Source organism: Amblyomma maculatum, chromosome 3 (genome assembly GCF_055883805.1).
Source record: "Amblyomma maculatum isolate TAMU_Amacu chromosome 3, ASM5588380v1, whole genome shotgun sequence".
Classification (NCBI taxonomy): Eukaryota; Metazoa; Arthropoda; class Arachnida; order Ixodida; family Ixodidae; genus Amblyomma; species Amblyomma maculatum.
The window spans coordinates 74,901,940-75,046,118 of NC_139346.1; the positions used below are offsets into that span (position 1 = coordinate 74,901,940).

The 144,179-nt window shown below is 45.0% G+C and overlaps 3 protein-coding genes across 3 annotated transcripts in view; all 3 read left to right on the forward strand.

The window, feature by feature from the left end:
- The first annotated feature begins 20,160 nt into the window (after window positions 1-20,160).
- LOC146194994 (phospholipid-transporting ATPase ABCA3-like) lies at window positions 20,161-48,104 on the forward strand. The gene is made up of 9 exons (XM_084596694.1): window positions 20,161-20,356; window positions 22,395-22,573; window positions 33,041-33,169; window positions 34,536-34,653; window positions 35,824-35,978; window positions 38,306-38,461; window positions 41,303-41,513; window positions 45,462-45,714; window positions 48,044-48,104. The coding sequence occupies exons 1-9, from the start codon at window positions 20,161-20,163 to the stop codon at window positions 48,102-48,104; spliced, it is 1,458 nt and encodes a 485-aa protein (XP_084452820.1).
- Window positions 48,105-52,060: 3,956 nt separating this feature from the next.
- On the forward strand, window positions 52,061-92,286 carry LOC146194995 (phospholipid-transporting ATPase ABCA3-like). The gene is made up of 12 exons (XM_084596695.1): window positions 52,061-52,438; window positions 55,230-55,417; window positions 62,257-62,417; window positions 64,504-64,800; window positions 73,230-73,355; window positions 76,366-76,644; window positions 79,254-79,551; window positions 83,935-84,118; window positions 85,663-85,853; window positions 87,017-87,190; window positions 89,421-89,634; window positions 91,850-92,286. The coding sequence occupies exons 1-12, from the start codon at window positions 52,286-52,288 to the stop codon at window positions 92,129-92,131; spliced, it is 2,547 nt and encodes an 848-aa protein (XP_084452821.1). The 5' UTR covers window positions 52,061-52,285; the 3' UTR covers window positions 92,132-92,286.
- A 47,065-nt stretch (window positions 92,287-139,351) lies between these two features.
- Window positions 139,352-144,179, forward strand: part of LOC146194996 (uncharacterized) — a 5,158-nt gene continuing 330 nt past the window's right edge. The window contains exons 1-2 of the mRNA XM_084597601.1: window positions 139,352-139,579; window positions 143,551-143,642. Coding sequence (XP_084453727.1) covers window positions 139,367-139,579; window positions 143,551-143,642 — 305 coding nt within the window. The 5' untranslated portion in view covers window positions 139,352-139,366. The remainder of the gene's footprint in view (window positions 139,580-143,550; window positions 143,643-144,179) is intronic.

Below are 144,179 nucleotides of genomic sequence, written 5' to 3' on the forward strand. Positions count from 1 at the left end.
TTAACACAGCCATGTAAACCTAACTGCGTGCGTTTCTTTTAAAGAGCAAAAACCTCAAGGCTACGTAAAGAGGACCTGATGAAATAATGACTGCTGCTGTACTTTTACGCACTATTTGAAAGCGTTGCATTCAAATGCTCTTCCGCAGCACTTGTCAAACTTTTTGGATATGCTGAACCATTCTCCCAGTTTTTTGCAAACAAAAACCAAAACGCGTTGTCTAGACAAACTGGTTTTAAGATTGTAGTCACGAAACTCACTGCGCAAACCATCCCTCTACCGAAATCGTTTGACATTCCGACAGACAGCCTCTGCGCAGCTAAAAGAACGAACATACCGGAGAAACAAAAAACGGGCAAGGTGTGAATGGGACCGGGCGGCCTGTTTCAGAGACAACGCTACTGTCTGTTAATCTCCGCAAATGGCCGCTGTAAAGAGTCGGGGTTTGACAAATGCTGTTGCAGAAATAATGGGAAAAAGTGGTCTCTGTGGGCTTATGATAATAATATTGTTACGTGGCGACAAGCAAGAAAGCGGCACAACATGGTGACATGGTGAAGGAGGATTTAATGGCTGGCCTAGCGCGAGGGCTCCTCTCGTGCCACTGCCAATCTGTTTCTTCGCAACACTTCCGGGAGCTACCGAGCCATCGTCCCGATAGGTTGGTTGTAGTCGATGCTGACATGATGGAGTAGACGATCAGGAAAAGATACAAAAGAATTATGCGCTTGCTACCACGATGACGATGAACACGTTGTTGCGTGAGTGATCCGCCTCCCCTGGAGCTCTTCAGCTATACGCCACCCAAGCATCCATGGGACCGATGGCTCAAGGTCGCGTCGGGCGGCTGGGCGGGATGGGGGTTGCGTGTTTTTGTCTTTCGGTTCTTCGGGTTCGTCGGGTCCTTGCTTTGGTCTGATCTCTAGTCAGTTCATATGTACGCCTTGTATTTATATCCGGGCTGGGGGCTGGGCCGCGGTAGTTGTAGAGTCTGGGCAGGAAGGACTGGGCCGAAGCTGCGCAGCGTTACCCCAGAGTCCTCGATCGATGGTTCCGGCGTAAGGATGGCGTCGATGCTCCAAAGTGATGATGGGGATAACGTACCCTGCATCTCCAACGAAAATGTTACGTGGCGACAAGCAAGAGAACCGCATAACATGGTGACATGGTTAAGGATGATTTAATAACTGGGCTAGCGCGAGGGCTCCTCTCGCGCCACTGGTGATCTTCTTCGCAACAATATGCAGGTACATCATGCAGCTCCAGCCTCCGCACTGTCCTTTGCGCGGACCATTCTAAAGGGTAACTCGCACACATGGTTCTTGCACTGTGCGCCATAGAAGTACGCGGAAAGACACACCGCAGCTCTTATTTTCACAGGCATCTCCACAGATAAGGGATTAGATGTTTTGTTTTTTTTGTTTTTGCTTTTCATTTACATCGCTTTCTGGGTATATATTTATTGCTTGCATTGTGCTGTTTGTTACATGCAGCAATTGCCCTCAGATTGTGTACTAGACCGAATTAACTGCGGAGTCTATTCCATGTTACAGCCCGTTTCTTGGTCTGTGCATTAATGTTTGTGTCGCGCCTGATGCACTTCATTGCTTTTCAGACCGGCTGCAGCAGATCATGGCGGTGATCGAGACGAGGCATATCGAGCTCCAGCATGAAAAGAGGTTGGAGGACGGAGTGTTTCTGAAGCTGCGGAGCGGGCGAAATGAATCTGAAAGGCTAATGAACAAGCACGGAAGTCGCGCAACCGTGGATTCGCAAAGGAAGAGGAAAGGGCGATGGCCTTACGTGGCCGGATTGCCGGTTCGTTTATCTATTTTCCACTCCACTAAGTCAAGTCGCAGACAGCGAATGGCGGAAAATTTAGACGTCACTGCAGAAACTGTATTGGGAACATAAAGTATGAGCGCTGCCGCGACTTTTGAATTGTTAGATTTAAATGTTTGTTCCTTATCTGTTGCTTTAGTTATTACTTTTTCACTTTTATTTTTATTTTTACTTCATTTCTTTTTGTTATTTTTGTCCCTGCTTTTTATCTTTATTGAATTCTATTACTGCTGCTGGTAATTGGCATCATCATTAAATATAATTGATCATTATAAACATCATTACGGTCATAACTACTAGTATTTATTTTGCGCATGTCCTAATAATGCTTTAGTAATTGGTTAGTAATTGGTTCACATGAAAAGAAAGGAAAGATGCTGTACCTTTCACACATACCTGTGGACGTATAAGTCGTGGCTTCACTTCTTGCGTCCACGGTTTGGCTTCACCAACATAGCCTATTATTGCTAGTGCATTAATAAAAACCGTTAATTTTCTTAATGCAATGAGGGCGTCGAAAGTCCCCAAACTGAAGTGCAAAACCTGAGTGCCGCATTCTGCTATGCAACTGACACTGATTAGGAACTAATAATTAATTAGTATATAAATAGTTAGGTACTCAGCCGTTGAGTTTGTAGGAAATTATTGACTTGATTGTAATTAGGTAATATATAATTAGTCGTCAATTAGTAATTATTACGTTATTACGCATTCATTATAATTGGTCATTGATTGATTTGGCCCTATAAGACACGCATTCGCGCATACTGTGTTGGTGCTCTGTGATTGGTCGATACCTCTATGACGTCTTCCTGCCTCGGCCAATCAGAGCCGCCGAAAAAGCGGGACACATTTTGTCCACGACAGCATGAGCCATTAAAGGCTTTCGCCTTAATATAGAGTGTTTCCCGGTAACACGGGCATTTCGGTATAGGACAATGATGACAGCCGCAGAAAACCATTATTCGGCAACTGTTATCAGCACTTAAAAAATATTTGAAAGAATATAAACAGTTATTTTATTGCTAAATACTGGATCTTACATCCGCCCGTTCTATAACAATACTGGGTCAGCGATCTTCATGAAATTCAAAACATTACCAAATTTATTTTTTGGACATGGCAGGGCGTATCGGAACAGCTGTCGGAAGTACGAGCATAGATTTCAAACTGGTTGATCTCTTTGTTGTTTTGACCCCGGCACCACGTTAGTCGGGTTTTCACTCATACAAAATATTTTTCTGTTTGAGACAAAATATTAAGTTTTATTAAGTTTATTATTGCTCCTTCAGATGATTGCGGAATCGAGATGAAAGTTGACTCAAGTAATTTTTCACACAAATGCGTAATGACAATCTCAGTGTAATTTCAAAATGGCAACGGTTATTTTCTATATGAATACGTAATGCTTCAAGCTTACGCGGATGATCCTAAAATAAATTGCTTGAGTCTCGCACAACAGTTTATCTCTGCAGCAAGTCCGATTCGCGTGGCGCAGGAATTGCACTTATCTTTGTGTGCGTTGGGGTAATAACGTTTTAGTTTACGGCATGCCGGCATCAATATATATCAAGTCATTCTTTTACGCAGAGCTTCATTAAGCGCAATATTTTTATGCAGCTATTCTTCACACTAACACTTGGCGGTATTTTTGCGCTGAATCCTAAACCATTCCGTCTTTCCGTTGCAACTTATGAAGTCTTTCCCTAAATACGCACAGAAATTTCTGCAAGGTGGATATGATGCTTGGGGCTTTTCAGCGTTATTTATGAATCTAGGCCATGTCAGTGTATTCATTCTGCGGCAACTTAAACGTTGCGCCAGTACAGTAGGAATCTAGCAGGGCTAGTGTAACAGCGTACATGTTACTGATGCTCGAAGCTGCGCAATACTGGCTTAACCGTAACACAAATCATTTATAATAGACTCGCCGGGGTGGGGCAGTGGTTACGGCGCTCGAATACTGTTCCCAAGGATACGGGATCGAATCCCGGTCTCGGTGGCCGATTTTCGATGCAGGCGAAAAGCAAATCGCCCGTGCGCTGTGCGATGTCAGTGCACGTTAAAGAACCCCAGCTGGCCTAAATTTCCGGAGTCCTCCACCACGGCGTCTATAATAGCCTGAGTCCTTTTAGGAGGTTAAACCCCACAAAACAAATCATTTCTTAATCGGTAATGCTTTCATAGCTTCCATGATTCAGTTACTAATCTTGCTTCCCAGCCCTCACATGGAGCCTTTGAGGCAAGCCTAGTACCAAACGGTGTCCAAGGATTACGATAAAGCTGCATCTTGCTTACAGAGAGTTATATGTTGAGGGCATTCATGACTGCTCGAGTGAATGGCTGAGTAACAAACCCCGCTGCCTGGTTTCTATCGGCTAGTACTGCACACGAGACTACGCTGTTATGTGCAGAGGCAGGCTTTTAATGAAACTGCAATGATTGGGAGTGGACGTCGCATTAACTTCCTGTTCTCTTTCCTAAAATCTTGTCACATGACGTCAGAAGCATGGTATGTGCCCATAGAAATCGCCATGTTCAAAAATACCAGCCAGAAAATATGAGTTTCACTCGCAGGGCTGTTTTTGAACCAATGCACGACCATAAACCGGAAAATGCATGTTGAATCCCTACAGCAGAGAAACATTAAGGTCGTGAAGAGCCATCAGCTTTTTTATGTGTGTGCGGAGGGGGGGGGGGCGTAAAAAATGGACTGCGTAGCTGCTTCGCTGGATCTTTCCAAACATTGAGCGCTCGGTCGGCTGGCTTCCCACCTGCCCAATGTAAAGTGTAGACGTAGTGAGCGCGGCAGTCTTTTTTCAAGAGAGCTACGTTCGAGGACGTGCATCCATCCTGTACGTCACCAATAAATCACCAGGGCACACTCGCATTGAGATAAAATATATGAACTGTCCTTGACGTTCGTAGAGGGCTGCTCGTAGATGACGCTGTCCATAGGATGAAACTTCCTCGTCGTCTCGTTGTCTGTATTGTGCCTGAAGGACGCGGATTTCTTGATTAGAGTTTCAAACTTTTTAACGTAATGGCGCCGTCAAGATTAAATATGTCAAACTTGTTAGAATTGAGAAATACGCTCTATATATGGCCAGATGACTTGGAGATAATCTGTACGACAAATGTTGGGATATCTCTGAGAGCGATATATACTTATGAGATTCGAACAGATACGCTACCTTTCACTATGGCACTTATTGCAGCATACATGTGAACGATGAAACTCAGCTACACATTGTGATCTGTTTTAAAATTCTTGATAACTCTTTGTTTTCGGTAAATCGTACTTTTACCACATATTACGCCTTATTAACCTTGTCGTTCGAAAGAATTTTTGTGTGATTAAAAAAGCGTTCAATACTTTTCTTTCTTGTTTTTGTTCATTATTTCTTATTTTTGGTTGATGAATGAGGAATCCATTTTTTTTCTCTATCTAATATCTCTATTTAAGACGTCCGACAGGGTATTTCTGTACGCAGACTCACAAAATTTGTATATCTAACTTGACTCTTCCAGAATTAAAATCAGTCATATGCCTTCACCATTCTGCCACCTCTGCCAGGTGTTATGGGGGCATTTTTCTAATTAACGACGCGCAGCGCTGAACCTCTCTACATTACACCTTAAGTTACACTTTGGGGCATTTTAATGTGCTACGGGAGAACATGCATCACAGATCTTGCACCCTTAGCTGCAATCATGTTCCTATGGTTACCGGTTCGAGGGTACAATACCGCACCGAGAGGTAACGTCTGCACTAGGTGAGTGAGTGCCGATCCTGTTTAAAAAGATTTTCACCCACTTTCTTTTCCTCAAAAAATGTGTCCTGTATAGATACTATGGTTCACTCAGAGCAGGTTACTCTCACTGAATCCCTTAAGCCAGTCAGTAGCTATGCCTCTAGTAGGCGGCAGGGTGCATGGAGGTGATTGTTGTCGTTGGGACCGGTAACTAAAATAGTCACCTCCTAAAGAAAAGCTGTTGCTGCGATAGCTTCAAATATCCGTGTGATTGTTTCGCGCAGGTGAGCGTCACGCTCCGTCGCTTCCCTCACCCGAGCTTGCCGGATGATGTAGCCAACTACCGGGCGAGTGTGGCTTACATTCTGGGCATCGCCTTTCTGCTGCCCTTCTGCATGCGAGTCAAAGATGTCGTCCAAGAAAAGGAGTCCGGAATGAGCGTGAGCATTCCCGCACGGCACTTGATCGCGAAACGCGCTCTTGCTCAATACAGCGAAAACAACCATTTGGGGAACACTTATGCTACGTTTTCAAGGGTGTTGCGCCACAACATGAATACCTCCCGTCCCGTCTGTGGTGCTCTAGCAGGTCATCGTTTACGGACACGAAAAGACCATCGACGCAATTGCTACTTGGTTATTCACCGATTCCTTGAATTGTTTCACCTGCATTCTTAAACATACTCCCTAGCATGTAGTCGTAATCTCTAATGTTACATTAAGTTCCACCCACCACAGATGTTAAGCCCCACTTTATTACGGCATAGAAACGTGCCTATGACCTAGAGGTGGCACAAGGTACTCAAGGGAGCACAACTCAGGGTTCTTATTCCGAGTTTGCGTTGTTTTCAGAAGTTCCGTTAACTCCCTGGCCTCGAATCGTCTCATTGGCGGGAAGATCGAAACCAGATATCAATTATACTCTCGCTTCCGGTGGCTCCACCAATCAGGTGACTGGAGGCAAGGAAGTTAACGACACTTCTGGAAACGATGCAAACTCAAAATACGGATCCACTTCTGTTCACATACCACCCTCTCACCGCAAAAGAGCTGCCCGAGGTAACAGTTGCTGCCAGCTTGACCTCAAAGCTTTTTAAATTGAACCAGTTTAGAAACTCCGATTTATAAAGTGACTCTTTCAGCGCAGATTTTTCTAGCACTTATGAAGTGTTGCGCCATCTATGAGCAGCAAATAGCAACTATTTTTGCCAGTGCTGTTATTGCCTCCTGAAAATCGTTTCGCTTCTTTTTTATTTCCTCTCTTAGTTACCTCTACAGTGTTATTTCTATGAATCTTTGCTTGTGGATCTCTTCAATAAGAGTTTATTTGTTTCGCGTTTGCACATTTACCAAAAATTTTGACGCTTGCTTGCAACCCTTTAGCGAACGCGGGCACCGCCGCCATTATATATAAACACTCCAATCTTCACCAAACAGAACAATCATTTTTTTTATATATACATCACCTTCTGGGAAATTTCGCAACTGGTAATTATCGCAGAGCAGAGCTTGATCATGTCATATGGTCTAGTGACCATGTCAGCTTTTAAACATCATCTACCAGAGAAATGGTGTCAGTTTTTCGCTCATACCGTCAGCGGCCGTTTTTCTATAGAAAGCGCCTGTGATAGCACGGCGTTGCTTTGTGATGTGCTTTGTTATCACGCCACTCAGGCTTTTATATAGGCCTGCGAACTTTCAATAACGTTCTACGTTCGTCATCCACGCCTGGCATCAGTCGTTTCATCTGGGGACGAGGCAGTTCGCACACACGCGGGACCGGCAGCCATTTTCCAAGCCATGGTGGACCTAGTGTTGAAGGGCATTCCGAGATTTGGATGCTACAGTAATGACGTCATTAGGGGTAGGCTTGAACACAGATGACTGCCAAAAGTCACTTGAACGTTTCTTGCAGCGACTGTGTGACTACCACATCATATGTTCCACAAGCGCCCTTTTTTCCAGCACTATGTTACTTATTTGGGTGACAAAGTGACTATGGAAGGCATTTATCCCACTCCAGACACCAAAGTAAAGGCGATTCTGGAAGCGCCGGAGTCACGTTCAGTTTCCGAACTGAAAGCGTATCTGGAAATTTTGAAATTTTATTCAAAATGCTTGGATAACGTGTCCACAGTAGCACAGCGGCTTTACCAACTTCTAAGAAAGAAAAATATTTATGGTCTAAACAATGCAGTAGTTTTATCCGCTCTACCAAGCAGCTGCTCACAATCAGCAAAGTATTGACCTTCTACCACGCCAACAAGCCTATCGTCATACTTTGCGACGCCTCATCGCATGGCCTGGGAGCTGCTATGTTTCATGAAACAACAGACGGCAGCGGACGTCCCATAGCTTTTGCCTCTCAAACGCTGACAGCTGCGGAAAAGAAGTACCCGCAATGTGAGCGCGAAGCCCTAGGTTTGGCTTTCAGGTTGAAGAAATTCCATTGATATTTATGCGGAAGGGAATTCACACTTTACAATGACCATCAGTGATTGCTGGGAATGCTTGGCCAAGATAAACCGACGCCTTCTTTGACCGCAATGCGCATGTAGCGTTGGGCCATGTTACTTGCTGCCTACAGTTAGCGGCTTCAGTATGACAAAGGCGAGAACCTGAAAGTAGCGGATCCGCTCTCCAGATTACAGCAAGCTGAGGAGACAGTCGGGGTAGCAGAAGAATGTCAGGCAGTTTTCGAAAATCTTTCGTTATAGGTAGCGGATGGTGCTAAGGCGACACGACCGAACCTGACTTCGAGTCGTGTGTCCCAATACACACTGAATGGTTTGCCAAACCTATACCTTGAGGAAATGAAAGGGAATTACGTGCGACGTTATGAACTGTCACTTGAAAAAGGATGCCTAACATGTACTCGAGTAGTAATACCGGATCAGTGTAGGAAAAGTGCGTTGGACTTGCTTCATGACGAACATCCCACGCATTAAAATGCTAGCCAGAAGCTTTGTATGATGGTCTGGTATATATTGGTACGTGGTGAGGTTAGTGCACGAACGTTAGTCCAGGTTGACGCAGCACACAAATCACAGAATCACAACAGCGTTAACCATCTTCTAGCACTAAACGTTGCTACCACTTTGTCGTCGTCTGTGTCACTTTTTCTGATCGTTGTCTTTAGCGTCCAGCGATGCAGGGCATATATGTCACATTACCCCCCCCCCCCCCCCTACGAAAAGCACAGTCTCGGTGCGCGCTAGGACGAACTACTGCAGGGGTAGTACGGCTTCATTCTGGCGACATGAACAATCTCGGTGCGTGGCATAGAGGACTGTCGCGGCGGATGCACAGGGGCGACCTCGTGGTGCGACCTCGTATGTCACAGAGGTGACTGGCCGTAAAACACGGTAGGGTCCTGCGTAGCGTGCCAAGAGCTTCTCACACAGCCCAACTCTATGAGCGGGAGTCCAGAGCAAGACGAGAGAGCCCGGAGAGTAGTGGACATCCCGGTGGCGAGAATCCCGTTGGCGCCGTTTTTGAGAATTTTGGGAGGAGGCCAGTCGGCAGTGAGCTATAACACGGGCTGCGTCAGCTCGCGAGATGGCGTCAAGAACGTAACAACTGGCGTTAGCGGTGGGAGGCAATACGCTGTCAAATGGAAGGGGAGGGTCACGGCCGTATAGAAGATAAAACAGTGAGTAGCCCATTGTATCGTGACGAGAGGAATTGTACGCGAACGTTACAAACGGCAAATTAATATCCCAGTCTCGGTGATCATCCGAGACATACAAAGACAGCATGTCCGTGAGCGTGCGGTTCAGGCGTTCGGTGAGGCCGTTCGTTTGTGGATGGTAAGCGGTGGTAAAATAGTGCTTAATGGAGCAGTACCGAAGAATTTCGTCGACTACTCGAGCAAGAAAGCAACGGCCACGGCCAGTGAGCAGCTGGCGTGGAGCACCATGGAGCAGGATGACGTCGTGGAGAAGAAACGCAGGCACATCAGTTGCACAGCTGGTGGGTATCGCTCGGGTGACAGCGTAGCGCGTAGTATAATCCGTGGTCACTGCAATCTATGTATTCCCCCGACGCAGAAAGTGGGAAAGGCCCGAGGAGGTCAAGGTCAACTCGGGAAAACGGGTCTACTGGGATGTCGATCGGCTGCAGGGATCCAGCAGGCATAGCCGAGAGCTTCTTCCGTCGCTGACACCGGTCACAAGAAGCAACGTAACGTCGAACAGAGCGATAGAGGCCTGGCCAAAAGAAGCGGCGGCGGACGTTGTCGTACGTACGAGATACGCCAAGATGACCCGCTGTGGGTGCGTCGTGCAGCTGTTGAAGAACGGTGGTACGCGGGTGTCCGGGGACTACGAGCAGAAGCTCGGCGCCAAATGGTCGCATATTCCGTCGGTATAAGGTGCCGTTGTTGAGCATAAACAGAGCAAGGGTAGCATGAATGTGATCGGTGCTGAGGCGATTGATTATGCTGCAAAACAATATCAAGCTATCACGATGCCCGTCAGAAAGTGCAAAATCTGCCAAGCACTTCAGCCAGCTGCACAAACAGCGCCGCTCAGCCAATGGAGCTACCCGCCCATGGGTTTGGAGCGATTTCACGTCAATTTTGCCTACGAAATATCTGATCTGTTCCTTGTTCTAGGTGATTCCTTCTTTAAAATGGGTGGAGGTTTTTCCCATGTCATGAACATCTACCACGAAGAAAACTGAGAAAGTAAGGACCGTCTTTGCAGCCTACGGACTGCCTGAAACGGTAGTCAGTGATGACGGGCCGCAGTTCACGTCTGCAGAATTCGCGGAATTCTTGGAGGACTGCGGTAATAAGCATGTCCGTACCCCGCCATATCAGCCCGCGTTCAATGGTACAGCTGAGCGCACCGTGCAGATAGTGAAACGATCGCTGTTAAAGCAGGTGAGGGAGGACAGTGTCCCTCACGTGAATTCGCTTCAGGAGTGTATTGATAATTTTCTTCTTGCCTACAGAAATAAACCAAGTGTGATGGGGCTAACACCCGCGCAGTTGTTTCTTAAGCGTAAACCGCGCACGAAGCTTTTTTTTTGTTTCGCTCAAGGCCAGCTTTCCTCAGTAATATGCAGCAAAAACAAATTCACATGAAAGAAAAGCGCGATGTGTCGCGTGGTGCTGAGCGCGTATTTCGCGAAGGTGGTCGCGTGTACGCGGGGAACAGGCCTCTTGGGAGGCAGGCGTGGTACACCAAGTTGACATTGCTGGGACGTAGGTTGTGAAAGTGCACAGGAATCTTTGATTCACCCACGGTGATCATCTAAGGGCCACACTGTGCTGATCCTGCGGCAGCCCCAGAGCGACCGTATACAACAGCGCCACCAAACAGACGGTCTCCTGCTTAATGAGGAAGCTCAATTAGCTCGAGTGACAAAAGTACTAAATCCGACCGCCCTTCCATATTCTCCAGGAGATGACGCAGTGCCAACCTTCGTTAGTGCAGACCTCTCACTTCAGCAAAACCCTGGGCAGCTAGCTGCAAGCCACAGAGCAGACACCATTTACTGCGGGCGAAGAACCACCCCTTCGTAGCATTCGTTTGCACAAGCAACCGGACTGGTTCAGACATGAGAACTTTAAGTAGAGCCAATGTGTGTGTGTGTGTGGGGGGGGGGGGGGGGAATGTGATAGCGTAACGCTGCTTTGTGACGTGCTGCATTATCACGCCGCTCGACCCTTAATATAGGCCTGCGCACTTTCAACAAAACTTCTTCGTTCGTCGTCCACTCCTGGCGTCAGTCGTATCAGCGGCCTTTAACGCTGTCCTGTTAAAATTTAAGACGTGTTTCAGCTTACGAGCGTTAGTAAGCTCACTGAGAGGGAATCTCGGCATCCCTTAAAATATGCTTCTTAAGACCTCCGAGCAACGGCTACGTGCAAACACTAGTTACAATAATGGATTGAAGTGAACTAAATTTGAAACCGAATATAACCAGACAAATCTTACTACATACATTACACTGCTATGGTATCCGAGGAAAAGCGCTCTCACTGTTAAGTTCCTATTTGTCGTTTAGACAGCAAGTGGCGTTCATAAATGGTAAACGGTCTGAACCGAAGCCGCTCTTCTGCGGTGTCCCCCAAGGCAGTACGCTAGGGCCTCTCAATATTTACCTAAACGATATTGTCAACATTAGCGATAATACAAAGTTTTTAATCTACTCCGACGATACGAGCGTATTTTTTTCGGGTGAAAACGTTCATGAACTTATCAAAAAAATGTAATGCCACAATGAAAGCTCTTGAGTCTTGGTCCGCAGTTAACCTGATGCAAATAAACGAGAGTAAGACCAAAGCTGTCATATTTAGACTGAAAAACAAAGTTATCCCACCGCACGATAATATTATATTAAACTCGCGGGCTGTAGAAATAGTTGAGCAGTTTAAATGTCTCGGGGTTATATTTTCTGCCAGTATGTCATGGCATTATCATGTCAATTATATCTTGAAAAAAATAATTGAAATCACTGATGTTATAGGCCGACAAAAATAAATACTTCCCACAAAACCTAATATGCTGGTATACAGTTCAGTATTCAACTCGCGTTTAAACTATTTCCAGTTAGTGTGGGGCACTACAAAATTCACTAACCTTGAACTTATTCATTTAATGCAAAAAAAGATATATTCGAAATACATATAATTTACCGTTCCGACATCCAAGTGCAGCTTTTTTTTGTCATTCCAGAGTAATCAAAGCACATAATCTTTACAAATATTGCCTCAGTGTTACTTTTAAAACAGAAATCAAGAATATAGTAACAAATGTTCAGAATTTAGCAGAACTAAGGAAAAGAGTCAGTCTATCCAACAAGACGTGGCGAAGAATGGACAGTGCCAACACCTCGACTAAATATTGGTAGGGAATGCCTTCAGTATACTATTTCATCTCTTCTAAACAGGTATATCCACATTAACCTCGATTTGTTTTCTTTTCCACGTCGTGAACTACATACCTTGTTTTTGAATAACATGGTTTAAGTTTCATTATGTATACATATTGCTGTTTCGTGTATTCTCTGGTGTTTCCTTGATGTGCTTGTTTTTAAAACTGTATAAACTCTTGTGTTGCCTCCCTGCCAATAATTAGGATTGTACACTCGTCAAGCTGCCCAAGGGCAGCTTTTTTCTACGATTCCTCCATCTGTAGTGTTAGATGGGAAATAAACTTTGACTTGACTTGAATTCCAGCGGCCAGAAGCATCCTCCTGATAATTCACCCATTTTTGGCGGAACTAGGCATTTAACAGTGCTGCTTCATTAGAGAAAAACAAAACCTATGCCTAAGACAAAATCACAGCCTCAGTAGACATAATTTAATCTAATAACCATTTATTTACATAGACCAGTAAAGCACAAAATAAATCTTAGTTAATGTATTAGCCTAGTTAACCTAGCCACAAGACGATACACTATAGGTTTTCGAAAGTAAGATGAACTCCTTTCAACAGGGATTCAATGCAAACAAGTTCCTAACTTTTTCTGTCCAAAACTAAAGCTGAATGCATTAGACGAGAAAACCCTGGATGGACGAGTAACTGCCGCGGATGAAAATTCGCATTTGACTATATACGCTATTATGCTAGGTGCGGATGTATGCTTACATCATTTGCCCCTGCCGCTTAACCATTCTACTGTCAATGTTAGCCACGTTTGGTTGTTATTTCTGAGGCCGATAGATCACACTTAGGTCCATGATATTACACAGTAGAGCTGGCAGTTCGAATATATCGTCACAGCCACTAACTATAAAAAACAGGTCATTAAGCTTCCTCCACGTAATGCGCTAACTTCAGTTTTTGAGCAGAAAATTGAGTCAAATTTGATCTCGCTGCCGCGCTTTAGAAAACTGGGTCTTCATTCTTTTTCAAACGCTGGTAGTCATACTCTTCTCCACAGCTTTACCGGGAAGCAAGCAAATTGGCTCATTTCAAACTTCATTACTGATGTTCTATTTTCTGTACTGATCTGTGTAAATACCACAATGATACCGTAGATTCAGTGTGTCGCGGCAGAGAGTATTTTCCTCCATATATCATTTTCCCTTTTTCATCTCTGTATTTAGGAATTTTCGCAAGTGGTTGCCCTAACGCCTGCTATGCGTCCTTTCATACGCAAAAATCGGCGGCTTCAAATCACAAATGCATTCTTTTTTGCACCTTAGAAGTATAATCTACACTCTGGCGAATGAACTAGAATGGCACACTGATATTCGATATGTCTTAAAGGGTGGCTAATATTTCAGGAACATTTGATGTATATTGTTTCGTGCATGGTAAAAAATATAAACCTTCGTTTTAAAGCTGTGCACAAACACTCGCGCTGCTGTGTTACATCAGATGACAGCTCGCAGCTAGAGGTATGTGCTGCTCGATGCTTATGTGTCCTCTGTTTTATGCGCTGCCATGTTTTATCAGCGCTAATATTCCGGCAGCCATGTTCAGGGAATGATGTACAATTACAGAACATCGGATTGCATGGGAGTATATTTAAACAAATAAATAATACACAATATTTGCGATGCGCAACGAAAGGCCTATTCCTGCATGAGAAGACGTGATAGCTTAGCAACTTAATGCACTATGTCTTGGACTACTGCAAAGTTAACTCAAAGCCCCACCTTTATTCACTTTACTGTTCAGACGACTGTACTTTTGTTCAAACTAGCGCTTAGGTTCCTTGAATACGGCAGTTCTTTTGTTTGTTTGTTTCTTTGCCTTTTTGGATAAATCGAATTCGAAAACCTTTGCTCTTTTTATAATACACCTTTCAATACAGTTCCCCCCCGGAACCGCATAACCTACACAACAAACTGTGGGAAGGAGAAGGAGCACGTTCAATTCCACCATTGGATATTGCTAACAGAATAGATACAAATGCGGCGAGAAGCGTTTAATATTGTTCTATAGCGTCGTCCGACTCGAATGAAGCTTTCAACTGACTTTAAATTTGCCGCTGTCATATCTATTTACAAAAGACTTTGTGTTGAAGTGTCTTTTATTCAAACATATAAAAGTAATCAGAAGGATTCTAGGATTTCAGTCTTGGAATGTGATGGAACATCATGGAATGGAAATGGAACAAACCCAGGTTCTGAACGTTAACTCTTGTTTATCAACTTTTGCCCTGAATTCAAATATCGTCATCGTCGAAACTTATCCTTTTCATAAATCGTCCTTGAACCGGTTGTTGTTTTCTATCAGCTCTTAACGCGAGCAATTAGTTTTATTTCAGTGCAAGCCAGCTGACCACTTTTTAAGTTCTTCCCTAAGCAAGGCTGTTTCTTAGACAAGTTGGTGGAATTGGCTCAGTTTTTTTTAGCCTGAAGGGCGAAAAAACAGACAGGAGGGAGACACTGAACAATGCGCCAACTTGCAAATGAATTTTCTTTTGCGCACAGAAGAACGTATACAGAAGAAATCGCTTTGAAAAAGAAGAGAAAAACAAGATGCTTTTATTCACGTTCATGTCATGACCATCACTAAATGCAATTTCCTTTTCTAACAAATTGACCATAGACGTCCCGATGCACAAAGCTACATTCTGTGGGCGTTGAGAAATGGTCGGCGAGTTTGTCAGAAACGGAAACGCATTTCTCGGTGGTCATCCGTAGGTGAGAATCAACTTGTTTCTCTTTTTTAGAGCGATTTCTTCTGTATATATATTCTTCCATGCTCACTTGCACGTTGGCGCTTTGTACAGTGTCTAGCTCACATGAATCGTTTTTGCTCTTCAGGCTGAGCCAAAGTGATCATTGTCCCTAAGCAGCACACACCGTAGGGTCTCTGTGACTTCCTCCTCTTTTTTGTGCACGCGTTCTCGCAGGAACTGCAAATGATTATGGGCGTGTCCAACGTAGCGCACACACTTGGCCCCATCATCACTGGCGTGGCGCTCACCCTTATCGCCGCCCCCATACCCGTGGCGTGCATGACCCTGCTGCCAGGCGGCGGAGATGCTTCCGGTCACGCATACCTGCAAGGCGCGAGCGTCACACTCCTGCTGTTCGTCTTCTTCATGTTCTCCTCTATGCTCTCCCTGCACGCACTGCTCGTGGCCACCATCTTTAGCAACAGTGAGCACCACCCCTTCATCCGCTACGTGGGTTGTTACAGAATAGTTCAGTGACAGCTTCATAGCCTCAACCAAAACTTCCTATTCTGCTGAACGCTGCGATTGGCATGTCATGATGCAATCCCTAACACACAGCAACATTATTAATTATTACATCAAATCGAAGCGTGGTATAGTATTTCTATCAATTTAACAATCTCATATTTAGCCCATCTGCAAATGTTTAAACTCCGCACTTTTTAACTTTTGTAAACTGCAAAATTGAACAAAATTGAACTGACTACCGGCAATAAAATGCCAATTGAATTCTCGACAGCTTACAATACCACATTCCAAATTCCGCTTTTAAAATTGTCAACGTCCCGACAGTCGCAGAAAGGGCTTCGCTAGTTGTCTGCGCTGTTTCCCGACCTGAAGTAGAAGTTCCTAATTACTACTTAAGATAGCGAAAATAAGTAGACGACATCTCATTTCGTCTGTTCGAGTACATTATTTGTATGCTTTCTACATATCGACCGGCTTGATGAAAAACGTTGCCTATGTCTCTTACTTGAAGCTTCTTCAGCTAAAGAGACACAGAGAAGAACTTTATGATTCAAGTCGTCGTCGCGAATGGATAGACTATAAACAGCGCTTCTTTTTTTTCCTATGGCCTATTTGCCCCCCTCCCCCCCCCCCTCCGTAGGGCATGGGTATGTCAGGCTTAGTCTTCCATGTTCACTAACTTACCGACCCTCCTTGATTCTCTTTGGAGCTAATCACCGCTAGCTAGGAACAAATCAGACTTATCGCTGCTGTTATAGAATCACACTGGAATATCACCAAGTTCTGGAAGCGTCTGCCGTTTTCTGCAGATGAAACATTTTAGGGGATAGTAAGTAAGAAACGTTTGCAAAACGATGTCGTTTGTTTATTCGTCATGATGATCTTTCAGAAATATTTGGCACCATCCTAAACGAGTATGAAAAAAATCAGCTGAAGGGGACCCCAGATCCACTCCGCGATATCTAAAATTTTGAAATGGCGCATTTCCCCCAACCCCTATTTCACAACCATACGCTGCATGTGGTGCAAAGCAAGACACACCTACAATATAAACACTTTACTTGATCAGCCTTGGGATAAATTCCCTCAAAGACATACATTTTCCTGCGCCGGCCTAAGAAAATTTAGGGATGTTCGGCTGACAGCTGTTGTATCCAACCACAATTCGGCACTGTTTTTCTCTGACCAGAAATAGCTAATTTAGGTAGATTCGCATCCAGGCATTTTGTGTGCAAGGTCCCATTTTACTTCCTCGTCAGAAAATTTGTGTGCTCCAGTTTTACAGCTGCAGATTTAGCTGCTCGTCCCTGTGAAGTGTATATGTAGCACTGCTGCTTTCCAATCCCATGAACGAATGGTTTAAGAAAGTTGATTGATTGGTTTGTGGGGTTTAACGTCCCAAAGCGACTCAGGCTATGAGAGACGCCGTAGTGGAGGACTCCGGAAATTTCGACCACCTGGGGCTCTTTAACGTGCACTGACATCGCATAGCAGATGGGCGCCCAGCATTTCGCTTCCATCGAAAATCAGCAGCCGAGGCCGGGATTCGATTCCGCATCCTTTGTAACAGTAGTCGAGCGCCGTAACAACTGTGCCACCCCGACGGGGTGTTTGAGAAAGTGTTTAGGTCACACCAAACATAGCTTGCTCCATATAACGTGGTGTTCTTCAGTTCTCCGCCCACCTATCCTAGTCGGAACTAATTCGCTCCAAGATCTCATAAAGCTTTTCCTAATTTTGTCTTCTTTTCAGCGTGCCTCTGGGACGGCAAAAATTTTGGTTTCACCAGCTCTGCTAGATACTTTTTGGAACTCTCTACGCGGCTTCGTCTGCGTTATTTTCATCTGCAATTTTCTCTTAGCGTCCCCCCCCCCCTGTTTACAAAGAGACGAAACAATGGCACAGCTTCGGAGCAAACAATAAGGTTTTATTTACTTCAGAACGCTGTCTTGTTTACCATCACAAGGTGAGACTGCTGCTAAAATAATTTTCCATTCCTATGCAAGAACCAAATCATTTTATTCTTGTCACAAGGTATGACCGGCCCCTGGAAATTTGTGAATTTGGGGCGATTTCTCGTTCGACGAGGTATACTTGAGGTGCTATTGTATGCTTGCCTGGGATCGGGGTAGTGATATTTACCCTCAGTTTGTAGTGCACATTCTGGATAGCCGGAGCTAAATATCTAGCTAAGAGTATTTGACGCTCGTGTAACTCATGGTTTTAAGTAACGGAAGGTCGTATATTCATCATCATCGTCAGCCTGACTATACCCACTGCAGGGCGAAGGCCTATCCCATATATCTCCACTTAACCCGGTTCTGTGCTAGCTCCATCCACTCGACCCCTGCGAACTTCTTTACTCATCCGCCCACCTAACTTTCTGCCACCCCTGCTACGCTTTTCTTCCCTTGGAATCCAGTTTGTTACCCTCAGCGACCATCGGTTATCCTCTCTTCGCCCTACATGTCCTGCCGATGCCCTTTTCTTCTTCTTAATTTCCACTAGGATGTCGGTAACTTGAGTTATTTCCCTGACCCACTGTGCACGCTTCCTATCTCTTAATGTTACCCCTACCATTTTTCGTTCCATAGCCCTCTGGGTTGTCCTCAAAATAAGTAGAACTCTCTTGGTTACCCTCCACGTTTCAGCCCCATAGGTTAGTACAGGTAAGATGCAACTGTTGTATACCTTCCTCTTGAGCGATACCGGTAAGCTGCTATTCATAATCTGCGAGTGCTTGCCAAATGCGCTCCATCCCAATCTTATTCTTCTTGTTATTTCTTTTTCATGGTCCGGATCTGCGGTTACTACCTTTCCTACGTAGACATATTCGCCTATACTTCCAGTACTTCGCTACCTAATGTAAACTGCCGTTCCTTCCCGAGGCTGTTGAACATTACCTTATTCTTCTGCATATTGATTTTCACGCCTGCCTTTCTACTTTTCCTGTCTAGTTCATCAATCATTATTTGCAGTTCATCCCCCGAGTTGCTTAGCAAGGCAATATCATCAGCAAATCGCAGATTACTGAGGTATTCTCCATCTACCCTTATCCCTAACTGCTCCCATTCCAAGTCTCTGAATACTTCCTCTAAACAAGCTGTGAATAGTACTGGGGAGATTGTGTCTCCTTGCCTAACACCTTTCTTTATCGGAATTTTGTTACTTTCTTTATGCAGAACTATGGTTGCTGTGCAGCCACTATATATATTTTCCAGCACTTTCACGTACAGCTCGTCTACCCCTTCATTTCGCAAGGCCTGCATCACCGCCGAGGTTTCAACTGAGTCAAATGCTTTTTCGTAATCAGTGAATGCTATGTATAAGGGCTGGTTATATTCCGCGCATTTTTCTATCACCTGATTGATGGTATGGATATGATCGATAGTAGAGTACCGTTTCCGAAACCCTGCTTGATCCTTTGCTTGATTGCAGTCTAAGGTTTTCCTGATTCTATTAGCGATTACCTTAGTAAATACCTTACACGTAACAGATAGTAAGCTGATTGATCTGTAATTTTTAAGGTCCTTAAAGTCCCCTTTCTTATGAATGAGGACAATGTTTGCATTCCTCCATGGTTCCGGTACCGTCGATGACACCAGGCATTGCGTATACAGGGTGGCCAGTTCTTCTAGCACGATATCCCCCCCCGTTCTTCAGCAAATCTGTAGTTATCTTATCCGCTCCAGCTGATTTCCCCCTTTTCATAGTTTCTAGTGCTTTCTTGACCTCGTCCTTCGTCACTGATGGAACGTCTGACCGTTTTTTCTTACCGCCAATCTCATTACGGTCCTGATTACTTTGGCTACTGTAGAGATCTGTATAGAACTCCTCGGCTACTTTGACTATCTTGTCCATATTCGTGATGACGTTGCCCGCCTTGTCCCTTATCGCATACATTTGGTTTTTGCCTATGGCCAATTTCTTCTTTACCGCTTTATGGAAATTTGATACTGCCCATGCCCTACTTTTTTCAGCCGTTTTCTTCCTATACATAACTGCCGACTGCCAGGTGTCGCGTTCGAATGCACGATACCCATTTTTTTTTACTATATTCAGTAGGCAACTTATGCAGTAGTTAACGACTCATTGTGTTTTTCTCGGATGAGCTCTCACAAACCCGCTTTACGCCTCTCTTTTGTCATCGACGCTTGTAAATACATAAATACTTATCTCTCACCCAACTCATCGTAGATCTTAATCTATGATTTGGTCTTGCGCTGAACCTCCGCTCTATACGTGTGAGGAAGGCCCTCCCGTATCAGGGTGTGCGGCATTCACACGTGTGCAGACCGGGTGTAGGCTGACCCTCAGAGTAGCGGCAGAAAAGACAGCAAAGTGAAGCACAACGATGTTGAATGTAAATACGCAATAAATTCTGTACATAAAAAAAAAACACTTGACTGGCGGTGTGTAATTGACATTCCTATCGATCGCAGCCAGCATGGCGGTGACGTTCGGCGTCTTCTATTGGCTCATCCTGACCCTCGCCGTGCCGCTGATGGCCATCGACGGCATCGAGCCGTCACTTGCCCGCTACGTGTTCACCTCCGAGTCGGCCAAATACTTCTCGTCCTACACGCCCTGTCTCGGCACCTACTGGATCCTCAAGATGATCGGCATCGGCGTCGACTTTGATGGTGAGAAAAATGAGTAGCGCTGATTTCGTAGTCCAGGTTGTCAGCCAATAAAAGGCGTTGCGTTACTTAAAGGTTGTGTTTGCATGTCTGTGCACTTCAGGCATCCTTTCGTTGTTTCCACGGTTATCCATATCATTTTTTCCAGCGTGTGCTATTTCACTCATATCGCTTACCCTCATCGTTTTGCTTTCATTTTCTAATACAATTTTCCTCGGCATATGGTTTTGTATTTCGACATCCCTGAAAATTAGAAATCTGAGGCGAAGATTAAATTTAAGCATTTCTTCTCCTTTTCACTCTTCTTTTTTTAATTTGGCAGCCGAATTGCCGATAAAACGTTAGAGTTTTCAGCGCGACAATTGGCTGCCAGCTACGACTGAACTGTGCTCTATCAGTCTCTATCTTACTCTTTGTTGGGGCCCGATGAGCAAACAATCTTAAAGGGACACATAAAGTATTTCTTATCTTCCCTGGTGGCGTACTGCACCTTTCAGAACAAATCCTAACCGGTGAAAAATGGCAACGAAACCCTTCAGAACATGCAAATGTAAACATATATATGGCATGCACAGCTTCACGTACTGAAAAAAAGCTCGGCGTGAGGTAACTGTCATCTCGCGAACTTCGATGAATACAAGAACAAAATGCACTAATGAAGCCTTATGCTACACAGCTTTAATATCGCAACCCCATAAAGCTGTCATCAATAACGATTGTCGCGATTTGGGAGTATCATCTGCGTGAAGAAAAAGGCAGAGCGTAAATTCATGTGACAATGGAACGACGAAAGCAGCACTTACTGACGGAACAGCAGACCGGGTCAGCGCATGTTTTGTCCTTCTCTGCTGTTGCATTTGTAACAGCTGTTCCGTCTTTTCATTACAACGTAAAGTTGTTTTTTTTTCAGTATGTTTAAGTCAGATTAATATGGCTACCATAGACACATGGTTCGCCCTATTTTGTAAGGTTGTAAGGTGTAACAGCAAGAAATTGAGGCAGAGACAAAAACGGGGAGGGGGGGAGGGGATATTGAGCTTCACACCATTGAGGCACTAACACATGCGGCTCCCCATGGCGATCCTTGTTTGCGTAGACATGCTTTGCTTCTCGGTTAATTATTGATCCATTATCTCCCAGAGACTAATTATGATTAAATCCTAAGCTACCACAATACGTGAAGGACAAAACATCTTATATTTGTACCTCGGTTGTCCATCAGAGACTAATTATGATTAAATCCTAAGCTGTCACATTACGTGAAGGACAAAACATGATAGTTATAAAGCTCCACTTTAGCCCATCCTTGCGACCGTACCCGCATGACCTATGAGTAGCGTGTCGAACACGAGATATCACGGGATCTCGGGACGTGGACCAATTCCTGCCAGTGTCGCTTTCCATGCAGGGCCCGTCCGAAGCATACTCGTGGTTTTTTCACCCCGCCTGTGTGGCGCAGGTTTTACGGCGCTCAACTACTGTTCCCAAAGATAAGGGATCGAATCGTGGCCTCGACGGCCTCTTTTCGATGGAGGTGAAAAGCCAGGCGCCCATGTGCTGTGCGGTGCCGAAATTTTCGGAGTCATGCACTACGGCGTCTCTAATTTCCAGAGCCGCTTTGGGAAGTTAAACCGCACAAACAAACCAGCCAATCGTATTTTTTCGCCCACAACGCAAACACCGACGTCAACGCACTAATGTCTAAAAAGCACGGTTTTTACAGCTACTACTTTAAATAAAAGTTGATAACGCTGATTTTTCGGTTTGTTATACAGGACGTGCCTTGCTATCAGATTACTGCGTGCACGTATCGCTTCTCTGTCTTCGCGTAAGTGATTAGGCACCCACGATTAGAAAGCAGAAACCAAACCATACCATAAAGCAGAAACAAATCGTTCCAAACCCTTTCTCGGAGCGTATATCACGTGCCTCACGCAAATTTTGTTCTTTCTTTCGAGAAACATTCAAGCGTCTCTCATCTGTTGTAGACAAATACCAGCAAGCGGACTCACGTACCAAATGTTTGCTCCTGCTGCTCCAGGAGCTGCCGGCTGGGACCTGTGCAGCACGAAGGCGTTCGACCTGGACAGCGTCAGCATCGGGTACATCGTCACCACGATGCTAGAGAGCGGCGTGCTGATAGCGTTCCTCACCTGGTACCTATCTGTGGTGCTGCCTTGGAACAGCCAGACGCCTCGACCCTTCTACTTCCTCTTTCAAGTGCGTCTATATATATAAGAACAGCTTAAGATCTTCAGTCCTAATGTCATACGATAGCGTCCTCCAGTAATTAGGCTGCATGCTGTGACCAGAATATGTAATGCGGAATGCGGTCAAATGAGGCGCCTTTATTTCTGAAGTTTGGTTCACATTTCATACGATCGTGATTTAGATCATGTTGAAATGACATGAAGTGAGAAAACAAAGAAACTGGGGCACAAAGCACTAGATTTACGTCGGCGAAGCTATAGCGAAATATACAAAAAGCATCATCCTGCTCGGGCACCAGCTTGGCATTTCCTTGTGACATAACAAGTATTTTTCCGCCACTGCGAACGTGACTTATTCCCCACGATCTACGTCACTGGAGGCGACTATAAATTACGGAGGACAAGATGAAAGGGAAACGAAATTTAACTTTTGAAGTCAGAACTTCATCCTGGTGCAGGAGGACAGAAAAGGAAGGGCGTAAAAACCCACCTCTGCCACAGTAGAGTGAGACGACATGAGTTCCCAATATGCATGCATACCTCGACTTCGCCTAGTTGAAGGCACTGCAGGCTGGCCATTAGAACAACCTTGCACTGCATTGATAAATTACCTCGGTCTATGCGTGTCTAGAGCCAATTTTATCGCATCTGCGCAGTCGCAGTTCTGTTTAGTTTAATAATTACGTGTATATTGTTCTGGTAACCTGCTAAGCTCTTATGCACCCTGTATTTTTTGGTAAATTGTGCGCGAATATGACTTCGAACTGCCTTTGAAAGCCAACCAATTATGAAGCCCGTAAATGCAATTGGCTAATTAGTCATCATGAAACTATTTGTTGGTCTCCCATCAATCCCATCTGTAGCTGAGGAAGTTGTGCCGTGCACCCTGCGCGCTCTACAGCAAAAACTGTTATAGGGAGCTCAGACACTATTTCAATCGCGTCATCGATTATACCACAGTTTGAACTCTGCACGTGCGTTCCTCAAGGGTCCGTGACTGCTGTATTATACTCCAAAATTATGAGGAGGTCGACCAGGATTTGACAGTTGGCGGATTGGCCGTTGGAGCATCGATGCTGAGACTCCTCTTGTGGCAGCGTCACGTTACTAACTTCGTAGTATTGCGGTTCAAAGCTAAGGAAGCCCTCCACAGGCGGCTTCGTCGCCACGGCAGACACTGGCCGTGACTCGGTCAGCGTTAGCAGAACGTGGAGACGCTAGTATTCGCGACAAACTGGTCCCCTCCCAAATTATCACGCAGTACGTTCGGTAATACTGCGACCGTTAGACAGACTCGTTCGGACTGGCTACCCCACTGCCAGCGCGAACCATCGACGGAGCTGCCGTCAGCTAGACGCGTGGTAACGAATAAACAGCGCGATTGAACAGTCAAGCACCGTAAAACGCCGCCTTGACCGTGTTAAACACTACAAAACTACATAAGCAGATATAGTTGTCCTGTTTTTAGTTACCCATGTTTTGCGCCAAAACGCAACATCTACAAACGATCCTACTGGACAATGTTAAAGACCAAAAAAAATAAAAGTAGTGTCCATTTCTGAAGAACGCTGCCATGTTTCCTTTGGTACCGATGCATCGACCTAAAAATAAATATTTTAAAAATGAAATGCCCAATAAAGAACACTCCATTCGATGCGCAACAGAGGTCCGTGCTTGCCTGGCGGCTCGTCCCCACCGTCGAATGCGCCGTGCGATGACGTCATTACCACAACATTCCTGTTCAGCCGCTACATTTATCTATAGCAATTAGCGACTCACAAATTGCAACATTATCCCACCTGCGTGGTCGCCGCCAGTGCCTTAAAGGAATGTGAGCAATTTAGAATTTCCTGCCCCATGGCTCTGAACAATAAAGGCGGGGATGCTACCCTAGAATTCATTCTTGAATTAATACTTTTACAGCAGTTGACAACAGCAATGCGTTACACTGTAAAAACAAAAACACCTTATTAGGTGTTTTCGCATGTCTATAACTAACACCCATGCACCCTTGAAAAAAAGTGGCTTCAGAGTGCCAGTACACCCTCAAAGATGGTGCTTCGGTTGGTCATAACACCCTCCTATGGGGCCAATGCACTGGGGTATTTTCATCACCTTTACACCCTATTGTAGAGTGGAAGCAGTGGCATTGCACCCTTACACCCCTTGATAAAAATCAGTGCGGATAACGTCCATATATTGCATTCCCTAATTAGGAATTACTTTTGTCACTACACGTTCCTTAATGCTTTTCCTATGTGCACATTTGCAATCAAGCTTAATGGTATTCCTTTTAACCACCTGTAATGCCAAATGAGCATGTAAAGAGATGCTGCATGCCATTATTTTGACATCTCGAATGGCCCATGCCAGTATGATTGTTTTTTCAAATTCACAGGGCATGTTACAAAAAAATGTCACACAGAAGGAAACTGGAAGTCTTTTATTCGGCATAGAAGGGTCAGGGTTCGGGCTAGTGGGTGCTCGGGTGCTGGTGGAGGGGGGGGGGGGGCAGGGGGGCACTTGTGTCCTGTTTCTTCATTGATGCGCGCTATGGAACCTCATTTATTTCACAATACTGCCACTCTACACCGAGAGCCTAGCAGACGGGCAAAAACATACATGGTATGTACGTAAATACCTAAAAAAATGAAAGAGGCAAAACAGTTCCAACAAATGCAGACAACAAAGTATACAATTTTTTTCAAAAACAGAACCGAACAATGAACACAACAGCATGGTGACAATAATCGCAGTACACAGTATTAATCCTATGCTTTGTCAGTGTCAACGAGTGCGCATGCATAAAATTCGCCTTAAGCGATGAAATAAAGCGTCGTGCAGCGCATCTTGGCTTCGACACGCAGACGCCCAAAAAGAGGTGCTCTATAAAGCAGCACAAATTGTCAGACCCCTTGTCATATGTCAGATTGAACAGCCAAAATCGACCCATTATTAGAACAATACCCTAAGTAGAGTCGATAACTCGAAGAAGCTTCCGCTGCTGAATGAAGGGGAAATGCTCTTCAGCTTCTTTGATGCTGTTCCCAGTATATCCGACGCACGGCGTGGCAGGCTTTTCTTCCTGTTCTTTGATAAAATTGTGAAAGAAGTGCATAACAGAGCAGCTGTATAAATATGCACTGCACCTGGCAAAAAGCAAATTCAACATATTTTCTACTCTATATTTAGGATACGCCAATGCCCCTTTAGCGTACAGCAGTGTGCAGGAAAAGGGCCCTATCGAAAACCACTGGTGGTTATCTCACAATTAACAATGCAGAGTATACTGTTATGGTTGGTTCAGGAGGCACAAAGCCAGCAGTCTGATCAAGTCATAAATGAGAGCACATAAGGTCAACCCATTTTTATTCATGCAGCATGCTGTTGCATGGTAATGTTAGATTATGCAAGCTTTTATCAAACAAAAATGGCTACACTCATCAAAAGCACCTGGGTTAGAGAACTTCAATGCTGCCCCACGAACTTTTCATTTCACGTGAATTGGAATGCTTATTATGATAGTTAAAAATGTAAATAAACAATAAACAACACTGGAGCACGGTGTTTACTACTAAAATATTAACAGCTGGCTCAATTGAAGGCTTCACAGAAGGCCTACAGCATACACTGCACTGGTCAAGTAGATACTGCAGAACCAAACAAAAAAAAAAAACGTGGACAGAGCGCATACTTAACATGAGGCACTACAAAAAAAACAAAGTGCATGTAATATATAACACATAATGCATTTCTGAACTTTTGCACGTCTTCTTGTGCTAAGTATGAACCAGCCAAGCCCTAGGTCATCGCAATGCTTCCTGAAGTGTTTACATTTAAGATTTAGTAACAAGAAAAAAGTGTTCTCGCTGCTCTATGTGGCAGTTCTGAAACTTCATCACACATTATACATTGAAAGTGTACACTGGAGCTTTGAGTTGAGCGACAATTACATGTGCAACAGCAGAGCATTACCAAACAACCAAACAGCAGAAGCTCTAAAAAATGTCAACACTGAAGCATGGCATGTTAAAACATTTCCACGCATAGCACATTGTATGCACTGACATCCAGAACATCAGTGGTGAGCCTCAAGAGGCGGCAGGAAGCTCAAGTGTTCAAGAAGTTGTAATCGTTATAGCGGCAGGCAGTCTGAGCACTTTGAAATACTAAAGGTTCGAAAACTAAAAATATGTTGACTAACTTGAAATGCAAAAATAACAATTTGGATTTATTGAGAATGTTTACTATAAATGAGAATGTCTATGACAGTGCCACATGGTTAATGCATGAAATGTTAGCATCTGTAGTTGAAGGCATTATATTTATACAGCATGAACCTTGAAACACAGCAGTATTTTCTCCCAACCAATGTGGTAAACCTAATCTCAGAAGAATTAAAATTATTACATCATTTCAAACTTGGCTAGCAAATTACAGCATTTTTTTAAAACAACTATTAAACTGCATTACCCACCTTCAGAAGCCTGTAGGATACGACAGTGTGGCAAATATTTGTTTTGAAGCAGTCTCAGATTATATATTCCAGACATTAGGAACATGTTAGGTAATAGCATGCATGAGCAGGTTGAGAGACCCCTTTCCAGCAAATGCTAAACCCCACCAAGCTGCCTGCAAGAGCCATCTGATAAAGCACTGCTGGTCCACTGCAGCAGAGTGCTTAGTCAAATGGCACACTGCACCAATCTTGACATTACCAGTACTTCATCAGGTGAAACTTGTATGCAATATGACGCGTGGTAAGCCTGTGATGGCAGGAGTCTCTTAAAAGTGCTTTTGATTGTACTTACAGTGCAAATAATCATTTCACAGCAAAGATTTCACAGTTGTGATGACAACTTGTGTAGTATTTCTATTTAATTATGAATCACTAATACATATTACAAGTTAGACATTAAACCATTTTAGAAACAAAGAAAATTCGCTAATAATGTCGGTTTCGAGTAGGCTTCCTGAATATTCAAATGAAAAAGAGAAAACTTACAAATGATACAAACAACATCCAGAGTTCCCGGCTGGTTCCCAATGTTTGCCAAGAGTTGCAGAATGCATACTGTCTGTACATCTACAATAGAAATAAGCAACACAACAATGGTGTACCTCCTTGCAGGTAAAAACAGACAGCCGAGGTTTGAGGCGATAATTTATTGTCTAATTTAGAAGGCAAATAAACAAAATTGAAAGCATGTAGAGGCACGCAAACTGAAAGCCAAACATCTGACAGCAAAAATTAGCAAAGCTTGTGAAGATTCGAATCAGGTATCACCTAATACTCTGCTACTAGTTGAACAGATTCGAAAAAGCTGCACCATTACAATGCAGAAGAGCAGGTAATTTAAATTTAGCTAATGCGAAAATTGTTACATATGAAGAAATGCACAGGCTAGTTATGGTTTTATTATTCTTTCTGATGCTCAGCCATGTTTTTAGTATATCTATAAGGCAATGCAAAATGGTAAAAATGTAGGCATTTAGCGAAAAACTGCCAATTAGATAGCACATGCAGCAAACAGAAGGAAACAGCTTAATACTTACGCTTCTTTCTCCTTTCACGCATTCCCTCAGAACATACTTCGAGCACCCGGGCAATGTCCTTTTTTCTTGCACGAATGGTGTCCTTCAAAACCAAGACAAGTGTCTTGTTAAGGCCAATGTCAACTGCCTCTTTGCCGTCCTTCTTGATCAGCATGTTGACGTCATGTAAGAACTGCAAGTTTGTGTGAATGGTAGCCATAAAGAATTCATTTTACACAATGTTTCAAGTAACTGAATATTAAAAATCATTGTACAAAAGCAGTGCCTTTGTACATATCTGACAAAAAAAAAAACTGGCATTACCAACCAGCAAATACAAATATTTACTAAGGTTGGAAAACTGCAAAAACCATCAGTATTTTGCCACTCATCGCCAAACTGCAAGCAATATTAAGGAAAGTCTAATATAAAAAATAACAAAGCAAAAATTATGATCTTCCTTCCCTCAACTTGGCACACGGCTGAATGGCAATAAAATATGTAATATATCTCTAAACTAAGGGTCCCCGCTCAGCTTTAAAAAGTAGGCTTCAATTCTTAGAGACAATCTACAGACATGCATCGTTAGCTAATGAAAGTCAAATTGTTTTCTGGGCCCTTTAAATCAGTAAACTGCTTTCAACACATACATTACAAATTTTTTAATAACAGTAAGTCACAAATTTCCCTGCAATATGCGCACTGTGATGAGCAAAGAAGGTAAACATATGCTACTAAGGCTATGATAACCGCTTCATATGTACATTTAAGCAAAAGACAAAAAAAAAGTAAACATCTGGTCAGAATCAAACTCTGTAATAGCAACATCCGGTACAATATTTGGCCACGAAATTCAAGCTGCCGACCTCTACTTGAATGCTGAGGCATCAGTATCGAATATCCATTTATTCTAGTCTAAAGACACTACAAAAATCAAGTAATGCGGTCAAACAGTTATGTTGAAATGTGACCACAAAAATAATGAAAACTGGATGGTTTGAACCACATCAGCTGACTTAGCACGTGTACAAGTGCCTTAATTGAAGTCTTGCTGAAAATAAAATACGTACCTAAATGATTCTTCGAGAGCGAAAGTAAACGCCATAACAAAAGCAGCATAATAAAAATGCAAATTCACACTCCATGCAACCGCAAAATATGGTCCTCGTAAAATGAAAAATGCTCCCATTGTGATTAAAAAAGGCAAATCCAGACGCGGGGAGTTAACATAGGCTGATGATAGCGGCATATAGTTTACGCAGTTTGGAATAAACTATTATGCAACCAGGCCGGCCGACCAGCGCACTTCGATGCCGAGAGCACGAGCGCAGAGGCGTGCCGCGCTGAACGGCCGCCGAGAACGAACATAGCCTCCTCGAACAAAAAGTTTAAACAGAAGGGCTGCGGGAGGACGCGCTCCGAGCAGCAGGACGGTGCGCGCCTATGCTGAGAGTAAATAAAAAAAAAAAGGGGGGGGGGGGGTCGCAGCGCTCCGAGTGAAAGAAGACGACGAAGCATGAAAGAGGTTTCAGGAGAGCGAGCGCGAAGTGTAAGAGATAAGGGAGGAGGGGGGCGTCGAGAGTGCCAGGAGAATTAAGGTAGTACGCCAACATGACCTTGCCGCACGAACGGAAACGTTAGAACAAAACCGAGTCGTTGCGAACTGAGCGCAAGTATCAAACTGTCAAGAAACGAAAATCGTTTCGTGAACCTCCTGCGCGTACAAAATGCAAGGAAACGTAGCACATACATTATTTCTGTTCAAGAAAGTTGCGACTGATGTCCTTGCGCGAAATCTGCGTAACTCGCCGCGACATCTACCACATGTGCGATGTCATTTTGGCAGCCATGTGAAAACAAGCGCGTGTCTCACGTTTTCATTTCAGCACATTCTGGAGCGTTCCGGCACAAAAAGACACAGAATGCAGCAATCCGGTAGGACACTGTTCCCACAAAGCGCAATATGCGTGAGAATAGGCTTACCTTTACAGACGATTGCGTCAGCCGCAAAGTACGCTGTCCGCCTTCGTATCACCGGCACCGAACCAACCAGTGCGATTTCAGCGCGAGTGCAATGTAGTCGGCGCATATACCTCTTAGTCACGCAGAAAAAAAATCGTCCATGCCTTCTTCCTTCGAACATCTCAAACATAAAGCGGTGCAGCAGTCCTTCGGCCTGAGCAAAGCAAAAAGAATCCCGGACACTTGCCGACACGATATATGCCCGTTTGCGTTAAACACCACATGTAGAAGGCACTTCACAAGCGTACACACTTCTGTAACACATATGCATGGAAAATGCAACGCATTTCACGAGGGTACAAAATCGAAGAAGCACATTCAGCATTCGCCGAAACGTGGTCGAAACGCACCCCACAATGCTAACGGCCATATTGTGAAATTTGAAAAGAGCGTTCGTAGCTACCGGCGGCCTCCTGGCGGTGAAATTTTGTTTCAGTTTCTGTTTCATTTTTAGAAAGCACTCGTGTGTAATTTTAATTTTAGCGTTACTTTTGGTGCTTTATTTAGGTGTTGGGTTATATTAGCAGCGCCGCTTGTGTATAAAAGGCTACGAAATTACGCAGCCATATACCCCCAGCATGTTAGGTGATATTGCTTGCCCGTAACACCCTAAGACATATTCTCCAACCAAAGCACCCCTTTGGCATACAAGAGGTGATTTCGAATGGCACGAACACCCTAGACTCAGGGTGTAAGGGTGTTTTGAATCAGACAAATGCCCAAAAGGTGTTTTTGTTTTTACAGTGTAGTTCGATACTCGCCAGATTGCAACGTTTCCGAAAGCTTATTCAAAATTGTATGGGATATTATCATATTGACGCCGCATCTCATTATCGTAATTCTTGTTTTCTCTTCAACCTTCCCTCATGTTGTATGAATCTTACACTCTGTTTACTAGTAGGTATACTTCAAGGACTTTCCTCCATAACTGCTTCGTTATTATCCGCATAGATTTATTTTTTTATTTATTTATTTATTTTTCTTCATGTGGTTTGTCTACTCAGAATGATAGCTAAATTTGTAATGAGCACTATATAGCTTTTAAAGAATTATCGTGCCTAAAATTTTCCCGTCAACTTTCATGTTGCGTTTCCCATTTTATTATTTCATGTCAGTTGTCTCAGATGGGCAGGGAACGAGAGGAAAGCCACGGTATGCTAGTTAGAAACGAGTGATAAAGCAAACATCCTAAAATAGAATATTTAAAATTCGGTGTCAGAATTAACGAACCTCAATATGCGTTGCTCAGACGTTCACAATTTGGGCTTAACTATAGTTTTAGAACATTTTCGTTAGTTACGAATCAGCGTTTGGCCATGTCGTTTACCAGCTGCCACGGGTCAGAGGCATCCTCAAACGTGTACGATCGAGGCTTCAAAGGCACAAGGTCGTGAACACTTAGGATGAACACGCGAGCACGTGGCCGCTCCCTTCAAAGTGCTATTGCCTTCTACCCGGCAGTGCAACTAAGCTGCGTGGAGGGTCTTGTAAAGCGCCAATGCCAGGTCTCTCAATGCAGTCTCAAATCTGCTTCGATCATACCGGACGCAGCGGCGTTTCGTATAAGAGCTATCACCTCTTCTTTTCTTCACGTTAGGTCTAAGCGACCCTGTGCATCTTTTAAGGCGAAAGCCTTAAATGGCTCTAGCTGTCGTGGGCAAAATGTGTCCCGCTTTCGCGGCGTTCTGAATGGCCGAGGCGGGATGCGTCCCTGCCATCTGCAACGCCACACTTGATGGCGCGCCAAGGAACGCCACGCGGCAGGAACGATGGTGTACCGGCCAAACTCACTCTTGCCGGAAAAAGTGTGATAGATACTGCGCCCCCTATTCCTGTAAACGAATAATAATTATATGTATCACTGCAACTAATGCCGACAAAGGGCTAACGATGAGAGGCAAATTATAGGTTATGAAGGGTAGGCTTTCGCCCTTCTCCTTTTAGGAGACATATCTAAGAGACCCTACAATTTTTTTATCTCATTACCAGCGGAAGTAACACTTTCGCACTTAATATAACTAGGTCTGTACCAGGTGACGTTGTATATAATATGATGACGTAAGTGACAATGCTAATTGGTACGAGTGAGGTAATAGAGACAATAATTAGGGTATTATTTTTTAAGCGAGTACAAATGTGCATGTGACCTAACGAAAATCTACAAAGGGGTCAAGGCAGAAAGCTGGGCTAGTTGGTGTGTCATCTTTAAAAAAACGGCTAGCGCATATAACACAGACAAAGACATAGGAGAAGGCAGGACTAGTGCTCGTCCTGTCTTCTCCTATGTCTGTGTCTGTGTTATATGCGCTGGACTTTTTATTAATGATCCACAAAGGGCGCTGGCGGACTGAAGCCGTTAAACCTGTAGAATCATATCCCTAAATGTGCAGCCTACGTTTCCTACAAATCGTTTGTTTCTTTTGTTGCATTCAGTATATCCAGCAAGCAGCCTCTAGAATTAAGCCAAGCATCCTACACCGACCATAAATTCAAAAAGAAATCTGCTTGCTAGATTCCGTCCTCTAAACAGTGCACGCAGCTTTTGAACAAGACTCTAGATTCCTATTACTTTATATAGCAATTTAAATTGAGTGTTGACGCTGACCATGATACTAGTAGTGGTAGATTATAAAAGAGCACTGGACAAGGGTTGAGAGGGCAGCCTCAGTTCGCAAGTCGAGCCAACGTTTCGACTAGGGGACTTTTCTTCGCCTGGGCCTTATCAAAGCGTTGGCTCGGCTTGAGAACTGAGGCTACCCCTCAACTCTTCTTGAGTGCCTCTTTCATACTGTGTAGCCATCTTCTTTCATTTGTTCTACCCAGTAGTTGTACATGTAATCATATTTAGGGACTAAAGGCATGGCAATGTGACAACAGAGGATGTAAATTACCCATACAAATGGTTATGTTTCGTATGCAGGTCAGCTATTGGATTCCCAGCGAGCGAGATCAGAAAGGCGCCAAATCCAAGTACAAGCGGATGCATTCGCATCACGAGGAGCTGCCACCGAAGGCGCTGGTGATCGCCAGCACTCGGGCAGTCACTATGGTAGGCGAAATCAATCGCACACATGGCACCGCATGACGGAAAATATAGTCGCTTATGTTAGCCTGCTTTGACTATCACTGAAGTTTATTTTCCACTTGAAGCCGCATATATCCGCACGCGAAGGGTTCGCTGTGTTAACAGTTATGTTTGCGAACAAAACATTGTACTCTGAACCACAATAAAAATTATTCGTCGTGTAGAGTAAAGGCACGTGTTGCGTAATGAGAGTACATTGAAAATAATAGCCTTGTGACTGCACTGACGTTTATGCCCTGTTGTTGATTGCAACGGGATGAAATCTACATCCTTATCACACGTATTCTAGCAACGCAATCCTGAACACGCGACTAAGTTAATTTGGTTAGATTTGTGTTGAGTTCTGATTATAAATGTGTTGCCATGCTTTTTCTTGTGCCTCTCAACGGCAACTGAAATCGCGCCGTTCTCGCCACTTTGAGCATTAATAGTAAAACGAGGACGAATGATACTCACACGCAACATTTCTTTCTTTATATTTCTCACTAAAACAAGGAAAATCATTCGAAGGCGTTGGCGGCGCCATAGTTCATGTACGAACTTGTTGAACCAAACAAACCATTCTTTTACAATAAAGTGGATGTTGGTATTATGGCTGCTTCTTTGTATCCAGCATGTTTCGAGCATCGTTAATAAAACGTATAGACGGTCAACAGGCCTTGAACTAAGCTTCACAAGCGTCAGCCATCGGCCGCAGCCGTAGTCGCTACTACTGCTTCGATTTTGGCTCACTTCCGCGCTTGGTAAGCTTCTCGAAAATGGACTAGTCTGGCTTCTGTTCGTTCGATGGTCTCGGCAGCCTGGCTGAAACGCCCGAGGTCTATGACTTTAGCGAGATGTGTATGACGCATTTACCTATCCTAAATGAAGGAGTGGCGCATATGGAATTTCAGGAAGACGACGATGTTCACTGCACAGTGTGAGAATGTTCTGCATTAAGAACTTGATGAAGGTACTGATGTTTACTGCACAGCAGCGCGAGGGGGTGCTGAGGTTTCACGCAAGGCTTTACCGACTCCGGCGAGAGCATAGTGCTCCGAGTCATGCCTGGGCGACGACGTTTGCCACACAGCGCAAGATGAAAACGATGCTGTTTGCTGCGCTACGTCAGGTGAAACAACATGCGGCGCAAGAGTAGGTGGCTTCGTATGTGGAACGCATAAGAGTACAGGCGCAGGAATAACGCGAAACTTCCTAATGAACCCAAAAGAGCTAACAGTATAAGCCTCCTACTTACGTCACACAAGATAGCGCATTCGGAGGCTGTTGCGCGCTCATATCTGATGTTCACCATTCTGTCCCAACCATGCATCGTTGCATCTCTACGCAGGAATTTGGCCAAAAAAGAGCTCTGGACTCTGTCGACCTCAAGATCCTCGACAAACAAATCACCGTTATATTGGGACACAACTCAGCGGGCAAGACCACGGTTATAAAGACCCTAGCAGGTTTGCTCAGTTTTGGTCATCAAAATACGCTCAGAAATGATTAGAAGACCGCTTACTAACCTTTAATACATGAACTCGTTGTATAGTAATATACTACTCTCCTGCAAGTACTTTTCAGCTAGGGCTATCTGAATTTTGGCATAGTTATCATGAAGGGACATAAAGTGAAACTATAACCCTTAATTCAATCACTCTGCGTGAATATACTGATTCAGGTGTTTTCAAAAGTAGTTTACGGATTTTTTTATTGAAGATTAGTTTGTCTTTGCTTACGAAGACTCCGTATCCTTTCAGAGCAAATAAATTATTTTGGGACCATATAAGCCCCGCCTCGAAGGGTATGATGCGGTAGCGTTGACGACTCACTTTCGCGGCTTCGATTGCAAATCCTCGTTAGCGAGCGTGCATTGCGCTGCTGGCTTTATCACTAATCGCTTAACCCCCGGGCATATTATTTGACGCATATAGTTACGCATAAACTAGCAAGCTGCTACATCACGTAAAAGATCACTCGACAGACACTGAAAAGCTCGCTTTAAACAAGCAATGCGGAGGTTCCTGCGTAGCCTAAGCATAACCCGAGCCTCTCCCGCCTGCAATGGCCTGCCCGAGTTGACAGTGCCTGCCAACTCGCTAAGTTGACGTGGCCTTCCCAGGCACCACGAACCATGAGCACGTATTGACACAGTACTGACAATTTTGGTCTATATATGAGCAATGCATTGCCCATGTACTCCAATAGTGGGCCTACTATTCGTGCTTGCTGGGTTGTGTCGCACAACCCGACAACCACGCAGTTCCGACTGTCACATGACAACTGGCACCTACCATATTTTATTCGCTCGTATTTCCGAAGCGGATTTTGTTGACCACATGAGGGCTTAACACTCTCTTATTTATTTTCTCTAAAACTCCAGAATTTATCAATACAAGCAAAGTTTAGTTTACTCATGGGATATCTTTACTAAGCTAAAGCCTAGTAAGCCAGAAAGAATACCAGTGTTTTCGTCTAGTTATTTCTAGCACGCATTTGTGCATTTTCAGAATGTCCCCTTACAAACATTGTAAAATTCGGAAGCCAAGCGAAACACCACTGGTACAAGTCATTTCTAGAATCGTGGTGATGATGGATTTTCTGATGCAAATTGCAATCGTCGCCTTTTGGTACAGGCGTTGTGCGTCCCACGAAGGGCAGTACCCAGGTGTGCGGCTATGACGTAGTGAACCGTCCAGCGCAGGCGCGCAAGAATATCGGCTTCTGCCAGCACCAGGACGTCTTCTTCACTGACCTCACCGTCTCCGAGCACCTAGTCTACTTCGGCCTGGTACGACTGCCGTGCCTTTTTAACCAGACGACCTATAGGCTCGAAAAATAAAGATGTGCTATTAGTAACATGTGACTACATTTTTAAAACTACAGACGCGTCATGCACACTGTAGCTTAGTCTTCATAACACCTCATTCGGACGAGCATCTAGTGCGTTTCTGGCAATCACCTCCCCCCCCCCCCACTAGTCGCGATAAGCGGGGCTAAGGTGTTTTGTGCACCTACTGTGTGCGGAATGCTTTAAAGTAAAAAAAAAAGTTATTTTACATTCCCTAAATGTGCGCTGCTCAATACAATTTCTCACATGCTTTTTCTGAACATGTTTATTCCTTAGCGTGTGAATCTTGGAGTTTACTCAGAAGAAGTGAAAGAGACGTATTTATTTACACTTCGCTGTAGTGTTAGTTCCCCCGACGCTCCAAGGCGCTTCAAATCATTCTCTGATATGTCGACACCAGATTTAGCTTTCAGGAGCTGGCAGCATTACGTGATGCGTAGCGTATACACCAATAAATGAGGGCCGGGAGATTTTTGAGGAATGCAACACATTACCGCTGGCTAGGAAAAGCAAAAAAAGTAATCATCATCATGATCATCATCAGCCTGACGAATTTCTCCAATTACCCGGTTCTGTGCTAGCTGCATCCACTGCAAAAAAAAAAATAATAAAGTCGGTAAAATGTAGTCATTCGTAAAAAGTTCGGGAGCATTTTTCCTTCAATTCATAGCATAGTATTCCATCTTGTGCTAATTCAATTCTGATCATAACCTTGCTTGTTTTTCATTTATAATCGCTTATTTTCAACACGCCTTGGAACGTTTTCAACGGAAGATACACATTAACACTGACGCAGGCTATATTTTTCGGCTGCTTTTGTTCTTCTTTAGTGGTGCGCATCAAAATATTTGTTACATTATCAAACATTCCTTAAGGTATCGTGATTCTGGGACTTCAAAGCATCCCAGACCATGAAATCTACCATTAAAAAAAATTTCTTAGCGAGAAAGAAACGACGCAGTGACTGCCAACCAAATTAGCTGACTCATAAGAGATATACGTGCAGTTTTATATGTGAAAAACAATGCCGCAGAGCTGCGCACTTTGATCTAGCACCGCGAGTTTCAATCCCAACTTCACTGTACCAGTTGCGACGCATTACATGCGGTGGACTTCGTCATCGTCTTGTTTTTCTTGAACTTCACTGTTCAACATCTCGAAAGCTATACAATATTCTCGATTTAAAACAACTAGGTTCACCTTTACATTCGGCAGCCTCTAATGAGGCAAAATAAAATAAGTGTTTAAGGGCAAATAGGAATTAACAGTTAATAAGCTGTCTTTGAACGCGTGCTTCTACGGACGTAATGGCCACCTGGCGACGCAACCTATATTCGAAGAGGTATAGCACGTGCAACTTTCTGGTGTGCATTAACGTTAGCGCTACTGATCTTATAGTTGGCAATTTGTAACTGGATTGATTATATGAATCTAAACGTTTAGCGTAGAATCTCTAAACCTTACTATTAGTGAAACACACAAGCACGTCCTAGTTTAACTGTATGGTTAACAATTTAAGCTCATTCTTTTCAATATCACGTATGCCGACTGTATTTCAACGGTGTACAATGCTTTCCGACTACAGAAACTTCCCTTGTGGTTGGCATGTTAACAGGCTCCTATGGCGGCGAAATATTACTCTAATCCACTCCCCACCTGCAGTGCGGACCCTCAGTGAAAGATGAGACCCTGCTTTTATCATGGCGCCCATGACGTCACAGTGTGCGAGAATGTTAAAGGGCTCCTGAAATATTACATGCGGTAATACTCTAATGCAAGACATTCTAGGGTCCTTATGAGTATTCGAGTCAAATTTGAAAGCTCTGCATGGAGCATGCAATTTACAATTGTTAAAAAGTGCTCCTGGCGAACGCGCGCAAAACTGCATGTGACGTCACATGGGCTTGCAGGGCGCACCCGCTCATTGGACGCTCCCAAGTTACGCGGATGAGATGGGGCGTGATGGGACATCGTCGCGACATGTTCTTTTTTTCTTGCGCGCCGGGCGGGCTGGAGGGGAGAGGAGGAGCATCATTTTCGGTTGCCTATATCTTCAGTGATTATAAACATGGCTTAAAAATATTTCCGCTGCGGTGACGATTGGTGGGATACCTATTACTTCGGCGCGTTTTCTAGTTTTCGTAATTAGCTTTTCATGGGCCCTCCAACTTTAGGTTATGTTTGGTAGTCCGAAAAGCGCGTAAGCTCTACGCAATATAATCCCTTCTTAAAAAGCCTAATCGCCACTGCCTGGACTGCGTACGCAGCTGAAGGGCATTCCGTCGTCGCTGATTGGTCAGCGGGTGGAGGAGGTGCTGGATGACCTTTGCCTGACTGACTGCGCACTCGCTCTGCCCCACCATCTGTCCGGAGGGACGAGGAAGCGGCTCAGCGTGGCCATCTCCGTCGTGTCCAAGCCCAAGGTACGCATGGGACTCACTTTTTCTAGCAATGGTAGTTACGTGTGTGGAGTAATATGCCACCCCCCCCCCCCTATATAGCGGGCTAGTGGCAAGTAACACGAATCTTTTGTTCCCTACTATTTAAGACTTTTGACTATAGATGCCTATAGTCAACGACGTGGCGCACATTTCATGAATTCTATCACCATATGATTCAGGTTTCGATAGTTAAACGTATATTCCTGTCTAGTCAAGCCATACTCTACGGCCATCTTTCAATTTTCCCATGTCATGTGCGGCGATATTTTTTTTACCTGTCGCTCAACCCTGCATTTCTGCACTGTTCAAATAATATATTGCGCATGAATAAAGCTTTCTTCTAAAACGTCCTTCTCAAGAGATCTACTAGTATTGTTCTCAAACTGTATCCATAAATGAAAACGTTATTTTCATAGAAAACTTGTCAGTTTGTGCTTTCAAGGACATCCCTACAGGGTTTCATACAGGTGTGGCTTTACCGTTTGTATAAAGAGTTTTCACCGATGGTTGCTTGACGACTGCTTGGACTGAAAAAAATAAACAAAAATAAAGCGCCGTGAGCCGACATTGAAATCGCGCAGGCACAGAAAGATTAGCTTGCATACTCCGATGTACGCTGAACTGGGAGGTTTTCGGTACCCTAAATAATTTTATGAGTGTAATTGCTAGAAACTCATTGCTGTCGCCTTTTTTTTTTCTTCCGTTAGGACCTACTGTCAGTGCAAACAAATTTAGCTCTTTCGCAATATGTTTTTTTTTTTTTTATCTGTGCCTGTACTTGCCATTAATACTTCCTGTCCTGCAACTATTACTTCACGCCAGCTCCTAATATCAAACGTCCAACCACCCATTCAGTTATTTTCGTAGCAAATACGAGTGCTTGTACTAACGCCTGTCGCGCTATTACATGCCTGTTATATAAGTGCGGACAAAAGCAATCGTAACACGGTTCTACAATCTAACATATTAAACACACTGCCTAGCTGAAACTAGAAGATGTGTTTTCACTGTTCCATAACTACAGCGCAAGAGGCATGACAGAAATGAAGGAGGGTGTGGTGACCCTCCTTCATCTCTGTCCTGTCTTTTGCGCTGTAGCTATAGATCACTGAAAACATCAACTCGCCCAACAACTGCTTTTGTCAAGTTTCGTTGTTGCCCAGGGGCGGATAAAAGTAAACTCGGAACACTAATGCATTCATTGTATTCCGTGCGTTGCTTGACTGAAGCTAGGAGCTTTGGTGCGGGCGTGCAGATCAGCAGTGGGCGCTAGTTAGCATTCTCATTGACAAGTACAGCTTCTCCTAGTTGCGTGTTGCGACATTGCATGTTCTGTTAACTTATGGCCGCCTATGTGCCTCAACGGGTATAGCTCTCGGCTGCTGAAAATGACTTCCCGGCTTTATCCCTGTCCGCACCACCTGCTTTTCTACGGCGCCAAAAGAAAGTTGCCCGTCTACTGGGGAATGCCAGTGAATTTTAAAGCACCCCAGGTGGTCAAAATTGTCGGAGACCTCACTGCGGCGTCACTCACAGCCTGAGTCAGGGTACTAGAATGGCCTGCCCACCGAAGTCGATACAATCATCGACCCCAAAAAAAATATTTCAGCGGCTCATCGCAAACATCTCATTTTGATCATCGACCCCAACATTCTGAAATGGCTCATCGTAAACATCTCATTATGATTTTTGTTGTACTTATTTGCCCTGTAACGCTCACTTCCTCATGTAATTTCTCACATGAGACCTTTGAGGCATGAATAAATAAATAAAAATCTCTCTAGTTTTAGTTTTAATCCCTTCAGCGCACCTGGTGATTGGAAGAGAATTGATGTTTTAAAATGAATCAATCCTACGGACGCAATCACCGGATAAACTGCGGTGGTGGGCGAATTTTCCAAAGCTCCAGGATTAGCGGGTAATCCTTTTGGCCGGGTAGGGTCCAATCGCGCTAGAGGATAACGTTTTTCACTTCTTGGTGCCGTTGCTACCAGAATACTACGCTGCAGTAGACTTTTTTTCCGGCCGCTCTGAACGAAATTTGCACTAACATATGAATGGATTACATACAGGTTTCAGTGCACGTGCCTAACGTCTGGTTTGAGTCGCCTTTCAAATTTTAACCCTGAATGAGACTCAGCTTCTGTGCTCGTCTGTACTTTACGTGGTTGCTTTGGCCCCTGCACTCCTTCAGATGCTTACACATCCTATAGCGCTCTACGACGTAAATAAGGCGGAAACCAAAGAAACACTGCTTTCTGGAGTTAGCATTAACATCCGGGCCACCACAGAAAAGGCGTCGTGGTTATGAAGCCCTTGAAGACGGCAAGAGCTACCCGTCTTCTACCACTCCTGCTACCCCTGCCATGGCTGTCAGCTAGCAAAACTGGCAGAGGGAAGGCTCCCCGCACCACCACAAAATAAAGCAGCTTCGAGGACCTTAAACCTCTGCCTCCTCTTAAAGAAACCTTGTGCCATTTGGAAATTTCTTATAACGGAACTCAGCAGCTTTTGAGTCTCATATCGCAATTTCTTCGCTTGTTTTTGTCACTTCTTTTGCTGTATTCGTCAGCACATCACCGCACACCATCGATGGTAGAGGTTAAGAGCCCATGTTTTTCGCGGGGCGAAGGAAAAACTATGCTGCATAACTGAATAACTGTAGTTTTCGGAGGCAGTAGAGATAAATCTTTACTCGTCTCCGTAGGCGAGACAGAGGCTCAAACCACAGTGGGACCTCTGCAGGCTAACGACGCAAAATGTGGTCCGTATCTTCTCATTTCAAGATTGCAATAACAGAAGGAACAATAATGTCGTACGCAGCTGATCCTGATGGACGAACCTACAGTTAATATCGACCCGGAGAACAAGGGCGAGATCTGGGACCTACTACTGGACCTTCGCCAATCGTGCGCCGTAGTCATTGCCACGCACGACATGCAGGAAGCCGACGTGCTCGCCGATCGGCTCGTTGTGATTGCATACGGCCGCGTACTGTGCTCCGGGTCGCCGGCCTTTCTCAAGAATAACTTTGGTAAGATCGGGGTTTTTTTCGCTGCCCCAAACACCATTGCCTCCTTACTGTAAGGCATCTGAGCTTTGTGCGCCCTTTTAAAACTGTACTCGTTTTATACGAGCCATTTTCTGTCGACTTACATAATAGTACAGTGCCCTGTATTCAAGCTTGCAGTGCTTAAAACAACTTTGACGTTTCAGACGGGTGACTTGAGGGCGTCTGGTCACAGCCCTTGCCACGTTTGGCATCGCAGATTTGAACACCCCGATTGATCGAGGCACAGAGGCTTTGCAGTGCTTCGATTCTTGTTGCACAAGCGCAGTTGCTTTGTGCGAAACGTCTTCGCTGTGACGTTCAATACATGCTACTTCCCTTACTTTATACACAACACAGCATTGCGAATATGTCGTTCGGCCAGCACTAATGGGGTAAAAAAGGTGCAGTAAAATGCAGTGCCCTTTGAAAAAAGCGACTTTTCTAAAAAGGCCCATCTCAACAAAGGCTTAAAAGTGGTTTCCAACACAATTTGTGGCATTACTATACCTGCGCTAAATTGTCTACAAGGCTGGTACAGACACGTAGAAAGAAATTTTAGAAATCGGCAGACATGAACGGGAGCAAGTGAATAATGAAGTTTCAGTATGCAAGGTAACAAAACAAGCTGTCCTTGTGTTTTTCGTTAAGGGCCCCATTTTCATTTTCCTTCGCTCAAGGGTTCGATTTTTGGTGACCCGTCGGAGCAGTCTGTCCGTGCAAGTAGCTACAGTGTACACATCATAGCTGTCACCGATTCCTTTTTGGTGCAAGCTGAAGGTGTGTTTCCCAGTGCGAAGACAACGAGAGCAGCACGCGCCTATGGCGGGCATAGGATGGCCGTCTTCTTGGGCGCCATCATGTGACCTAGGGTGGGCCTTAGGGTGGCCCCCATCTTGAGTGGCAACGCGTGACCTAGGGTGGTACTTGGGGTGGCCGCCATCTTGGGTGGCATCCCGGTACCAAGGGTGGGCCCAAGGAGGTCATGGAACCTCTGGAGTGTAGGTGGTGCGTTAAATGCGAAGCCGGCCTCCGTCACCTTCCAAGGGGCAAGAAGGGCATATCGCGAATGGTCCTTCATATATAATGTCCTTTCAGTAGCTGTACGTGACTCTGCACTTGTCTGGATATCTTCACGCACTTTTATATCACATGGGAAAGTTTTCAACGAAAACATATTGAAAAGAGAAATGACAAATGCGCTGCATTATTGGCTCATGACGTGGCATGCGCAGGATGTGTATAAATGTGCTGTATAGATTATCTCGCGTGTAATAGCATCGAGTCTTAAATCGTTGAATAGCTTATGTCGAGTGTAATTGCACATTAGACGTATTGCAAGTCTTAATTGTTGTAAATTAGAACAATGTTAGCGAGCCGCCATCGCGCGACGCGTAGCGAGCGCGTGCGGCGGCGAAAGATCAGTCGTCTGGCCTACCTGGCAAAGCGACAGCAGCCCTGGGGAGAAAGGCCATCAAGGGGAGGAGAAAGATGAACTTCGAACCGTACGGACTCATATAACCTCAACTATTAGTTTAAATAATAATAAACGGTGTTTAAAGAAACAAAAATGCCATCCTGAAATTAATTTGTGCACCATCAAGTAATAAGAATCGCCTACAGTTCTTTGTAATAAATTCTCCTTTACGCTACAGCATCAAGTGATATATTGTTGAACAGCTTATATCGAGAATGATATATTTCACTTTAATATTTGCAGAAATTAGTTAATGTCTGTTAATAGGGTTATGTAATTAACAATTGAAACTTAAGCTGCAACATCAAGTCATGTTGGTGCAAACAGTATCTACGAGCAGAATTCAAAATAAAACGCTAAATTGCGCACAACGGTGTAAAACTGAGCTGACGCTAGTCTCAGTCGGTTAAAATTAATAAATGCTCGACATAAGCGAAACTGTAGCACTCAATTTTTATGTAATCACAGCAAGTAAGGAATGTTAAGTGATCCCACTATGCTTTTTTGCCCCTTCAAGGAACCAACCTCCAGCGCTTTGTGCGTCACCTCAGTTAGCTGCTGGTGGAAATAATGTGATAGAAGGCACAAAATCGATAATTTGTTTTTTTCTGCACTTAATTTCTGTAGCATCATGAAAGTTTTGCACCTTCAAACATTTAAAAGGGCTCTAATCTTATCACGGTGCTACCCAAAAGAGTTCGAAAGATGTCACATTAGTTCTCGCACTGGAAGTTCTCAAAGTTGCAGCGTTAGTATAGTATTCAAATGTTATTAATCCCAATAAAGTAACAAAGTTATGCTGCACTAACGTTGATAATGCAGGCTACGGATGTCGCTCTTCCGGAGAGAAAGTTTTCATGCTTTCAGCGAAGCATATGTACCGCAATGCAGATCTAAGGGCATATTATCATCCCGAAACAGTGTTCATCAGTTGGTCGGCACTGATTGTTAGACTCTGTTTACGATGTGTTATGTGCACTACGAGGGTCTATTTGATATCGCAGGAAATTTTATGGTCCAAGACGCAGTGACGAAATTCCAAGAGCCCTCTGTAATCTGCAATGCAGAATTACGAAAGCCGGAGCGTTCCTGCTGCGCACGGTGCATCAGTTTCGGTCTCATTATTACTATGAACTAAATGTACCGTCATGATCATTGCTACTGTAATATTTGTCATTATCACTAATTGCAACGCCGCTGTGAGCGCTATACTATCATCCTTACGGTATAAAATTAGAATTGTGATGCCGGGATTGGCGTCAAAGCGCTCGGCTGGGAATCTGACGGATGGAGGTTCGATCACCGGTGAAGACAGGAGTTTTATTTTTTGGATTGAGAGGTGCCGCTGACAACGCACGCACGGACAGACACGCTATCGGTACATGAGCAATTAAAGGTTTTTAATTTTGAAGAACGTTATAGCTGGCCGGCGATTACGCCCACTCTTGTCACAATGTAAGGCACATGAAACATGCATTTGGCAGTCTAAATAAGGGATTTAAAAAAAAAATGATGACTTCATTAGGATTTTTTCAAATGTACACGTGCGCAAGTGCTCGCGAAATTCACACGATGCGCTTGCGCTGGCTCAGCCAACCTCACCCTCCCGCATTGGCGTCCATGGGGGACCTCCACTCCAGAAGTTCTATATAACCTCCTTGGGTGCGTCACAGTGTGGCCGCCATCTTGGGTGGTTAGAGTGGCGACCCAGCATGATGAACACTGCTTCGGACTTGGAGAAGTTCTAACTTTAACTCTCAGAAGTCACGTTACAGTCCCAGACAAACCGACGCAAAGTCGAAATATTTGAGAAGAGGTAACACTCGTTAAAAAATGCGTTCCAGCTTAATATATGTAATATAGGCACGTAAGGCTAACAACTCGAGTAAAGTCTTCGACGGCACATCTGCTGTTTGTTGCATCACTGCATTTGTCTCGCGCAGCTTATGTTCACATTAGCTCTCGTATAACGTTGAAGCTTTATTTACTATAATCAAAGTTTTTTAAGAGTAACTAACACTATCAGCATTTGTTGCGTCGTCTCACAACCAAAAATTCACGTTACGAGAGCGACATAAATTGCCGAAGACTGCCAAAGTGAGGAGAGTCAGTGACTGAAAGGTGCTTAGGCTCCCAAGAACATAAAATTATGACATCTAACGAGGACACATTTTTACCGAACATTAAAGCGACACCCTGGCAACCAAAAAGAAGCCTTATGAGCAAGTTGTGTTTCAAGCTATCTTGTATTGTTTCGGAAGTGTGATATCTTACCAAAAACCGCTCGACTCATGCAGGCGTTGCTCTTTTTGCTTTTAGCGGCGTGCCACACATTCTTCAGTGGGTGCTGAACTGGCATTTCATGTCAAACATTTGATGTTGTTGGTAAATGATGCCTTGCGGAACATTGCTCATCCACTTCATGGTTATGTCCTGTGCTGTGGCTACCTGTACAGGCCCGGGTTATCAGCTTTCCATCAGCAAAAGCCCGACGCTGTTCGACAGGACCGCGGTGATCAGGGTCATCAGAGACACGGCGCCTGCAGCGCAGGTGAAGGAAGAGCGCGAGGACGAAATTGATATCGACCTCAACATTGCCAGCACGGAGGGCTTCGATGCCATGTTCGCCACGCTCGAGCGAAGCTCCCGGGCAATGGGCATCAGCACAATCTCCGTCACGGCCACCAGCTTAGAAGAGCTCTTCTTGAGGTGCGCTCGGCACGTACAGCGCTCCTTTCCACGAGAACACTGCTTTATACTGCGATACTTATTGGGGCATCGATTTCCGGTTACGCCGCGTCGCCATTCTAACACCTAGAATTTTGTAAAGGAAAGGGCAGAGAGAGAGAGGCAGCAAGTGCAACGCATCATGCTAATTTGTTCTCACCTTTGCTCGTTTTCCTCACTGTGCCTCTCATTTCTGGCCCCCACGATATATGGAAGCATGAGTGGCTAAACGTGATGCATGAATAATTTACAGCACGACCCAAAGACATCACCATCTCACATTTAGCTCAATTAGCGCTTTAGTTAGCTGTACCTTATAAATAACTGACGGGTGAACTTCCCGTCGCCTAGCATGCATGCATTCCAAGGTTCAATTGCACTTATTGATTTAAAAAAAAAACGAGAAGTTGAGAGTCATGCGACACTGCAGATGCTCCAAAAGCACTCAAGACAAAAGTCGCTAATGATAGGCCTGGACTTGCAGTCTGCACGAAAATTCTCCTCCTATTCACTTCGTGCATGAGTAAGCTCTTCAGGCGAATTTGCGTTCATCTGCGAGCATAACGTATACAGACATTGTTTAATAGGTGAAAAACGCTGCCTATAAACAGAGCCTGTTCCTGATTAAGCTGCATTTAATGCCGTGCAAGTCGAGACGAGCAATTGGAAATCAGTTCGAAAGACAGCTTCAAGTTTTCTTGTCCTTACGATTACACCAACTGTTTATTTCGTCCTTGACATGTTACAGGATCAACCTTGAAGAACTGTCTGAAGAAGAGAAGAACGCGTTTACAAATGAAGGTAATCAACCTCGTTATTGTTGCTTTACTTGTACAACCAGTTTAATATACAGAGTAAGCAGCGATATAACAGCTCCTCCTAACCATTTTGCATTATTAAAGACAAACCCACTGCGAAAGTACGCTGAGTTACTGAGGTATTGCAATATAACTGGCCTTGTCAGCCCAGAATACTTTTAAGCTTACCAATAGACCGCGCTAATTCTTCGGTTTCATTTTTTTTTTGCATAGATTTTACTGCGTGTCGACCGAGCTAAGCATTAAATATTCACTTAATATACATCGCTCTACAGGAACCTATTAAAACACAATGCTTCCGCTATACTTGCCTCCACGAAATAGTATTTTAAACATGTTCTTAAAAGTTTCTCACCTAATCGGAATCAGCGCCGCGTCCAAACTATTTATTTATTTATTTTTTTATCTGTTTTTGTTTGTTTGTTTGTTTGTTCGTTTGTTTGTTTGTTTGTTTTTTTGTTTGTTTGTTTGTTTGTTTGTTTGTTTGTTTGTTTGTTTGTTTGTTTGTTTGTTTGTTTGTTTGTTTGTTTGTTTTACCCTCTAGGTGCAAAGTACATTAATAGAGAGGAACAGCAATTCACGATAACGAAGAAAGAACACGAAGCATAGCTTAAACTATGGTACAAAACAATATTTACATAGCATGTTGTCACTCAGAGCGAGGCGTTGCAGGGGTGGGTACATATACAGTTATCATTATGCATCAACAAACGTGCAAACAAGCGTGCAAACAAAAAAAAAGACAGACACGGTTTCACGGGGATACAGCAATGATATGGTTGCAAAGTATTACAACAGCTAAAAATTATTAGGGTTAACCCTTCTTTTAGAGCATTAAGGCTTTCTAAGCCTTAATATGAAAATCATATCCGCAAAGGCGCGGTCACCTCCGCTCCCTCGTACGGGCAGGTGAGAAAATAGAGAAGAAAAAAGAAGGGGGAGAGAAAGACGCGCGCCGCAACAACAGCCGTCGTCCACCGCCTAACCACACCTCGACTTTTACAAGGCTTGCTCACACCCTCCTCTCCCCAGCCGTCTACGTCACGCTAGTTGTCCTTTTCTCATTTTCTCCCAACACCGTTGGCGTTTAATTGGACGGTACACCGTCGCTCCTGTCGCGTGGCGTTCCTTGGCGCGCGTTCAAGTGTAGGATTGCAAATGGCAGGGACGCTAGACAAAATGAGATTTCTGGTTGGTCGCTTCGATTTTGGTGCCTGGTGATGTCACTTCTCTTTCGACCAATCAGGTGCGCCGCTGACCCGGACAGCTTTGTTCGACGACAGTATGAGCCAATAAATACTTTCTCCGAACGTTCCCGGAAACAGGTTCGAGCGAAAATGTTTGAGCGACTGAATATCCGCTTTTTAGTCGTCGCTGCCTACTCTCTTGGTTAGGTTTGGTGCTGCACAGCTCAACGTTGACATTATTTTTCGGTTGCTTTCCCACGCTCAAGTGTGCTTTCAATCGTATGCATGCATTTTTGCATGTATCAGTACGTGCAAATACTACCTGACCTTCTGGTCGAGCACATGGGATATGAGGAGTATGGCATAAACATGAGTTTCTCACCATTGAATGCGCGGTCGAGCACGTTGGACATGAGGAGTGCGGCATAAACTTTAGTTTTTCACCATTGAATGCACGCTGGGTGTGAAATACTTCCGCGGGATGACTTTAATCCACGATTCATTTCTTGGAAGAAGGCAGCAGAGCCGGTGACATGAGAATCACACACAAACACAAGGACAACGCTTCATTCCTACTGACATCCTCTCGAAGCGCGAGAACACGCACCTTGGGACCAGTGTGTGACCAGCATCACCGGTGCTTGGAAACGAGGATATGGTGTTTGCGCAAAAGACTACACTTGACGTGGCGTAACATGAGGCGGTGTTGTGTTCCCGGGTGTCGCGGGAACTATAACACTGGTCCCAAGGTGCGTGTTCTCGCGTTTCGAGAGGATGTCAGTATGAATGAAGCGTTGTCCTTGTGTTTGTGTATGATTCTTATGTCACCTACTCTGCTGTCTTCTTCCAAGAAATGAATCGTGGATTAGTCATCCCGCGGAAGTATTTCACACCCAACGTGCATTCAATGGTGAGAAACTCAAGTTTATGCCATACTCCTCATATCCCACGTGCTCGACCAGGAGGTCAGGTAGTGCTTAAATAATGTTTGACGTGAAAAGACTGGTAGTCTTAGGGAGTTTGGCCAGGCAAGGAATAATGAACAGAAGTATGCAGTACTGTGCTGGACTGCTTAATAACACGCAAATTATGTAATGTTGTGTCCATATACCGGCAATAAGTGACTAGATATTTTTCATACATTGCGAAAGTTTGTGAACTTCACTTCCAAGAGAAAGACCTATTGAAGAAGCCATCACACTTTGATGCAGCAACAGTGAAGACGTTGACAGTTGACAGTGACAGGGTTCATCTAGTGTCCAATGCGGTACCATCTATTTATCCGAACTGCCCAGCTTACTTGAACCAGTCCCAGCCCCTTAGGGCCATGCTGTTGTCCACCACCGAAGCGGTGGCGGGTGCAATGACAGCTTACAAGATACAAATCCGGTGGCTGGCTAGCCCCGTAGGCATTTCATTTCGTTGAGATGCCGCCTTCGAAACCTGTAAAAATGGTCACACACCAGAAACTCTAGTGCGACATGTAGTGCGTGCCGCAAGAAACGTTACTTTGAACAACTTTTGTAAAATGCGAAACGATTATATTCAAAGTGCAGCGCAAAAAAAAAAAGCTGCGGACAGAAGTATGAAGACGTGAAGCAAGAAATGAAATTGGCCCCTTCCAACCCTTCTTGTCAATAAAAGCATTCGTATAAAAGCATTTGAGTCTTGTTTACAAGTCTAAAAAAGCTGCCTTAGATATTGGCGGTGCATGTCTCGGTGGTGCGAAAAACATTGTACTCGAGTTTTAGTCAAGCTCCCTTAATAATTACCGAACGCAAAAAACCTGCAACAGACGCGCACCTAGATGTCATTATAACAAGCAGCCGCGACAGGGGCAACTGGCGTGACGTCACGGCCTCCGTGGAAGGGCCTTAGTCAAGAGGGTGTTGTACCTAAGCGGTGGTAGGTGCAATGACGGCCTACAACAGATAAAAATTCGATGGCTGACTACCCCCTCCGCAAGCGGCGTTGACATACCGTCCCAGCCCCGTAGGGCCAAGAACTTCCCTCAAAGTCTTCGAGGCCAACGATGAGAAGCAAATGACAGGAAAGGTAAGGGAGGCTTTCGCAATTCTCCTCTTAAAAAGATAACCAAGAGCCCATCTACTTCTTTCCCGCCACCATGCAGTTCTGACCGTGATGACGATTATAAATGCCTACGGACTTTGGTGCAATCGAGAGGGTGGCTGCTCTCGGCTTCTTGGGCTGGGAGCCCAGGGACCTTCGCACTTTGCGCGGGGCTCCTTTTGCCACCAGTGTATCTGTATCTAGTGTGCACGCCATTATTGCACTCGCCGCCTCTTAGAAGGTAGCCGACGGCTGTTGCACGCGCGTTTCATTCTCTTTCTTTCTTTCCTTCCTTTTTTGTTTTTCGATCATGTGAATCCTCTTCTGTCCGCGCGAGGCAGCGGTGGTGGCTCAGCTAAAGCCAGTTAGTAGGCCCGTGCATTTTAACGCGGTAGCGTTAAGGAGCTCGTGTCGCAGAAAAGCAGGTATCGTCGGCGGCGCTGACCGTGAGCGATAACTCCCGGCATGCACTTCATAAATAAAAAGCAACTTCCAAGATGGGCTGGGTGGGAATCGAACCAGGGTCTCCGGAGTGTGAGACAGAGATGCTACCACTCAGCCACGAGTTTTCTTTCTTTATTGCCTGTTTTGAGTTCACATCAATTCAAAAAGGATCCACAATAATGGTAAAACTCGCAACAACCAGACTTCGGCTGTCACGAAAGGTTTAAAATTTTTTGAGGACAGCCAGTTCATCGAGCACACTGATCCAGTCAGGTGGATCAGAAAGCACCCGATACGTTTCTCTAAGGAGCAGCACACTCTCGATAAAGTTCTCGCGTACAGAACGCGTGTTGACATCTGCATGTTGCACTTGCATCCTTGTTTTCCACAGGCTGTGGAGGCCCAAGACCATGACTAAATCCAAAGGAATACCCTCACTCTCGACTGGAAGGAACCGTATGCCATACGGATCTAACGGAAGGTCTTTCTTTAGTGTTCTCTGGAGAACATCCCAGTGAAAGACTGGGCCCCAGCAATCCAGAAAGACGTGCTCGATTGTCTCTGGTTTTTTGCAAAGGAGACAGTCTGTTGTCCAGGGAACGAATAAGCCTCTCTCATGTAACCAGGTTTTAACAGTTAATGTGTTGGAATGTAGCTTAAAGAAGAACGTTTTAACTGAAGGCCTAACTGGCATCTTTTTCACACGCTTTAAGACATCCTGTCCGGGGCCTCCACGGTGTGGTTCACGGTAAATCGGCGACGGCATCGTCACATCCAGAAGATCTTTGTACAGCTTCTTCTTACACACTTTGCTCAAGTATTCCATTGAAAAACGCGCATGCAACATTCTGAAAGACAAGACAACTTCGCGCATGTACCCTTTTAAAGCGCCACTCATATTCTCACCAGAACAGACAACGTATTCTGGAAGCATTTTACACAGTCGTACTTGCATGACCGTCCTCAAGAATTTGTCGTTTTGATCACGAAGGAAAAAAAAACGCGAGACAACCTGTCGCAAAAAGAGATGCACAAGGCCCAAGCCCCCCGCCTTAACAGGAAGAAAGAGATTGGTTCTGCTGCACTTTTCCCATTTTGATGCCCACATGAAAACGGCAAAGACACGATGAATTTTTTGAATGCTAACACGCGTCGCCGAGTTCGATGCTTGAAAGCGGTACAAAAGCGCTTCTAGTGAATGCGGTGTTGCCTTAGAGACTTGCCGTAGAACGCTATACTGCGGTGTATATCGGTAATTATGAGCATGTTACTTACAGAAGTCGCAGTTACACGAGTAGCGAAGTACGTTTCCGCTACATTTCTTCTGCGCTCTGCGCACATGCAGAGCCATCTTGCGGCAAACACAGAAGAACCCCTCCTCGCAATGTGCGGCACTGCCCCGACACGTGGCGCGCCACTCGCCCCTGACGTTTCGCCGTGCACCCTCACGGTTTGTAGAATCAAGCGTCTTTCCTTTCTTTAGATCCCTATCTTCGCTCACCCGCTTCTCCCCTTCGGGCCGCGCAGGTACCGGTGCGAGGATGCCCCAATACCCTTGCATTTAATAAGCTTTCTCGCTCTCTCCCCTTCCAACATCCGTGCGTCACTCGAACAGTGGTGTTTAGGCGACGCGGCTCCTCTTTCCTCTCACAGCGCGATTGCTAGGTGCAGCGTGTGATGCCGGACGCCTCTGACGTGATCGCTGCGCCGTAGCGCTTCTGCTAGGAAAGCGTCCCCTGCGATGTAATAACGCTATCGCGTTCCACTCTTGAAGGCGAAGCTTAAGCGTCCTCCAAATTTTCTTCTTCTTATTCCTACAGTGACATCAAGAATAATGAGCACATCGCCGTATTTCAGTTTTGCTGTCGCTAAAACGCAGCCGCACTGACATAGACTTCATCCCACAAACTGGCGCTCGCAGTGGGTGACGTGCAGACGGCCAGTTCGCCCGTGATCAACGAGCCCGACCTGCGAAGAACGATTATCGCTCTGGTGACCAAACGCGCATTATGCCTATCACGGAGCTGGGTCACGATGGCGCTGCTATGGGTCGCACCGCTTGCCGTCTTTTGGGCGCTACTGCTCTTCGAGCAGTCCGCCATAGGGGCCGATAAGCCGCTGTTCTCCGACCGTCTCACGGTGCCCGTGACGTTGCCGAGCGCACAACTCAGTGACCAAGTGCCCGAGGTGAGTGACTCACGTGCGCCTAGATGCACGTATTTCCTTTCTCTCTTTTGCCTCTCTATGTCGTTTAGAGCACATGTATTTGTACTCTCGCTCTCACCCATAGTTTTACAATAAGAGCTGCAACATTAACGTGGTATCAGGTGTACATTAGCAGTGGGATACATGGAATTCATATGTGAGCGTTCCACGGTACGAGCCATCGAGAGGCATAATTTTATCTATGTGGCATGGAGAAACGTAGAAGCACCCTCCGGGGGAAAGCGATGAAAGCGGACAGTTAGATGTTTTATAAGAAATAGCCTTTTACGCGCTTTCAAACCTTGTCGCAGGTGTACTACATGCACTTGCAGCTATAGGCTCTGAAAGTCAGGAGATCCACCTGATGCGTTTGAAACGATGTGGTTACCATTGCCGTCATTCGACGGGGCTTTATGTCTGCACCAGCATCGAGAACTATCGCCAGACTGGTTACCGCAAAAGTACATAAGATCTTCGCCTCGTATATAGGCAACACGACTGTGAGCATTGAATAGCAAATTCGTTTTGAAACCTGCATTCCAAATCGCAGCAAACTAAACGGCAATGTCGATTGCCTACACTGTACGAAAACACTACCTGCTGATTGAGGTTGACATGGCCCTAAAACGACAGCCAGTGCGCCTTGATCTCAAAATGTTCAGATAACATGTTGGGATGCACATGTTGAACTCAAAATGCATGCAATTGTTTATATATTTTTTAGCAGCGTGTAGCAGGGCAAGCACAGAGAACGAAGGAACACACAGGACAAATAAACGATCAACGTTTGTTTGTCTTGTGTGTTCTTCCGTGCTCTGTCCCCGTCCTGATATGTGCAGCTGAAAAATATATAAACAATTGCATGTATTTTCACTTCAACATTGGTGCTCTTCTGGGCAAGCACAAAGTACAGAGGAACACATAGGACAAACAACAAGAAAGAAGCGCTGCTCAGCGCTTGTTTGTCTTGTGTATTACTACATGCTCTGTCTACGTCCTGCCACGCGCTGCTGGAACTGATGGAAAGCCAACTAGCCCGACAGGTTGCCCTCTTCATGTTTAGATGGTGTGCCCCGAAACACTTTCTACGCATTGTGTACAAAGTAAGGCGATACCATGCACGTTTATCTACTAGAGCCGCTGTTCTTCTGATAATTATGAAACTTCATTGCAAAATTTCATTTCTTCGTTTGTATTCTGTAGACTTTTAATGCGAATGTCACACGCTCACCACCACCGACTAACAATCTTCTAAGATCTTGTTCCACCATCCCGATTAACCAAACAGTTTCTTGAAGCCATAATAACTACGTGACTTCGCGCGGGTTTTTGAACTAAGTCCTGTATAACGGCTCCAACGCACGAATCTCAACGATGGGCCTTTCAAGTTCGCTAGCCAGCAGAGAGTGATGGAGCCTATGACTATCTAATAACCTCTTGTATTACTTTCACACCACAACAAAAACATCGGAACGGATTCAAATCGTTCGGGTTCGAACCCAGGCATTCATATTAAGCACCGTGCGTCTTAACCATGAGCCATCGCGGCGGGTGCTTTCGCTCGTTATAACATGCGAGGCGGCACTGAGAAGATTAAATATTTCGTGTCCGAGATGAAACGCGTGCCGTTTCACCGCCCTTTATTGAGGAGGCCGCGGTCAAACCTCCGCCATTTCACGTAGCGTCTCCCAGATGGCACTATATGTACAGCTGAAATTACAGCGCACCAAGCCATAGGCACAGAAAGGTATCGTGCAAGCATTCTATAAAAAACAACAATTACGCCGTGTTAAAACGAATAGGATGGACGAAAGGCCGCGAGTTAACACTATATTGTGTTCAATAGAAATAACCCCTGCCAATTTTATTGTTACTAATGTCCTGCCATTCCGCTTGCGGCTTGCCAGTTGTCTCAATCAAATACTTCCCACGAGCTTTCGTACTCGCGGTCTTGTGGACTACCAGGCCTTGCATTTTCTCTGTGGGCTGCAAACTGCAAAGCGTCATAAATACATTATTAGACCAGATTGGAGTCCAAAGTCAGACTGTTCCCACATCACTCTTGTAACGCGAGCAGAGGAAGATTTCCCGATTGGCAACATAAACGAAGAGGTCCATCCGGCTTAATACCACCCTCCCGAGCAACTTTAGTTCATGCAGTTTAGCAGTGGCTCGATGGTAAATTAGGCATAGACGTTACGGGAAGCGGGCGCTTCGTACCACAGATAACGTTTTTTTTTTTCCTTTTTTCGCTGCGCTGACCTAAGTCTCCATCTTGGATGCTGCTACAGCCGGTTACCGCAAGGTCACCTTTGCTTCTTGTGTCCGGTCTGTCCTCAGAATTGTATTTTTATCTTATTAGCGGCGCGCACAAATCCAATGCTTCAATTTGCATTCACAACCACTAAAACTGCCTTCATTTCACGGAATCGCGTATTACGGAAACGCCACTGGCTCTAAAGCGCATATATACGGTCACTAAATTTCCTAACAAGCTGTTCAGCACAACATGGCTTACATCACCTAATACCGAAAAACAATCTCATTAGGATATGTCCGGAAGTAAGACCCGTCGAAAATGAGCCCCTTCAAATTGAGCCGCTTGTCTCATGAAGTGTTTTGACTTCAAGTATAACAGCGAAGGCTTTATTCCTTATAGGAGTGCAATAATTGTGGGTAGTTTCGTGTCTATAACGAGGCCTTGCAAAGGTCAGTACCAACGCAGGTAATGCGTTGGTATACGTTTCATGTGCATAATTTTGCGGCTGTACAGGTATTCGTGCAGTTTCACGTCGAGCAGGCTACACTGGCGGCCGCATACCGTGCTGTGGCTGATCTGCACGGCGCTGTAGTCACCACCTTCTTGGACGCCAAGGAGCGGCTACAATGGCTAGCCGAGCAGGACTTCATCTCTTACGCTCAACGGCAGCTGGCTGGAGCAGTGTTCGGCGAGAACGGATCGTAGGTATCCACCGACAGTTCTCAACATGGAAGAAACCTTAGACTGCGCATATATGGAACTAGCCCACACTGCTCGAAGAAAGGGTTTCACGGATCTTCTGTTTACTTGGGCAATACCCCCCAGACCGGAAGTTCCCTTATTTTGGTTTACATAAAATCCGATGTTCATGGAGGCACTGTAACGTAGACAGCATAATTGTTTTGAGTTACACGAGACTGAAGAATTGTATTTTCCACTGTATGGAAGCAACGAAACAACTTCATAAAGGCTTTAACACACCGTCACATTACAATCTGACGAATGCCACACGGTAACGTACTATCAAAGTTATATTACAAAATATACAATATTGCTAGCCATAGTATAATATTTGTATGCCATTGTATAAACACAACCCTCCAGTGACCACAGGATTGGAGGAGGTCAGTTTACATCCCCATTCCAAAGAAAGGCAGTGCCAAAGATTGTTCCAACTACCGCACGATCGCGCTTATTTCGCATGCTAGCAAGGTGATGTTGAAAATCCTCTAAGGTAGGTTGCAGCAGTATGTGGATCGGGAGCTTCTGGACGAGCAATCTGGGTTTCGCAAGGGCAGAGGAACTAGAGACCAAATCGCAAACCTTCGCTGGATCATGGAAAAGCAAGAGAGTTCCAGAAACCCATCTACTTCTGCTTTATTGATTATGCGAAAGCGTTTGACTGCGTAGATCACAGCTGATTGTGGCAAGGTCTCCAAGAGATGGGAGTTCCAATTCACCTCATCTGTCTCCTCAGGAACCTGTATGAAGGACAAGAGGCCACAGTCAGAACTGGGCATGGTCTTAATGATTGGTTTCCGATTGAGAAAGGAGTGAGGCAAGGCTGCATACTGTCGCCCTACCTATTTAACCTATATGCAGAGTGCATCATAAGGAAGGACGGTCTGGACGAGTCTTCAGCTGGAGTGAAGATTGCTGGAAAACGTATCAACAACCTTAGATATGCGGATGATACCACTTTAATGGCAGAATGTGAAGTGGAACTCAAGAGACTTCTGATGCGCGTACAAGAAGAGAGTGAGAAGTTTGGGCTTAAACTGAACATTAAAAAGACAAAGATCATGGCGTCTTGCCCTATCAAGTCCTGGAGCATCAATGGACAAGAAGTGGAAGCTGTGACAGATTTTCTCTTCTTGGGCACCAAGATTACCTCGGAAGGAGACTGCAGCCATGAAATTAGGAGACGGCTGCTTCTGGAAAAGAGAGCGATGGTTAGCCTTGACCGCCTAGTAAAGAGCAGAGACATTAGTCTGCCAACCAAGATCCGTATAACTCATGCTATGGTCTTTCCAGTTGTGATGTATGGATGCGAGAGTTGGACTGTGAAAAAGGCTGACCGCCGAAGAATTGACGCGTTCGAATTGTGGTGCTGGCGAAGACTCTTGAGAGTTCCTTGGACTGCAAGAAGATCAAATCAGTCGATATTGTCGACCATAAGCCCTGACTGCTCATTGGAGAGTCAAATTCTAAAGTTAAAGCTCAGCTACCCTGGTCATCTGATGAGAAGAGAGGAGTCGCTGCAGAAAGATTTGATGTTTGGAAAGGTTGAGGGTCGCCGGAGAAGGGGTAGGCAGCGAACGCGATGGTTAGATGGCATCCTCGAGGCACTGCAGATGAAGTTATGTGATGTTAGGAAGATAGTGAGAGACCGGAAAGCGTGCGTGACATGGTCTATAGGGTCACGAAGAGTCGGACACGGCTGAACGACTGAACTGAACCGAACTGATGATGTTATTGCAGCATACTTTTGCAGCGATTGTAGGGCCGGTAAAATATTTTAATTACATACAACACTCTCTTTATATGAATAGTGCAGCACGCCTTTTGTTCTAATTAGTCGCTCAAGGTTGTACTGCGTAGGACAGACTACGAATCACATTGAGTTTATGGAGGTTTTCAGCAAATTATGCGACGTCACACTGCATTAAATAGAATTTCATATTTTTATAGGGGAAGCATAGATGCCTCAACGTTCTTGACATCGGGACAGTTTTGTATCACTGTTCATTGAGTGTACACAACGTTCCGACTACCGTACGAACAAGAAACAAATACGCTATTATCTAGGTTTGCAGTCTCTTTTTATCAGTTTTGAATATCAAAGAAAACGTTTCAAATCTACTCCTTGGAGCTTGACCTGTTTGCGGACACAACAGGTTCTGAACATCCCATAAATTGCCGCCTTCCTTTTAACACTTGCACTTAAGGAAATAAGAATTCAAAGATTGCTCAGACTTCATATAACTATGGGTAGCCACAACACGTAACTGTGGACTTGATTCCCCACCACATGCGTGACCGCCGTAAGCAGGGTGTTTTGATTCCTTTCGGCTCAAACAGCGTTCCCAGGCCCGACTCAAGAACTGTTCGATCCAATTACAAAAGAAAACAAAATGGCACGCGCAACAATGGCAAGAATGCGCAGCGCTGACCTTCTAACGTTGTAGGTTTTTTTTTTTTTTTCGTCTCGTCACAAGAGCAAAAACCTTCTACGGTACCGAGGTTGCCATTTTTGTCCGAAAAATTTGATGAATTCTGCCTTCGACTTGTGAATTTCTTTGGTCTCACCAAAATGCCATGCTCATCATGCCTGCATTCTCCGATCTATACAATGTTTCCCTACTGTCTAGCTGCAAAGTGTCAGACTAGACCCGTAGCCAGGAAGGTAAATGAAAAAGGGACCACCGGAGAAATTTAAACTGACAGAAGCCGATAAGCAAACTGACTTAGGAACCGCCGTAAAACTCCTAACCTTGGGAAAAGTATCAGGTTTTGCAATCTCATGCGCTTATACTTTCTAACTATAAATCAAATATTAGCAAACACTTCCTCGCTCTCTTCAAATATCACCTAGCCAATTTATTGCGAAATAAAATTGACAGGAAAACATTTCGACATTCCCAGTAGGCGTTTTCGGAGTCTTTAAAGTTAGCGGCGAGTACTAAAACAGAACAATCTTGAGGACACTTATGCCCCGCCTTTAATGGCCTAACGAAAATGCGGTAATAACTCCCATCTGGGGCTCCAATTCCGGATCCTAGTTCGCGCACAGGCACTTCGTTACGCAGTTCATAACGAACCCTTTTATTTATATCTTTATTAAGTGATAGCGTACACAACTTGTTCTGTCGAAAAGCCAACGTCGCAGTACTAGTAGTAGTTGGAGTAGTAGTAGCAGTGGTAGTAATATTATTAGTAGCAGCAGTAGTAGTAGTCAGCACCGCGTGTTGGAAATAACTGGGGCGGCTTAGTAATGTAGTATTATCGCAATTTGTTCTAGTCTTGGAGGATATATTATTGTTTCTGATAGGCGATGACGAGTTAATGAATTAATTTGTAAATATTTGATGAATTAAACAAATGAAAAAAAAAACAATGCGTTCAAGTGCATCACAATTCTCAGAATAAACGTGAGCGCTTTAGAATGATAACGAAGAGATTTCGAATTGTGTAATTGATAAATAAATTCAATAAAATAAGAGAAAATGGAAAACTAAAAAATGTGGTTGAGAAAGTTCAATATTCTCATAATCGAGAGCAATGCTTGATGACGAAAATTGCGAAAATGAAAGCATCATTTCATTATTTTAAATGATGTTTATAAATGAAAAATGCATTCAGAGTTAGTAAGCTGCTCAGAATGAGAAACCAACGTTTCCTGAGGCCATGTATCAGGCATAAAAATAAGAAAAATGTAATAGACAAGTAAAAGAAAAGCGAAAAGTATTACGAAATCAGGAAAAAAAAGTGGAAAAAAATACTGTCCATACCTGTGAAACACTGTCGTGTCATACCCTTAACGCGCAGCTTACGTGTACCCCTAATTTTCACCTCACACTTACGGACCAGTAAACACTTGTAACCTACAACATTACGCCAATGTCTACACCAACAGAGCTGTATAACTGCACGAACATGGCTGCGCAGCCTATAGAGGTAGCGTGTCTGACGCGGAATGTAGGGGTTCCAGTTCCTTACCAAGATAATTTTTTGGGCGAGTTGATACATATTCATTATTAATTTCAACAGCGCGAACACGAAGACAAAGGACAAGATAAAAGGAAGCCACAGTACAAGCGCTTGTACTGTGGCTTCCTTTTATCTTGTCCTTTGTCTTCGTGTTCGCGCTATTTAAATTAATAATGTTCCAGTTCCTGTCTGATTTTCTCATCTCAATGAATCTACACTAGTTGGTAGCTGTTACCGACCCCGTCACCATATTGCCATGTCATCATCTTATCACGCCATGGGGCCTCAATAGATCGCACAAGCTACCGACCTATTAGTCCTGAGTCACATATGTAACTAGTCAGACACCTCCTACCAAAAGCACGCTCGGAATTTCGCACTCACAATGACATCGCTGGTTTTAAGGCGAAGGCCTCTAATGGCCCATGCGTCCCGTGTACTGGAAGTGTGATCAGAAAACGTCCTTCGCGCTGACGCTTACACATAAAAATCTTATCTCCACGGGCAATCGAACCCTCTGAGCCCCGGCCGAGTGCGCATACCACTACTGCACGCCGGGCTCGTCAGAAATCAGCCGTAAGGACACACCTAACTTAGAGCCGCCATTTGGGCTATCACGTCATAGTGAGAGCCTCCATCTTCAATTTGGTAAACCGAAACTATGGCACATTTCATCCCCTGACGTCATAATCAAGTGGTTCCACTTTTATCCGCCATATTAGACCGTGACATCATCATTGGCACACATATTTCCCGGCCACATTCTATTTCAGATTCTCAACCTATGCTACCATCTTTGATTATGACGTCATAATCACGTGGTGACATTTCTATCCATATTGAATTATGGCATCATCATTGGATTATCACATAATTTCCACCCGAATTTGTCCGCCATCTTGGATTGTGACGTCATAGTGACGTGGTGCTCTAAGTTGGCCGCCATCTTGGAATAATTAATAACGACATCAATTAATTGCCATTATTAGCCGATATCTTGGACATATAAGTGCCGTTACCAATCAGTCACCAATTAGGTGGCTATTTATTTACTATGGAGGCCGCCATGTTATAAAATTACCGCTGACATCATGGCCGTCTTGGATTTTTTATGTCACCAAATAATTGCCAATTGGATACACTAATTATGTCACTGATCGATCACTAATTAAGTTGCTAGATCGATTTACTATGGTGCCGCCTTATCGAATAATTCAAACGTAGAAAAATTTACGCAGAAGCGGGGTGGTAGCAAACCCTAAAAAATCGGGAAACGTGATAACGCTCTTAATTCATTCGTAGAAGGAATGAACACTTGATGTCAAGGCTGTAACAATTTTACACGGCATCCAGAATACACTTTCCAATAAATTGGCGATGCCGTTGGTTGGGTTCCATCTATACCAGATGTCACAGCTAAAGGTAACAGATTTTTTGAAAGAACATTGGGCGTCGCAACCCGATGAAACCATCTAAAAGCTGCAATCAACCATGTACTTAGTCCGCAGTATTCCTTTCTACGCCAAAATCAATTGGTAGGTATCGAATAATTAGCTAGCAACTTATTAGCCTATCAAAAGTAAAATATGAAGTCAGAGGTTGTATACCTGTTGACGACCGCTGGCTGCAAGTTTTTCACCAGTGTACCACTGATGCAGTTTTATTTATCGGCTTTCAATATAAGCTGTACCACGTGACCAACCGCGGTCGCAATGTCTCGCCCACGGCAAACTCAAAATCATCATTGTAGTGAGCGCTGCATTGAAAATCCGATTTTGTCCTTACCCTTCATTTGAACATAGAAGCAGCATCTCTGTCTAGGACCATTTTATATTGCGTAAATCTTCTTTTGGAGCCAGTAAAAAATGCTGCTTTACGTAAATGGCATGTTTATGCAAGCCTTGAAGCCAGCCGGTTTTCAACACCACATACCAATTTTGAACTCTTGCTTAGCTCCTGAATAAATTACCTTGCAAATCTAGCAAACTAGTCATTATATCAACTAATTCAATTTGCAGAACACATCACAATACGCAAGACCAAGCCACGCGACTATCTACAGTCATAAGGCTAGGGCACCCAGTTTCTTTTGAAAGCATGGTCACCTTTATCAGGGCCACCAGTAAACCGTGTCCTTTGTTAGCGTGGTTACGTTTTTCAATTATGCATATTTAGTACCAAGCTGAACTTTCAACTTGGCTTTTACAGTTCAAGACACAATTTCAATATATCAAACGAACTATTTTAAACAGGTACGGAATATTTCTATTTTCATCATTGCAGTACTCTAAAAGTTCAGTACAGAGTGTGTTTCGATGTCAGCATCTGTAATTATCGACATAACCCCGCATTTAACGTGTCCCAGGATGGTATCTAATTTAGTGCGCCATTCCGGCTGCTCAGAATAAACTGAAATTAGATGAATTTCTTGAATTAGATATATATCAAGGTAAACGTAGCAGGGGGCGGCAGAAAGTCAGGTCGGCAGATGAGGTTTAGAATTTCGCAGGGGTCAAGTGGATGCAGTAGCACAGGACCAGGTTAACTGGAGGAACATGGGAGAGGCCTTCGCCCTTAAGTGGGTGTAGTGCGGATGATGATGATTATGGTGATGGCGGTGGAGGAGGTGGTGGTTGTGGTGGTAGTGATGATGGTGGTGGTGGTGGAATGCATTTCGGCGATCGTTTATGCACAACTCTCTCCTACAGCATGGCACTACTCCAAGGCCATCATTTCCCAAGTAAAATGCACCATCGCATTGTTGTAAACGTGGCTCCAAGGGATACCGCCAGGTCGCCTTGTCTATGAGTGCGCGCCTTCTCTCTCGCAGTGTGGAAGCCTGGCACAACCAGTACTTGCGGGGCGGCAAGGCTATTGCCATGACTATGGTGCACACGGCCCTGTTGCGGAACATCTCCGAGGGCACCGAATCTGTGGCTCCGGGATTTGGGCCAACCGCGCAGATCTCCGTCTCTGAAACCGCAGTCGAAGGTGTGCTCTCTTGTAATGGTTTGGACGCTTTGAAAACAGGCACACTACAAAAATATTTTTTTTCTTCTTAGTGTTTACTTGAGCCTGGTCCTTGCATACCAGTGTAATCTATTCCAAATACTTGTTTGAAGACGTACGTACACGCAAACATGCTGCAAACGCGAAAAGGGGAAGTCGATTGAGAACAAATTGGAACATAGCTTATTTGGGATGTAAATGATCTAATTTGTACACTGCTGTAACATTTGTTTCGCTTTCACCGGTGTAGTGGACACGTCTCGTCACGTTCAAAACAAAGTAGCCGTTATTAGGTTTAGCGAATATTAGCTCAGAAACATGTTCGATTTCTGCGTAACAGTCTACGTATTTTGAGGCATTTTATATTTTTCCTTTGAAGTAATATCTTAAGTATAAGGTATATACTCTATTCGTACCTAATAACCTAGGAAATGTATAGCGCCGTGAAATTAGGATTCGAGAAGCTCACCACTAAATCCTTGCTCCTCAAAGCAAAAGAGAACACAGAAGTTTCGCGCTAAACAGCAACAGTATCACTCGGAGAATTTCTAAGGGATACGATGAAATACATTAAAGCACGTTATACGTTAATGTCAATTATTCAACGCCTTATATAATGCAATGGCAGCATCCCCTGCAGCCTTCCTGCTTCGTTTGAGAATGTTGGCAAGATGTACGAAGTGCTCATCTAGGCCTCAAGTGAAATATGTGGCTAAAGCGCGTGTCAATAGACTGGACGACAGGCTGTGCGGTCTGGTTTTTACAGCACCCTCAGCGCAGTACCAGGCTCCCGTTCGCCGTCGCTGGCGAAGAGAGAGAGCAATTATTAGAACTTGTTCCACGTGGCTGGGAATATCTTTCTATTCCTCCTCTCCCAGTAGAAAAATATTAGCCTTCGAGACTCCCGTAAAGCTCAAGTTCCGAAAGCGACGAAATTGCAAGCAGGCGCACGAACACCGATGATACTTTATAGCCGTTGAGGCCGATTCGTTGTGGATGCCAATTTCCAACAATTTCCTAGAAGCGTCTAGTGCTGTTTTCGGTATGCCTGGGATACCGGCTAGGTTTCAGAGTCTTGCTGGACACAGTGGACAAGCAAGATTGGCTAAAAATAGAGATCGATTTCCTAACCAAAGTATAAATGCGCACATCGCTAAGTTGGCATTACATGCCCTGAAATGTAATCTGGCCCTATCATGTCTTTTTCTCACTCGAGAATAGCTTTTGATATTTGTTACGATGATAACCTCGGCTGCAAAGAAATAATTGTACTTAAAGAACGAACGCCAATAGTATGAGCCAGCTATTAAAAACTTTCAACATTATAGATTTTCCGTTGCATAAGCCAGCTCTCGTGTCCACAGAAAGTTCAACAGAAAGACTTGGATAGTCGACCCACCCCTCGTCTGCGCTTACATGAGGCCCAGCGAGCTTAGTTGTGACTCTTTCAATTCGGTATATTACGTCTTTGGTATATTCGGTATATTACATATTAGTGGAAATTAAGAAGAAATGGGCATGGGCAGGACATGTAGTGCGAAGAGAGGGTAACCGATGGTCGCTTAAAGTAACAAACTGGATTCCAAGGGAAGGAAAGCGTAGCAGGGGGCGTCAGAAAGATAGATGGGCGGGTGAGGTTAAGAAGTTCGCAGGGGTTAAGTGGATGCAGCTAGCACAGAACCTGGTTAAGTGGAGAAATATGGGAGATGCCTTCGCCTTGCAGTTGATAAAGTCAGGTTTATGATGATGCTGATGATGATGATGATGATGATGATGATGATGATGATGATGATGATGATATTGCGTCTAAAACGCCACATGCACGAAGGTTTATACGCCTATCTCTTTTACATTGCCAGTATTCCTCCTGGGGTCACTGGTAGTGCGACGTGCCTGAGGATTGAAGTAAAATCCAGAACCGTCCCGAAAGTTATCAGTGTAAATTTACCGGTGTTTTGCAAACTCTGGCGACAATTGTGAATCCAGAAGCGACACATCGATTACCCTACGTTAGAGAACAAATGTTCATGTAAACGCATCCTACGCTCTGACCGCGTTTACAACGTAGGGACCCTAGCGAGCTTCCAAAGCGCGGTGGAAGAGCTCTCGTCAACGTCCATGCTGATGGTTGAGGCCCGGGCCCTGTTCCTGCCTCTGGTCGCGGGTCTTATCGTGGCGGCGTACGCGCTCTTCCCCACCGCCGAGCGCGCATGTCGTGCCAAGGACCTGCAGCTGATGACTGGCATGTCGGGACGCGTCTTCTGGGCGGCCAACTATCTGTTCGACCTTCACACGTACCTCGTCCTCTGGACGCTGATTGGACTGCTCTACTCTGTCTTCTACACGGTCGCCATTGAGACTTCGTGTAAGCAAGCTTATAGACGAAGTAAATCCGAGCGGTATCAGCTGTGCTAGAACCAGATTCGCTTGCAGTATACCCTCCGTCAACATTTGTGTTCTTTTTTTGCAAAAGCTAGTACCGTTTTATATTAGAGATGACAGGAAATGGTAATAAAGAAAGCATCAAATGTCTTTTTAGTTGGTTTGAATTACGGGGTTTCACTTCCCAATGTGAATCGGGCTATGAAATACGCTGTGTGGGGAGGGCTCCAGCAATTTCCAAAACCATGAGTTCTTTCACGTGCCCTGACATCGTTCAGCAGACGGGCGCCTTGCTTTTCGCCTCCATCGAAAAGCGGCCGCCGCATCCGGGATCTCAAATGTTATTTTGTTCCAAAGTAGCCCGCATAGAGCTTTGCAAAAGCTGCATGCTTGCGTTGCTAAGGCATTCACATACCACACGCATTTCTCATGGCATACGGCATCCTGACAGAAAGTGTTCCGTTAACAGATTAACGTCACTTTAAGATCAGATATTCAGCTACAAGCCGCTTTCTACGCACAGTCGACCTTAACTCTTAAGTACTGACACCCACGCATCTTTGGTTTCGGTGACCGAACCTTTTCAAATTTAGCGTCCAGTTCAATGAAGACGCGAAGTATCGCAACTCTGTAATGAAACGTATGGCCAACGTAACCGGTTCAAAATGCAGCTTCATTTGCGAATACTCTCAAACACTTCAGCTTATGCTGTCACTACTTGCGGCCCTTCTTGGAGAGGTGTTCTGTTCCGTTATTCCCATCTCGGAAACACTGTGATGCTAAATTCCTTAGGGCCACAAAGTCCAGTGACGTACAAAGGCATGATTGAGCTACAGAAACGCACCTTTGTGTCTCAACTCGGCGCGCCGTTTGATATGTTTAACGTGCCGTTCAATGTGAGTGTAATTATACATGCGCTGCCTCTGTGTTGCAATAAAGGGGCCGTTGTGTTCTTTAATATTACATCATCATAATCATTTGCATTAATTGTGCATTACCTGCTAGATATTAGCTAAATGGCACAAAGCTATGCTTTTACAAGTGATGAACTGTCTTAGTCGAATGGCACGAAATGTTTCCCTGTAAGAGCGATTTCACCCACAATGCATCATTTTTTTTTTGTTTTCAGAATTTTCTTTGCTACTAAAGACTCACAAGCTAGCAAGTTAAATATTGGCATCTGAAAATGTGGCCATTCCGAAGTTTTTGATTATGTCGAAAGCCTCAGAAGGAAATGTCCCCAACAAGATATTTAAGCAGATCTTTCGGCCGGCCTGTGTAGAAAGCCAACGAAATCCGAAAGCTGCTACGTCATAATGGCACTACGTTAGTGCCCCGATAACGTCTGAATAAAAATTCCTTCCTCCTCGTAGAGCTCACCCCTACTTGTATTTGCGTTTGCAGAGTCCGCAAGCTGTGCTCCAGAAATATGGGATCCATTATCGGGGGAAAAAATTTCTACGCAAAGAGCCCTTGCCACCATATCAGATTTGTGGTTTTCAGAACTGCCTAAAGCTTCTGAACTTGTACTTATTTTACAAGGCCAATATATCTAATATGCCAGCTAATTATTTTGCAGCGCGAAACAATACCACAGACGCATGATATTTAACACCACTCATTTGTATTTTGATTAGTTACTGCCATAATTCATGCGGTTGAGGCCCTAGAGCATTACGTTTTATGCGCTGTACTTATCTGGTTCGCAAGAAGAACGCTATCATGCTAACACAAAAATGAGAGTAATAAATTCGGAATACATTTTCCCATAAAAATTAGAAACGGGGAGTACAACACCTGAAAATGGATAGCCAACAATTCTGGCGGTTGTTTCCACTGCTCGTTCAAAACTTGTGCCATCTATCCAGGCTTCTGCTATCACCTAAAAGGGGCTTTTGATTCATTCGAAATGAAATTATACTCTCTGCTGAATCCCTCGCAAGAAAAGAGTGCTTTCCGAAGCCTACGCCCTGGACGTTGTTACGACCAAGCATCCGCATTTGCGCGCTCTATTGTTCGCCTGTGGGCATGGATAAGTGCTGTGAATATGTGGTGATGGTCCAATGGCTCTAAGTGAGCCTGTTTCCAGGAATCCTGTTTTGTAAGCCTGTTTTGCTTTGTGGACACTCTGCAAATGCCAAATGGACCCTGCCAAGAGAACGTCTGGAAAAACACAAAGAAACGTCCCCCTGCGGGAAATGCAGGAAGTGCTTTCTTTCTTTTGTTCACCCTTCCAGTCGATAAGCCCTATCGTCCAGTGAGGAATGTCTACTTTCCAAAGGAGACCACAGAGTGACATGTCCGCTGACGTGCAGGACAAGAAAGGAGCATGACGCATACAGCCATTAAGTGCTTTCCCAGGAATGCAGGAAAGATTTGCAATTGTCGAAAACGGACAATGCTCGGAGCGGATGCGGCGCCACGTGCACTCGGGTTTCTGAGAAGTAAAACCACTTGTCAGAACCAGCCTGTGGTTTCTTTGCTGAAGAATAGAAATGTACCTCCTCTCCTCGCCGTTCCCAAGCTTTTCCCGCCAACAAGTGATCACGCCCAACGAATGAATGCCGGACCAGTCAGTGCTTCAGACCATCAGTGCAGTGATGTGTTCGATTGGATGCCGATACCTGAGGGGCGTGCCCTGGATTTGGTTGGTCAGCATCTTCAGAGAGGGGCTGGACATAGGGGGTTTTAAGGACGCTGCAGAGCACGAAATGTCGCTCTGGGCCCTGGGTAAACGGCTCATCCAGTCGCTTCTCGCTATGAACTCTTAACGCTTGCCATTTTGCTGATGTACCCTTCTTTTTCGTGTAAATAATCTTGTAAATAAGTTTCTCAAAGTGCCATTAAACCTGCTTGTACATATTTCACCAACTTCGAAGATTCAATCCTACTTCAACCCCGAGTCTCTGCACGCTACCAAGTGAAGGCCGGGTCGACATAGCCCCAGCGTCACGACAACTGGTGGCAGCGGTGGGATCTGAATCTACAAGCCACAACATCTGATGACTGGAGGTGGGATCTGGATCTACAAGCTACAACATCTGGTGATTCGAGGTGGATCAGAATCTACAAGCCACATCTTGTGATCGGAGGTGGCATCTCAAGCAACAAGCAGGCGCAACAATCGGCCAACAAGAGAGCAGCTCGGAACATCGATCGCATGTGTGGGTGAGTGCTTGGCTTTTCTTCTGATGTGGACCAGGTTCTAGAACAGGGTTAGATTTTAGAACTGGTAAAAAGTGTTGAAACGCCTTTAGGTTTGGTAGTTTGCACTGTTGTTTTGGAAGTAGCCGACACTCGGAGCGATCATGGACCTACAAAAGCTGCAGAAACCGGAACTGTTGCAATTGTGTGAGGAATTGGGAATTGATACAAGAGGTTTGGCACGAAAACCTTTGATTATAAAGGCAATCACAGATTTGGGAGCCGATGATGAGGAGCTCAGTGAAGCATGGAACCTCATCGCCCAAAAAAAGGAGGAGCAGCTCAGACAGCAGAAAGAGCGGGAAAAAGAAGAAAAGAGGCGTGAGCGCGAACTTGAGAGGGAAAAAGAGGAAAGGGAGCGCGAACATGAGAGGGAAAAAGAGGAAAGGGAGCGCGAACGTGAGAGGGAAAGAGAGGAAAAGAAGCTAGACATTGAGCTCCGGAAATTAGAACTAGAGTTGAGCAAGAGGTCGGGCGATTGTCCCCAGCTAGCGGTACCTCGTCTCAACAAGGAGGCAGATTTCAAGATGTCAAAGTACATGCAGCCATATGTGATATCAGGGGATATCGGTTTGTATCTGGCTAACTTTGAGCGAACCTGCGAAAAACTGTCCTTCCAGCGAGACACTTGGTCTCAGAGATTATTGACGGTTCTGCCCTGCGAGGCAGCGGAGGTTGTCGCGCGGCTAAGCAAGGAGGACGCGGACAACTACGAGAAGGTCAAAGCTTGCCTTCTGAGAAAGTATAGGCTTAGCGCCGAGGCGTTCAGACAACGTTTTCGGAACGCTACTAAGTCCAGGGACGAGAGTTACCCTGAATTCCTGTACAATTTAAGAGTTAATTTGGGCGAGTGGCTAAAGAGCACTGATTCCTACAGTGATAGGGACGCTGTAGTCGAGCGAATTCTTTTGGAGCAGTTTTATAGCTGCCTCCCAGAAAAAGAAAGAAATTGGTTACAGGACCGAGGCGACATTAAGTCGGCAACTGAAGCTGCCGAAGTCATTGAGGAGTACGCTTCGCGCCGACAATTCAGCAACCCAGCAGTGGATAGGCTCCGCAATCCCAAGTTGAGTGTAAATAACCGTCAGAAAAGGCACTTTGCTAGATTTGCAAACGAAGAAAGGAAGGCTTCTTCAGGCAAACGCCCTAGAAAGGACGGCAGTGAGAAAAGTGGGGAAGTGACCAACGCGCAGAACACAAAGAACAAGCTTGGGGCTAGGAAGCCGCTCACATGCTTTAGGTGTAATGAGCAGGGTCACATTGCCGTCAACTGCCGGAAAGAAAAGTTTGCTTTCTCGTATGTCAGTGACTGCGATGAAAATATGCAGCTTTTGGAACCCTACCTGCATGACCTAATAGTCAACGGGAAGCCTTGCAAGGTACTGCGCGATTCGGCCGCAACGATGGATATTGTCCATCCGGCTTATGTGTCGCCTTCCGACTATACAGGACAGTGTGCGTGGATCCGCCAGGTAGTGGAGGAACAGAGTGTGTGCTTGCCAATCGCGAACGTGGTCATCGAGGGCCCTTTCGGCGAATTAACAACCGAGGCTGCCGTTTCAGGAAAGCTTCCTAAGTGCTATCCGTATTTGTTCTCCAACAAATCGGACATGCTGCTGCGAAAGAGGGGCATCCTTTTCGGAGACAGAGTTGTGCAAGCCTTAACACGTTCAAAGGCGCGAGAACTAGCTACACTGCTCATTCCAGAAAAATCCACAGCGGAGGAAACGGCAGTTAAAACAGTGGTAAATGCGGAAGATAGCAGGTCAGAAAACTTTGAGAGCGAGGCATCTCAGATATGTCAGCTTGAAAGTGAGCTTGATGAGACGCGGAATGAGGACGTTCTTGAGAGTAACCTCTTGCCGCCGGTGTCTAGCAATCTCACGAGACTTCTAAGTGGAACCCGAGAGGACTTAGCTATGGAGCAAGCCAATGATCTCAGGAATAAGCTCGAAGTACAGTGGGAAGGACCTGATGAAGTCGTTGCAAAGCTTTCTAACACTAACTACGAAGTGAAATTCCCCGGTAGGCGTAAAGCAGTGCGCATTTATCATTGCAATCTTATGAAGCCTTATGTGCAGAGGGAAGCCGTGGTAAATCTAACGTTAAACCTTCCCGAGGAGATGGGAGATAACTTGATTTGCCTCAGCGGAAAAGGAAGCAACGCTCAGGAGCTTCTCAAAAAGACGGAGCAGAGAGGAGAACTAAAGAAATCCCGGCTGTCCGATCTGGGCGAGATAATAACAGAGTTTGAGGCCTGCTTCGTGGACAGGCCAGGCAGAACTGATTTGACTGAGCACGATATTGAGCTGACTTCAGACGTGCCAGTGCGATCAAGGTGCTACCGATTTTCTCCAAGGCAAAGAGAAATTCTGGATAGGGAAGTAACTCGCATGCTGGAATTAGGAGTAATAAAACCCTCGGAAAGCGATTATGCTTCGCCTATGATCTTAGTAGAAGCTCCAGGTAAAGACCCTAGGCATGTGGTAGACTACCGAAAGCTAAATTCTCGCACCAGGGATCAAGTGTATCCTATTCCGAATATTGAGGAGAGAGTAGAACAGGTCAGTAGAGCGGCATATGTGACTACGCTGGACCTTACTCGAGGATACTGGCAAGTACCGCTCACTGAACGCGCCAGCAGATACGCGGCTTTCGTCACTCCGACGGGCAGCTACCAGCCAACAATGATGAGTTTCGGGCTCAAAAATGCTCCATTTTGTTTTTCCCGACTCATGGATAGGGTTTTAAATGGGTGTGAAACATTCGCGGTGCCTTATTTAGATGACATTGCGGTTTTTTCCGACTCATGGGCGGACCATATGGTACATCTAAGAGCTGTACTGAGCCTTTTGCGTCAAGCTGGACTAACCGTAACGGCCGAGAAATGTTGCCTGGCAAGGGCGACCGTGGACTACTTGGGTTACAATGTAGGTCAAGGTTTCAGGAAACCCAGCGAGATTAAGATTTCTGCGGTAGCAGACTATCCGCGGCCGAGCACGAAGAAGCTTTGGCTAGCCCTCTGACCGACGCTCTCCGCAAGACAGAACCGACAAATGTAGTCTGGGACGAACAAAAGGAAGCCTCCTTCGTAAACCTGAAGGCTGTGCTGATTAGCCGTCCGGTATTGCGAGCTCCAGACTATGACCGAGAATTCACGGTCCAGTGTGATGCCAGTGATCGAGGGCTAGGTGCTGTTCTCTGCCAGAGAGATGACGACGGTAATGAGCACCCCGTGCTCTACTTGAGCAGAAAACTGAGTTCTAGAGAGAGGGCTTATTGCGCGTCAGAGAAAGAGTGCGCTTGCATTGTATGGGCCATTCAAAAATTGCAGTGCTATCTTGGAGGGGCCAAATTCACCGTAGAGACGGACCATTGTCCCCTGGCTTGGCTGCAAACTGCGACATCGAAGAACAGTCGCCTTCTTAGGTGGAGCTTGATTTTACAGCAGTACAATTTTGAAATAAGATACAAAAAGGGGAAGTTAAATGGGAATGCGGACGCGCTTAGCCGCTCTTTCTAAGCGGTCCGAGATGTTCCTCACCATGTATCGAAATTGATAATCAGGTTTTTTTTTTTTTTTTCCGTGCGCTTGTATATGTGTGACTATGTAAAGCAGCACGTTTGGTTTTCTAGGCATACGTGGGTCCTGAACGTCTTGAGAGTGGGCTTTTCTCGAACAACAATGGCAGTTTTCTTTTAACCTGGTCTCTTCAGACGGGAGCCGAGTGCTTGTTTAGACATGTGGTTGAGTTTCAGACAGCTCGAGCAATTTGGCCTACAACAATCAAGACAACGCGACAAGCAACAGCGAGCTTCAAGCGTTCACGTGCAGGCCATTAAGTCGTCTCTTCATGCAGCAGCGGCGACTGCTGCCCTCCGAGACTCTTCTGGCGGGGGAGGAGGCTGTTACGACCAAGCATCCGCATTTGCGCGCTCTATTGTTCGCCTGTGGGCATGGATAAGTGCTGTGAATATGTGGTGATGGTCCAATGGCTCTAAGTGAGCCTGTTTCCAGGAATCCTGTTTTGTAAGCCTGTTTTGCTTTGTGGACACTCTGCAAATGCCAAATGGACCCTGCCAAGAGAACGTCTGGAAAAACACAAAGAAACGTCCCCCTGCGGGAAATGCAGGAAGTGCTTTCTTTCTTTTGTTCACCCTTCCAGTCGATAAGCCCTATCGTCCAGTGAGGAATGTCTACTTTCCAAAGGAGACCACAGAGTGACATGTCCGCTGACGTGCAGGACAAGAAAGGAGCATGACGCATACAGCCATTAAGTGCTTTCCCAGGAATGCAGGAAAGATTTGCAATTGTCGAAAACGGACAATGCTCGGAGCGGATGCGGCGCCACGTGCACTCGGGTTTCTGAGAAGTAAAACCACTTGTCAGAACCAGCCTGTGGTTTCTTTGCTGAAGAATAGAAATGTACCTCCTCTCCTCGCCGTTCCCAAGCTTTTCCCGCCAACAAGTGATCACGCCCAACGAATGAATGCCGGACCAGTCAGTGCTTCAGACCATCAGTGCAGTGATGTGTTCGATTGGATGCCGATACCTGAGGGGCGTGCCCTGGATTTGGTTGGTCAGCATCTTCAGAGAGGGGCTGGACATAGGGGGTTTTAAGGACGCTGCAGAGCACGAAATGTCGCTCTGGGCCCTGGGTAAACGGCTCATCCAGTCGCTTCTCGCTATGAACTCTTAACGCTTGCCATTTTGCTGATGTACCCTTCTTTTTCGTGTAAATAATCTTGTAAATAAGTTTCTCAAAGTGCCATTAAACCTGCTTGTACATATTTCACCAACTTCGAAGATTCAATCCTACTTCAACCCCGAGTCTCTGCACGCTACCAAGTGAAGGCCGGGTCGACATAGCCCCAGCGTCACGACAACGTTAATCCTGACTTCTGTTTTTCCTATTCCCAGCACCCTCGTGCCCACTTCATTTTCACAGTGCTGTCCTAGATTTTTTTATAAAGCTTGACGAGGTAGGCCACTTCTGCACATAGATAGTACAGCACCTGGCTAATAACTGCAAGCAAAGACAACTGTGCTGAAATTAGGACACAAGTAAGATCTCTAAGGCAACTCTCAACTTCCGGTGCGAAAGAGTGATTACCAAAGTGTGACCGGTGATCGAGTTTTACCAGTGCAGAATAATCTCATTCGGCTGTCATTAAATATGGTATCATCTTTCCGCGCATTATTGCCAGTGGCGATGGCGTCTTCCGTGCTGGTGTTCTCTGTCGTGGGCCTTCCCATCGCATACTTGGTGTCGCTGTTTGCCACGACGCAGCCCGGAGCCTTCTCTTCACTCACCCTCAGCTTCACCATCATAGGTGAGTACTGTCACAGCGCGTGGCCACTAACGGCTGTATTTCTAACCTCATTGTGCAAGCTGACCAGTGAGAAACAAGAATGCAGAAGTTCTGCCCTGATTACTACTTTACAATGGCTATTTCTACACAAAAAAGACCAATAACGGTTCCTATTCTCGCATTTAATTGTCCAACGTGGCTCCCAAAATATTCACAAGCTGAGAAGCAGAATGTTTTCCTCTGAAGCACGCCTGAAGCTGTAACTACTACTATTATCTCCTGCCTATTCTCCTAGTCCACTTGTTAACTGTTAATTACATTTTACCAGCGCATCTCGCAAGAGTGCGCTGAAAGAGCCATTTAGCTGTACGGGGACCTTTGCATTATAAAAAAGACCTGCATGGTTCGACTAATGCTACTGCTGGTAAACGCATTTAAAAAGCATGACTTGCACAACAAATTTTCACCTATCATAAAGTGGGTCCTTGAAGCGGACCCACATCGTTGGGAGGTGTACTGCGAAGTTTTGAAATCATTTCAAATCAATACTGCTTATTGAGGCGTTTCAAAATGCTAAAAAACCAAAGCTTGCCTGCAGGAAACCTCCTAACAATTCGGCCTTAGCCATGCTGCCTTCGGCAGTGCAAAAACACGGCAATCTGGATGTTGGATTGCGACATGGTCTTATATATGCTAGTCGCTGCCGTTGCTGGCAGTGCAGTCACTCATTGCAACTTAGCCCGTTTTCTTAACTAGCAAAGGGCCTATGTGGTCTCCACACTTCCGTATTTTGCATCTTGACTGCATAAATTCACTTTTCAATTGAATTCGTTGATCTCTTCAATGCTCCCCTGGGGTGATTGGTGTTGCAGCCTCAATGTTCTCCATAACGTAGGCCCCACATCCGCTGAACGACGAATACGGAATGTGGATAGTTGCACCTCTTTAACGGCGGATTAAACTCACTGTGATATTTGTGGCATTTCTTGATAGCCGACTTACTCGATCGAGTCATTTGTTACTGAAACATTAGAAGTAACTGATCAAATGAAGTGTAAACATTACCACAAAATCATAAAACTGAGTAAGAAATTCTTTGAAACAAATAGCAAAGCAACAAATTCCAGTGGACAACGAGGTATAAAAGTTAGGCACCCAAGTTGAATGCCTGCATCACCTCGGCGGTGATGCAGGCATTGCGAAATCAGGGGGTAGACGAGCTGTACGTGAAAGTGCTGGAAGATATATATAGTGGCTGCACAGCAACCATAGTTCTGCATAAAGAGAGTAACAAAATTCCCATAAAGAAAGGTGTTAGGCAAGGAGACACAATCTCCCCATTACTATTCACAGTTTGCTTAGAAGAAGTATTCAGAGACTTGGAATGGGAGCAGTTATGGATAAGGGTAGATTGAGAATACCTCAGTAATCTGCGGTTTGCTGATGAAATTGCCTTGCTAAGCAACTCGGGGGATGAACTACAAATAATGATTGGTGACCTAGGCAGGAAAAGTAGAAATGTAGGTTTGAAAATCAATATGCAGAAGACTAAGGTAACGCTCAACAGCCTCGGAAAGGAACAGCAGTTTACATTAGGTAGTGAAGCACTGGAAGTAGTAGGCGAATATGCCTACTTATGACAGGTAGTAATCGCAGATCTGGACCATGGAAAGGAAATAACACGAAGAATAAGATTGGGATGGAACGCATCTGGCAAGCACTCGCAGATTATGACTAGCAGCTTACCGGTATCGCTCAAGAGGAAAGTATACAACAGTGCATCTTACCTGTACTCACCTATGGGGCTGAAACGTGGAGGCTAACCAAGAGAGTTCTACTTAAGTTGAGGACAACGCATAGGGCTATGGAACAACAAATGGTAGGGGTAACATCAAGAGGTAGGAAGGGTGCAGATTGAGTCAGAGAAATAACTCACGTTACTGACATTCTAGTGGAAATCAAGAAGAAGAAATGGCCATGGGCAAGACACAAGACATATATTGCGAAGAGAGGATAACCGATGGTCGCTTAGGGTAACAAACTGGATTCCAAGGGAAGGAAAGCATAGCAGGGGCCGGCAGAAAGTTAGGTGGGCAGATGAGGTTAAGAAGTGTGCAGAGGTCAAGTGGACGCAGCTTGCACAGAACCGGGTTAAGTGGAGGAATATGGGAAAGGCTTTCGCCCTGTAGTGGGTCTAGTCAGGCTGATGATGATCATGATGACCCAAGTTGAAAGAAGCGAAACAAAATTTGAGGGGAAACATCGGTACATTAACCCATGTTTCTAGTAAGAGGCCTTCATCTCCGCTTTGGCAAATGCAGGTCAATTTTTCGAATTGTTAGCTAAGGTACTGAATCAAGAGAATCACATACATGTTTGTGTTCGTGGTGACTTATGTAGTTACAATATGTCCTCAGATCTAATATACACATCTGCAGAGCCACGGTGGCTCATTGTTTAGGGTGCTCGCTAGCTGACCTCAATAACGAAGGATCGAAATCCGGCCGCTGCGGCCGTCTATAGATGGAGGCGAAAGCAAGGCTTTCGTGTGCTGTACGATATTCGTGCACGCTGCGAAACTCGAGATGATCGAAATTTCCGCAGCCCTCACACGGCGTCCCTCATAGTCTGAGTCGCCTTGGGACGTTACACCAGCCTAAACCAACTACCAAAGAGAGCGCGCACTGTGATCTCGCTTAGCAGCAGTGCAGAGACTGGAAAAAAGCAGTAAATATTGGGCTAGCGCATACTCCATCTAAATGCATTCCACGCATATACCGTTACTTCTGCGAATGCAGAACGATCACTTCAACTGAGGGGGGTGGGGCACTTCTTGCGTTTCCCACCGTCACAAATACGTTCCGGGCCAGAGATGATTGCAGGCGGTTAATCGCTTCAAGAAAGATTCGAAACCTTCACGAATCCCCCGTAGCATCCACTGTAGCAGCAGCACGTTCCACAGCAGCTCCAGTTAAACCTTGTCCTAGCCATTGTGGGGTAGCGACCTGTATTCTCTGTGGTCTCTCGGCAGGCATCGCGCTCATGTGGAACACAACAGTCCTGATCGCATTGAGACGGAGTCGAGGTGACAACCTGGTCAAGCCCGAGGCGTACGAGTTCATCCTAGCGCTGGTACCTGCATTCGCCTTCCCGCGCTCCCTAGCTAAGGCGCTTCAGCTGGACCGAGAAAATCAGGACTGCACGATGCGCCGAAACACGGTACTGGGAAACCGTACCCTCCTGGCCCACATGTGCAGCCGCGACGCCACGTATCGCTTCCTGGGACCTGGCATCTTCCACTGCTGTCAAGGTGCGTTCATCGAAGTTGAATTTTCCCTCCGCCCATGACAGTGTGAGAAACCTGACGGTGGCTTGTGTGGGTGGAATACCGTAGGCTGATCATAAAGATGCAGAGATGTTATTTTGCAATAAGAGGTTATGTGAGAGAAAAGGTACAAAAATAAAATGCAGGTTTCCCCGCTACTTGCCGCCTTCGCGAACAAATTTCGATGACGAAAAGCCATTGCTTCTTTTTACTTATTGATCTGTTAGCATAGGCTACATCACCCTTAACATAAAACATAATCAAAAAGATTTTGTTCTTACGTCACCAGACTGAATCGACGAAAACTAATATGTCCTTTTAACTTCTGATTGTGTCTGGTGCATCATAGCCAAAGTTGCTTTTGCGCCATGACACCCCACGTAACTATCTTTTAACTTCTGAATTCAACTTTTTCAGCAACAAATTTTTCTTCCTCATATAAATACCTGTTAGAAGGCTTAGAATTTATTTTCTTAAAACCAAAATTTTAACCGAGCTATCCACCATTTCCCTTTATGATGTTCGAGCCCGCACCTCACAACCTTTTTGGCATTGTTTGCAAACCAACTACTCGGTCTCGTGCATGACAAAAGGTGGACGTAGTTTGATAATAATCTGACGTATGGAAAGCGATTTTAGCCTGCTCGCCAGACCAAATATGTCACGCCAATTGTTTTCTGCAGTGGTGCGGCTGTACAGTTGTTTGTGCGCAGACTGCATTTAAAGGCCAACTCAACTCGGGTTGACTTTCAGCATTCTGATTTCTTAGGCATATATATGTTTCCTGTTCCCCCTTTGTGTTCCTGCATATCGTTATCCATGATACAATGAAACCAATTTGGTACTGCACGCATAGACAGAATCCAAAATTGAACTTCATGGGCAAGGCGTTGCTTTGTTAAGAAAACTGGAAATATGCGGAATTATGGGTATAGCACTTTAACTCATGCGCACTTAGCTTGAGTGGCGTTTTCAGTTTGTATGCCTACATGGCTATAAATCAAACCCAAAGCCTGTAAAATATGCTGTAGCGCAAAGATTCATATTAGGCCCTTTGCTCTTTCTGGTCTATATAAACGATTTAGTTAACATTCCTCAAACCAATGATGTATTATATGCAGATGACAGGAATATATTTTTTTCTGGGACAAATCTTAATGAACTTGAAAACATTGCTAACACAGGGTTATTCAATCTTAGTGTATGACTAAACTTAAATGGTCTTGAACTTAACGAGAAGAAAATGAAGTTCATCACCTCCTTTTATCTTGCCTCGTGGGCAATACCTGTGTTTCCCAAAGGTGAAAAAAGAAGCAAACAAGTTCTCGCGTAAAAATGAAGTCACAGCATTTTCAGAACACGCTCTCCTGAGCGCAGTTCATCGTTACAATCACACCCCCAAGTATTATGTATGACCATGAAATGCTCTAATTCAAAGAATGCTAGTGCCTAAACTTTACCTTAGCAATCCTGTGGTGGGTATCATTTCGACGATAACATTTGGTATCTCAAAACCCCAGTGTTACCCGTGGAAATGGCATGAATGTGAGTTTCCATGTATCCACCCACAACTAAATCCTCACAAGCGTGCCAATTTCATTTAAAATGATCACGACAGAAGGTAGCGTCTTTAGTCATTGTTTCGTTTTGGATGAAACTTAAAAACTAACAAAAGCGACCACTTTCTCTTTTTAATGTTGAGTGGGGGTAGCCGATCTGCTCGCAAATTATTTGGGACCTTGAACTCTGCACGTTTAAAACAGCGTGAAGAACAGCGAAACACAATTAGGTGTACCACTTTCTTCAAACGATATCAGAAGGATAACTCTTCACGTACGCACATAGTTCTTCTTGCTCAAAACTGCCTATTCGTAGGACAAGCCATTCGTTTTGTTTTTATTGCGTTAGTTTAGACGTCTTTTTCGAAGAAACATTGCTGCCAGGCGTAGCGCTCTGTACCCCACCTTGGACGTATTGGAAATGGCAAATAACTATTCTATCAGCGTCGGCCATCATCACAAAGTTTATTAGAAAATAAAGGAATAAAATAGAAAATATAAGAAAACCAAATAAAAACGAGGATAGTACCAAATACCTGGGCTACTTATCATCGCATACTGTTCATTAGGTGCTTCTGAATTATTTTATACTTCGCTAATAGTCTCCCTAAAACCATTTGAGTTTTTCAAAGCATATACGTGTAAAGTATGGCTGAGGTGATACTGATTGGATAAACTTTTCAAAACCTATTATGCTTACTAGCTTTTTTTCCTCCGTCACACGTCTCGTAATACTGCTTGGAGCAATTTTCAGTTCTTCCGCAACAATTATTTTTTTCTCTTTGAGAAAGCTGCAGCACGGATACGTAGTTTATTATGTTCGTTTATACAAAGGCGTCGGCATAAACAACTTTTTTCTACAAAACAGTTCATCTAAAAGGTTTGAAAGGTATGTAATTCAACTTCTAAAGTCACGCACTTGGCCACAACTGCCACTCCTCCAAAAGTGACAGCGTATTATGAGCGCTTAGGTCTACCAGCACCTCTGCCCGAATACATATCTGCGTGAATTTTTTTGCATCTTCTTTTTCGCAGAGGAGCTGTCCAACAACCCAAACTGGGTGCCCCTGAGCCCGTTCGGCTTCCACAGCGCCGGCATCCTGCTGGAGCTGCTGGCCATGTTCATTGAAGGGGCTGCCTTCTTCGCGCTAATCGGCTTCATGGACTCAGGCCACTTCTTGCGGCTGCCGGCACCCCCAAAGACGCCGGAGTACGGACCCGAGGCCACGGCCGTGGACGACGAAGTGCGCCGGGAGCGCAAACTAGCTGACAGCGAGGCCTTGCGGGGCGCGTCATCCTCCGTCGCCATGGCGTCCAGGGGCCTGGAAAAGGCGTAAGAGCACACGCACTGTTCGCCGCGTCGGAAACGGAACAATTTCGTGACACAATGGCACAAGTTCGCAGCTGCTGATGACTGATATAGTCGGCTGTTTTTGTGCCGTCACAAGCAACAGCAACTGCCAACTTAGTACCACTTTTCACACGGTAATATAACCCAATGGGACCATTGCATCGACGCCAGCATGGTCATACGCCTTCGATATAGCGGAGCTTTATGCCTATTTTAATGTTTGTCCCAAGATTGACTGGAATAAAGACTTGCACAGATAGTGGGGTCCTATGGGACCGCGTGCGCCAACTTTCGTTACCTCTCTCGCCGTTGAGGGCGCTAAGTTGGCCTTTTCGTCTGCCATTATCATCATCATCAAATCAAAGTATTTTAACTCTAACCAAATTCTAAAGAAGAAATCGTTTCCCGAGTTATACTTAAAAAATTTTACCTTTTTGTATTTTAGCAGAGAGTGTGGTTATTTTTGTAATGTTTTACTTTCACCAAACGACATACCGCGATTCCGCTTTGTGCGACAGCACTGCAGTTACCCGCCGCACATGCGCAGAACGGGTGTTTGTGCATTACAGTGTGGACAGATAATTCAAATATAGCGACGAACAAAAATGACAGAACTAATAGATCCCTTTTTTATTAACAGGTTTACAGTAACGCCAGGCTACCCGTAGTGTTGTTTCCTTCGGTGAAGGCTATGAACTAGAAGTTGCGCGCTGCTATCTGTGCAGGTGAAACTTTATTTCAGTCAGTCTTGGTCAGCCTTGCTTTACGACGGTAGGCAATGAGCATGTGCAAGCTGAAACTTGAACAGAAACGAAAGCGCACGAAATTCACATTTGGCTTGAGGATGCTAAATCGGTGATCATGTTTTGTTTTGTTCACAAAAGGAGTTCGGCTAAAAAGGAGAAAGAATGCGCCCTGTTAGGTCACACTGTTGGTTGTCATGCTCTGTGGAGCAGTTGCAATTCTGCCGTTTAAACATCAGATAGAAACATTTTCGGACAAATTTATAAATGCATTCAACTTAATTATTGCGGAGGAAATGCGATAGCAGTCTTATTTACCAAACTTCCTTTTTCCTATGGTTCTGCAGCCTATATCACGTACTGTGATACCATGAGGTAGTTTAGAAGAACTTCTTGTTGGGCGAGTTATGACTGCCGACTATGACTGCCGACGCTATTTGGTTTTTCACTATTACAGAATCGCTGTCAACTGTCACTTAAATCTCATTACTAAAATTTCTGGAGCTCTTCACTACTGCCTCCCTCGCATCCTGAGTTGCTTTGGGACGCTGATGTCTACCAAAAACAAATCAAAGCACGTTTTTATAGTCTGTCTTTCATTACAGTTGGTGTTTCCTTTTTAGTTAGCGTTTCCAATAATGTCGATGTCAAGTCGGTGCTTTTTCATCGCCTGCATTTCGTTAGCGCTCTGAAGTTACATACGACTGCCTACGCTGGCGACGCCGAACAATGTTTGCCTTCATGCCACCGCTAATGACATTAATAAATTAGTGAAAAGCTTGCAGATGTTTATAACGTTCACCCCCCCCCCCCCCCCCCCCCCTCCGTCTCTCTTCCACACACAACTGCCAGAAACTGCGTAAACGCGCAACCTGGAATTAAGCCATCTTTGTAACTGTTCCACTCATATATTTGCAGAAATCAACAGACAGTCTGTGTTGTTTCTAAAGAGGATTGTTTTCTCGCCGGAGAGGTCAGCCAGCCGCCGTCTCTTTGGGTCCTTTTTCCAAATATGCCCGTGCAGCCATCCCCGTGCAAGTGCGAACTGCAATTATAGTGATGTCTGTAAGCATTCGCGCAGCAGCCTTTGCGCTCCCCATCAGAAAGGTCATGATTTCGCCTTCTTCAGAAGTGTCTTCAATTTGCCCGCCTATGATTAGAACGTGTCTGTAGTAATGTGTGATTCTTAATTCATCCTATTTGGCAAACTGATTTCTATCTTGTAAGAAGGAAAGGTTTGTTTACTTTATTATTTATTTATGAATAGTCCGACCTTGTACGCAAGATCATTGCAGGCGGGAAAAATGTTTTGAGAATAAGATATCACACTTAAAAAACAAAACAGAGAAGTACGCAGCAAAAAGATACCACGGCAATGTCATTAATATTATCAAGTTCAGGTCTTCTTCAAAACAATGCAGTGATTTGTACCTATGAACATCATTTATGAGGTTATTTTAATTATTGATGGTCCTTGGGGAAGAAATAATGTTTAATGCAATGCAAAATGTGTTACCGCGTAAATAAATTATTCTACTACTGGAAAATTTAGCCTGGTTCATCAGCAGTGCATGGTCAGGTGGTAAAATCAGTTTGTTTATATGCCACAAAAATATTTTATACGAAATCACCACTTGAGGTCCAACCTACGCCACCATATTGGCAGGTTATTTTAATTATTGATGGTCGTTGGGGAAAAAAAATAATGTTTAATGCAACGCAAAATGTGTTACCACATAAAGAAATTATTATACTGCTGGAAAATTTAGCCTGGTTCATCGGCAGTGCATGGGCAGGTGGTAAAATCAGTTTGTTTATATGCCACAAAAAAAAAATTATTTTGTACGAAATCATCACTCGAGGTCTAATCTACGCCACCATATTGGCAGGCACTGCTAAGTTGGTCGTCCCTACATAATCAAGGTAATTGGACTCGCGCCTTCCTGGACCACTTTGTCACGGCTTATACCCTTTGCCCCTAGGCAACTCAGGCACGTTTGCTTGGTTTGATTAAAGCGGGGTTTTATGTCTATGGCGCTTCGGCCAACATGAACAACATACATCATGGTCCTCATCAAGAACATACTTCTTGCAGGTGGTGATGTGAAGAAAGCGATATCATATGCATCATACGCATATATACCACCTACCCGAGATAAACTATGCCAAGCTAGTGCTTTAAGTTACGCTAGTTACGTTAAACGAGCGGAGTAGTCAACAGAATCAAACCGAGGAAGGAGCTACGAACAATTACCATCCGCTGTACTTTAAAGCGCACCCTAAGGGGCTATGCTTCGGCAGTAAATAATTATGACTTGTCCGCATGATTTGCCTCAAGAACTGTTCTAATGTGCGCATTTTGCTAGTCAGTGCGCAATTTGTCGGGGAACGAATAACGCAGATGATGTTGTTTACCTGTACAGTGATTTAAACTATAGTTATGACTGATGAAAATCCTGGATGATGAAGCTGGACATATCTGAAAGCGAGTGCATGCTTGTAACCCGTAACCAGCAAACATATGCAGACTGTTCTATTAACAGTACACTGCATAATTCAGTATCATCGTGGAAGTTCCTTGCCCAGAATTTCAGCATAAAGTGCATGACTTCGAAGACTAATCGCATACTTGAGCACGTCCACAAAAATTCTCATTTATCTCCAGCTCCATTTGAAATGATCGTGTGCATCCTCAGATGAAGTATACAATTTCCATTCGGTACCCTGACATCGTCACTTTATTAAACTAACTAGAATCTGGGCTGAATCGATGCGCTCGATTCCCTGTTGGAAATTATCATCGAGCAGCTAGTGTAACGGGCACTAAATATAACTTTCTGCTTAATTTGCTCTGTACAGACCACACGTTTTCATGGATTCGTCTTTCCATCTAATTTCTCTCTACAACCCTCACTTGAAGGCTGCTCCGTGCGTAAAAACACAACCTGTGACGTCGCACCGCGTATCATAACGCCGCTTTCCACCACTGCAGAACAGTGCCCTGCTATTATTCCTTAGTTTTTAAAAAATGCCATGGCCGGAAACATCTTCTTAGCACTACATGTCTCACCAACCCTGCTTATTTTGGCGCGACATCAAATGCGCTGATAGCATTCGACTAATGGTTGTTTATTGTTCTCCCAAAACAATTAATTTTGAGATGTTTTATTTTGTATTTATTTTTGATTTTTAGATATCTGTATCCTTTGTACTAGATTTTGATGTCTAGCTGTTTTCAACCGTGTTGCTTTGTATCGCGTTTCCTTTCGAACTTGATGATTTTGTTCCACTATGAAGAGTGCAATTCAGAATAAAGAGTTGGCCTTGTTAGTTTACAATCATGGTGGAAACAGCGCTAACACAGGACGGCCTGTGTTGTGTCGTTGCTCCATCCTTTGTTAGCGCTGTTTCCACCATGATTGCTTCACTATCCCGACTTCCTTCAGTAACACCAAATCCCTCGGCCCAAAATATATAAGCAATTAAAATGTTTAAACCTTAAGCAGAAAACAAGCAAAAATTTCATATTCCTCAGATATTCTAATATTTTTTTTAAAGCACACACTGCTGCTGCTCCCATTGGACATGTAGCGAAGTTGCGGCGTGTCTTTTCTGCGCGTAGCTACGGAACGACGCTGGCAGTGCAGAGCCTGTCGTTGGTTCTGCGACGCCACGAGTGCCTTGGCCTGCTGGGCGCCAGCGGCGCGGGCAAGACGACCAGCTTGGAGATGCTCACCGCCCTGCTGACGCCCACCAGCGGAGAGGCCTACTGCCGCGAACTCCACATGTCTCAGAACCCCAGAAAGGTGCGCTCCTGCTTTGGCTAGTAGAAAGACGCATAAAAGTCACCGACTTACAGACTGGCAAGTCTCAGCACTTGGCACGCAGCGACAAGGAAGCGAGGCACACTGCTATTTACTACTTGTGCATCGCGTATTGCATTCTTGCTAAGTATGATATAGGATTTGAGATAGGGAGGTTGACGAGGGGATTCTTAGTGTGCAATACTAGCAGCACAGCACTTTCTGCTACTTGTACTCTCCGGGCACAACAAAAAGGGAACTTTTTTTATTCAAAGATCATAATGACCTCCCTTTCTCCACTCGCATAATTTTCGTAGCGGGAATGCTCCACTCAGTTTGCTGCAGTTAAACCAAGAGGATTCCACATCTTGCCATGGGGTGTTGATAACGGATCAACATAAAATATTTGCCTGCCGTCGGCAATCGCAAATCAAAATTCTCAGACGCTCGAGCGTACCTCGTACGAAGAAACTACATCAATACCGCTACCACTTTCAATCCTCCCTGTAAATGGCATATTCCACCACGTGTTCCTTTAAACGACAAGAAACCAACCGTTAAGTAGGAGAACAACTTTCTGCAATATTTGAGCGCGGAATCAGACATGCAGAGACGTTCCACTGAAAAGTAACGTGGAAATAATATTTTACTATTTCATCAAAGTGCGCGCAGCAAAGCGCAATTTTCCTTCGGAAGTAATTGTTAACTGCCTAATTAAAACGAGCGAACATAAAATTCATAAAGATGCTGCAGCAAGTCAAATCCAAAACATGATGCTGCTGTAGAAAATGCCTCGCTTACGAAATAGACGTCACTTTCCTTTGCCAGCTTTCGATATGTTAGCAGGGCCCTCGTAACTGAAATGAATGCGTGCAAGTACAGGTTATACTTTTTTAAGACATAGCAAATTAACAAGTGATCTCTCCTTAAGGGTAGGTTACTGATGTCGCACGCAATTCTTGCACCAATACCACCGATCAACTTAACGAGTCTCCATCTTTAGTGTTTTGCGTCACCTCTAAAACACTAGAATAACCCGCTCTTTAAGGTAGGATGTTTTTGATGACGAAAGCTGACATATATGCCGGCCATCCAGTTATTTGTAGAGCGTAGCTACCATTGTTTCAAGGTGAGCATGTGTCGCAAGCGTATCCAGAGAAAGAACGCGCTCAAATAGATTTTTGTCACTACCACACTTTTGGTGCCGTCATTTCTTTTTCTTCTGGCCGCTTCAGCGCTGCTTATTAGAAGATTACTTGGGATTTGGTTACACCTTGCCCTTCAGAGCGTAACCCCAATTCTTCGCTGAAGATAGGGCGGATTGCATATAAAGAGTGTACTGTACGTTCCTGAGGGCTCTCATAGTATTCACTTCTTAAGCTTACGACCGGAAACGTCTGCTTGTACTCCACTGCTTGCAAAATAAGCATAGGTCCCACGTTGGTATCGTTTGTGCCTTAAATTTGGTGGGCTTGAGAGACTTTTGCAGCAGATATTGAAGATGTGGCTTCTTCCGGATGAGAAGGCATTTGCGTATCTAATCGTAGTGGCAGTCCAACGTGGGTTACTGTCCCCAGTCAGATGGCTTGCTGGAACAGCTGACGGCCATGGAATTCTTGCGGCTGATGGCCAACCTGCGAGGCGTCTCCGTCCTCACTGTGGACCTGATTGTGCGCAGTCTACTCCGAGTCGTGGGCATCACCGAGGACAAGGCTACACAGCCGTGCGGCTCGTACAGGTGAGGGGCTTATTTCGCATATACAAATTTGTATGCCCTCCCCGCCGGGCAGCCAACGAGCCCACCCCGGTACGGCACAGCTAAATGATCAGGCCACGGCAGCTGTGTGGCGTCTGAAGAAATGTGAACAATAGCCAGTTCATAACAGCCATAGGTATGGGCGTCATGCGGAGGACAGCTGAAATTTGACACACTTTTCGGGAAATGGTCGCCTAATTTCGCGAACTATTGTCGGTTCTGGGCAGCGCGTCGAAGTAATATTTCCTTAAATATTAATTAGAAAACAATCAGCGACCAAGCGTATTTTTGTGCAACAGTTTGGTAGGTCTTGTAGGGCCCATTGACTAGAGTCACATTATGTGCACGTTCCTACTACATTTTGATTGTCGTGGAAACAAAAACAAAAATGTGGAACAAATTGAGCATTAAACAGCTGTCGTCATCCAGCCCAGAATTTTTGCATGTGAACTTTCCATCCCTGTTCTTTATGTATACAAACTTTCATTGCACTGAAAGGTTTCAATTTTTGTTCCTCTAATGTAAGCGCTTAGAAAAACTTCAAAACGTAACAACGGTCATGTAATGTTTCTGACGTTAAAAATCTAAAGATCGCATACGTTACATATTTTCTGGGTGTTATTTCAATGCACTTCTCTCTGGCGTTTATGACGAAAACGAGGCAGTTGTGGTACACATCGGCAATAGTCGCATACCAGAGACGGGAGTGGAGATCAGCGCAGCAAATTACTTAATCGGGCTGCTAGATTTTTAACAAAAGCTAGACGAACACTGAAAAAACAAGGATGCCAAACATCAGAGTCATGCAGAAAGGCGGATGGATGGGCGATGATTGCTCATCGCCCATCTTGCCTTTAGAAGCAGTGCCCCTGGTAGAGACCATGTGAAGAAAACGGGTCCAAAGAAGCCATTCAAATTTATTTCTTTTCCTAGTCTCTGACCTCCGTCTGTCTTCTAAATACAACGAGGCGAAGAGACAGGGCGTTTGTAACAACCTCCGTCGGTGCTTTTTTGTAGCCAGCTACTATTACTGTTGTTTCTTTGCAATGTCACGCGCTTATTCCCAAAATTCAAGTATCGCAATCAATGTGAGCAACTCGAACTTCACTCGAACTGCGCACGCATTGCTCCTTCGTTCACAACAGTAGCGGCGACAAGCGCAAGCTCTCCGTAGCGGCAGCCATCCTGGGCCTCCCCAGGCTGGTGTTCCTGGACGAGCCAGTGGCGGGCGTGGACATCATGGCGCGCAGGAAGATCTTCCAGGCGCTTCAGGCGATCCGCAGCAGAGGACTGTCCTCAATCGTGCTCTCCTCCAACTGGTAAGGAGAGAGGCCCATTCGCAGACCTATGACAAGCTATAGTTCGAGCTAGGTGCTTGTTTTTGGCGCTACCGCTTCCGCGGTGGACGGCGGTTGTTGCGGCGCGCGTTTTTCTTTCCCTCTTCCTTTTCTTTCTTTATTTTCTCTTCTCTCTGCACGGGGCAGCGGAGGTGGCTCAGCTACAGAGCCAGTAGCAGGCCCGTACATTTTCTTTTCCTTCTTCCTACAGCCACAACAACAAACAGCAATTGCAAATGCGTAAAAAAGTCGGAACTTTTACGTCGTTCGGACTCACCTTTTTTTCAGTAGTTTTTTTTTTCTTTTTTTATCGCGAAAGCGTTACTTGGCTAAGTTCACAGATTTCTGTCCGCAGACCGTGTCCGCAGACCGCGTCCGCAAAATCGTTGTCCGCGGCAGTTGCGGGTAATTGAGAAGTGGTAAAGGTTAATGAGTGGTGTCAATCGATAGAGGCTGACATAATGTTGCTGCAGAAAAAAATATTTAGTCCTATAATTTAATTAGGTAATTAATTAGAATAACTGGTTCACAGGAACGGAAAGGGCGCAGTATCTGCCACATTTGTTCTGTTGACACCTGAACCGCGCCGTAAGGGAAGGGTGGAAGATGGGAGTGAAAGCAGAAAGGGAAAAACAGGTGCCATAGTGGATATGAAGTCAAGAATTTGACATCACGCAACTGGAAGTAGAGCCGAAAAAAGGGCATAGGAAGGGATTGAAACGCAATTTGAAAGTACCAAAGATGGTTTGGTTTGTAGGGTTTAACGTCCCAAAGCAACTCAGGCTGAGAGACGCCGTAGTGGAAGACTGCGGACTAAAAGGGGTAAACAAGATGTGAATTAATGTGAGGTAGAGGATGTGCATCACGCAACCGGAAGTAGAGCTGATAAAGGGCATAGGAAGGGATTGGCGCGCAATTTGAAAGTAGCAAAGACTAAAACCGGCAAACAAGAAGTGAATCAAGCAACCAGAAGCAACCAACAGCAGCATTCATGCTTTCGCATTGCTCCCATGTAGATTCTGCAGTGTTCTTTAATTTCTTATGCTTTTTTTATTTAGGTTTTTTTCCTTTGCTTTCAGTATTGTGTGCTCATTTCTTCTTGTCCCGAAACTTATTCGAAACTCATATGATGAAGTATTTTGTTCCATTTCATTTCCTTTCATAGTCATGCGGATCTCTTACTGCCTACTCGTTCAGACAAATTCATTCATGTCATTCATTTTCATTTAATTTATTGATTCCTTGTGGGCCTGCAGGCATTACATAAGAGGGGGACATACACAGTTTTGTAAATATCGGGAACAATAGGAATAAAGCACAAAAGAAAAGATTATTTATTTATTTACTTATTTATTTATTTATTATATTTTATTACTACTGTAAGCCTTCACACGCTAATTCATGAGAAGGTGCAAAATCACAATTCTGCAGACTATTTTCGATACGAGCTAGAGAGAAAAAAAGGTACCTACAAGAAAGAACGATAGCCGTTACATATCCATTTCGGAAGGAACCTGCGAGTACATGCACAAGAAAAACACAGTGAATTGACGCTTTAGAGCCACCAGTCAGAAATGGTGGAGTTTGCTGGCAAGGAATTAATTCGATTCATCAGTAGATATCGGGTTACAACATCACGTGGCAGATTATTCCTTAACTGCATGATGAACAGAAAGAAAATAATAGTTGAAAGTTCTACTGCGGGCGATAAATGACCTGGTCATGTTGTGCTTTGTTCTGGATGCGCGTTGCGCTGGTTTTACGTATTTGTGTTTTAGCTATGCTATTTCTTTAACTTAATGAGGTGCGATATCATTGCAAACGTGCAAAAGATCAAAGTAGTGACGCATCGTATGTTTTTTGTGCGTGTCCTGAGCATCCAAGCAAACATATTCAGAAAATGCATTGTCATTGTTTTCAGCATTCCTGCTCCATCGTCTGCTCCTTATCGTCCTATTTTCGCAAGTCTGATGCTGCTACGTACGCGGGCATATATTTCGTGTACATTGTTCAAGGCCATGTAAGCGCAATCATATACAGGGGGGTCGTATGTGTCACTTTCCATGCGATTAACCGGTTCAGTTCGAGAGCAAAATATGCATTCTTAAAAACCTAAAAACCTCTACTAAATGCGCATTTTCTACCTAGTTGAGTTGGCTTTTCGGCATTGCAAGTATGATGCCCCCTTACAATGAGCCTCACTTGTGCGCAGCATGGATGTGTGCGAGGCTCACTGTAGCCGAGTGGGGATCCTGGCGTCGGGCCTGCTACAGTGCTTGGGCAGCGTCCCGCAGCTACTGGCCAAGTTCGGCCACGGCTTCACCCTACAGATTAAGTGCGCCGCCAAGGATGCGCGCATGGCCGCCGCGCTGGAGGACGCCGTGGCCAAGCTTTTGCCGGGCATTGTGCTCACGGACGTCCACCCGGTAGGCGCGGCTTTTTTTCCTGTCTTAACAGCGACGTTATCAAAGAGCGGAGGGCAGTGATGGCAGAACATGCATTCATACCATGTGAAAGCATAGCACTGAGAGGGTACAGTTTTCATTTTTCAGTAGTGCCAACAGTCCTTACGTTCTGCACTACCGACGTCCAAGCCTAGGTGCAACAGGCTACGTAGATTTTTCTGAATTCCGGCTGAAGTTAAAATATTTTGGAGTTAATTCGCTCAGCAGACAAACACACCTTTCTCTTCACGCTTAGATAACTGCATGTACACCAGCGAGCTTGTAGTCACTCAAATGAGGACGAATATTTGGATTGCACCTTCCCACAGCGACGAAATAAACCAAATGGCGTACCTTAAAAAAATTATAATATTCAAAATTTTGTCATTTTCTTTCTTCAATGTTCTAAGGCAAACCTGCCTCGCCTAATTCCGCAGAAGGAAATCAAAGGCCTCAACTACAAAAGTCGCTTCCAACGCCGGCTGCTGCTCTCATTGCGGTGGGGTTCTTACAGGGAGAACTTCCCATTTCGCGGCCTTCGGTTTTCAGCAAAGACGTTTCAAACAAAAAAATTCCGCTCATGCCCTATAAGGCACAAACATAAGTGAGGCATCCCACAAAGGCACAGTCGGTCGTTTGTTATTCCTAAAATTGTTGAATGGCCCATCAACATTTATCATCAGAGCAGAGCGCCTGTTTTTAGTACATAGCCCTAAATCAGATATGTAGAATTAGTTAATTAGCTTGCTCCTCACATAAATTGTCTATTATGTTTCTTTCCGAAAGGACACATTGTTATACATTTAAAACATTGTTACATTGTCTTAAATAGAGATGGTCGTCGCTCAAAAACACCGTATTATAGGCGCTCTCATATTGCGTACATCTAGAGTCTAGCCAAAATGCAGTTTTAGTACGCCACTATAGTGTGGCAGGCAGAAACCTGTCACAGCCACAAAGAAGCAAAATAAGATAATGTAGGAAAAGATTACATTTCCAATTTAAGACGCAAGTTTAAATGCTGAAGAAAATAGGTGGTGGTGTGAATTTTAGCATGATAATATAATGTAATAATGGAGTCGTACTCCGCGAGGAACATGTTTGCTGGCGTAACTGCTTACTGTACAGTGTTTTCGCCCTTTTCTTGCCTTCATTTTTGTATTCTGAACTTATATTGCTCTCTTAATCACCCTTACATATTACAAAGTTATATTTATTAATACATATATGATTTGGCAATCCACAGCATGGGAGGTTCACGAAACATAAGCTGATCAAATGACAGTTGTTCGCGGCCACAACCTGGGACAAAATAGCACCAGCTTTCCATCTACTCAGCACTACCCTAATGGGCAATTTCAGATGTTTTATAAATATGTAGGTGTGTGGTTTCCTTTTACTCAGAACATCGCTTGAAGGCAGAAATCAGCTGCCGACGTTTCTTATTTTTATTTTGCTTTTCTTTGCAAATACTGCAGACTCAATGATGCTAATGCAGGAGTGGACAGGGAGAGAAACTTTATAAGAAAATACAAGCATATACAGATAAAAGAAAATAAAAATGACGCTAAAACACCATGGCCGTCAGAAACTCTTCCATAGGTCGCGAGCGGACATTTTCAGACAGCGAATTCCAGAGTTCAATGGCCGGGGAAAAGGAGCTACGTTTGAAAGTTTGAGTGCGGGAGAAGAAAGGATCAACGTTTAGGCTATGGGAACATCTAGGAATAGAAGGTTTGGTGAAGTTCAGATAGTTATACTGTGAGGGAAGCCATAGAGATTTATCCAGGTTTGCAAAAGCATAACATACAAATCATCGGCGAGATGATAGTGTTGTGAATCCTAAATCTGCATAATTAGAACGAGAAAAATCACTGCCATAGTTATAAAAGATGGAGCGTACATGGTTTCTCTTGTACTGATTCTAATCTTCAGTATCGGACTTCGTATAATTATTCCATACAATACAGCCATAATCAAGAATTGGGCACCTAAGTTTTTTGTAAAAGAGTGTATTTGGTATACTTTGGTGCCTTACGCAAGGTACAAGGGAGGTTTTCGCCCTGATTACCATCTCTTGTGTAGTACAATGAACAGGGAGATGTCCTAAATGCTCTGAGTTTTAAGTTAGGAGGCCAGGCTGAACGCCACCCATCAGTATGGAGAATGCTTTTTTCTGGGTCGCCTGCTGCTGCAGGGCCTCTTCCGCTTCATCATGAGTGAGATGCTCCAGTGGAGTATGCTGTTCGCGCGCATCAACCAGCTGCACCGGCAGTTCCAGCTCGAATACGTGAACGTGTCCAGCACTGCCCTCGAGGAGGTCTTCATCGACTTCGTTCGCAAGGCGCGAGCTCCACCCACTCCGGCGCCCAAAATCAGATCTCCACAAACTCCGACGTCCAAAATCGGATCTCCGGCGCAGCGCACTGCCGCGTCCGCGCCTGCAAACCAGGCGCCAACCCCGGCAAAGAAACCTTAGAACTTTACAAAGGGCATCCTTAGTCCACGCAATTAATGCCCTGTCTTTGCGTGTGTATATATGTACTTTGTCGCCGACAAGCCCATTGATACCGTCGACGTATATTTATGAACTGGGATAAGTAGCGACAGCTGTGCTGATTCTTCAGGACGATGTGCTTCATTTTCTGTACCCCCCCCCCCCCTCATTCATCATTATCTCTTCTTCTTTATGTGTATTCGCCCACGCATGGTTCAAGGAAACGAGAAAATGACGCTGACCGCTTAGGGCGCAACCACTGAGAGAAGTCAGCCTAAGACGATCTTCGCTCAAGAGACGCTTGTGACCGGCATATGTCTCCATGTTCGACTGTTTGACTAGTCAGGCGTCACGAAGTGTCTACTTCTATAATACAGGGATATATTAAAATGGCTCGCCCTTCCGACATGTGGAAGCGTCCATGAATCATACCGATCTGTCGTACAAAGTGCATAACTTAATAGAATTTAGAGGTAAATCATTATGATGTTGCGCTCTGCGTTTCGTTTGTGGGTTTTGGCGAGGACGCTGTTTTATCTCTACACGTGCTACCTGATTTTTAGCTTGGTGTTGGCGATAGTTTTGATGTCCATCGTTCGTCCGGAAGTCATTACCCTGAGGGAAATCTTATCCTCCTACAGTATATAAAATCATGTAAACATTCAATAAAACTGAGTTGAAAGTTAGTGCATGTGCTGTATTTCCCATGATGATGCGCCATGCGCCGTATTCCAATGATGATGAAGCAACTCGCACGAACATACAGCCTGATTATATATAGAGCCAATATGGTAGCGGAGCCAGGGGCACAAATCTTTCATATGAATCATTTTCACTGACTTGAGACGCCAACGCCAGTTATTTCCCAGCGGCGCTGGAAGAAAATCTACTGAAGTTTTGTATTAAGTCATCGAACATTATCAAAAAGAAACAAATTCATCCTTGGGATAGATTTCAACCTTCGCCAGTGACATAGGCGTACTTCCGAATCCCGGCACCATAGCCAACTCGGCCACTGCCGCTGCTCATCGCGCAGCAAGTCTTCGTAAGCAGACATTTTCCTTTACACATTGGTTTCTGTCCACTCACATGTGCGCTGAAGAGTTGGAACTGAAGCTAACGACGGTTTCCTACCCCTCTGGTAGCCCTGCCCCTAGACGACAGCGTTGTGACATTTAGTTAACCATAGTCATAGTAAAACGTCAACAGGTTCTTCTTGTCTCTTCTTCAAATCTTCCACACCTCTCCAAGGTGTTCCTCGATTCGGCGGGCGACGTGCACTTCACACGCAAACACACTGAGACGAAGGCCGACGAACTTGCCGTAACAAAACGAACATTAACTTTATATTGTGCAATAACACCGACGTTTGGGCCAGTTGGTAATGATCCATATTGAAACCCATTCGCAGCACGAATAAAACAACGACAGGTAGAAAACACGCACGACAGGACGAATGCTGCTCAGAAAGAAAGAGTCCGGCACTGGCAAGTGGTCACAGCGATTAAATTCACACATGTGACAATGGGGCTCTGCCTGGCTTGGTGGGTAAGGAAAGAGCCCAGTGTAGAAGAAATACTGTGCAATAACACCGACGTTTGGGCCAGTTGGTAATGATCCATATTGAAACCAATTCGCAGCACGAATAAAACAACGACAGGTAGAAAACACGCACGACAGGACAGCAGCATTCGTCCTGTCGTGCGTGTTTTCTACCTGTCGTTGTTTTATTCGTGCTGCGAATGGGTTTCAATATGGAACTTTATATTACAAGAACACGAAGCACAGGGTACAGAAAACTTAGTTACACGAGACAGAGAGGCGACACACTTTACAAAAGAGACTGAGAGAATAACTAACGGCAAAACGAATGCATCACTCTTTTTACGACTTCTCAGTCAGGGCCTGCCTGCTACGCTATCTTCATCAACGACTAGCCACACCACAAGAACCCGAACCGTCGATGGCTGCGCGGCGCGCTCTTAAATAGCCAGCGCAGAACCTTCTAGACGCGGAGGGGGAACGGAAAACAGCTTAACGCTGCCAAAGCTATGCCTCCCTCCCTCGGCCTTCTGGAGAGGCCTCGAATTTTCTCGAACATGGTCAGCACTCGCGGCCCTCCCGCGCGAAGCGAGGAGGAGGGCCGGGACCGTGCGGGGGAATGCACGCTTGACTCCGCGTATGGCGACGAGGGCGAGGAGGCGCACCGCAGTGGCTGAGATGACAAATCGGTCGCGTCGCTTTCTCGTAGCTTGGAGAACATTCCATCGCCGTTTTCTGCGGCGCGCGCGCCGAAACATTAAAGAAAGGGCCACCGCGGCCTTACAGTCATAGAACTCTGAGTACACAAGAAAGCTATGACCACAGTTAGTCATCATGACCTTGGGTCAGGACCCTGACCACTTGGCCTTGACCTCGGCTAAGCGAAATGGATGGAAAACAAGGATGGAGTCGCCCTGAAAGAGACGAGCTCCCCAGGTACCAAAACAGTACATTTTAGGCTGAAGCATTTTCACCTGAAACGTGATTCAGTGCATGCTGATAAGCACCCCAGACAAAAATCCTTTTTGATGCAATGCATGCAGAGAGCGTAGACGGTCCCTCCTTAAATGTTGTGCTCTCACTACATTTCTGGGTACGCAAATGCCGATATGTCATGGCCCACTCATTTAGGTCAGTATTTACAGTTTATAAAACTATATCATCTCGGGATTCATTATGGCGCAATTCCAGAGACAAGAACTGATAGAAATAAGGATGCAAGAGTGGCGCTATCAGTGTCAGCGTTCAGTCAGCGTTCGTCTCTCAAATAGCGCTGTAATGGATTCTGAGAAATCATACCACCTAGCCCGTGACTTCAAGTTCTTTTAGAACTATAGCAGCTGATGTGTCAAAAAAGTAGATTTAAAGCATTTGCTAGTTCATACAAGGCTAAGATGATGTCAAAGAAAAAAACACTGCAGCCATCGAGTACAATTGTGCTCTAACTAGCAATTATTCGTCACGTTTTACTGAGAATTTAAAAAAAATGCACAGTGGAGTCATTCCCGTGTCTCAAGGCTACTGTAGCTTTTCAGGCATTAATGAGGCTGAAAGTTGGAAATGGCAGGAAGCCCCTGGAGGGGTTAATGAATTGCTATCAAGGAAACAGTGTGGTATATGGAAACAAAGCATGATTCGCCTAGAACCTCTGAAATATTTTTTGAGGTACTTATAGGTGATAGCACCCATATTTTCTTAAACTAGAACAACTATTCTAAGACACTGCAAAATAAATAACTTCTACAAAGTCCCTCTCACGACCAATTCTTCTGGTTTCACGGAATAACCAAAACTTCCAAACTACAGAAAAATGTGTCGTCTGTGACGGCGGCGATGAGGTGAACCAAAAATCCATTGAGTAGCGGCCGTTCATACACCTTCTCCTTGATGTTGGAAAGTGGCTCGGGCATGCGGTGGCCAGCGGAAAATCTCCGCGATCTGGTGTGCGCCCCCTGCCCCAACAGATGGCTCGCGAGCGCTATAAAGTAAGCATCTCATACATTCAATTTCTCAGTGCGGAACCTTAGATGTGCGGTTACTATGGTAATTGTGTTGATGTGAATAAAGACTAAGGTAAAAGTGCAGCCAAAAAGAAAAACGAAGACCACAGGACACCAATGCTACTATGTCTATGAGTTAATTAAATCACATTATTTGCATACAAACGGGGCTTAAATGTCCCCAAATTTTTCTTTTAGCCACGAATCCCCACTTACCTCGACAACGCTGAAGATTCTGCCTACTTCCACTCGTTCCTACCGTGACTATAAGCTTCCTCACTTTCTATAATGAACGTCCATACAGTTACGAAAAGCACCTATCTGCTCACAAGTAACTGTCACACTATCTGCTCACATGTAACTGTCACTCTGTGCTCTTTTCGTCCACGTCTGTTTCGGCCATTCTTTCGATGCAAGACGCCACTCTACTCTTGACTAGTATTATTTACTAAAGGATTCTTTACTCTCATAGAGCACCCCAACCTACTAGCACCACGGGAAAACATTTAAAAGCAGTATAATAGAAACCAATAAGAACGCAATTTTTTTTTTTTTTCATTCCAGTGCCAGATTCCGGGAGGGCAGGGCTTTTGGGGAGCATACGCCAGTAATTCGAATCCCGTTAGCCAGCGAACTTTGTTAATCTGTTCTGCAACTTTACTAACCAGGCACTGCATGGAAACAATACCATCCTATTATAATTATCTAAACATTCTCGTCTGCGGCTTATTCTGTGTATATTATTGTTAGTCTGGCATCAAAAAAAAAGTGCCGGACTCTTGAGGTTCGTACATTTATTAGTATGACACAAAAGAGTTAAAAGGCTGTTTTAGAAACCTGCCATTGCGAATGGAGACAGCCACGTCTAGCAGCATCCTTCGTCCTTGCAGCGCAGCATACAAAGCATGCGCATTAGCGCCTTGCTGTTATCACCCTTGATGACAGGGCACCCTGTTCTAAATCTCGCCAGTGGCTTCGCGTAGAAGATTATCCGCTTTCGCGTACAAGATTGTGGGACCAGAGATTCTTGTAGGTTTCAATTCCCACCACACCCTCACATCTCAAATGAGTTATCCGTGTTGGCAACTCCCATCAACTTGGTATTGTCATGTGGTCTCGTGAGGTCACATGACCCGACCAATCAGTTCCTGGCCATATCGCCTACTAACTAACACTTGCCAGAGGCATGTTCGTGAGGTTTCGTGAGGAACGCCACCGCCAGACTCCGGAGAAGGGCGTTTCCAAGGCTATAGCGTTTACAAAATTCTAGGACGTGCTTAAGGCCCCTTAACAGCCTTTGGAGCAAGGTACTTTGTTGGGCGAGTTGGTGCTTATCCATTATTTATTAACTTAAACAGCGCGAACACGACGACAAAGGACAAGATAAAGCAAAGCCACAGTACAAGCGCTGACTCACAACTATGCCTAAGCCCTTTACTCCAAGGCCCAGATAAAAACAAACATAACGAAAACGAAACAATCACGTGAAACAACCCCTGGGTTCACCTGCTGCACAAAAAGTCACTCGAAAAAGAAACCTCTTTGCTAGAAAAAGGTGAAGTCTTGCTGACACACTTATTGTCCGTTGAAATAAAATATGATTCCACTATCTTTCTCGTCATCTTTTCTTTGTGGCGATACAAAACCCTAACCTGGTGAAACTTAGGAGTGCACTTCTCCTTTTTCATTGTTTCACATAAATTGCAATGTGATACCAGAAACGTTTTGTCCTTGCCACTTTCCAAGCTATTCCGGTGTTCCTGTAGCCTTTTGTTAATACATCGTCCTGTTTGTCCTATATAACAGGCTCCACAAGAGAGTGGAAGCTTGTACACAACACCTGTCTGGCATCCAACAAATGGGTCTCTGTGTTTCACCCCACATTCTAGCTTCTTCGATTCTCTTTCCCTTTAAATAGCCGGGCAAATCCTCTTCATTTTGAGCGGAGCAGTCAATGCGACGTCAACACCCTACCTCTTGCTTGCCTGCATTTTTGAGGCCATGTGAAGCTCTGTGCACATACGGTACTACCGCAACCTTCCTCCTCTTCTCACCCATGCTGGGCAGGGATTTAAGTCTGTGCGTTCTTTTAAGGCTCTTAAATGCGTTGAAGAAATCTTGCTACCACGGCATGGGCAAGAGTTTTGAAAGACGAGTGACAAGAATTGCAAAGACCGGTTATCGGGAGTCTGTATTGAGGCCAGTTGCCGGGTACTGAAGAGCCTTAAAAGAACGCACAGACTGAAATCCCTGCCCAGCATGTGTGCGAAGAAGAGGAAGGTTGCGGTGGCACCATATGTACACAGAATTTCACATGACCTCAAAAATGTAGGCACGAGGTATGGTGTTGATGTCGCATTAACCGCTATTCAAAGGGAAAGAGAATCGAAGAAGCAAGAATGTGGGGTGAAACATAGAGACCCATTAGTTGGATGCAAGACAGGTGTTGTATACAGGCTTCCACTCTCTTGTGGAACCTGTTATATAGGGCAAACAGGATGATGTATTAACAAGAGACCACAGGAACACCGGAACAACTTGGAAAGTGGCAAGGACAAAACGTTTCTGGCATCCCATTGCCATTCATGGGAAACAATGAAGAAGGAGGAGAAGAAGTGAACTCCTAAGTTTGACCAGGTTAGGGTTTTGTATCGCCACAAAGAAAAGATGACGAGAGAGATAGTGGAATCATATTTTATTTCAACGGACAATAGGTGTGTCAGCAAGACTTCACTTGCTCTTTCAACAAAGAGGCGCTTTTTTGTGTGACGTTTTGTGCAGCAGGTGAACCCAGGGGTTGTTTCACGTGATTGTTTCCATTTTGTCATGTTTGTTTTTATCTGGGCCTTGGTATAAATGGCTTAGGCAGAGTTGTGAGTAAGCGCTTGTACTGTGGCTTTCTTTCATCTTGTCCTTTGTCTTCGTGTTCGCGCTGTTTAAATTAATAACGAACTTTGGAGCAAATTCTCTCTGCTCGTTGTTGGAGATTGAGGATTGCGTTACGTACCACTCGTCTGTCGTTGCTGAATTTTCCGACGGTTGCTCTCTGTTGAACGAGCCCGTTTAGAGTTGTGATTTCGCTTAGCACGCATCGCGCATCCACTAGCTACCGTGTACAGGAAGAGATTGACAGGATAGCTGCAAGCACACCCTCTCTAATATCATCCGCCAAAACACAGTGGCGCCCCTACGTTGTCATGGAGATGGCAGGATTGTCGCTAGAAAAAACTGCGATCTGTCCATGGAGGAAGTTTTTCCTTCCTCCATGAATCCGTTTCTCAAGAGCCCATCGTAGAGTAGTGACAACAACGGTACTTAGAGCGAGTCGGGTGGCTCTGCAGCTTCTTTCTGTATGACGATAAACCGATCCATACTCTCGAAAATAAATTCGAGCAAGTCTTGCATCCCTGTCACAGTGATAGCTTGCCATTCTAGAGTGCCATATACAGTGGAGGCCCATAAGCATAATTAGATTAAATGAATCCCCACGCTCATTATATAAACCTAAATATCGAATGACGTGCGACTCTAGTGAGAACTTTATTGACCTTTGTAATTCATCCCGAAAGAAACGCCTTCTTAACAATGTAAAAACCACATATTCCCGTACACTCCTTCAATGCGTTACCCATGGTAACAAAAAAATTATTTCCTCCAAGAACTTTTTCTGCTAATGTTCTAGTATGTAGAATAAAGAAGAATGTCCTAGCTCCTCGCGGCACTTGCATTTTCTTAACTCTACGATGTCTCTGCCTGGGCCTGCACTTTATAAGACCCTGTAGCAGGGTTCTGGAAAAAAATATCATACAGATCGCAAGGCCGAGTGTGCGCAAAGTCTGTGTACATGAAGTATCCCTCTCACCTGTTTTTACTCGTGGGCTGTTTAAAGCTAAGAAAAAAGATCATCCTCCACATGGGAATATGGCTCCTGCTACTCCGGTCACTAACCAAGCGCGTTAAACCATTTGCGCTGCACCGGGCTTTTTTTTTTTGTTTTGTTTTTTGATTGCCTTTAAGACTGAACACACAAAATAACAAAAACACTACAATACAATGCCACTACACGATGCAATGTAATGCAATATTCTTTTCTTCGTGGTATTCTTTGTCTATCAGCATGTCGTGGATTTTTGCAACGCTGTCCGCAAAATATTCAAACCCATGATCCCCCCCCCCCCCCCCCACTGAGTTCATTGTACAATGTAAAACAAAAACCAAGTACGTACCACTACCGAGTTGCACAGACGCCATCTAGTGATCTTGTCGCCGACAACAAGGGTTGTTTGCTTCAAGCACAATAGGTGGCGCGGTATGTCAAGCTTAATACAATGACGTAAAGTTCGGTGTCCCAGAAGTTTATATATAAAGACATGGTGCTACACCAACCAGCCAACCAATCAAGTAAGCAAGCGAATCCTAAGTCGAACTTCCCTAATTCGTCTTTTTCCATGACGATCTTATTGGAGAATAATCCCCTCTTCCCTGTTGTGTCTTGCAAAGCAAGGTGTAATACAGCCTTGTACACATGGGGGCTGATTTGTGAAAGAACTGTTGTGGAGGGAAATTACCGGGTGACCAATCTTACTTTCTTGGATGGATGGACTAAACTTTAATGTCCAACAACAAAATATCCGCGAAATGGATATGTGACTTCAGGCCGCTAATGAAAATCTATTCATTTTATTGTAACTATAAATGTCACAGTAGTTTCGGCTATGGATTTCATGAGAAAAACGTTCGCCAGAAGTTTGGGCGCTAGACAGGAAAAGCGAGAACAGTAGCGCTAAAGCAGGCAAGAAATTTGCTAAAAGTTCTTTAAACCTCGCTTCGATGAATGCAAGTATATATGCTCCCAAATTACTATCAAAAAAGCAATAAGCTGCAGTATACGAGTGATAGATAATTAGTGAAGGTGGCAAAAATGGCATATAAGAGTCTGAAAAAAGCAGGGAAGGAGAGAATTCTAAGTGAAACTTCAGAAGTCTCGAAGAAATTTTACCAAAAGTACGCTACTCCCTTACGATTGGAAACATTTTATAATCAAAGTTCTGGCATGGTACAGTGGCGCCTGCTATGGCAGTTATATTCAAGCTGCAATGTTTTTCTTTCAAATACGTGTATATTTATTTATTTATTTATTTATTTATTTATTTATTTATTTATTTATTTATTTATTTATTTATTTATTTATTTATTTATTTATTTATTTATTGTTACCGTCAGGGTAGGAACATTACAGAGGGGAGTGAGCGGAGTACAAGAATACGAAATCTGCAAAGCATAAAAAAAGCATAGAAGCAATATATAAATAATAAAAGAGGTCGAAATAGTTAAGAAATTCGTAATATTGCACAAGTATTATTTCAGACAAAAAATGTATTACAATGTATCATTAAATAATATATGTGCGCACTAAATATTTTAAATGCTTGATACTCTGATTTGAACACAGAAAAATTAAAGCAAAACTTATACAGTACTAACGAAAATTTTCATGGTCTACATTTTGCATGGCAGACTGGAATAAAGAAAAATTAGTGATGGTTGCAAAAGGAGTGGGAAGGCAGTTCCAGTCTTTCGATGTGCGGTGTAAGAACGAGTTCGAGAAACTTTTACTGTTGCATGGAGTTATGCCCACTTTGTGAATGTGGTCTACACGAGATGATATATAAGAAGGCGGTATGAACAATTTATTGTGTAGGTGATCATGATAAAATATTGCTCACCGCTCCCCGTCGCCTCAGACCCGGAGGTCCCGCTCGCCCCTAACTCACCGCCCATCATCTCCTCACTTCTCTGGCTCTCTTCCGGAAAACTAACCAATGCAGCTCCCGGAGCTGATGCTGCATTGACGACCCGGCCCGAAAATCCTCTGCTGAACCTCGCTCACCGCTGCAACCGTCTAGACATATGTGTGGATGGTGCCCCTGTTACTGCCCTCATTGACACTGGTGCCCAAATTTCAGTCCTCAGCTCATCCTTTCGCCGCCGTCTCAAAAAGGTTGTCACACCCGCCGCTTCATCCGCCGTTCGTGTCGCCGATTGAAGCGTCGCTGCCGTCGTGGGACTGTGCACTGCACGCTTATTTCCGGTCGCACTACCCCTGTCCTCTTCACTGTTATCGACCGCTGCCCTCGCGACGTGATCCTCGGCATCGACTTTTTAACGGCCCATTCTGCCCTTATTGATTGCTCAACTGGTCTTCGTCGCTTAGACCTGCCCTACTGCTCCGAAAACACCGATGTCTAGCCCCGCCCCCGATCCGCTGAATTTGTTCGTCTACCACCCGAAACTGCTATTTATGTCCCGCTGGCCCCGATCCCTGCAGTTCCTGACGGCACATACGTCACTTGCCCAATTACCGATGTTGTTCTCCGTCACAACGTCATACTCCCTCATACCGTCGTGACTGTCACTGCTAACCGCACCTATCTTCCAGTACTGAACTTCAGCTGCTCGACTCAAGTTTTACCCCCAGGTATCGCACTCGCTGATCTGTTTTCTTTGGCGGACTGCGAAGTTGCTGCTCTAACGCCTCAGCATCTGTCGGAGCAGCATATATCGGCTTCTTCTCATTCGAACCTCTTTTCAGGCATGATGTCTGCGGATCTGCCAGATGACCAAGCCAGAGCTCTCTCCGACTTTTTGCTGTCGTACGCTGATATATTTGATTTCGGGGACCGACCATTGGGCCAAACATCCGTTGTGACCCATCGAATCAATACGGGTGACGCCAGCCCCATCCACAGACGGCCTTATCGTGTTTCCCTTACTGAGCGGCATGTTATACAGGAAGAAGTTGACAAGAGGCTGGCGCAAAATATTATTGAGCCTTCCTGCAGTCCCTGGGTGTCTCCTGTCGTATTGGTCAAAAAGAAAGACCAAAGTTGGAGATTTTGTGTGTACTATCGCCACCTTAATCAAATAACAAAGAAAGATGTTTACCCTCTTCCACGAATTGACGACGCGCTTGACTGCTTGCATGGTGCCAGCAATTTTTCTTCCATCGACATGCGTTCAGGCTACTGGCAAATTGCTGTCGACGAACGGGATCGCGAGAAAACCGCATTTGTCACCCCCGACAGACTCTATCAATTCATGGTAATGCCATTTGGACTCTGAAACGCTCCTGCGACATACGAGCGCATGATGGACTCGCTCCTCCGTGGCTTCAAGTGGACAACATGTTTATGCTACTTAGATGACGTCGTAGTTTTCTCTTCCACGTTCGCAACCCACCTTGATCGACTTTCTACAGTCCTGGCCGTTTTTCGCCGCGCCGGTCTTCAACTGAACGCCAAAAAATGCAGCTTCGGTAGGCGCCAAATCAAAGTCCTGGGTCATTTGGTTGATGCGAATGGTGTGCAGCCCGACCCTGACAAGGTTCGAGCCGTGCGCGAGTTCCCTACCCCGCGTAGCTCAAGTGACGTGCGAAGCTTCCTTGGCCTTTGCTCCTACTTCCGCCGCTTCATTCGTTACTTCGCAGACATCGCTCGTCCGCTTACCTCTCTTCTGAAGAAAAACGTACCTTTCACATGGGGTTGTGACCAAGCCTACGCCTTCACGATGCTTATTTCCGCCCTCACTACACCACCTGTTCTGGCGCACTTCGATCCTTCTGCACCTACCGAACTGCGCACCGACGCTAGCGGCCATGGTATTGGTGCTATCCTTGCCCAATCCCAGCATGGGTCCTCCCGCGTCATTGCTTATGCCAGCCGCCTGCTTTCGTCCTCTGAGCGCAATTATTCAATTACAGAGCGGGAATGCCTTGCACTTGTTTGGGCGCTGACCAAATTTCGCGCTTATTTGTTTGGGCGGTCCTTCTGTGTAGTGACAGACCATCATGCTTTGTGTTAGCTGTCCTCCCTTAAGGACCCCACTGGCCGTTTAGGTCACTGGGCCTTGCGAATACAAGAGTACGAATTTACTGTGGTATACAAGTCCGGCCACTTACACAAAGACGCTGAATGCTTGTCCCGCCATCCCGTAGATCCTCCCGATTTGTCCGACCATACTGCTGACGACTACATTTTGTCCATCTCGGACTTCATAAATATAGCCTCCGAACAGCGCCGGATCCTGCCCTGCAACCAATTATACACCAGCTGCGCAACAACACCGATTCTTCCGCCAACATGTTTGTGCTCCATAACGAGACATTATACAGACGCAATATGCGTCCAGATGGCGCGGACCTTTTACTGGTTGTTCCGGCTCATCTGCGCTCTACTGTCCTCGCCCAACTTCACGACGCCCCTACAGCAGGACACTTGGGAGTATCACGCACGTACGACCGTGTGCGACGACGATTTTTCTGGCCTGGTATCTACCGCTCTGTCCGTCGCTACGTCGCCGCTTGTGCGCTATGTCAGCGCAGTAGGACACCATCGCTTCAACCTAGTGGGCCCCTGCAACCAATCTCAGTGCCGACTGAACCGTTTTCTCGTGTGGGCCTCGATCTTCCTGGGCCTTTTCCAACGTCGACGTCTGGAAACAAAAGGATTGCTGTGGCGACTGATTATACTACCCGATATGCTGTAACCAGGGCCATTCCCACCAGCTGCGCCTCCGACGTTGCTGACTTTCTTTTGTATGACGTAATCTTGATTCATGGCGCTCCTCGTCAACTGCTCACAGATCGTGGCCGCTGTTTCCTTTCTAAAGTGGTTCATGACCTTCTCCGCTCATGCGCTACTCGTCACCAATTCACCACGGCCTACCATCCGCAAACGAACGGTCTTACTGAGCGCCTTAATCGCACACTGACCGACGTGCTATCTATGTATGTGTCCGATAACATCGTGACTGGGACATCTCCTTACCTTTCGTCACGTTCGCCTATATCTCCTCAGGTCATGATACCGCCGGATACTCTCCCTTTTATCTACTTTTCGGCCGCAACCCTTTACTCCCCTTCGACACCTTGCTGCCTTTTGACAACTCTTCATGTAGTTACGCTTCGGACGCCATCGCCCGCGCTGATGCCGCCCGCCACATTGCTCGAGACCGGCTTGGCGCGTCTCAGTGCTCACAAAAGCGTAGTTATGACCTACATCAGCGAGACGTCCACTACCCTCCTGGTTCCCTCGTGCTTCTTTGGCTTCCGGCCCATCGTGTGGGGATGTGCGAGAAATTTCTGCCTCGTTACGTGGGTCCTTACTGCATCCTGCGACAAGTCACCGATGTGACCTATGAGATCGCCCCTCTACAGCCCAAATATCCTTCCACAACCCCTCATCCAGAAATTGTGCACGTCGCCCGTCTGAAACCATACCATTCAAGTTATCCTGTGTAGGCAGCACCGGGACGGTGCTTCTTCCGCGCGGGGAATACTGTTACGGTGCGCAACATCTAGATGACGACGACGCACTGGTGTGGTGTTGTGCAGAAGACGACGCTCAGGCTAAGCTGGGTTCGTGCTGGTGGTGTGTGCTTCTTTTTTTTTTTTTTTGTACGCAAACTTGCCATAAGACATATTATATAAACTCATGTAAATGGTTTTCCGTGAGGAACCGGAGCAGGCTCCCGCTCTTAGCGTTGTCGGTGAGCCATTTGGAAAAGTCATCTTCCCTTGTTGTGGTTAGACCAACTTCGCGCAGAATCTTTGTCCTTGATTCCCTTGTCGAGAGTCATCTGGCGTTTACCGCTGTTTAAGTTTCCCTTAACAATATCTTAAGAGGCATATACGTGAGAGCTTTCAACGAGTTGGGAGAGTTAACAGGTTGAGATTAGATTTCATCGTAGATACGCTGGCAGTGCGGTGTTAGAGAAGATGAATGAGCTGAGTTGTTCTGCGTCATTTCTAACTGGTCAATAAGCTCATTAGTGCATGGATCCCAAACTGGCGATGCGTATTGGAGTTGCGAACAAACAATGGTTTTGTAAAAGAGAAGCTTGGGATTAGCAGGGGCAGAGTAAAAGTTCCGTTTTAGTAGCCTAACAGGCGGTTAGCTTTGTTTGCAATATATTCGACGTGAATTTTCCAGCTAAGGTTAGATGTGATGTGAATGCCTAGGTACTTGTATGACGTTACTGATTCGAGAGCAACGTTGTTAAGAGGATATGCAGGTAAGTTGCCAGACGACCTTGACACTCGAAATAATTTACATTTGCTAACTTTTAGTGTCATTTCCTATGCATTGCACCAGGAAAAGATATTATTGCGCATACGTCATCATCAGTTATTATTTCGCGGAAAAGGACACAATCGTCTGCAAATAACTGTATTGATGAGGTAACGAAATCAGGCAGGTCATTAAAGAATATTAAGAAGAGTATGGACCCAAGCACGGTACCTTGCGGAAAACCTGGAAATGACGGGGTGTAAGCTTCAGTTAGTGCCGTTAGCTGCTACGAACTGCTGACGTTCTGTTAGAAAGCATTCAAGCCATTTCAGTACATTAGTGTCAAGTCCTATTATGTGCAGTTTTAGTAGCAAATGCCTGTGGCAAACCTTATCAAACGCCTTATTGAAGTCTAAAAAGATGCAATCTGCAGTTGAATGACGACCGAGAATTGTATGCAGGCTATGAGTAAAAAGGACAAGTTGTGTTTCGCACGAATATGACTTGCGAAAACCATGTTGTGTATGATGAAAAACAAGTTTGATTCTAAAACGTTTACTATGTGTGAAAAAAGGATATTTAAGTATCTTACAGGGATACTGGTTCAGCCGTTTCTAAACAGTCGACATATGCGTTTGTTCTGCTGTTGTTCTCTACAGCATCCCTTACTATAATTACACGCAGCGGTTTCTTATATGCGTCGGTTACAACTAACTGCAGCAATGACAATATTTCCATAGCTCCTCAACCTTCAGGGACGGCCTACAAGATGCAAATGATGGCGCCTTGCGTAAACGATTTGTTTAGCATTAGCCTACAGGTGCGACACCACATATTGTCCTTCACCTCTTCGAATGACCATTCCAGTTAAATATAAAAAGTTCACCGTTCTTTTAAAGCCCAATAGGTTTTCCGCCCACATCAGCTTGAACTGATTCATTCTTTTTTTTTTTTCTCCTGTAAACCAGCTAACAAAACCCAACGGGTCTCCTTGCTGCATTTTATTTTTATTGCGATAGCCTGCCTTGCAGCATAAAATGGAAAGCATGGTCCTTGCGTTTCATGTGTACGGAAACTGGCATCACCCCAAGCTCTCTCCGTTTTTTCTCAAGAGCAAAAAAATACTTGTATTTTTCTTACCCGTGCGTCGCTCTATACTTCGCCGCTAGCAAAAGACGATAAGACGAACCGGTTAGTGTGCGCTATGGCACCCTTGAACCCTACTTGGAAAAATTGATGTAAACAAATCGTTTGCAGAAGATTTCGCCAGCGCGTAGCAAGCGTAGACGTGGTACTACCGGCAGTCTATGGCATGTGTCCAGAATAGCCGATAGGACGCGTAAAACGCGGTAAAAGTAAATCAGCCTAGAAATCTCAAGTGGATTGCTTCCTTCTTAACCGCTTGAAAGAATTGTAGGCGGTCATAAGATATCCCACTCCACATCAGCAACCGTCGGCAAACCTTTGCAAGAGATAAGCGTACAACCTCAGTGATGAATATTAGGGTGCTTGCCGTTCTGACTCATTAACGACGGAGAAGGTGCTTGCACGTAATCTGCAATCGATACAAACGTTTCATCAACGTACGACTGGAGGAATTTCTCAACACACCAAGTAAAATGACAGAAAAAGTAGCAAGAACAAAGCAGACGCCAGCTTTGTTTCTTCAAATAAAAAGATGCGAAAATGGGGCATCCGCACTACATCAAAAACTTACAGTGGCCGTAGAATTTTTTTTTCTACCTGTTTTTGACGATATTTATGCCGGGAGGAGGGAAATACATTTATGTGTGGAAGTGAAGGATGTTGAAAGCTTTCTACAAGGCGCTTCCTGTGACGATTCAATATCGAAGGTTTCAATATGTAGCGGGCAGACACCACGGACGTATTGAAAGCCTCATTCAGTGTGTGCACACCTGTCTACTGTAATAATACAAGAGCACAGGCCGTTTGCCTGAAAGAAATATCCCGTGTGTCCTATAGCTAAATCTAACCAAGGTTTTAAAAAGTACTGCGAGCGCGAGCCAAGTGAAACCAATTCAGAGTTGTTTAGAGTCGCTTATGCTAATCTGCAGTATCATTTCTCGTTCACCGAGGTTAATTAAGTTAGTGAGGACTAATTATCATTTTTTTAATATTATCTTGAGAGAAAGAGCCTCAATTTATAATCGCCTCTGAACTCTAAGAACATCCCATAACCCTGCAGCAGCAATATTTAGCCCTCTTTAACCCTTGAAGCATTTGACTAGAGGCCTCTGTCGCAGTAGTTGCTGCTGGTCGTTTGCAGGACAAAGAGAAGGGTGAACAGGCAGTGCGGGCTCTTTGCCGTTTTTTTATGCGAGAGCATTACTTCGCTATGTTCACATATTTCGGTCCGCAGACCACGTCCGCAAAATCGTGTTCGCAGCAGTTGCGAATAACTGAAAAGTGGTAGAGGTTAGGAGTGGCTTCAATCGATAGAGGGTGACATAGTGTTGTTCCCGATATAATAATTAAGGCAATAAGGTAATTAATTAGAGGCAAAACACGCAAAATTGTGTCTGCAGCAGTTGTGAGTAATTGAGAAGTCGTAGAGGTTAATGAGTGGTGTCAATCGATGGAGGGTGACGTGTCAAAGCAAAACATATCGCTGCCGTCAAAGCAAGTTATCGCAAACGCTCAGAAATCGTATATTCCGTTTCTGTTTGGAATACCGCAGCTATTGAAACATGTGACCGCAGATTACTGCATAGGAAAAGGCAGTTTGAACAGGCCACTATGTGCCTTCTGTATGCACGATAAAGTTGTCTGAGTACCTTTTTCCTTTTTTTTTTTTTTTTTTTTTTTTTTTTTGCTGTTAAACCTCCGTCGCGATGTCTCAGTGGTAGGGCGCTGGAATGCTGAATTCGAGAACAGGGGGTTCAGTCTCGGCCGTTTCGAAAACCGCTCTTCTGCTGTGGTATTTGACTGCACGTTTAACAATCCCACGTGGTCGACGACACCGAAGCCCGCTACTACATCACCTGTCATAATAATAAGGATAATAACTCTCTGCGACAAATAAGACTACTCGGCTTCGTCGCAAAGAAAAGCTGACATCTCGACCTCTGGTTGATGCACTTCCAGGTACCTGTGTTGCATATACGGACGCATCAATTATAGAAAATGGCGGTAGAACATCAGCTACTAGTCCAACACACAGCGAACTAAAGGTACATAAAGAATATGTTTCAGAATACCCGGACCCGCTTGTGATGGAACTTTATGTGATCCGCGATGCTATGGAGGCCATAAATAAAATAGATTCGATAACAGAAGCCCACATCTATACAGACTCTTTAGCCGCCATAAAACAACTGAAGAAAGTGACGAAGACGCTATGTGTTACCCAGGAAATCCACGCACTCAATAAAAAAACAAAGATAAGCATCCAGATACATTGGACACAAGATAATGTTGAGAACGCTGAGCAAAGAAAAGTTGACCACCTCACACACGAAGTTCCAATCACTAATGCACCCCCACCAGGCTCCCTTTCGATGCCCGCTCCGCTGTTCCCATTTTAGCATCCTTTTTAAGGAAAAGTACACGTGCCCTCATTCCCCCGTGTACATTCCCACTCCCTCGTAATTTAACGAGATTGGAGGAGGTTTCCCTTAGAAGGATAAGAGCTGGGGCGGCCCTTACCCCGTCGGTAAAATGCCGATGGGAATCGCAAGCAGACATCGGACCAACGACATGCCCGAAGTGTTCCACACCAGCTGCAGAGGTGGATGTTCGCCACCTGCTATGGACTTGTGCAGGGACAAGGGAATCAAGGACACAGGTTCTGCGCGAAGTGGGACTAACCACAACAAGGGAAGAAGACTTTTCTAAATGGCTCACCGACAACGCTAAGAGCGGGAGCCTGCTCCGGTTCCTCACGGAAAGCCATCTACATGAGTTTATATAATATGCCTTATGGCAAGCTTGCGTACAAAAAAAAAAAATAACTCTCCTTGTTGGAAACAAAAGAAAGCTGAAGTTACGAGCTTGTAATCGTATCTCGCTCATCACTTGTACAGCCAGACAAATGTCAAATAGATAAACATACTATCGTTCAACAAATTATTACGGCACGCTAACTTCCGGAAGTGGATAAAAAATCTACTTGAGATATGGACGTGATATAGGCTGCTCGTATATCGCCTATCATTATATCAATGTCGCCGCAAAAAAAGCACCAGCAGAGACAACGCCGAAGCCAGCGCAAAGATAGAATTATACGAAAAGACAATCAAATCGATAGCTTGCAACTGTCGATATCACAGTCACGATAATAGCAGCTTGCCAGTCTGTTATCACAGTAAGGCCTTGCAGGATGAACCAGTTAAGAGACACGAGCTTCAAGAACCCGGGCATCACACTAGTAAGAACAACGCATCTTTGGGATTCGCACCTGGGCTGGGCCCTGATGGCCTAGTTTATTTTATTACCTTTAGCCCGTATTCTTTTAACCAGGATTTTCGTCCAACCAACTTTAACAAACTTAATTCCTTTGCATTTTTCGCGCTGCGTAATTGTCACTTCTTGCATAGCATGCGCAATTTTGTGTGAATTACAATACACTGATGCTAAATAAATGTGTGTCTACTGCTTCCATGCTGCCACATATCCCATTTTTAAATGAGCAATCACCGTATTCGCAGTCAGTCATATTCTGTCAGTTTGCATCTTTTTTCGCCTACTTTCAGCTACGTAAACACTTTATTTGTTAAAATAAGAATTTCTACGGTTTTCCGACATTGGTTATTAGGACTGTGAAGTGGAGACTGTTACTGGTATAATCAGACCACAGGTCGATATATTTTTCAGACTGCTGCACACGAAGGCAGTCATGAAACTTCTACTCAGGAGAGATCTCTCTAACAGTCACTCACAGTGAGTGGACCACTCTGCTCATTCGCACGATTGTGCAAAGGCAAGCCCATAAAAACCCTGCAAATGAGATGCTTCGGTTAGTTGTCAATTTAAATTAGAGGTCAGGGTCTTTGCCGTCATAAGTCTGCCAACACTATGTTTAATCAGGGTACGTTTGATGTGTCCAAGGCTAGCTGTACTTTAGCACAGAGTTTTCGTATAGCGGTGGTTTCTTTCAGATATATTGCTGCACGTGCATACAAACACAGAAACTAGCTGGCCTCTGAATCTCTTCTCTCTATTGCATCAGAATTCGGGCCACTCAGCCACCGAATCTCACTTGATGGTCTTCGTTAGGGATCGTGTCACAGTGTCATTCGAAGATTACAAGGCAGCCTGCTGTTTAAAGGAAGCTTGCACATGGGCACTGTAAGAACCAAAATGGATACTGCTCAGCTAGCTACGTATATATATTGAAGCCTTCAGCAGTCCACACTTTTTGCACAATGTATTTATTATATATTTTTTCATTGGAAAATGGCAACGATGTGACCAAGCATATATGTACAGTACAGTCCACTGTTAAAAGGAACATGAGATCGCGTGGCTTAAACACTTTGCAAAGCGCTGCTGCCGACCACTGGCAAGAATGGACGGCACCAAGTGCATGTTCGGGAAGATCACTCGACCGTGCTTACTGCGTATACACCTTGTACGATCCTTTTTGCTGGCTATCGGCAGTGCTTTGTAAAGCGCGGCAGGAACGCGGTCTCATGTTCCCTTTAACAGTGGACCGTATTGTACATACAATGTCAAATTTTAATAAAAGGCCATAAATCTTCTGTACGTACGGTAAATAGGGGGACCGACATACAGTGTACGTGTTCCCGGTCTCTACCTTGCAGCATGGCAAGTTATCCTTTAATGTTTATATAATGCGTTTTTTTTTTTTTTTTTTTTTTGTCAAACATGAAACGTCAATGGGAAGGCACTAGAGCGGCAATAGACGAGCGCATTTAGGAGAGTGCATTAGAACCAGAGAGAAACACATTGAAGCGTCCAGGGCAGGTCAAGTACTCGGCGGTGAAGGGTACACTAGACCAAATCCACGAATTTAATTTAACCTGTGTCATGGCTGTGAACTAAATTTGCGGAATATAAAAGCGAAAGCAGGAGCCTGCATTTATTATATAAACTAGCGCACCAAGAGATCAGGTCTCAACACAAAGACGTAAGCAAGCTTGCCTAGAAGCACTTGAGCGGCCCTCCACATCGCAAGCGAAAGGAAATATTTAATTTGACGCTGGATTCTACAATATGTGCCCTTGTCGAAGCAACACTGCGCATAAACAAAACCAATCAACGAGCACATTAGCCTAAGAACAACTAGTTGCGCGATGAGATTTATTGCGCAGCTGACCGCTCCAGAGCGCTGAAGACATCACTTCAAGACTGTATGTACAAAAACATTGCTTGCTCATTTGAAGGTATGACCACACGAAACTAGTACTATGATTCAGCTTCGTAATTTTAAATCTAATTAGGAGATTTCAGTTGATGGTCAAACTATCGCGGATCATTCTAGTTTTCGTAATCATGCAATTGTTTCGCAAAGCCTTGCTTACTTGTAACACTGTGGAATTAAACTCCAGACGTGCTCGCATATTTCTCACTTACCTGACTTCAGACACACTGTCAATCTTGGCATCGCTAAAAGCTCACCTGAGGTGGGCGACGATTATGTGCGGCTTTGCATGCACACCGGTCGTTTACAGACGCATGCTGACGATCTGCATTTTGTCACCGGTACTTTGCTCGCATCGACTATGACAAAGTTTTCAGCTAAGCTAGGTGGTACCTTTCAACGAAACAAAGCGAATCAATTGTGAATTAAGGAATACTTGTTACGGCTTCATATTTATTTCCTTCCTACGGCCGCTGATTTGGCTCTACAGCGGCACTGCCTGCAAGTCTAGAAAATTACTAGATGCCCAGTGGTTTGAAAACATCTCCTGGTCGTCGAGCTTCTTGTAGAGGCAGTAGTTTACAGAACTTCTCCGTTCTGTTGTCAACCATAAAGCGTACTCTATGTCACTGTAAATATTGAAATTCCCCTCAAAGCGATTAATCTCTCTTTTAAACCAATTTTGGGCCAAACATTGCTGAAGGAAGGAATTCTTGAATGAAACATCACAGATCTTACCCACTTTTCATATACCTCCCCCTAGTTTTAGGCATCTTCCCACTTCGCCATTCTTTAAGTAAGCAATAAAAATATTCTAGATTGTCGTTTAAACCCTTTTAAATATTACGGGCTCGCTCTCACCCTGAATCATAAACTCCATTAATAATTTTTTATCCTACACATTCCCAGTTGACGGAAATTACAGATAAAGAAATTTATATCAATGCAGCCGCGAACGGTATTACCATATAGGATGCGAAACAGGCTCACGTGAGTTTCAGCGGCTTTATTGGCCATGGTAGACCTATGCACTGCCTTCTTGACTGTAGTAAAGCCGAAAACGTTATAATGTAATATATTTATGTAAATGTACACACTCCAGTGCGTCATAATTCTCAAGGGGTTGGTTGGAAGGGTTCATTGTTTTCTTTTCTCAGCATTTTGTCAAGTTCTCATGTAGTCCGTGTTGCGAAAATTTCGACCAAGTTCAAGATCCTCTCTTACCTTTCCCCTCTCTCTACTGTCACTTCCGACTTCTGCGGTTTTAGAAGAAGCCGGGAAGATAAACGCCAGGTTATGCAATTCAGGTGCTGCTTTTTATTTATTTCTTATGTAAAAACATCTGGTGGTCTTAGCTTCTTTAGCTGGTGAACAATCCTTGCTCATACATGATTACAGCCTTCCTTCCGGGCATAGTTTCCTTGTCAGAGTTTCATCTGCGATAAACAACCCGAGAAGAGCATTGTGACGTTAAACAAGCAGCATGTATTACAAAGCATCATGCTTTGAAGTCTGCCTTTTTATCGCCCCTCCACAATACATGTACACCCAGAACATACCTAGAATTTGAGATCAACACGACAAAAGGAAATAGCGCAAATAATACCACCCTCACCTAGTATTCAAAGGCAAGGAAACACCCACTGTCTTATTTTATGGCTATCCATTTCTTAGCTGATGATTCTGCACATGTACAACTGCGGCGTGGCTACCACCTGTGGTGGTAGGACTAATAGCCAACATGCAGCATTAGTCGGCGACACCAGTACACTCTTAATCTAGTTCCACCTAGGCGATAAAAAGTTGTAGTTATAAGGGAAGTTACGAGTGGAAGTTCCATTTAAAACTGTAACTTAGTTTTTTACTGATATGTGGAAGGGTCACACACCAGCAAAGAAGCGAGGCTAATTTATTCAAAAGATCACGAGACAAAATGGCCCGGGGTTTCATGTGCACACCAATGAGCTGTATAAGCAGAGGCAGTATGCTCCAGACCTGTCAGGTCTCTGTATTAAGACGTACGAAATACGCTTATGGGCTGTTAATAAAACTTAGTCTCCAACAGGGCATAACGGAGCAATTGTCAGTAGACCGCAGCAATATTATTTCCGACTGCGCTTAAATTTCTCTCCCACAAAATACATTGCTTGGTAGAAAAAAAAAAGCAAATAAAAAATGCACCGAGCACTAAAGCTATTATTGTAAAACGCGCATGATAGTCACATTTGAGGCTTTACTGAGCAATCCTCGGATGGACAGCCACGAAGTAATTATGATTTTCCTCTTTAACAGGATGATACGGAACGGCCGCAAATGTCCTCGGACTGCCAGGTATTTTATAGATGGATTATTTATGCCAGCTTTGGTAGTGTGATAAATTCGGGCTGTCCACAAAACACGGCAGCCCTCATAGCCGCTTCGTGGTGTTAAACCCCATATATCTATAGCTAAACTCTCGTAATACCAAGCAGAAGATTATATATCATAACGAAATAACAGTCCAGGTTCAGTCGTCTTCCACTCGAGCACTTCTCAATTTCTAAATCCTTTAATATAACACTTTTGTTACCCTTTTTATTAAAAAAGGCTGTTATCAGGTGCCACTGGGATTGAAAGTGACAATTTATTCTTGCTTTTGAAGTCTTATACCGACATATACATGGTTACATAATTTTTGGGGGGCAGGGGGGGGGGGGGGGGTCATTATTGACAAAATAGAATATTATTGGTCAAGGATTACGTACTACATCTCACGCGCTAATGTGTACTTGAAATAGAGGAAATATGCTGTAATCATTCCAGTACCTGTAAGGCCTGAGTCAGGAGAGCAGTTTAGTTATCTTATTGAAGAGATAAGTTCTCTTTTTGTTTGTCCTTCACCCTTGGATTTAATCACTCGCTTAACCAACTAGCATTCTCTTCCAAGCTCAGCCTTATGTTCAAGGTAACTGAGTTTCTTTTTCGAATGCGTTCTCACTGTCACCAGACCAACACGTACCATTGTCAGTTCCCACTTTTAGTTCTTGCATTTTCCGCATCCGCAGTTGCCAGAGCCACACTGGCAGGTCGAGGTACAGCGACAGTTGGGATCTGCAGACAAAGACGAGGCATGATATGGTCGCGCGTACAAAGAGGAACATCAGCGACCTATTGCGACGGGAGTGTAGGTGATTCCGACGCACGATGGTGACGTTCGATGTACTTCGTTTGGCTCGTTAGGTTAACTGTGACCACCATATACACTCGAAATGCTTTTTTTTTTTTTCCTTCCTATAACGATCGCAGTATGTTTCTCGACACTCAACTGCAGCTCCTACTTTAAAAACTAAACGCTGAATGTTTTTGGTCAAGACGAATTTAAAACACAAAACTTAGTACATACAAGAATTTTCACCGCGGTGACGAGATTATTAAAACACTTTTCTCTTCTTTAAAAAATGCCTGCACGGGTGTTTTCTTTTTTATGAAAATAAGAACCCTCTTAACGACCTTCCAATTTTAAACAGAGCACGTCGTGAAGCACTGCACGGTACAGAACAAACCGAGAGTGAGCACCGAAGAAGCAACGCCTCGGCTTCAAGGAAACTTCAACGAAACAAGAGGGGTTCTTCAAATGATGGAAACGAAGCATACCCAAGAGCCCTGCATATCCCTTTTCCTACGGGAGGTTATTTAGTGTCTCAATTGTTTCCCATAGCTGAAGATTCCCCCATGAAAATCAGTTAATACTCAGACTTATGTGGATTCTATTCTTTTGTCAAATTATTATTGAAACTTCACTCCGTAATTTATTACCACAGTATTGACTCTTAGACACGAGGTCAGAATCATCTTTAAAAGCCATATTCTACTACGCGCAATGGAATGTGCAGTACAATATTTTAAAGTTCACGCACGATTTCGCAAAGAGCCAGTATGTTCACAACAATAATCTGCAATCTATCATAGTTACGTCAACATTAAGAGTTATGTCCCACAGAGCAGCACTTGCGTGAATCCGATGACAAAAGAACGATATAACTTATGTTATATAAGCAGACAGAGCACCAGCAATACTTAGTTAAAACAAGGAAGAATAGTAGAGCTGCATCATCCTCACCTCCGCACTTGCAGGGTCCGTCCATGGCTCTTCTCAAACTTTTTTACCTTGCCGAGCGGCACTTCTTCCGCGAGTGTAGGCGTTGGTGCCCCGTGTACGTCGGCAAGGCGCCTTTTATACCCAGAAAGGAGGGTTGGCCCTCCTGGAGAAAAGATGCCGTGCGCAGAAGTTGCCGTGCGCAGAGGTTGCCGTGTGCAAACCCAGCCCTGATTGGTTTTTCCCTCTTTCGCCTTCTCCTCGCTGTTGTCGTCTGCTTTGCGCCACGGGCGTCGTCTGCTCGCGCCCACCCGTACCGCGCTGAGCCAAGCCGCTTCGGCTGATGCGCTGTTTCCCGTACAAATGAAACCGCAACTGTAAGAACAGAAAAAAAAAATGGCAATCAAAATAAGGCGGAATAAACAAACACAGACGGCCAAAGCGGTTGGCTTCGTGGAAGCGACCATCCCACGCGGGGCAGGTTTATTTGCGCAGTTCAAGACCACTACTTTTTCGTTTTCTTCAATGCCCGTGTTTGGTTTTCTCAGTGACCCAGAGAAGTGAGAGAAAAAAAAAAGTGTGAGAAAAGGCGCATTAAGGTTATATAGTACATGACGAATGGCGCCTCGTAAGTGACACTACGCGGAGTTCGCTGGCTCTCTATACATGCGCTCGCCGGCTTAAGTCGGCGGGGAGCCTTTTGCCGCCGAGCCAATACCGTGTTTACTCGCCTGCAAGCCTCTTCGTGTCGCTTTGGGCATGAAGCTCGGCATAAATTGACAACCGTTATGTCGTTCCACATTTCTCTCAGCGAAACCTATAGGGATGCGGGCCTGACACCGTCACTTGAAGTTAGTACCATCTACCTAGAGACTTTCCCCAGTAAACCAACTCGTTCACATTAAATAATTGTGTAGGTGTGTGTGCGTGCCTGAGCGCGTGCAGGTGTCGGCGCAGTCCCGCATATGTGAATGTGTGTGCTATATGAGCGATGCTAAGTATGTCCATTTGCTCGTGCTTGGGAGCATGTGCATTAGTGGCCATGTGGGCATGGGTGCCAGTGCATGCCTACTGAATGTGCGGGTGGGTGTGGGTGTGCGGGAGTGGGTGAAACAGCGTCAGAACATCAGATGCAAAAATACAGCGCAGAGAAGGACGAGGACAAAATGAAGACACATAGGACACACGAGCGCTGCTCGTGTGTCCTATGTGTCTTCATTTTGTCCTCGTCCTTCTCTGCGCTGTATTTTTCCATCATGAATAACCAACACGCCCAGACTGCTACGGTATAGAACATCAGAGTATTGGCGTGTTTGTGACGATGAGCTTGTGGACACGGGTGTGTTTGTTTGTCGCAGGGATAGTACATGCGAGTGCGCGTTAGCGGACAGGGGAAATGTGCTATCATTATCGCAGTGTTGCCAAGTTAGCGAATTTAGCGGGTTTTCGCACACTTCCGAGGAAAAATGTATTGCGAGAGGCGAGATTTATAGCGGTTTTTGGGTATTACTGGCTTCTTTTTTTTTTTTTTGACGGTTTTGGTGGTCCTTCGAATATTGTTAAAATAGTGTAACTTCCTCAAAATTATATTAATTTCTGCAACAGAACATGACATCGTGAAGAAGTCAAGGTGGCGAATATTGGAAAATGCGCAGTCATTTAATTTATTTATGCGGCATTTTTTTTTATGCAGTTGCCTAGTCTGCTGCTACCGAGTATGCGGTCCACCAGACTTAGGTCTGACAAGCAAACGTAGAAATAAGGAATTATTATCGGCAGGACCCAAAGTATCGCAGCGCCTGTGTGTGTTTTGTTCGTGTCCTCTGTTCGTCCGCGTCCGTTGCTCTGTATCAAGAACTATCGTGGGTGCCCCCTGGGGAATTCACGAAGGCCACGATAAAAATCGCTGCCATTCAACTGCAAATTAAAGCCTACTGTTGCCAGCTGGAACCGTCGCGGGAGCACAGCTACATTCTGAGACGAAGTGAATGCGTACAGCGATGCTTTCGACAAAATCCCTTCTTCGAACTGGCCGAGTTTGCTCTCTCCGCGCTGACGCTGCTGTATTAGAATGCAGAGGTTGGACACATGATCAGTCAACTAAACGTCACCGACTGTAAACAGGGATCCTCGAGTGAAGAAAGAATATAAATAGTATTTTAATCAATCCCGCTTGACTGCCAACGTACTGAGAATGTAGCTCAAGCTACTAACTGCTCGCAATTGTAATCGAAAATATCGGCATACTATGAAGGTGTACAATGGCAGCCGTGATCCCGCCAAGAACAAGCGGTGCGAGCGAACAGTCGCGCGGTGAATGCTCGGCAAGCCAAGATAAAGCAGACGACGCCTTTTTGTAAGCGGACTTCAGTCAGCAGCTTGCAGTCAGGAAAGGAAGAAGTGATTTTGTCACTCTAATTTAAACCTACATAAGGAAGGCGGGATATTCCTGAAATTAATATATTCGTAGTTTCAAAGTTATGGTCAAAAAGAAAAAGTGCTGTATAATACTGCAAAGTAATTATATTGTTTGCAGTAAAACTGAACAAAAAAGCTCAAAACGTTGTTTTTGTAGACAAATATTAAATTTAGTGCTTTTTAACGGCTTTTGGAGCTACCTGTCTCAGGTTTTCTATTTCTGACTTGGCAACACTGTCTGAGTGCTTAAGAAAGCATACACGAGTGGCTGTTAGGATGGCGAAAGGAAGAGAAAGGCGGCTGTCAGGCTATGGGTGTTGTTCGCGAGGTTGGATGCCTACTTGATATTTGACTTAGGTGTGTCGGTATGGATGCAAGCGAGAGAGTGCTGGTGTATGCAGGCGCACTTGTTTAACTGTGTGTGCTCACCTCCTTAAAACATAATACAGAAACATGCCAAAAATACGTCAAATATTCTACGGTTGTGACATAATGTCAGACTTTTCCTGCTTTGTAATTTTTTTTCTGTACTACTTTCATGTAGTCTGCAGTACGGAAGTACTTTTTGTTGTAAACACACGAAAGCTTGCTTTTACTACAGACATTTCAGTCCTCACAGCCGGTTTATGGTCAGAAACCACAAAAAAAATCTGTTCTGACGACAAACAGTTTTATTTGGTGTTTTGTTTTTTCCTGGGTGTGGTTCTGCCTGGACTTGTGCATACTGGTTTGCAATTTTGCAATTTTTCTTTATGGCATTTTAATGCAATTTGTGATAGTATAGGTTGAAGTACAGCATCCAATACACTCGTGTGCTGTCTCTCTTTGTTCAAGCGGGTACCTGGAAGGACAAAAGTGATGCCCCGCAGCAGTGAGACATCTCAGTATTCAGAACTCGACGCAGGAAATGTTAAGTGGGATATGGTACCTGATAGTCGTGGCTCTCAAGTTGCATGCACACGTTTTATCGCTTTCTTATAGCAACCCAAGTACTCAGTCACAGTATTACGTCAGCCTATTACATGCATTAGGAGCTGTTAATGGCGTACAGAACGCTCCAAGGACGCCTTTTTCATTAAGCTGTCTACATCTGTTCACTGTTCCCAACGTTTCCGTTAGGATACATTCATATGTATCCTAACGACCATTGGAGATTATGAATTAGTGTGAAGACTGCGCCATGATAAAACAAGGATTCCTCTGCAATATCAACCATTGGAATGCGCTAGATTTCTCTCATATTTATATGTACAAAAAGTTAGCGAGAAAAGCACGGTAAACATCCGAGACCAAATGTGTCAAAGCGCAAAAGGAAGCTCGAAGGAAAAGGGCGACAGGAACAGAGACAACAAAAACCTAGAGTGGCAATCTTGACCCCCGCCGGGGTGGTGCAGTGGTAAGACGCCCGACTACTGTGCCGGAGTACCCGGGTTCGAACCCGACCGCGGCGGCTGCGTTTCGATGGAGGCGAAACGAAGTGGCGTCCGTGTGCTGTGCGATGTCAGCGCACGTTAAAGATCCCCAGGTGGTCGAAATTACTCCGTAGCCCTCCACTACGGCTCCTCTTTCTCTCTTTCCACTTTCATTCCCGCCTTCCTCCCTTCCCTTACGGCGCGGTTCGGGTGTCCACAGAGCAAGTGTGACAGTTACTGCGCCTTTCCCTTCCTGTGAACCAATTTAACTTTAACTTATCTTGACGATGCTTTTTTTTTTTTTTACCAGTTTTGGGAACAAGCTTTTGAATGGCTTTTTTTTCACTCAACGTATAACTGCACCACAGAAATCCTTATATACGTAGACCTTTCCTCGGCGCGCTTGTAGCCTTTACTGTTATTTGTAATATTCAAACACGCACCCAGTTGGTTTCCCACGGAACTCTTATTTACTCGTTGTCAGCGCAGGAAAAGCATCAGAAGCAAAATTTTTACTCTGCATGATCAGTCGCTATTATGTCGGTGGCTATATACGGTGATAAAGATGTCATTAAATATTTCGCAGTTAGTTGCTCCGCAACGTTTTAAGAATGCGCCTAATTTGTTTTCTTTAGTAATCTTATTTACTTTCTTTGGGCGCATGACAAATTTCAGAGCGAACGTTTGCTACAAATTCGAAGCTTATACTACTTCTGTCTATAAGCTCATAATGGCATCCTAGACTATTCCACAGGCGCTTCTCAAATATAAAAAAGTAACTATGTACATTGTTTTTCTAGGGCCGTTTGAAAACTCCGATATGAACGGAACACAAATTATAAACGGGAATCCATGCTAAGCTTGGGAAGCTTGAAGCATTCCCATCAACAGTGTACAGAACAGGTTTTTACAACGGCAAGTGTCCAAAAATTAAAAGATATCCTAGAAGGCTGAGCGTGATAGCATGCCACTGAAATCTACCCCTCTGATGCATCAATGGTGCAATATATTTTCTTGCGGCTCGTAATATAAAACATAGTTTCGCTGCACCGACAGTTATATAACAATTAATAAAAAATTAGGAGGACGCCTAAGCTTCATATTAAGCGATTGCGCCTCTAACAAACACGGGCTTATTTTTTTTTTTGTCATTTCGCGAATTTTCGGCATTCAGACACTCGCACAAAGTTTGGCAAAGTGTTAAATACCTTAGCTTGGTTTTGGCGGGGGGGGGGGGGGGGAAGGGACAGTATATGAGTAAATGCGCGGGATACAGCAGTAAATGAGCGGGATACAGCTGGGGACACATATCCCGTTTTTTTTCAAATTTCTATCAATACCTAGTCTTCAACTTGACTAGCATATCGATGCTAACTGTGAAGTGTAATGATAGGACACCACCCTAAACGCTGCACAAAAATAAAAAGGACGGTTGCTCGACGAGAAATCACGTACATGTATTTTCCGACGCGTTTCTATATCAAAACGAGTACGGCGACGGCGAGCGCGACCTTTCTTCCACCGAAATAGCTGTCATGGCGCTCTGCACATTTCTGAATAAAACCATTTGGCTCGTAAGTGATCGTTAAAGCGATTGTTGCACGTCATTTTGACAGTCCGGTGCAGTCCCTTCCTTGGCTAATTCTAGTAACGTTAAAAGCACTCTATCTTCATTATCGTCACAGGGCAATAGAGAGGAATCCAAATGGGTAGCTCATTGGCAATAACATCCAAATTGACGCCATGAACCGAGCAGCCCATTTAGTTCACATGCCTGGAGACGAAACACGGAAGGCATCAGGCCCGCGTGCGCGTTGCATTCCCTCGCTTTGTTTTAACCAACATTGATTCCGCGCTTTAGTAGATCAAGGTTTTCATCGTATTTTTATGCCACATACGCGCAAGCTAACTTATTTCATGAAGTTTTGAGTGTTCAGCGAACATCTCTTACTAGCAAATATACTTGCGATCAACGCATGCATGGCCTACCTCAGCACAGAGTTTGCTTTCAGTTGCTGCACCGTTCGGGGATATTATTTGCAAAATTTAGTGTAATGTCAGGCTTACGTAAAGTTTCGTTTTTCGAATATCGAGAATAAGTGCCGTGATACTGAATAGGCTAGTCTGCAATTTCGTGTGCCGCATTCGCTGCACCCCATCAACCCAAGGACGCTGCCTCCTACACTTCATTCACATTCTTTGTGAATACGACATACAAATAGATTCTGGTGACGATAAAGTAACGGAAGACAAACGCCACTTGAGACGCCAAGGTGGGGAAGGTAAATAATCGCAGATATGCGAAGTGCGACTACACATGTAAATTTTCAGAAAGTATTGAACACAGGAAAACATCAAACGTTATGGCAATATTGTTGTCAGAAAACTGTGAGAACGTATTGCTTCGATAGGCACATTTCTTTTGTAACTAAGAGATCAATTAATTGTCATATTTTTCACTGAGACCCAGGTGCTGCGAAGCGTTTTCTGAGTAGAGGGAGCAATAATTGATGCAAAGCATTGCATAAGTCTGAATCGACACTGCTGAGTGGGGAAACGCTTGCTTCTTTTCCAACGCGCGGGTTCGAATGCACGTGAGCAAGATATTACACGCATTCTTGCGCAAGCCTGTTGCGCAACTTCGTTTACGTGTTACGGAACCTTGGTCAATTTATTTCAAGCAAATAAGATGTTGGGAAAAATCAGAGTGGCCGACATGCGACCGAATCTAACGGTTGATTGCTACTAGGACCTTGCTACCATGCGAACGGCTCCGAATGCTTGGAAGGATCGCGAACAGTTAGACCAATCGTTATAGTGCTTAATGAGCTAACACTGCGTAGGAAACTGCCTTCGAAACTCTGACGGCTGCTTTCCATCTTTTCGGCAACGAAAAGAAACGGAAACTCTTCTTTTTGTTTTTGTTTTTTAATTTCAAAATTTTTCCGGGCACTTGCATCTTCAGCAGTCCCACCAGTGGCTAAATGATCAGAATAGGTCCAGTAAAAAGTGAGTTGCAGGACTCATACCATGTATGAATATTTACACAATGGGGCTCACAAAAATGTTCATTGCATTGTAAATAGATTTATTTCCTTATTATTGAATTATTACAGAAGCTGGCCGACCACCATGGATATAGATGTTTTTCCTAGCATGTGCTTAGTAAGATAACAAAGTGTTCATAGTTATGTACTCTCGTCCCACCTATAAATGTGACGTCTGAGATGCCAGCCGTGCCAAAAATTTGATCATAACGAACAAGCGGCTAACTCTGTGCCCTAAAAACCGTCATATCTTACTACGTCCTCTTTCATCCGGAACCTCACCCTGCGCGCACGAAAGTGGGGCTTACGTTAGGCGAGCTGTGATCGCGTGAATGCGGCACCCCCGTGGCCGCCGCAAAACGAGCCTAACGCAAGCCGCGGCACCGTCATCACAAACACTAGCGGCCGTGGGTGTAGTGAGGACGGCGCCCGCGCGGCCAACATAGCCTTGCCGTTGTTCCCTCGTCACCATGCAACGAAGGAGCTGGTGACGTCACGTTCACAAATTTAATACAGTGTGTTGTCCCTGTGACCGCACTCCTTAAGCAGGCGGCGCCCTTGAACTCGGAGAGCGTCGACCCGTGATGCATCGAGAATTAAGTCGGCAGTGGCAAAGAAATGACAATCCGTGAGTTAAATATTACGCATTTACACTGAGCAGGACCAGTCATATATTCCCTATCTAAAAGTCAATGGCGCGACGAGAACTAGTAAGTATCCAGTTTCTAAGTTATTAGTATCGAGTATATTAATGGCGTGTTTAAAGCAAGGCCCATCTTGCGCCAAAACAACGCGTTTTGTTTGAACCCGAATATAGACGCCATTTTAAAACTTTGTACTATTTATAAAATTAAAACAATTGGATACACATGTACATCGCGCCTATTTGCGTTTTGTGCTGGAGAGGAGGCGAGCCCAAGAAAAATACAAAAAAATTTGTTTGCGAACTTTATTTACAACTAATGGATAATGGATAATGAAAGCTTATAGTGTAATTGAGAAGCAATGGAGAAAGGAAATTGAGAGCGCTGTTATGCACCGAGAAAATGCGAGGGTTCTCGTCAGAGTCAGGAGAACAAAATAGCGCAGTTTCAGATAAAAGTATACCAGCCTTTCATGCGTGCCTATGCGGTTCCAAAGGACCGATAATTTGAGTATTTTTCTCAGCACGTACAGTATGCGTCACCCTGTGTAGAGCACTCGATCGGCGCACTTCCTGGCATAAATATCGACACCTCGTTTCAGTTTCTACTTTTTACAAACAATGCTTGTACGGAAGTAGATCCACACAGACCTGTCAAAAAGATGAGCACGACCACTTTTTCCGCAAATAATGGGCGGATTTTTAATTTCATTTTTTATTTCGGGATGAGCACTGCACGAGCGCTCTACACAATGGTGAGCCGACTGTATACATAGCAGCACGATTTCAACTGTAGTAATACAGCGCGAAACTGATTTATGTTTCTCTCTTAGCTTGCCTTACCTAACCCTACCTTCTCTACCACAGCACTTGGTTTGGTGTATGGGGTTTATTAATGTCCCATGGTGGCTCAGGCTATGACGGACGCCGTAGTGAAGGGCTCCGGATGATTTCTACCAGCTGAGGTTATTTAACGTGCACTCACACCGCACAGTACACATATCCCCTTGCATTTCACTTCCATCTAAAGGTAGCCGCCGTGTCCAGGATCGAAACCAATACACCGCGGATCAGTAGTCGGGCTCTCTTAAGTATCCTATTTCTTAGCGAGCACAGCAAGCCAAGGGATTTCTTTAGATGTGTACACGCCTCGAAAAAAATTCCGTGTGTGTGTGTGTGTGGAGGGGGGGGGGAGGGGGGGCGAGGTGCATGTGCGTGTGCGTGTGCGTGCGCGCGCGCGCACTTACATTCGCAATGCCAAGTCGTACTGTAGATCTTTGTGTGCTATCTCACCGATTGAAGCTCCTTTCACACTGCACTACATTCCTGGTGATTCCAAACGGAGAATCGAATCGTGCATTAGCTACTTCGTTTTTTATGACTTAATGTGGTAGAAATCACCGTGGGTTTGTTCCATATCTGTTCGTGGGGAGAGGTTTAGTCTGCTAAGACCTAGGAATCAATGTCGCGTCGCATACCTCCAGGGCAACCTGAGTAAACTGTTGTTGTTTTTCTGTTTTCAACTTGGTGAGGCTTTTCTTTTTTCCATTCGCAGCATATGATGTTCTTATTGGATATCCAAACATCTGGGCCTAATTGGCGGGAATATCGTTCCAACACTGCAGCTGCCAACCAGCGCCACTTGGAATGACCCGTGCCCTGGCCCTTGAGCGTTTAATCCCGGCTAAAGAGATGGAATGTTCAAAAGGTTTTCATTGATTTTCGGCTCGTTGCTAGCCGGAGCAATACCACACCTTATAGTTGCTCAAAAAAGACACACACAAGCCAGGGTACAGGACAAGCGCTCATCCTGTACCCTGTCTTGTGTGTGTCTTTTTTCATGCAACTATAAGATGTCTGAAGTACTGCACCAACTAGGCCGACAAGACATCTTACTGAAGCAATACGACTTTCGTGTTTAATTCTCACAGCGCGTAGGGACCGCAAAAAAAAAAAAAAAAATTAGAGCACTGCAGAATCTACATTGGAGTAATGCGAAAGTATTTAACCTATATGCAGAGTGCATCATGAGGAAGGCCGGTCTGGACGAGTCTTCAGCTGGAGTGAAGATTGCTGGAAAACGTATCAACAACCTTAGATATGCGGATGATACCACTTTAATGGCAGAAAGTGAAGTGGAACTCAAGAGACTTCTGATGCGCCTACAAGAAGAGAGTGAGAAGTTTGGGCTCAAACTGAACATTAAAAAGAAAAAGGTTATGGTGTCTTGCCCTATCAGACAAGAAGTGGAAGCTGTGACAGATTTTCTCTTCTTGGGCTCCAAGATTACCGCGGAAGGAGACTGCAGCCATGAAATTAGGAGACGCCTGCTTCTGGGAAAGAGAGCAATGGTTAGCCTTGACCGCCTAGTAAAGAGCAGAGACATTAGTCTGCCAACCAAGATCCGTATAACTCGTGCTATGGTCTTTCCTGTTGTGATGTATGGATGCGAGAGTTGGGCTGTGAAAAGGGCTGACCGCTGAAGAATTGACGCGTTTGAATTGTGGTGCTAGCGAAGACTCTTGAGAGTTCCTTGGACTGCCAGAAGATCAAATCAGTCAATATTGTCGACCATAAACCCTGACTGCTCATTGGAGGGTCAAATTCTAAAAAGCTCAGCTACTTTGGTCATGTGATGAGAAGAGAGGAGTCGCTGGAGAAAGATTTGATGTTGGGAAAGGTTGAGGGTCGCCGGAGAAGGGGTAGGCAGCGAACGCGATGGTTAGATGGCATCCTCGAGGCACTGCAGATGAAGTTATGTGATGTTAGAATGATAGTGAGAGACCGGAAAGCGTGACGTGACATTGTCCATAGGGTCACGAAGAGTCGGACACGACTGAACGACTGAACTGAACTGAATGCGAAAGCACGGATGCTGCTGCTGGTTGCTTCTGGTTGCTTCTAGCAGCTTAATTCACTTCTTGTTTGCCCATTTAAATATGTCTTATACGCCTTATACGCATCATCTGACCTACCTTAAGGCTGCGCCCCAACTACTGCGAGGAGCCGAGCCACAGCCCCATTTATCCTCCTAGCGTGACGTCACAAACAGCGAGCGCCCTATCTCGGCTGCGACACAGCGCCGTGTGTGGACTCGCCGCCACCATCCGAAGGCGCGAGCTGTCTCTCTGCAGGTCTCTCGGTCTGGCGTGACGTCACATGGTCACGTGAAAGGTCCTGTATGGAGGCGCCACGACACGCCAAAGGCTCGAAGTGCTAGCAGTATTGCTTTCGCAATAAAATGAAATTCTGGGCGATTTGGATGCTGCCCATATTGAGCTGGTGGGTGCGAATTTTACGAAGACTGAGAAAGAAAAGACGGCGGGCGTCTAGTCTCTCCTTTCTCGGCCTTCATAAAGGTTGCCGCGCATAATTCATTGTGAGAGCTGTGTCCATTTAGCTTTCAAAATATCTGGCGACGACGACCACTGCATTTCGGCCGTCTTCTAAAGCAAGCATGAAAGCACGATATATCCGCAGTTGACTTTGTCAAGAAAGCTATAAGCTTCTTAACTTTTTTATTTTTCCGAACAGTACAGTGAAGGCAGATTGGCGCACTATCGCAAGGATGCTGGATCCAATCAGCGACGGCAATCGTAGTCCTATATTCCGTGGCGATGCAGGGAAAATAAATTCCATACTGCCCACTAACTTCTGGGACTGGCTTTACTTGAGGTGGCCACTGTCAAAAAGAGGTTGCGATTTGCAGGAAACCGTCGCGAAAACCTGCGCCATCACTTGCATTTCCGAAATCGATATAATATTGTTAAGGAAACGTACACAGTGGTAAACGGTAGTTCACTGTTAGATGCACACGACACACCGCCCACCTCAGAACGAAGTCAGCTAGCCTGAGCGTCGTCTTCTTCCCTACTTCTCATCAGCAAGTCGTCGTCGTCTCCATACTGTGCTCCGTAACAGTACTCCCCGCACCGAAGAAGCACCGTCCCGGTGCGTCCTACATAGGAGAACTCGAATGATATGGTTTTAGACGGGCGACATGCACGAGTTCTGGATGACGGATTGTGAAAGGATTCTTGGGCTGTAAAGGGGCGATCTCATAGGTCACATCGGTGACTTGCCGCAAGACGGAGTAAGGGCCCACGTAACGAGGCAAACGTTTCTCACACATACCTATGCGGCGAGCCGGGTGCAAAAGGAGTACGAGGGAACCAGGAGGATAGTGGACGTCTCGGTGATGAAGGTCATAACGACGTTTTTGAGAGCGCTGAGACGCTTCAAGACGCTGTCGAGCAATGTGGCGGGCGGCATCAGCGCGGGCGATGGCATCCGAAGCGTAACTACAGGAAGAGTCGTCAAGAGGCAGCAAGGTGTCGAATGGGAGTAAAGGGTCACGGCCGAAGAGTAGATAAAAGGGAGAGTATCCGGCGGTATCATGGCGTGAGGAGTTATAGGCGAACGTGACGAAAGGTAAGGCGACTTCCCAGTCACGATGGTGATCGGACACATGCATAGAAAGCATGTCGGTCAGTGTGCGATTGAGGCGCTCAGTAAGACCGTTCGTTTGCGGATGGTAGGCCGTGGCGAACTGGTGACGAGTGGCGCATGAGCGGAGAAGGTCATGAACTACTTTAGAAAGGAAACAGCGGCCACGATCTGTGAGCAGTTGACGCGGAACGCCATGAATCAAGATTACGTCACGCAAAAGAAAGTCGGCAACGTGGAGGCGCAGCTGATGGGGATGGCCCTGGTTACAGCATATCGGAAAGTATAATCAGTCGCCACAGCAATCCATTTGTTTCCAAACGTCGATGTCGGAAAAGGCCCAAGAAGATCGAGGCCCACACGAGAAAACGGCTCAGTCGGCATTGGAATTGGTTGCAGAGGCCCACTAGCTTGAAGCGAGGGTGTCTTACGGCGCTGACACAGCTCACAAGCGGCGTAGTAGCGACGACAGAGCGGTAGACACCAGGCCAGAAAAATCTGCGTCGCACACGGTCGTACGTGCGTGATACACCCAGGTGTCCTGCTGTAGGAACGTCGTGAAGTTGGGCGACGACACTAAAGCACAGATGAGCCGGAACGACCAGTAAAAGGTTCGCGCCATCTGGACGCATATTGCGTCTGTATAATGTCTCGTTATGGAGTACAAACATGCTGGCGGAAGGATCGGGGATGTTGCGCAGCTGGTCAATAATTGGTTGCAGGGCAGGATCACGACGCTGTTCGGAGCCGATATTGATAAAGTCCGAGATGCACAAAACGTAGTCGTCAGCAGTATGGTCGGACAAATCGGGAGGATCTAAGGGATGGCGGGACAAGCAGTCAGCGTTTTGGTGTAAGTGGCCGGACTTGTACACCACAGTAAATTCATACTCTTGTATTCGCAAGGCCCAGCGACCTAAGCGGCCAGTGGGGTCCTTAAGTGAGAACAGCCAACACAAAGCATGATGATCAGTCACTACACAGAAGGACCCCCCAAACAAATAAGGGCGGAATTTGGTCAGCGCCCAAACAAGTGCAAGGCATTCCCGCTCTGTAATTGAATAATTGTGCTCAGAGGTTAAAAGCAGGCGGCTAGCATAAGCAATGACGCGGGAGGAACCATGCTGGGACTGGGGAAGGATAGCACCAATACCATGTCCGCTAGCGTCGGTGCGTAGTTCGGTAGGTGCAGAAGGATCGAAGTGCGCCAGAACAGGTGGGGTGGCGAGGGCAGAAATAAGCGTCGTAAAGGCTAGGCTTGGTCACAAGCTCATGTGAAAGGTACGTTTTTTTGCAGAAAAGAGGTAAGCGGACGAGCGATGTCTGCGAAGTTCCGAATGAAGCGGCGGAAGTAGGAGCAAAGGCCAAGGAAACTTCCCACGTCACTTGAGCTACGTGGGGTAGGGAAGTCGCGCACGGCTCGAACTTTTTCAGGGTTGGGCTGTACACCATTTGCGTCAACCAAATGACCCAGGACTTTGATTTGGCGCCAGCCGAAGCTGCATTTTTTGGCGTTCAGTTGAAGACCGGTGCAGCGGAAAACTTCCAGGACCGCAGAAAGTCGATCAAGGTGGGTTGCGAACGTGGAAGAAAAAACGACGACGTCATCCAAGTAGCATAAACATGTCCATTTGAAGCCACGGAGGAGTGAGCCCATCATGTGCTCGAATGTCGCAGGAGCGTTACAGAGTCCAAATGACATCATCTTGAATTGATAGAGTCCGTCGGGGGTGACAAATGCGCTTTTCGCGCGATCCGGTTCGTCGACAGCAATTTGCCAGTAGCCTGAACGCATGTTAATGGAAGTAAAATAGCTAGCACCATGCAAGCAGTCAAGCGCGTCATCAATTCGCGGAAGAGGGTGAACATCCTTCTTTGTTATTTGATTTAGGTGGCGATAGTCGACACAAAATCTCCAACTTTGGTCTTTCTTTTTGACCAATACGCCAGGAGCCGCCCAGGGACTGCAGGAAGGCTCAGTAATATTTTGCGCCAGCATCTTGTCAACTTCTTTCTGTATAGCATGCCGCTCTGTAAGGGAAACACGATAAGGCCGTCTGTATATGGGGCTGGCGTCACCCGTATTGATTCGATGGGTGACAACGGATGTTTGGCCCAGTGGTCGGTCCCCGAAATCAAATATATCAGCGTACGACAGCAAAAGGTCGGAGAGAGCTCTGGCTTGGTCATCTGGCAGATCCGCAGACATCATGCCTGAAAAGAGGTTCGAATGAGAAGAAGCCGATATATGCTGCTCCGACAGATGCTGAGGCGTTAGAGCAGCAACTTCGCAGTCCGCCAAAGAAAACAGATCAGCGAGTGCGATACCTGGGGGTAAAACTTGAGTCGAGCAGCTGAAGTTCAGTACGGGAAGATAGGTGCGGTTAGCAGTGACAGTCACGACGGTATGAGGGAGTATGACGTTGTGACGGAGAACAACATCGGTAATTGGGCAAGTGACGTATGTGCCGTCAGGAACTGCAGGGATCGGGGCCAGCGGGACATAAATAGCAGTTTCGGGTGGTAGACGAACAAATTCAGCGGATCGGGGGCGGGGCTAGACATCGGTGTTTTCGGAGCAGTAGGGCAGGTCTAAGCGAAAAAAGCCAGTTGAGCAATCAATCAGGGCAGAATGGGCCGTTAAAAAGTCGATGCCGAGGATCACGTCGTGAGGGCAGCGGTCGATAACAGTGAAGAGGACAGGGGTAGTGCGACCGGAAATACTCAAGCGCCCAGTGCACAGTCCCACGACGGCAGCGACGCTTCCATCGGGAACACGAACGGCGGATGAAGCGGCGGGAGTGACAACCTTTTTGAGACGGCGGGGAAAGGATGAGCTGAGGACTGAAATTTGGGCACCAGTGTCAATGAAGGCAGTAGCAGGGGCACCATCCACATAGATGTCTAGAAAGTTGCGGCGATGAGTGAGGGTCAGCAGAGGATTTTCGGGCCGGGTCGTCAATGCAGCGTCACCTCCGGGAGCTGCATTGGTTAGTTTTCCGGATGAGAGCCGGAGAAGTGGGGAGATGAGGAACGGCGAGATTGGGGCGAGCGGGACCGCCGGGTCTGAGGAGACGGTGAGCGGCTGGACATGCGCGGGGCTGGCGGGTTAGTCACGAGTGCGCGTATCACGGACATAGGTTGGGTGTGGAACATAGTCGGCGCTGCGATCAGAATAGTAGCGAGGTCGAGGTGGCGGAATCCAACGGATGCGGCAATGGCGCGAAATGTGGCCGACACGTGACCAGTTGAAGCAGATGGGTCGGTCATCCGAGGTTCGCCATTCGTCCATGTTGCGGTAGCGGTAGCGGTACCGCGTCTCAAAAAGGCGTGGTAGGAGCCGCAGCTGCTACGACTGGAACGTTGGGTTGGAGCAAGGGCTGCGCGGAAGGTTGGCCGGAGTTGAAGCCCCCATTCGCGTTGAGGCCCACATTTGCGAACTCCTGGCGAACGACAGATTGGATTAAGGCTATAGTAGCATCCGCTGGCTGAGGAGCGAACGCAACGGATGTCAAAGCTTCTATCTCTCGACGAACAATCCTGGTCAAGTTGGAGGGACGAGATGGCTGCTGTAAGGTTGGACTATCTTCGCACGAGGACGTAGCAGCTGTGTTTGGCAAGCGTTTGAATCGGTGAGTAATACGGCGGTGTTTTGCTTGTTCAAACTGGCGGCAAACTTTGATAACTGAGTCGACCATCGGACAATCTTTGCAAAGCAGCAGATTGTAAACATCGTCTGCAATTCCCTTTAATATGTGGGCCACCTTGTCTAATTCGGACATGGACAGGGACATGGACATGCGTCCGATCGGCTTGCCAAATAGGTCTCGAAGCTTCTCCTTGCATATCTCCCACGATGTGATATCGTCTTCATGCGTCTCGAACCAGACGCGCGCCGTACCTGCCAAATAGAAGATTACGTTGGCGAGCATGAGGGTCGCGTCCCAACGGTTGTGCTTGCTGACCCGCTCGTACATGGTGAGCCAGTCTTCTACGTCGACGTGGTCGGTGCCGCAAAAGGTGCCTGGATCCCGAGGCTGCGTCATGACGACGGTGGGAGCTGATGGTGCCGCTGAAGAAGGTGTTGCGTCGGATTGCATTGTGATGGTACCAGTCTGGCGGCCACTACGGAGATCCAGGTTTGGCGACTTGCGTACTTCCAGCAATCCTCCACCAATTGTTAAGGAAAAGTACACAGTGGTAAAAGGTAGTTCACTGTTAGATGCACACGACACACCGCACACTACAGAACGAAGACAGCTAGCCTGAGCGTCGTCTTCTTCCCTACTTCACATCAGCACGTCGTCGTCGTCTCCATACTGCGCTCCGTAACAATATCATACTTTTTGAATTGTTCTTGAGAAGCTGACACTCTTTAAATGAAAACAATATAGATGGCGAGAACTAACAAACTGAACTTTTGCAAACGTTTTTTTTTTATTTTGCATTTTTTAACCTTTAAGAGCAATCATTAGGAGTTTCTATGAACAGGAACAGTTTCAGAAAAACAGTGTTTAGTGAAATTTGGGTGACAACTACCATTTATTGAAAACACGCGGTTTGTATGGATCAGACGCGCATAATCTCCGACACTAAATATCTGATCAACATAAGTCAAGTGTGCCTTCAATAAATGTTTCTTGTAAGTAGCACCCTGTTTTGTCGCCGTTCCTCCCTCCTGTTGTTTCCGCGCTTTTAATTTTATGATGTCGCTATTCGGTGCTGTGGCATTGTTGTCAGGATGAAAAGTTTGATGCTAGGTTTCTAGGTCGCCTATATGAAAATAACTGCAGTCTGCGTCCAGTAAGAGCCACTGTGTTGACATTAGCTTGTGACGTTGACGGTTGTATAGAAAGAGGGCTCCGACATTCCTTCAACCTTGATGCCGAAGCATGATCTGTGCCAAGTATCATCATTACAATGTTCTCGCCCACAACCGGTAGGCGTGACACTGAGAGTCCTTTGAGAAGAAGGTGGCAAAGCCGCACCGAAATGAGACGCTGATTTATGATCAACTTCCAGATTATGCACTAAAATTCTTGATCCGTAATTGTCTCTGTGTAGATCAAGTTACGTTCTCCAGAAGGCGTGGCTTAAACTAAATACTTAGAGCTGGGAACCGATGCACATGATTAAGACAATGAAACAAGAAAAACACGGTGATGGCAAGTTTTAGCCGGGTGGAACAGGAGTTTCTTAAACGATACTCGAGGGTTCCAGAAGATAAATATCCTCAGATTCACAACCACCACCATTCATTATTCTCTGAATTCGAAAGCTAAACCTCAACTTCCATACTTTCGAATCTGTGATTTTGATCGATATTTGTCAATAAATTGCTTGAACTTCCGGACATTGAATGAAATCTTAAGGTACTAGCAAGTTTAGCAATGGGCGAAATGATGAAGAAGTATTGCAGGCCTAAATAGCTAATTGGACTCACCGCTACTCCTATGGGGCTGAAACGTGGAGGCTAACCAAGAGAGTTCTACTTAAGTTGAGGACAACCCAGAGGGCTATGGAACGAAACATGGTAAGGGTAACATTAAGAGATAGGAAGCGTGCAGAGCGGATCAGAGAAATAACTCAAATTACCGACATTCTAGTGGAAATTAAGAAGAAGAAATGGGCATGGGCAGGACATGTAGGGCGAAGATATGATAACCGATGGTCGCTGAGGGTAACAAACTGGATTCCAAGGGAAGGAAAGCGTAGCAGGGGGCGGCAGAAAGTCAGGTGGGCGGATGAGGTTAAGAAGTTCGCAGGGGTCAAGTGGATGCAGCTAGCACAGAACCGGGTTAAGTGGCGAAATATGGGAGAGGCCTTCGCCCTGCGCTGGGTATTGTCAGGCTGATTGTGATGATGATGATGATGATGATGATGATGATGATGATGATGATGATGATGATGATGATGGTGATGATGATGATGATAACATAGCTAATTATTGGTGCACAGCCGGTCTCCTCATGTGCGATGTGTACAAGAAAGTCACATATTTTTGCTTAGAGGTGCAATAGTTAAATTATTAAGAATATGATCAAGAGGCGTCTCTGAGCTGATAACTGATGGTCAATTTATTGACGACTGACGTTGAGCCATACTTTGTCGACGTCCGACGATTGCATAGATCTTAAAGTGCAGGAAAATAATTTACTTTTTACTTAAATAGCCACTGACGTTGAAATAGGGGTTGCGAGGCGGGCTTTTTCCACTTTTGAAATGATGAGTCTTTAATAGAACCTGAAATTCAAGAGAATTGGTTGACACCGGAGAAAAAAGGTATGTCATTTTTAAATATTATTTATTAGCTTTACATGCTTTACATAGCCAAAAGCATCCTCATGACTACAGAACGAGTGACATAATCAATTTTCAGAAAGAACAGAATTTGAAAGAAGTGGTTATCAGTACCCTTTTGAACTCGCTCCTGCATCAGTATTTGTTTCTATGTCTTACCTTAATATCCGTTTTCTGCCTTGCTCTCCGTCTACATATGCCTGTTGATTCCTAGGAGCAAGGTCGGCACCTATGCGGGTGCGGGGAAGGTGACAAACTTCCGCATTTTGTAAATACCTGTCTAGGAACATCAATTGGAAGGCGGTTTGCCTTCAGGCTCTGCATAACGGCCGGCGCTACAGGTTCGACCGCTCAAGTGTTGCTCTTTGTGGCGTGGTGTGAGCTTTTATTAGGCGTCAGCCTAACGGTCCCGAACAGCTCCTGTAGGTGGCAAATGTTACGGATGTTTCTGGGGCTTTCTGGAGATCCAGACGACACATAGTGGGTTGCACATTGATTATAACTATTATGCATACCGCTTACGAAGCAACCAAGATAGTAGCAGCAAGAAAACGCATTTAATGACCGCACCTTCAACTGAGTTATTGGTGAGCAACACATTGCTAATTTGCTAAAAATTGACATAAAGCAGCTTTAATTTAATTGTCTATTGTTACCCGGCAAACGGTTCTTTGGCCTAGGGGGAGGACATTTGCAAGCAATAAGCAACACTCGGATATGGGATATGGATTGTCAAATGTCGTGATCTCGGGGTAAAGTGCTTTTTTTCACTGTCGCTACCTATCTAACAGTTACCACCAAAAAGCTGTATTTCTAACTTCGAGGCTTATCAGAGCCGAAATCTGATCTCGTTTTCCTTTATTCAGCCAATGACGCAGATAGCGTCCCCATATCAGTGCAATGGAAATCAAAGGCAAAACACTCTCGGGAGATAGGCATGCCGAAACATGACTGTTTCAGTTCTATGTCGCTGCAGTTTATTAGACCTCATCGTATCTTCTTGTATCTTATTAGGTTCCTGGAGCAAATTCGAGATAGCGGCATATTTTCGAACACCTATTTACTTGTCTCCCCTCTGGATGCTACAAAACGTAATTAAGCTTTTTCACTTGTTGGTATGCCACATCTAACGTGCCAAACCTGATTAGGCGAAATTAAAGGGAAGCCGTTATGGAGGATGCAGCGTCAGCTGCGACAAACTGAGACTTCCTTAAATTATTCCTTAAATTGAGACTGTTCAACCAGCAGCACAATATATAAGTGCCTACGTTCAACTTTGAAGTTTTCCGTCAGAATATGGTTGCTATAGCAGACGTTTGCTGCGGAAACTTGGACCCCTCAGCCGAACACCACAGTGTCTAAGACTGCGATCCGCTCTAAGTCGAACTAGCTGGGTTCGAAACCTGTCGCAAATGCGGCGATTCGATGGAGGTATGCGCAAAAGGAGCCCGTGCGCAGTGCAATGTCAGTGCATCTCAAAAGACCTTTAGGTAGCTAGGTGGTCAGATGGCATTTTCATGCGCAAAAATATTACTTTGTCCAAAAGAACGGCTGTTTCTGAAACCATCTGAAGTTTCTTTGTGCATTATCAGCGCCCATTCAAATTTCCTTGTTTGTTTGACGTTTTACTTTAGTAATTCATTTCATTTATTGCATTCCTAGTTACTTTTCATCGATTCTGCTGCACTTAAGGGTAGTTGGGCTTGAAATTGTGCTTGCGACGAAGAATGGTAGGTGTAACGTTAAGAGATAGCGCGAAGAGTGGGTCGGCGAAATAACTCAAGTTAGTAACATTCTAGTTGAAATTAAGATGAAATGGACATGGGCAGACCACGTAGTGCGAAGAGAGGACAACCGATAAGCGTAGTAGCCGGCGGTAGAAAACTAGGTGGGTGGATGAGATAAATTCATAAGGGTCAAGTGGTTGCAGCTAGCACAGGACCAGCTTAATTGGGGGAAAATGGGGGATGCCTTCACCCTGCAGTGGGTTAGTCCGGCTGGCGATGATGATGATGATGATTATGTACTTACATCTGATGCAGGCAGCGGCTGACGTATGGCGTTAAAGCTGCCATCGACCCTAAATACAACGTTCTGCTTCTTCTGACTGTAGTCCCGCCGCGGTGGCCAAGCGGTTAGTGCATTCGACTGCTGAACCCACGTAGGCGGACAGAATCCATGCCTCGGCAACCGCTTTTCCGTGGAGGCGACAAGCAAGGCGCCCGTGTGGTGTGCGATATCATTGCACGTTAAAGAACCCCGGGCGATCTAAACTACCGCAATCCTTTACTACGGCGCCTCTCATAGCCTGAGCCGCTTCAAGACGTTAACGCTACAAATGAAACCCATGCATCTTTTGACTACAGGCTGATTCCAGCTGGTACCCTTATTTCTTTATTCCCTTCGACGTGATCTATCCAGCACCCTGTGCTTGAATCGAAACTTCCTCGCTTTCTCAACTTCTCTACTCGATGAAGCTCAGTATAGCCTTAGAAGACGTTGCACAAGCCAGCACTATTTCAGATCCCGGCAGAAAGCTCAGACGCCCAAGAGTACTGCCAAAGGGAGTAGTCTAAGGAACAAGCATACATCAAATAATTTGTTCTCTGATTGAACGCAATAAGGCGACACAACCAATGATAAGCACATGAAACACTATAAATCTAAAAAAAATACAACTTCAAGAAGAGAAGGAAAAACACACAGAACAAACACCAACTTCCCAGCTCAGCAAAGGAAACCATATGAGAACAGGGTACCAATTTGAAAACCAATTACTTACTTGTTCATCATTTTACATCGTGGCTTTATGCCCTGCAGTTTAGCCCATAGTTGAATTGAAAAAAATCGCACATAATACTATCTGGTTTTTTAACATCAGTTCTCAAAGACCCATGGTTTAATGAAATCTTCAACTTTTCATAATGATGCAGCTTTTTAGCAATACCTTAGACACTTAAATATTAGACACACACACACACACACACACACACACACACACACACACACACACACACACACACACACACACGCACACACACACACAAATGTACTGAAAGTATTCCTGGAATGAACATGGTATTTAAATTGTGTCCCTGCTTGTCCCAGTTTTTTTCTACGCTTTATGCCGCACACAATTCTTTTTACTGAGTGAAAATAGCTCGCTTCTTATGGTCACAACATGCACCATATAAGAACATGTTCCAACTACTCAGTATGTAGTTCTTCCTTGCCATCCCATATAAGCATACACGCTTAAAGTTTCGTGAAACATACCAGCGAAAACGCCCTGCATCATACGGCAAGTAGTACATCTAATAATGGCCCGATAAATTGCGGGCCATCGTTAGAACAATTACATATATTTTAACTATACTTTGCCTACTTGACACTTTATGCAGAGTAAGAAAACCGGCAGTTCACAGGAGGAGGCTCGTGTATGCCTAATACTGAAAATTTTTCACGCAGCTGTCCAGGGTTCGGAGACTGTGAGTCGCTAAGGCACACTCACGAAAAAAGAAAACTGTTGGCTTCAGAATAAACCCTAGGCAGGTCCTTGACTGATTATAAACGTAAAGGCGTACATTTTTGCGAGGTTAAGTAGCAGATGTAGTATTTCCTCCTCGGAGCAAAGATGTTACCGAACATTAGTGGAATTTGAAATGCGGCTGTCAGGCAGCCTAGTCATGATAACCAGGTCACAAAACATTTGCTAAAATTGCACAAAGATCAAGCTTTACATGTGTGCTAAACAGTCGCGAGTTCGCACTTCATCTGTACCTGCCTCTTTCTTCGTCCTTTTCATCGTCAGTGTATGGCTCTGTAGCGCATTACAATTCGCGATGCAAAACCACATGGTCCCTTTTGTAGCATTGCTTGTTCCTCTCTACCTTTTTGATGAATGCAGTTAATTATCTAAGAAACACTACCACTGCTTTCAGCGAAATTCGAATAAAGAGCAAGGGCAACGAATAAACACGCTTTATTTATATATTTATTTGTTTGTTTGTTTGTTTGTCTGTCTGTTTGTTTGTTTGTTTGTTTGTTTGTTTGTTTGTTTGTTTGTTTGTTTGTTTGTTTGTTTGTTTGTTTGTTGCATTCATGAATCAAGGATAAAGAGCTTACCAGAGACGGTCACACATGTCAAAATAGATTAGACAATTTCACGCGTATAGTAAGATTGCGTCACCGCCCAAGAAAGAAAAATTAAAAAAAAATAAATGCTCTAAGAGAAGCTAAGACAAGAAAGAGGCAGGCTTATTTAGGGTAAAACTCTTTTTTTTTTTTTTGTTGTTTTACAAAAATGTCACCAAAAATTTGTTGAAGCATGGCCGACTTTTTGAACATGCGCTGGATACGTATCATTTAGAAAGTACACTTCGCATCGGCTATTTAGAATGGCCAGCAGCTTTGGTCGTTTGTTCTACGGAAGTGCAAGGCTTCGTTCCGAGCCTACCGAAAGATTAGGTTCATTGCGGGTGCACACTAAAAGCAGGCTACGTTGCCAGGACTCTGCCGACGGAAGACGGCACTTCAGTGACTCGGCTTGAGTAGCAACACATGTGGAACCTCTCTATCATGGCAAAGTGAGTCTGGAGATGTCCAAAATGTCTATTTTATGCAGCAGAGTCAAACAGAAGCATTGCACCATGCCCGCCTCAATACTTTGTGTGGACAAAAGGCTCCATAGCATACATATCACGTTGTCGTCGGTGGCATGCATATTCGATAACAGAAAACGTCGACGGGCATTTGAATGCGAGGACTCCTGGTAAAGCGCAGCTCTACTCGATAAGCTAAGCCGAACACAATCGTTACGGGGCAGTACCCTCACCCACACCTTTCTCACTCTATGCATGCGCGCAGCGGCACACCTTGTATTCGCGACCAGGTGCCATTGGCCGGAGAGTTTGCACGCGGTGCTATGGCGCTGCTCACGGCACGCATCGAGGCCAGAGCCAATCCGCCAGGTTTTGCACACAGCCCCACTCAACGCCGCGAAACGGCTATAAAAACTTCCGCGCGACTATTAGACTCCGTTAAACGTGCCGACGGATATTATATACGCAAGGAAAAGAGTGAAATTGTGAGAAAAGAATTTATTGAAGCAACATGGACAAGGCGTGCAAGTGCGGAGGTAAGTTGCCTGTTCTGTCCTCAAATTTCTCTCGGTTTCTTTGAATAAGTGGCGCCAGTGTAACCGCATTCGAGCACCGCGGTATGTTTGGAATCTGAGGACTGTGCTGTTGCCAAGTGCATCTTCCGTTAGACGCACTGTGTGGTACTATTCAGCATCACCTTTAGTGCGCGACCATCGGCGCAGCCGAATTGAATGCATATTTTTCATTCCACTATACTATCGTTGGTTTAGACCTTCATCAATAACTTGCCTGCAGTCATTAACACTGCCATCATTCGTGCTGAAAAATTCTGTGTTTACGGCGGTAATTCAGGTGTACTAACACTGGCAAGCCAAGTTCCTTTTGCCAGCAAAAGCTCCCAAATGAGATTGGATGAGGTATGCACGGGACAACAGTGAACTGCAGCGGTATATGCGACTCCAAGAATCGACTCCTCGATCCTATCTTGCGCTTTCTGTCGACCTGCTCGATTGCGAATTACACACAGATAACATACGTAGTAAAGCAGCAATGCAGTATATTTCCAGCTGCACCCACCTATCCTTCGGAAGGGGAGGGGGGCTGAGGGTACACTTGCTCTCCATATTCTATCATGAAACATAAGTGCGCTGCAGCTGATGCCGCAGCGCGAGGTTTCGCCTAGGGAAGAGAACACGTAAACACACCGTTAGCCGTTATTGTGCTAACGGTGCCTTCGAAACCTTTGAGTGCACATCGGACGTGGCCGCATCGTTATTCCCGTGATTTTCGAGGAAAGCAACTCCGAACGCAGCTGACATGCTTGGTGGATTGGAAAGGATAATTCGCGCCTAGAGAAAAGACCCGCGAGTCTTTGGGTGCGTTTTTCCGTCCTTGTGTTACTCTATCCGTGGTTTTTGCGCGTCCGATGGAATCTAATCACGCGTGAACTTCATATATTATTCTTTAGGAGAACCGTCCAAGCTGGTGGAGAGACACCGATTAGTGAACATTGCATTCACAAAGTACTTCCTTTAAGGCATAAAACAAGAAGCTAAGCTATATTCCTCTTACCTTTTCCTGTTTTGCGTTGAGAGTCACGTTAAAGCTGCAAGTTCAGCCTGCTACTGGGCTTAATGCGATAAAAATGTCCGTGTCGCAACAACAAAAAAATAAAGTCATATCGATGTTCTTGCTCTTAAAATCCAACAATAAGGTCGATAACGGTGGCGTGAATTATTTTGTTTGTTTGTTTTTCATCTCTTTCGATTCCAGCTGAAACCAGAATTTTCACTAGGCTTTTGTAGCAATGCCGTGACATAAAAAGAGTGTCTGAAGATGTCATTTGCAATATCAATGAGCTGTAATTGCACTAACGCCGTTTTCTGGGCATCTGGCCTGCGCTAGAAGTAAGCATAATTCTTGAATTACTTGCAAGCATAGAAGGAAATATATAGTTTATAAAACGGTCTCTTCAACGCATGCAATGAACAATAGGGTTGACAATGTTTCAGCAGGAAGACGCGTGCATTCAGCTAAATACCTTCATTAACCGAAACACTCGAGGTTGACTGCCAGACAGCGACAGAAACTAAAAAATGCATCGAAGGCAGTTTGTCAAATACAGACGAGGCTATTTTCCTTCCAAAGATAAATATTGCCTGAAGGCATAAGGAAGTATACGTATGTGATGGATAGGGAAATGTACCGATGAACAGAAGTGGTTATGGGGTCTCTTCAAAGAAAAGTACCGCCCAGTCAAAATACGATGCCGGCAATTTCCAGATTGTGAATAGCCTCAGTTCTAAGACAGACCTATAGCAGGTGACAGGTATCCACTTCTGCGTCGCGGCATACTTGACTAGGTGTCTAAAGCACATCCACTCCCTGCTACTTTGGCAACTTCGTTCGATTACCAGCAGACTTGAGGTGTGACATGAAGCGAGCTGTGCAGCACGTTCACTTGTATACAGCAGTACAGCGCTGCAGAGTTGTCTCGACTGAAGTCGTGTGGCCTTCCTCGCAGACTCCGTGTTAGCGACGATTCCAGAAGTTCCATCCACGGTGCGCACACGTATAGCTTCCAAAGCAGTAGCCTTGGCGCTTTTCAAACTCGGGGCTATATCTCTGTGGGTATGAGCTCTGCCCGCTCCCCAACCCTCTCGCACGTCCTCTCTGGTCGCTCCTCAAGTGTTGCCCGTGATTCATGAAGTCGTGGTGGTGTGTCGACTGCGACGCCGCCTGCGAGACACGTCACAGACGATGCGATACGTGGTGTAGCGCGATAGCACGCCCAGCAACGCCCCGGGGCCTTGGCGCGAGCGATCGTTGTTTTTCCCCGTTCGTTCCTGTAACAATGAGGCTAATCAAAGGGCAAGGGGTAGGAGATAAGACGGCTGCCGCAAACAGATACCAGCCGACATCATTTCTGAACTTGCTACATGTCGCAGGTTCGCTAGTGTAACCAAATAAAATGTAGTGTTTGCCTTGTGAACGCGGTGTCCGATTCCTGAGTGGCGCGTTTGAGCATCAGGCGCCAACTACGCCAGACAGGCATGTTTAAGTAGTTCTATAAAGAGCATCTTGCATCGTTAATGCTTTCGCGGAAAGTACAAAGTTGAAATTCAGTTTTTAGAGTATGTTTCGCTATGTGGCCTGCGGTATTACAGAATAATTTTTTTTGAAGACGAAGCAATATTTTCTCCAAATTACGTTTCAGGGTTAACCCTTCATATTTCAGGAAGCGTGAAAAAAAAAGAAAAGGCGAGTTGGATAGCGATCACGCTTTTTTTTTTCCTCTTTTTTTTCTACGTGCTCGAAACCCAACTAGGTGATTTCGCCGGTAGCGGTCTTGTACATATTGACCTGAAACAATAAAAGTAGAATAAAAGAATCTATTTTCTTGACTGAGTACCGAGCCCGATGGGGTGCAAATATGTCGGCTTCGCTGCCCACTGTAAGAGTAATGTGCCGTCACCGCTTTTTGTATTCATATCATAATAATATAAAATATTTACGCAAGTATCATCTGTCGCACTCGCCTTACATGAAATGGGTAAAATTATCCGATTGTTTTTATAGATTCAATACGCGAGATCCGGTCAGATGCTGGATTGTTTGATAATTTCTCTCTCTCTCTCTCTCTCTCTCTCTCTATATATATATATATATATATATATATATATATATATATATATATATATATATATATATATATACCTGGCTGACATGTATATATATATATATATATATATGTATTCCCACGGCCTCCTTCGTCATAGGTAGGCGCGCTAAACTTTAACCCAAGACGATTCACTAAAACAAGACAAGACTGGTACATGTGCGAACTTTCCATATTCCATGGGTTACGGTTTGATGAATTTCACTCATAAACTTGTGTCTAAAACGTGTTTTACCATGTTTTTTTTTTTTGTATGTGTGTGTATATAAGGACAGAAGTACATGTAATAAACAGTTGAATGCTCGCACATGTGTCAGCCTTGTCTTGTTCTAGTGAATCGAAAACACACCACAAGCGCTTACTCACAACTAAACTTTTATTCGGAAAACCGGCAATTTATACAACACAAGCAAAATAAAGAGCGAAACAGGAAGAAAGGGAGAAATCCCGCAGGCGCATCAAGGTACAGAACCTCTTTTCGGTGGAGAATCACCATTGGATCAGCAAAACGGTTTAGGTCATTTCCTGCGGTATGATATGCTTCTAATATCTCCGAAGTTATTTGATTAGTGTGACGAAATAAAACAGCTGTATCCCTTAGTATCGGCTCCCAACCACTGCATTTTGCGCGGATTAGACGACGAGGGTTTCTTCGGAGACCGATTGTGATCCTGCAATCTAACATTGAAGCACCGCCCAGTTTGCCCAATATAGGTCCGGCCACCATTCATTTTCCAAGATGCTATACCAACTCGCTCAATTGTCAGTTTTGCTTCCCCTAGGACACTGTCACTTGATCAGACGTTTTTACTTTTTTTTCTCTCTCAGACCCCAAGTGCACCTGCACCTCGCAGTGCAAGTGCTCCACCGGCGGATGCCCCTGCGACAGGTGCAAGAAGTAGCGCGTCGCACGGTGGCAGGTGTGTATGCCGTATTTGCAACAAGCGTAGGCGCAGTTCTACTTCTATCATTAGACGGTACATTTAGCCAGATTTATGTAAACTCTGTACATACGTACCCGTACTCCCATGGACTCCATCTCCTCCATCGGAACCGCCGGCGGCAGCGCTTCGATGGAGGCGAAACGAAGGGGCGTCCGTGTGCTGTGCGATGTCAGTGCACGTTAAAGACCCCCAGGTGATAGTAATTTCCGGAGTCCTCTACTACGGCGCCTTCCATAGCCCGAGTCGCTTTGGTACGTTACACCCTGCAAACCAAATCAAACCATGGACTTCCACTGTGTACATGCAGGTAAATAGCACATCTGGAATTCTATCACATAAGGCCACAGTTTGGCAAAATGAAGTAAGCACAACTTGAAGTGAGGAAAGTCAGTGGGATGTCTCGTCTCAAAATTTATGGACTCCTATTTTATGACAACGGCTAGTGTATATCCTCATAGGTATTAGACATTGTAAATGCCATCTCGTTTATTTGTGTGTGTGTTTGCTTTTGTT

Bases quoted from the DNA above. Each gene is read 5' to 3' on its own strand.
- LOC146194994 (XM_084596694.1), top strand. From the start codon at position 20,161: ATGGCGGTGACGTTCGGCGTCTTCTATTGGCTCATCCTGACCCTCGCC. The intron at 33,170-34,535 runs GTAGGCGAAATC...ATCTCTACGCAG, and splicing joins GCACTCGGGCAGTCACTATG to GAATTTGGCCAAAAAAGAGC. The intron at 45,715-48,043 runs GTGCGCTCGGCA...TGCATGTATCAG, and splicing joins TTAGAAGAGCTCTTCTTGAG to TACGTGCAAATACTACCTGA.
- LOC146194995 (XM_084596695.1), top strand. From the start codon at position 52,286: ATGGCGCTGCTATGGGTCGCACCGCTTGCCGTCTTTTGGGCGCTACTG. The intron at 64,801-73,229 runs GTAAGCAAGCTT...CATTATTGCCAG, and splicing joins GGTCGCCATTGAGACTTCGT to TGGCGATGGCGTCTTCCGTG. The intron at 76,645-79,253 runs GTGCGTTCATCG...TCTTTTTCGCAG, and splicing joins CATCTTCCACTGCTGTCAAG to AGGAGCTGTCCAACAACCCA.